The sequence below is a fragment of the Haliotis cracherodii genome, unplaced genomic scaffold (genome assembly GCF_022045235.1).
Source record: "Haliotis cracherodii isolate W230 unplaced genomic scaffold, xgHalCrac1.p SCAF_16, whole genome shotgun sequence".
NCBI lineage: Eukaryota > Metazoa > Mollusca > Gastropoda > Lepetellida > Haliotidae > Haliotis > Haliotis cracherodii.
Window position 1 is genome coordinate 28,526,685 of NW_027266271.1, and position 144,179 is coordinate 28,670,863.

A 144,179-nucleotide genomic window follows, 5' to 3' on the forward strand; every position below is an offset into this window, starting at 1 on the left:
ATCAAAATAATGCCTCTCCACCCCGAACTTGGATGTGGCAGAACTTGACCAACATCACGGTTACTCACACCTTGCAGCTGTCAATGGCTGTGGCTGACAATCTTGTGTTTACATTCTCCTTTGCAAGTTAAACCAAGCAAGATGACAACCCCGAGCTATGATGTGGTTCAACATTAACCTGTAGATTTACTGGGAATGATCGAGCCTGCTGTTACAATATGATCACCAATGGAACTGAGTGTGACTGAACAGTCGCTTTTTAGCCGGTCTATGAGTCGGAAATTTTGTCACGAGGTAGGGCCTATCTCAGTATCTGCATGATGAGACCTGTCAGTTTCAAGATTTCATGGATTCCAAGCCAGATTGTGAATGGAATTAGACATTCATGGCCCAGAAATAGTGGGTCGTGTATGATTTTCTTAATTGTGCGGGTTCTGAAATACATTTCATCAATTTATGTCGGGACATTGTTTTCGTGGATTTTCAAATGGACAAGTGTTTTCTGAGTTATTGACTTTCAAATCCTTACGATGGTAGTTGACGGAGATGGCAACGAATATCGATCACAAAAAGGTTTTTAAACATGTTGTCATGAATAAAGATTTTCCAAACAATTTTTATACTGTTATATTTTGCTTTCATTGTCGGTTGCTTCAATGTGGAAGTGGCTTAAATTGTCCCGATTCCGGTCACCAGAGAACCTTTGCCTAACAGTTTCATAAACATTTCATCTGTATGCAAAAGATATCCCTTCGTTAAATCTTTTAATGTCATCATCGAAGAAGTCAGGGTTGCAGCCTAGCCACCGCCCAAAATATCCAATATCAATACCTTCTTTCCTCTATTTGACGCTATGCCGTCTTTTAATTTCGCGAGAGGCCTTGACTCAGCGTGTATTAGAGACCTGGCTGGTATTAGAGACCCAGCGTGTATTAGAGGAAATATAGATACGTTTTACAGCTCATATGGTGTGATCGATCAGGAGCCATTTTCTATGAATCAATATGTCGGCTGTCTATGTATTCATACGAACATTTATTTTGTGAAAAGGCTTAATATTTTTGAAAGGGTTTCCGTAGCAAAAAGGAAACCTCATTTTAACCAGTCAGAATCAAGCATTCATCAATGTCATCTTAGTAGAATCCCATATAATTATCATATCATGTCATATCATGAAATCATCTCTCTGCTTCAGTGTCATAATTGTTGATCAATGAACACTCATGCTAATATCACAGGTGGCAGAGTAACACGTTTATTCTTACAAAAGGTATGGCAGCCCTATCCATGTTCGCTGTGGTCACGTTGTTCCTTCATTACAAAGCTAGTGCTGAAGATCATACAGCATTATCTGCAAACCATATTCTGAGTGTACTCAGTTTACTCTTCCATGAAGGAGGCTGTAGTTGAAGGCATACAGAGCGTTGCCTCATGTGCTGTACAGTGTGCCACAGACACCAGATGTGTGGCTTTCAGTGTGTCTTCAACTGATGACATGTGTATGCTTCACCGTGATATGTTTCTGACAGGAATCTGCTACAGTGGGAAGTGGCGCCACTACAATGTAAGTCAAAACTATATTATGTTTTATTATACAAAAATATATTTGATGTTTAATTTACATGATATACGGATTTGTTGCTGATCATTTAGATATTTTATTCTTGAGGTTTTTTTTAGCAAACATTGGAAAAAGCAGAATGCTTGACAGCATCCCCGTGATCGAATATTCTCGTTACGACTAACCATAGTCAATAAAATAAAGAAACAATTTGAAACTCTGGACTAGATCCGTGCCAAGACTCACACTGTGACTAGAGATATTACATAGCAGACGTTTATCATATAAAGATGATATTCTTTAAGTTGATTTGTAACCTAACAACAAACGATGTGACTGTCGATCAATTTTGCATGCATACGCTCATGTCATGTCTTGTGTTGACAAACTATTCTTCGATACAATTGGATGTTGCATGTCTGTCAGTGTAAACAGGAATTTATTTGTGTATTTACTAAATTTACAAATTCCAAATATCATGAACTCAAAAATGCGTCAGTTATGGCCATAGTTTTCAAAATGGCTGCTGTGAAGTCGAAGCCATTGAATATTTTGTTAACAAGTATGTCAAGTTTCAGCTTCATTGGTCCAGGTGGCGACGGATGTCCAATATGCAGGAATGATGATTCGGGGGGAACCACGATTTGAACAATAATTATTCACACACGTACACATCACTCTTAACAACTTACAGGTACAGAACCGCTGCATGGATGGGGGCGAATATGACCAGGTCAACCTTACCTGTCAATGTTATGGTGGCTACATCGGTCGATTCTGTGAAAGGATCATGCAGGGTACGACGTTACATCACAATTGAACAGTCATTTCTCGTTTAGACAATTCTAGAATTCACACAAAAGTATTACATGTATAAACATGTAATCATAAATATATAGCTCTTATTTTGAATAATTCGTTTCTTGGAATGTGAAAAAGACATTATATCCAAGGGTCAGGAATATACCTTATTCATCCAAATATGGCCCCTGGCCCATTCAGGGTCAGGTGCCACATGATAATCGTTGGCTATACATTTATTCAAAAGAACGAAGATGGATCTACCGATTTCAATCTGTCATGGCAAGAGTACAAAGATGGCTTTGGACAGCTTTCCAAGGACAAAATTGCTTACATTAAAAATAGGTGCAGTCAAATGCTCATATTTTTAACCAAGGATATGAGTTCGAGTACGGGTATACAAATCGTTCTCCCTATCCCAAGACGGTCTGTACTCAATGACATATACAGACACATTGGGAAGCAAACACCAGGAAAGCATGGTTGTGATTGTTTAGGCGAATTGAAAGGACATCCCTCCTCTACCTTCGACCATGATAACGATGACAGCCCCCTGAACTGCGCTCAAATACACCAGTGCACATCGTGTAGCTTTTATATCATTATATCAAACTCACTATGTGTGTGTGACCTATACAAATTAACACATTTCATACCATTCATTTCATTCTTACGTAAAAATATCCAGCGGTTTCATTTTCGATTAAATATGTTTGAGATATGCTTTTCATACACAAATCTATTGATTGTTAAGACAAAATTCAGACTCTATGTTGTACGCAAACACTTCCAGAAGTGTTTGTGAATATTGAATGTAAATATATATCTTCAAGCAAAATCAGCTGTCGCAGATATCACAGAATGTGTCATCTATTTGCCTTGCACACAGTTCAGAACAGTTTATGTCGACCTGAGCACTGCAAAATAATTATTGACTTGTACTATTCACAATTATTCGCTACTTTGTCCGTGCTAGATTCATTTATGTGTTTTATGGTATCAAATAAAGATATAAAATGTCTTGTTCACCTGGATATGTCATTATAGGATTAAAATGTCAACACATACCACCACGTAACAAATGTTTCTGTTTCCTGCATAAATACTGAGGATTAAAAAGTAAAGGTAAATTCTAATGATTTGAAAAAAAATGGCGAAGTAAATGTGCCATGGCACTGAAGTTCACCTGGAAATTAGGTTAAAACGTCAACAATTACGACCATTCAACAAACGTTTGTGTCTTCGATCTTCAAATATTTTCTGCATAAATATAGTAAGTCTGGAAAGTTTTGAAAGCAGGAAAATACTACAAAAAATGTGAGTGATACACATTCGCAAAAGTTTCATGATGCAGGTACTCTTTTTGCAGACCAACAAGGAACTAAAAGCTCTCAAGAGGCATATTTGTGTTATACCCTTTCCACACATTGTCAAAGTAGCCAGTATATTATTGCAAATACTGTTTCCTTAAATAAATATTGTCATTCAGTGTCAATGGTGCAATGATTTATCTGCCACATCTTGTCAAGTTTCATAATCCTTCATACAATCAAGAAAGGACAAGGAAGTCACAAAAAGTATTTGAGACAAGTGGAATTAATATCATTGGGGTTCTCAAAATCTCAAAGAACTTTCTTGACTTTTTCAATCTCAGTAAAGAACCAAGTTTTTACACCACTATCCCACATGACATGCCTTAGGAAAAACTTAATTCCTTGATCCATGGGACTTTCATTGCAACACGTGATGACTATATCTAGTATTTATCTACAGTTTGAAAATTCTACACAGTGTAAAACCGGATGTTTAATGGTTATATTTTCAAAAGATTAGGGTTCAGAGAACACTTGATTTGTCACACTTGATTTATTTCGGTTGACTACATTTTGACGATGCATATTAGTGACTCAGATAATTTGTCAAATAAATATTAATAGAATTCAGGCATGTATGAAACTGCTTTGTAGACGTGGGGTGGCATATGATTCTGATAGCAGTGAGTTCTAGTACCCCAGTTTTGTAATCACATGTGGAAGGACCAAGAGGTTAACTTAGTGTCCAAGTACGTCCATACATTTCTGATGTTCCTCAAATGGATATCACAAGATCTTGTTGAACTCAGTGCCTCTTGGCGTCACATTGCCAGTAAAAATTACACCAAGATGTTTGAGCTGACCTGCCAGTTTCTTATTTGATCCCACAGTTAGCTGTGTGCTGTGAACAGATAAATCACTTTACCGTTGCTACTGAGTAATTTTGTATGTCACGGCGTGACATGGAGTTGAATCTTTGACAATTTCTGTTCAATATTCCAAATCATTGCAATGCATGCTATTAATTCCTCACTTCTTACAACAATTGTCTTCCCATGCATACTCTCAATAATCTTAGCCAATGTATGCAACATCATGAATGAATGGATCAAAAATGCTACAAAGTATCAAAAGGATGTGTGCCTTGGTTACATTTTCAAACGATTAGGGTACAGATTTGTTTCTGTTGACTACCATTTGGATAATGCATATTAGTGGCTTCGGCAATCTGTCAAATAAATATTAACGGAATTCGCGCATGTTTGAATCGTAACTGATTGTGCAATTTTTGTGATGTGATAGGTGTCTCCATACCGGCAGACATGAAAATGATCAAGTGTTTTTATGATGTTTCGAAAACGAATATAAGGTTATTAGAGACGCTTCGGAATGATTATTGGTGTTTTGACACCCATAGTTGTGCAACTGAAGTTTCCATGCAACCATTTTCATTTGGATAAATAACTACGTTGAGAATTTGTTAAATGTGACAATGGCGAAATTGTTGATGTACTATATTTTCAGAAGACGTCTATTGTAAATAAAAGCCAGAAAACCCTTTTCATAGTCAAAAGAAATCTCTGTGTCGAAATTCAGTGTCGATGTATGAGCTTGCTTGAGTGTACATGTACCTCAATAGTTGTGTAATGCAGACACCAAAGGTTGGAGCTTCTGGAATATTGCTCGACATAAAGGGAAGGTTGACTAATAATAATAAAGGGAAGTCATCCCTCGTTTGTCATATTGTCAGTATGAATTACACCAAGATGTTTGAGCTGACCTGCTGGTTTCTCATTCCATCCCCCTACAGTGAGGTGTGTGCTGTGAACAGATTTCAGCTTTTGTCATGTACAACTCATCGTGTTGTCTTGACAAGTTACTTGATATCCAACTACGAAAGAGTTTTCTAATTATAAGCATGTTAAGCTCATATGGTAGAATAGCATGAACAAGACTAAATATTAACATCTCCGTGTTGATTGTTTCTATCTGTGTCTCTTGAATATCATGTCTTATCAAAGAACATGGAATAAGTATGATAGGGAGGCAGAAGCTTTAGCTATTCTGTTTAGAAGTAATAATATGTCCCATTTCATCGAACTTGTGGAATCGGATAACTATGTCTATTTCAGCGTTGTCAGCAGTCGGAAAGCAGCATGTCAAATAGTGCTGATTCACATGATGGGTTGAGAGATTCTGGAGAAAGTGCACTTGTTGCTGATTCTGTTCTTAGTAAAGAACGTGATAAGGGACAGCTATTCATAAATGTACACAGTCCTGTGGGAATGATCGTCTTCCAAATGATTCACGAACACTCATTCAAACAGCCGATGTTAGGGGGCTACCATTTGACTTCAAGGGTGGAGGGATTTTGGTTTGAGATCAGCATTATTGTCTTTTTGTTCAGGAGCTTAATTATATTTTCAAACATAGAAACCTGCTCAACCATTTTTAAATGAATGAATGAAAGTCGGTGCTATTGGAGCAGGGAGAAGAAACTTCAAGAAAAGGATCGTGGCTCGGTTACTCCAGCTGATTACATGTATGCGCCTCTGGCAGCAAATTTGGAAGGTGTTGAGTCTCCTTTCTTATCTAGAGGAGGGGGTCCAAGATTCGCTGCCATGCAGCAATTTGCTTAAAACGCAGGCTCGGTAGACTTCAATCTTGCTGTGGGTTGCCAGCTTGCTGTTCCCGACACTCTCTTCGTCATCCTGGTGAGGCTGGTGGATGCTCTGCCAATGCGCCAGCATCCAAGGACAGATTGTCCGTGATGGATTGCCAGATTGAACAGATTGCTCGGATGTGCGACGTCAAAACGAGGCAATTTGGCCAAGGAGTTTAACTTAAGCTTCGGGTATACAAAGGATGTGATATCGTCCAATAACCATCAAAAAGCCAGGTATGCTGGACTATCAAATTGTGATGATGCCATGTGTTCGCGAAAAGGTGTGTCACAAACACATGCACGTTTTGGTGTAGGTTCTGAGACCGTTATCATGCACGTGCCATATAACATGTACTATAGACCTATGGCCTATCAGTATTATGAATAAACCAATACTGATTGGATTTTACGCCCAAATGGAATCAGTTTCAGTGGATAATTGAGACTGGTTATTCTCTGGCTTTGACGTTTCATATTTCATTTATGCTATAGACAATTGGTAATGGATGTAGAATGAAATAGAAATTTGAAAGTTGTCCCCACAGCACACTGCATAGAAGTTACACTGGTTCTAATCATCGTATCATGGTGTGAATTATCACTTGAGAATTAAAGATATAGGTCCTTTTGTAGATAACAAGCATTATTCGAAATACGGTTTTGGAGGTCTGCTATCACAGTACCAATTTGGAAGGGACCAATACAAGTAACGAATCGCGATAAAACGGACACCTTTTGTTCTATTTGTCACGCCCATCATTATTGAGGGACAATGTACATCGGTAATGAGGGACAATGTCACCGTCATCACATGTATATCAGTAATGAGGGACAATGTCACCGTCATCACATGTACATCAGTAATGAGGGACAATATCACAGTCATCACATGTATATCAGTAATGAGGGACAATGTCACCGTCGTCACATGTACATCGGTAATGAGGGACAATGTCTCCGTCGCCACATGTACATCGGTAATGAGGGACAATGTCACAGTCATCACATGTACATCAGTAATGAGGGACAATGTCACCGTCGTCACATGTACATCGGTAATGAGGGACAATGTCTCCGTCGTCACATGTACATCGGTAATGAGGGACAATGTCACAGTCATCACATGTACATCAGTAATGAGGGACAATGTCACCGTCGTCACATGTACATCGGTAATGAGGGACAATGTCACAGTTGTCACATGTACATCAGTAATGAGGGACAATGTCACAGTCGTCACATGTACATCGGTAATGAGGGACAATGTCACAGTCATCACATGTACATCAGTAATGAGGGACAATGTCACCGTCGTCACATTTACGTTGGTAATGAGGGACAATGTCACCGTCGTCATATGTACATCGTTAATGAGGGACAATGTCACCGTCGTCACATGTACATCAGTAATGAGGGACAATGTTACCGTCGTCACATGTACATCGGTAATGAGGGACAATGTCACAGTTGTCACATGCACATCACTAACTAATCGCGTTGAAAAACTGCCTCCCCCACCCTTTCCCTTTCCAGATATATTATCTACTGGTTGGGTCATTCGTGCACTTTCCAGTCGATGATGCTCTGGATGGCATTGGTGTTGAATGGAAAAGAAACCTTATTAGTCATACCATTAGGCAGACATCGACCGTTTGTCCAACATGATATATGTGTTCATTACCCAATAATCATCTTCAACTTTGTATCGAACAACATATATAGACATCAGAAATCGATTGATCCACAACGAAATGAAAACACTTAAAGACATATTCACATCCGATGAACATCATTATGAAAGCATGTTATGTTTGTGTCAATATAGAAATTAGTGTCCTTGTTTTCGTTTCCACAAGAATTCTGCTTTTAACAGATATATTGTAGGATTATGGAACGTTCTTTTTTAATTATTGTTTTGCTCCTTTTGCAGTGTTGCAATTTACAAGGTTTCAGCAAAATCAGTTACAGGTTGGTGGTACAGACGATATTATGGAATGGGAATAGATGTTACTTCAGACAACCGTCCATCAATTCACTGAGACAACTACCGACAGCGTTACGAAGTGCAGGGTCACTGTTGAAGTAACTCAGAAGGAACTGCCGCACGCTGAGTGGGCGAGCTTATATGAGTGATCTGACAAGTCAATATGACGTCATGATAACACACAAATTTCATTGTTTATGCATAAACGGGTGACGTCATGTAAAAACACACCCAAGTGGGCCATTTGACAAGGACGTAAGTTGGAATGGTAATAAATATCCATTAAACGATTTCAAGACCCAAATCGTCACGATATGGCTGAAATATTGCCGATGTGACGTTAAACTTTAACTCACTCAAGACCAAAAAACGCGTAGGTCTTTGGTTTCAAAACCTACCTGCCATGTCGTCTTTACATCTTCATGAAACGGTACTGTGGAATGTCCACGATTTATGTTTATATTCCAGTCCAACACACAAATTAGTTCTGCGCTATACTCTGGATGAGAACAACAAAACAAAACACCAATCATAATCCTGTGGAGTACGGTATATCTACAGTTTATGAATAGCAATGCTCATATTATACACAGCAATCGGTGATTCAACAGTGTTTTTTCCCGTTGTGTTCGTCTTGCCTTCTTCTGGAATCTGGCAGACAACGATCGGGAAAAAACCCCTCGTAATGGTCAAAAACATGTTAAAGTGAGTTTTTTTTGGTCATAACACATATTTGTCCGAAAACTCCTCATGCCGAGTCCACTTATCAGGTCCCAGTGACCCAGATTCCCTGTTGATTGGCATGCCAAGTGTCATTTGCATAAAGCCATCCATATTTTTTTGGTATGTGTTTCTTACCGCAAACATCAAGTAACTATGAGTGGGCGGACGAAATAAAATATATTATTCATTAAAAAATGTGTAAGTTATTTTATGACATTTAAAACAATTTTGAAACACTTGGTACTAATATATAGTCTATGAATTAATGTATGATGTAGATGGAGTCGCTTTGCCAGGGAAACTAATTTGTAATGAACAACTGAAGATAGATAAGGCTGACCTGGTTCTTATATGACAATATGACATGCAATGGTAGATCTAGTAGTATTTCATTTATTAGATCGGTGCACAATTTTCCACAGCGGCAGGAAAACTTGAGACACGAAAACGATATATAATTTAACGTCTGAATGGAGATAAAACATGGACAGTCTCACATCCTTCGATTCCATGTTCAGATAGATATTTGATTACATTAATTCTGTCATGGGCGAAAGCATGCATTTCAACATTATTTTCAAGATTATTCAGGTCGTGGGCTACACGGATCATCCACTCTTATAACTACTACTCATGCACACAAGCTTGATCTCGAAGCTCAAAACAACAATGTAGCTCTCAGATGCATTTTTCCCCATCCATGTCGAGCATCAGTCATAATGTCAACGACTCGACAACTTCCAGGTTAGTGGATTTCAACAATGTAATACACACAGCCTCATTCACGGCTTCATCACAAGATTCCTTCCAAATAGCTACCCACGTGATCAGGGTTATGACCTCGGGATGAATTAATTCTAATTTGCATTTTTAGGAAAGAAATGTTTTCGTGAATACTATTTTTAAAAAACTTGCTGTACATGGTAATTTTGAATTGCACTACGGATTTCTTCAATTTATTCTCTTTCTGACCACTCGATCTCCTCGCAACCACGACCCGTGAGTTGGACAACTTTCAACAACTTTGCAAGTTCGCTTGTCTTCAACATGAGCAACGCAACATTTTTGTGTGACGCTTAATTTGACGGAGACTTGTTAGAGATGATCAAGGGAGCCTTTGGTCGTTTCGATTAAGACACTGGTGAATTTACCGTGGAGAAAGTTCCACTTCAAGATTATATCATTCCGGCTGTCAACTCGAATCAATCGATTCTTGGGATTAGTGAATCAGTGTCATAGCCAGATTTCACTGTGGAACCAGATGAAGGCGAAAATGTCTTTCCACACTGTTTTTGTCAAGAATGCTGTACACGGCACAGACAATCGCGGTTAGAGAATGGTGCCGCCACCATCATCCAGAAATCCGACGATTCGAAAACAGCGCTACAAATACTTCTGGATTGCGCTAAATAGACGAAGTGTTTGGAGAGATCCTAGATACTCGGACTTGAAGGACCGAATATTAAACGTAGCAGCAGATGAAGGATTGGTGTGGACAAAACGGGAAGTGATGCCAGATTGTATTTTAGAACTTGTGCGCGAAGTGTATCCAAATCCACCAGACAGAAACTACACGGGACACATGTGGATCTAATGATCAAACTCAGTTGCGTCGCACTGTACTTTATCTATGTACCGTCAAATGTGGCTACCTATTTTAGAGGCTTTTTCGTTAGCAAAACAGAAACTTGGACGCCATTTAACACTTTTTGCTTTTCAAACCAGTGTTTAATTTAAAAATTCAATAATATACAAATCCGTTAAATTGCAAAGTGAGAGGTTGGTCCAGGACCGCGCGACCGCAATTCTCGCACTGCGTTGATTTTCCAGACCTATGCGTCTGAACATTAACTCGGCAACCAAGATTCCAGCGATAATGAAGTGAATCACAAGCTTTTTGTCAGAGATCTCGCGAGACCCGAGTTGTATGCAACTCTACGTCGTGTGAATGCCGAGTTGTATACAACTTCTGTTCGTGCAACTAATTGCATACAACTAGTTGTACCGTGCGAATGCTCCTTTGAATAGAGAAGACAGATGGCAGACCGAGAGAGACAACGTCGGGACAGACAGAGAGACCTTGGGTTGACGAACAGGCAATCATCACGAGCAGCACACAGTGAAATGGTCCCGAGTAAGAGCCAGAGCCAGTCATTTGTACTCCAGTTAATAAACCTTTTTATTCTTGAACAAAGAAACGTGTTGTGTAACACTTCGGATTTGATTAATGTTACACATTAATCTTAAAATAAAGTTCTTACAGTTTTGAAGCTTAGTGGGTTTTTTAAAAATATAAACTGGTTTGAACTGGGATATAACATAACTATCTTTCCATCAATTCAAGCGGGTGGCGTCCTTGTAATGCTGGAAGAGCATAGAAATTAGACACATTTGTTTCCGTTTGTCTAGTGTGCAGATTGTATTGAGGTTGTGTGAGTGGCGAGTGGTACCGGCATGGTTTTCCAACGCTTGATTTTTCCGATCCGATCTTTAGACATAAAGGGGGAACAAACACGACAATCATTTTAATACTATTTTGCCAACTGACAATGATACTGAATGGCAGAAACATCAAAACCAGTTGTAAAAACGCCTAGATGGTTGTATGTCAGACACTACTTCATTTAAACACCGAATATCATGATGGTGTATCTGTCAATGGTGAAATTGATAATTGATCATTCTAAAGGATAATGAACGAATCAGTTTTCCGAATGTAACAATATGAAAAACATTATTTTGTTTTGTCAAAATTAATATGCCTGTTTGAAGTAGCTTGTTTGTTTGTTATTTAACGCCGCACACAGCAATACTCCAGCCATACTACGGCGGTCTGTAAACAATCGAGTCTGGAGCAGGCGATGAGCATCAATCTACACAATTGGGATACGATGTCATGCGTTAACCTGACCGCCCGATCCCTTTAATCGCCTCTTACGACAAGATTAGTCGTCTTTTAGGGCAAGCATGGGTTGCTGAAGAGCTTTTTAATCCGGGCCTTCATGTGTATATTTAAAGTAGTACCTAGATCATATGTTATATAGTATTTATCATATATGGATAAGTTTCTCGGCAGGATAGGGCTAACGGATAAAAATGCTATCCGTTGGGGTCATAATTATATAGATAAAGATAAAATATGTGGGAGGTGCTACTTTCAGTGTTTCCAAACAAACAAGGCGTCGCCTTGTTGGAGAATCAAAACGATAGTACAATGTACTGAACAAGGTACTGAAAATCATTGTCTATTGTCCGTCAACCTTCATCCTGGATTCAAACACAATCAGAGTGATGCACCTAGTCTGCAGCACACCGACCAAATCCACTGTCACCGACCGAGGCTTCCACAAAACTGATAGACCAGATCATTTACTTTGTGTACCCCTCTGATAAGTGTAAATTTAACTGTTGGACGATCTGGAAAACGTGTTATAACTGTTGTACGATCTGAGGAACATGTTATAACTGCTGTACCATCTGGGGAACGTGTTATAACTGCTGTACCATCTGGGGAACGTGTTATAACTGTTGGACTATCTGGGGAACGTGTTATACCTGCTGTACGATTCGGGGAAAATGTTATAACTGTTGGACGATCTGGAGGACGTGTTACACCTGCTGTGCTATCTGGAGGACGTGTTATACCTGCTGCGCTATCTGGGGAACGTGTTATAACTGTTGTACGATATGGAGAACGTGTTATAACTGATTTACGATCTGGAGAACGTATTATACCTGCTGTGCGATCTGGGGAACATGTTATACCTGCTGTACGATATGGAGAACGTGTTATTACCGTTGTGCGATCTGGAGAACGTGTTATACCTGCTGCACGATATAGAGAACGTGTTATACCTGCTGTACGATATAGAAAACGTGTTATAACTGATGTACGAAATGGAGAACGTGTTACAACTGATGTACGATATGGAGAACGTGTTAAAACTGATGCACGATCTGGAGAACGTGAACGTGTTATACCTGCTGTGCGATCTGGGGAACATGTTATACCTATTGTACGATATGGAGAACTGATTTACGATATAGAGAACGTGTTATACCTGCTGTGTGATCTGGGGCACATGTTGTTGAGAACATGTTGTTACAACTGTTGGACGATCTGGGATCATATTATTATAAAAACGGAACGTGCAATATGACACACATTCAGCCAGTGACGTCAAGGTACAATATCACACAATCAGACAGTGACGTCAACGTGACACACAATCTGCCAGTGACGTCAAGGCACAACATGTCAGCAGAGACCATCGATTATATGGTCTCCGAAGTCAGACAATCAGCCATTGATACATTGTAATTAGCCGATTCCCAATTCAGACAGCTCTTACTTCAAGTCATGGGTCGGACCCGGAATCCCTGGAGTTACAGGAATTACTGAAACTGTCAAACTATTGACAAGATGAACATAGGCTGTATTTAAAAACAAACACATTCATAGAGCAGGGGCAACATTTGGAAGGTTCGTGGATCGAAAAGGCGAAAACATTATTGCTGTATCTGTAGACAGGTGAACGCCGGTATTGTTTGATGGCTGTGTCAGTAATGCTGGTCCCCGTCACTCCACGCCAGCTTACACTGAGCGGACACTGCATGGTGCAATGCCATCTCACCAAGAAAATTAAAACAAGCGTATTCGATGTTAGAGAGATTTGATAAACGGACAGCCTCACGAAGCGATAACCAGCATTAGAGACATTTGGTGCATGCTTATCTTAATCTTTTTGTTATTCGATTTTAACAAGCACAAATGTGTGAAATGACTTCAAACCATTTACGTCACCTTCACTTGACACATATCATTAAACGCAAATGTCCCTGTCTCTGATGTCTCCAGAACTCAGTTGCCTCCCCTGTTGGAATTTTGCTATCGACCACACACACATGTGTAAATAAGACAAGATGTCGATTTTCACGAATTGCGAATTGCGTATGAATGATACCGTATGTTATCAATCTCAAATCAAACGGTATTAGCACCACGCGAAGTGGCCCTACCTTTGCCCCCTCCCCCTTTTTAGCAGGGCCCCTCAAGGCCCAATGATGGCCCCGTCACGAGCGCCACTTCGCCTCTCATCCCACCTGCCTGCTGTGTAGGTCGTCTTGTCTAACCACTGTCTGTGTGTTTAAATATCACTGTTTACAATAGCAGTACCACGGTCATGCATCAGTCCGATCCCACCACGATAGATAATCGAGACTAGATTGTGTGAGATTAATTCAGACCGATTATTTTGATCTCAACACAACACATACAACCGCGCCCTGCTGAAGTGTTCAAATTACAAATTTGCCGTGTCAAGGTATTCTTGACATGTACTCCAAACTAGGTCATTTCTTATACGGGCAATGTGAGATGATAACACGACCCCTGTTTGTATTTTAACACACCATGGTGGATACATTTGCATCATACCTTGATTTGTTACTCTCCTATGTACCAATGGATGGATTACTGAGAGGCTTAAGTACTCCAACTTCTAAATGCCAATCAAAGAAGTTATCACATTTGTTCTTTATTCGTGCATATAAATGAAATATTAATGCCCCAACTGTGTTTATCGATGCGGAACAGCCCGCCAGTTAGCCCTATCCGAGGATATTTAATTTAAGGCCCACTTCCTGCAGAGCTGATCATAAACACATCTCCATTAAAACTCAAGGTTAGTCTTAAATTCGGCATCTTAGACAGCTACGAATGCTTGGTCCACCACCATGTGTAATGTAATCAAGTACAGTGTTGATCTGAACCATTTAAACGTTGAAACACAGACGCAAGCTTATTGTTTTGTGCTTAAGTATGAGTTCGGATTCCGGGAATTCCCAGGGCACCTGCTTCCTCACACCGCCCAGTTAAATATCCATATTAGGCATTGTCGATCACCGCTGTTTCTGAGAATCACGTCAGTGTACAGCATTATTTCGTCATATTGCCCAGAGAGCAGTGACGGGAGGTTGTGAAAAGCGCCCGTCTTTTGTGTGAGATCAAGATACGACCTGGTTACATCATGCAGCCGTGGAGTCTCATCGTCTTCGTTGCAGGTAACATTTTATATTTATATTTCAGTTTTCTGTAGCATAACGTCAACTGACGAACATACAGCAGAACCTTTCTCCCGAAGCGCGCATTTGGCATATTAATTATCGCTAACCAAAGCTTCATACATCTGACATATGAATGATTAGGTACAGCGTATCGGTAAGACTCGCTGATGCATTGTTTATTTCTAATACAGGGTATTTACACTTGCAAACGACCCGTGGAGATCCGGGTTAGAATTCAGCAGCCCATTCGTGCTTTGAACAACAAACAAACCATTGCAAACTCGCATGATAACCTCTTTTGACGGCCCCATAATCCTGCAAAATGAACAAGATATTTAGTTTTTGTTTTTATCCAACATCCACGTATCTGGTACACAGCAGTGTTTCCATATGAGATAATGTTGGTTAATAGCTGTTTCCAGGTGTAAGTCACGCGATATTTCGCACTGTGAACCGAGAGGTGGTTAGGCAGAAGAGGTCTGTCGTGCCCCAGGCAGACTTTTGTATACGCTAGAGAAAGGGGGCCATAGACTTCATACCCGACCCGGTACACAATCAAACGGGACACTTAAGGCAATCCCCCGTTGTCGTCATCGATCGATTCCGTAGTCGTATTTCGTAGAAAAGAAACACAGCATCGCAGCTGGCTGGAAGTCAGACGTCATTTTGGACTGCATTTCTACATCATAACACAATCGAAGATCAGCAAAATTATTTTCAGTAATCGTCAATAAGCAGTGTGAGTTTTGGTTCAGTCTGATTGGATAATTGACGGCAATTGTTCAGTTGGTTACATTCGCACATATATATACTCAACAACAAAAGTCCCTGTGACACCAATATTTTAGTGTATTTTTCAAACAAGTAAAGTTTGGTTTTCAATATTGTAGTACATGTGTGGAATCAAGTCACCAAAACGCAACTGCTACAGAAAAGCATGCATTCCATGAAAAAGTTGACTTTTATGCAAGCCCCTTGCATTTCATTACCCAAGAATGGGTATAAAAACGTGCGTTAACTGGATTCAATATGCATTGTTTAGCATCGTGTTACAACAACAATCGTGTAGTTATTGACAGAACCCTGGTATCCAGAAATGGGTCTGCGCATGCGCGAAGACGGCATTGTGGGTAATGCGTGCGCCTCCAAGGTGGCGGCACTTCCGGTTCCGGGAGGCGTGGGGGGCATCTCCCCATCAAAGATGGCGGCGGAGGAGGAGGGAGGGAGGAGGAGGAGGGTTCTTTGTTTTGGTGTGATGGATGTGGAGGGTAGTCAAAGCAAGGATGGAAGCGATCTTTCGGGAGAGATGGGTTGCCCTGAAAAGGGCCGTTTGGAGGAAGATGATGAAAAAACGGGAAACGGAATCAGGAACCGGAAGGGTCATCCTAGCTACTTTGGCTGTTGGACTCAGTGGTAGCTGCATGGTGGCCAACGACCAAAGTAGCTACAGTTGTAGCATGGCGTTTTGTGGTGTTCTGGCTTTGGCTTGAACTCGTCTGCACGAGTCAATTATTCTATTCACTCTGATGGTGCACAAGTCAACCATTTGACCCATTCCTCCAATGGTGACATCGTCCCTGATTACACTATGTGTATCGTAACACCTTAAGATGCATCGTCCCGAGGTATTGGATTCGCCACCCCATCGCATCGTGTGGGTGTACAGCGAATGGCAACCGCTCCATCATGAGTTGGAAGAGATGGCAGACCGCTTAGGGGTCACTCTTGAGTTTGTGCAATGCATGAATGAAGCGGATCGTGCCTTGCCTGAAAAAGGAGTGGCCCTGCATTGGCTTGTCATCCATAATTTGCTGGGCAACAAAGTGCTGCGATGGTTCACCAAGAAAAGTCATCACCGAAACACATCTGTGCTGTATCTCATGAGGCCTATGAAGACGCCACCCAAGAACCATGCGCTCAACTGTTCTTTGATACGTGGCCAATGCAGAAGGCCCAGACCGCTGAAGACATGGCCCATGCGGGATTTGTGTACACGGAAAGCACCGACAGCGTGTTCTGTCACGTATGTCTGTCGATCTATACCTCTATTAACGTCTGTTTGTAGTCACGTGTGGCACCACGTTTGCATCGAGACACGAGTAAACAAAAATGCCACACAGGCATACACGAGTGCCAACACATGCATGGAAACACAAACGTACACCACGTAGGCATTCCTACATCACGTCCATGTCTGTCCATGTTGGTCCACCTTTAGAATTCAGATCACCGTTCCACAACATGATTGTGGTGGCGGTGGACATGTGGAAGAAGAGGATCGAAATCTGGCCCATCAGACGCTTGGGTTGTCGACCAATCAGAGGGTGCGCTCGCCCTGTTTGGGTCTCTGATTGGTCGAACCGGGGGTTTTGCTTTCTCTCCCATGGTAAAATCCATTTCCTATGGAAAAGAAACACAAGTGTCGGGTCGATTTGGAAAACCGAGGCTCAGGCCGGGCGCCGGAACGGATCAATCAGCGCTTCGCGTTGTGGACCAATCAGCGCGCTGCGTGTCGCACCAATCAGCGTGCAGCGATGTTCGATCCGGTCCCTTTCCTTTAAAAAAGGATCCTTGTAATACCTTCTACGCTTGTTTTTTTAATACAATCAAATAAGTGCATAAATTAAATCAACATGCTTAATGGACAAGAAGTAGTCACCAAACGTCGTTACAGACAATGAAGATAGATGCCTCTCAAAGACTCAAATAACAGCTGAAATGATCGACAGCTGATTGTAACGTTTATTTGCAAGAGGGGGTGAAACAATTTCTAAATGACGTTATTTGTTATTTGATTACATGAAGTGCGAAATGGCCCCATCAACATTCCCCATATATACTCCATATCTTCTGGTTTAATATCAAAACAGAGGTTACAACTAGCTATAGGGTATATAGTGCGAGCACCCCACGGGCACGGTTACTGACAAACTAAGAATGATTATCAGGAAGTAGCTGCAGGTGCGTCATAACGATTCTCATTCTCATTCTCATCCTGCCGTTGTTTCAGTGTTAGCGCTACCCGCCATCAGAAGCCAGGGCGCCCTCTCAGAATGTCCCAACCTTACACAGGACATCATCGGGTGTTCAACGCAGTTCCTGAATGAAACATCCATCAAAGGATTCTTCACAGATTTCGCAAAAGTTTTTAATTTTACATCTCTCCTGTCAAGCTCGAACACGTTCTTGTGTCAGGCATCGTACGTGTGTTTTTTATTTATTTTTATTTATGTAACAGTAGCCGTTCTCAATGTGTAGGGAATCACTGTGTACAATAGCCGGTTTCACTGTGTATAGTACCCGGTCTCACTGTGTACAGTAGCCGGTCTCACTGTACAGAAGCCGGTCTTACTCTGTATAGTAGCCGGACTTTCTCTGTACAGTAGCCGGTCTCACTCTGTACAGAAGTCAGTCTCACTCTGTACAGAAGCTAGTCTTACTCTGTACAGAAGCCAGTCACACTCTGTACAATAGCCGGTCTTACTCTGTACAGAAGCCGGTCTCACTCTGTACAGTAGCCAGTCTCACTCTGTACAGAAGCCAGTCACACTCTGTACAATAGCCGGTCTTACTCTGTACAGAAGCCGGTCTAACTCTGTACAGAAGCCGGTCTCACTCTGTACAGTAGCCAGTCTCACTCTGTACAGAAGCCAGTCACACTCTCTACAATAGCCGGTCTTACTCTGTACAGAAGCCGGTCTCACTCTGTAGAGAATCTGGACTCGCTGTGCACAATAGCCGTTTTCACTGTGTCCAGTACCTGGTATCACTGTGTACAGTACCCGGTCTCACTGTGTACAATAGCCGGTCTCACTCTGTACAGAAGCCGGTCTCACTCTGTACAGTAGCCAGTCTCACTCCGTACAGTAGCCGGTCTCACTCTGTACAGAAGCCAGTCTCACTCTGTACCATAGCCGGTCTCACTCTGTACAGTAGCTGGTCTCACTCTGCATAGTTGTCTCACTCTGTAGAGAATCTGGACTCGCTGTGCACAATAGCCGTTTTCACTGTGTCCAGTACCTGGTATCACTGTGTACAGTACCTGGTATCACTATGTGCAGTACCTGGTATCACTGTGTACAGTACCCGGTCTCACTGTGTACAATAGCCGGTCTCACTCTGTACAGAAGCTGGTCTCACTCTGTATAGTTGTCAGTCTCACTCTGTACAGAAGCCAGTCACACTCTGTACAATAGCCGGTCTCACTCTGTACAGTAGCTGGTCTCACTCTGCATAGTTGTCAGTCTCACTCTGTACAGTAGCCGGTCTCACTCTGTACAGAAGCCAGTCTCACTCTGTACAATAGCCGGTCTTACTCTGTACAGTAGCTGGTCTCACTCTGTATAGTTGTCAGTCTCACTCTGTACAGAAGCCAGTCTCACTCTGTACAATAGCCGGTCTTACTCTGTACAGTAGCTGGTCTCACTCTGTATTGTTGTCAGTCTCACTGTTTACTGTAGCTGGTCTCACTGTACAGTAGCCAGCGACGGTCGTGTCCATGGTGATTAAGTGTGTTGTCAGGTGTTCAGTTGAATGGCAGTTGGATGTTGTGTTTTCATTTTCCATCCGCGGCATTGTTGAGTAATTCATGTGTACACTTTTCCAGAACCAAGACACTTGTTTTCGACTTCTATGGATGTTTATATGACAAGTTCTTCGCTTGCATTCCATCTGCCTGGCAAAGAGCATTCACATCCTTAGACCAGACAAAAAAGGCACTTGACTACATGTGTAACAACAAAAACGGTAACTATGCTTGAAAGACTGGCCTTTACGTTGCAGCATCATGTTAGTGGGTTAGGGTTAGGGTTTGGGTAAGTTAGAGTTAGGGTTAGGGTAAGTTAGGGTTAGGGTTAGGGTTGGGGTAAGTTAGGGTTAGGGTTAGGTTCTAATATTTATTGTTACGAAATAAGTATTTACAAAAAGTAAACAAGCACTTGTAAATATATCACAGTCTTCAAAATCACAGCTGTTGCTATTTACTTGTACATATAAAACTTGTGACATTGAAGTTACGTTGCGTTATGTCCCCTGTAAGACCTTTTATGTACGCTTCAGTCAGTCAGACAGTCAGTCTTGATCTGAACCTCTGAATGTGTATTTATTCAGATGTGGACTATGCATGCCTGGCAGAAACTGGTAGGTCAACCGCCCTGCTGAACTGTGTGCTGTCTGGCCACAAAGGAGGTTCTGACTCTTCCACGCCTGATGGATACCTCGCAACCATCTGCAGGTATACCCAAAACATATTTCAAAATGTTCAATAGAATATTGAAAGAATGTATAAAAGGGCACACGAATATCACTCTGTTCTGTGTATCAGTTGAATACACGTGTGACTGCATCACTGTTTATCTCTGGATTTAGTAGCCAAAGATTATAACACAAATTCATAAAGCACCGCTTGATAAATGTATGATAGTAATTTTGAAATGTAAGAAAAATGAGGACGTGAGAATTTGGCCATCCTGATCTTCAGATATTTCGAAAATGCATCCTCACTGAGCCTGTCCCATTTAATTTTGGCATTTTCAGTTTATCGCAAGTGTCTGTGAGCTGTATTAAGACAGCCTATGGTTCGTGTCCAAAGAGAACTGGAGATGTCCTGGCAGAAGTGGAGAAGCTCGGGAAACCTGCTGCCTGTGACGCCTGTACCTCCCGGCCTTCACTTCTCCTCGTGCTGTTCTCAGTGCTGGTCTTCATGCTGGCCTTGCTCAAGTAGATACCCTAATGGCACTGATATAAACAATTCATCAAGAATTTGAACTTGTGTTATTTTTGTTGTAGATATTTCGAAACAGGGAAACTGAAATAATTTAACGAAAAGAGTTGGCCCAACTTCGTTACTTATTCACAGATAGTTATCTGTTTTAAAAAAACACCGATAAGATTTATATATTATTATTTCCCGACTGCAATGCTACCGTCCATTTGTTTTTCGGGACAAAAATATATAAACCTTCACTGTTCCGTCATCTCTCTGTGCTAGAGCAGATACCTCTTCACTTGTGTTTAATGTAATTTTGATGGATGCAGTTGGGTCTGTCGTGTATCGTGTCGGAGCAAATCACAAAATACGTTCACAAATTCACGAACATCGCATACATATGATCCAGATTGTGTGTGGTACACCTTGCCGGGCAGTAGACGCTTTGACAGATATCAATAGATGACAATGACACATTCACAACAATCAACCAGGCGGTAATCTAAAGCATACACCATGTTCAGATGTAAAACATCAATATTCTTTCCGTTGCCATTGAAACGTGTAAGCAAGTTTGTATTTGGCAGATGGTGATTTGCCTGAGGACAGCCATATTGTTCCAGAAGTATTACGGCTGCTGGTTGTGGTGTTGCAGAATGTTTTCCTTATATACAATACAACAAAACAAAACGGAAACTAGGATCATGTACTGCACCTGTATTCACAGGATTACATGGGATTAGTCTGATTTATATGTACCCAAAAACAAAGTAATTGTGGTCACTTAATTAATTAATTCTTCTTGCTTAATGCATTGAAGACATTGAAGAGTACTGTTATTTAATTCCGATGAAACTGACTACATGCGCTTAAGGAAGTGGTTTTCTTTTCATTCTACCCAGCAATAACTACAGGAAATATACACAGATTATGTATAAATGTGAGGTTATTTTTATGTCACACCAGAAATAGACTGTTTGAAATGAATAAGAGAAAACATAGTTTTAGACACAGTACAATGATATGCTATCATGGGGTCCAGCCTTGTCTGCCAAATACACGTTGGAAACAATACACAAACACATCTCAACATTTGATTCTGACAGTTGTTGAACTTGTATGCGCCCTTATCGAAATCTACTAACAGTAAAGCTTATAATTATTGACCATTGTTCATTGTTACTTTATTCATTTCCATCAGTATATATATACTAGCATTTTGATTTTCTTGTCTCCCTAATACCCTAATGTTTCAAAGTGACCCTGGTGTGTGTTGATAGTTCCTTTGTTGTGTACACGCGTACACAGTGATCAACCACGAAAGTCATAAATATCATGTCACAATAGGTAATCATTTTAATTGATTAATACGAACTCAGTTACTTTTGTTTGTCAGTGTATACATGTTTAAATAACAACAAAGTTGGCGGGGGATATAGAAACGGGCTCCGTCCGTCCGTCCGTCCGTCCGTCCGTCCGTCCGTCCGTCACGTTTTGTTTCCGGAGCATAACTCATACACCGTTCAATATTTTTTCATGAGACTTTGCAGGTCTGTCAAGTACATGCTGAACTGGTGCCTTTTGCTATTAAGAAATTTTAGAAATTTTTATTTTTTACGTTTCCATGGCAACAAGATGGACTTAGGTTCTGTGAGGGTAGGGTTTGTTTCCGGAGCATAACTCATAAACCGTTCAATGTTTTTACATGAAACTTCTGCAACAGGGGCGGGGGATATAGCCACGTTAGTGGCAAACTCTTGTTTTGATTACATTCATCAAACAATCTGGGCTTGTACCATACACCGAAGCATCATGCAGGTCATGTATCGATTGACAACTATACATCGACACATAAGGGAGGACGGGCTGTATGGAAAGAAGTTTAATTGTAAGATACTATTTTGGGCCATTGGTTTGGCTTGATCCCGACTCGATTATGTACGGTTGTCGGTTGGGTTGTTGTTTAACGCCGCACTCAGCAATATTCCAGCTATATGACGGCGGTCTGTAAATAATCGAGTCTGGACCAGACAATCCAGTGATTAATATCATGAACATCGATCCACGGCCAGCGTGACATCGTCAGAACGCGGTAACTCCGACGTTCTGCAACTACTATTACTTGTATTAGTGCTACTCGTGTGTTCGTATTGGGGCGGATCAATATTATTTAGGGGAAAAAATATGTTTAGCACCGCTTATAATATATTTCCATATAAAAATGCGACGTTTCACACATGTATCATGGATGCTGAAAGGTACTGAACTAGATACCGACTGCTCACAAAGACCTCCCTTAAAAGAAATAGTTTCGAAATATTCCCCCCCACGCATCAAACCAGCTTTGCTAAAGAATTATTCTGACAACTAATATCCATTTTGAAGTGCAACCGCTAGTATTAAGTGCTTATATATATACTTCCGTTATTGTGAAGAATTTGCCATGTACAATATTATTTAGAAGATAATAAAACAAACTTCTGTCAACCATATGTAACGCTTTTATAAAATCAATAAATTTACCATAAAATCTTTATTCTCTTCTTCTTGTGTATGAGTTTTATAAAATACCCTTTATATTCCCAAATTATCTGTTACGTTTACACAAATGTATTTATTCAGGATGGATCAAAAGATGTTACTCATTGTATTCAACAGTGAGACACTTCTGTAATTATTGCGATGTTATGTATTATCGTTCGTTGATATAGGAACAATGATGGATTTTGGGTAGTAACCTTTATAGTAGATTTTAATTGAAAAATGTCATTCAATATTGTGTTATAACATTTATATTTTTTATATGTTCTGACGGTGATCCATCATTTACAGGATATTTGGAAGTCTTAACAATTTGGCCGAAGGGCTTGAACGCGAAATACATGAATCATGCAAAATCTCGTGAATATGCATTGGAAATTGACTGTCGTCTTTGTCATCTCTTGTAGGATTTGGAAATTGTTTCAAGCACTCTTGCCTCTTAGTAGAAGTAATATTATTTTAACTGTTTTTTTCACTTCATTTTCTTCAATTTAATTTCCAAAACTCTTTATAATCATTATTTCTGATGCCATATTTTGTAAAATATGTTCCAAATTTTTTAATGATAATTTTGAACACTTATTATTTAAACAAGGCAGATACAGCGCACATATAATCAAGGGTTGTAAAACCGTCTGATCCGAAAGAAATAAATTCACCCGAGTCATCTGACAATCTTCCATGAACAATATTGACCATGTTTTGTAAAATATGTTCCAATTTTTTTAATGATAATTTTGAACACTTATTATTTAAACAAGGCAGATACAGCACACATATAATCAAGGGTTGTAAAACCGTCTGATCCGAAAGGAGTAAATTCACCCGAGTCATCCGACAATTTCCATCAACAATATCGACATTAAAATATCTTTCCTTATTTAATCGACAGGGTAGATGACTGTCACGGATATCATATATAACTGCACTCACTGGAATATTTAGATATTTTATTTTACAAGTGAACAATTGACTTGCCTTTGTGTGTATTTATGAGGGGTACGACCAGTGAAGCATGATATTCACACCCTTACGGTAATAATAGTGAAACATTAAAGTCATGCTCATGATATATTCGGACTCATACAGTCGACTGTAGCAGAGGTTTCGTAAAAACATGGAAAGGGTTTGCCTCTTTTATTGGTCCACATATCTTTTTTATAAGATTAACTGAGGCCTTGAGTGTTGTAACCTTGGTCAAACAACTTTATATACTACTCAAAAGGAGTTAGGGAACACTGATGTGTTTGCACTTAAAATAAAAAAGGAACAGAAGGCCAAGACGTGCAGTAAATTCAATAATGGCCGAGTATACAGTAAGAAAGTATCATGAACAATCCACTAATTTCATAACGTGAACAAGTGTTGATGTCAATAATGTCACTGGGGTCAAAATTGGAAATCCAGGCCATGAGAGAAAAGTCAGTAACGAGTGTGTCCGCCCCTAGCAGCCACACATGCAACATAACGACGCCTCATGGATGTCACTAATGTCTGTAGTGTGTTCTGTGGGATAGCATGCCACTCCAAACTCAGCCATTTAGCAAGCTGGCGCAGATCTTGAGGTGGAGGGTGGTTCTCCCTAACACGTCTCAACAGATTCCATACGTGTTCAATGGGTACCATATCAGGAGAATATGCTAGCCAATCCATGCGAGTAACATTGTTCTGTCCAATCTCATACCTGTAGCGAACAGCATTCAAATTCCCGTTAATGACGTACAGATTGGTTCTGTGAAATGAGAAGGCTGCCCACACCATGACACTACCACCCCCAAAACGATTGTGCTCACGGACGTTGACGTCAGCAAAACGTTCCCCACGCCGTCTGTAGACAAGAACACGACCGTCATTATGCTGCAGTGAGAACCGAGATTCGTCAGGAAAAAGAACTGCTGACCACTGTTGTCTTGTCCACTGTCGGCGTTGCCGTGGTATAGTTTCTCATCGGCCTGTTTCTATTGGTAGGTGTGGCTACCAGTTCCAAAAACAGTAAAGGTTTAGAAATATCATCAGAGAGAAGTAACTATTAGTCAGGGATAAATATGACCAAGCTTGTTGCGTTTCAACGTAAATGATGTAATCTTATTCTTTGGATTAGGTAATACTTACTTACACCAGTATGGTATGGCTCGTTTAGCAATTTTAATGCTTAGTTGTACTCTACCCAATTCGCCAATTCTACATTGAGTTTTTTTTGTCTGAGTGTGTGTGTGTGTGTGTGTGTGTGTGTGTGTGTGTGTGTGTATTTGTATGTATGAATATATACACAAATAACTAGCAGGCATTCAAAAGCCACTACATTTCCACGTGTGCACAGTCTGGCCTTAAGGCTACAATAAAAACAATTTTTGACTAGCGTAGCAAGTTTCTGTTACGAGTACAGGAAGTTAAACACACCAACCCCAGTCCCGCGCCAAAAGTCACCTGCTCGAAAACATTGCCATGGTCACAATCAGGATTAGTTATCGGACAACACTAAATATTTGAAAAAAAACTTGATCTGTTTTAATTTACTCAATGTATGTTCATTTGAAAACATCAACAAATTTCACACAAGATCATCCAATCACAGCTACCAGATCTCTCAATCAACATTCAATATTTCTCAACGAAAGCTGCTGGCCGATCGACTGATTCAGATTTGGTGTGATTTTGATGGAGCTTTGGAATCCAGTACAAAAGAGGAATAGGAATGGACATGTCTTTAGGTACAGAATTATGTATGGTACAGTAGGTGTAGGATTAACAGTAACATGGTGTACTTACATGGGAGAGATTAACAAGCTTGGGTTAAGAATAACAGCAGAAGTATAGTATTGTACCTGCATGATGGGCAGAGAAGCCAACAAGAAGGCATTAAGTGTACGTAAGAGGGATAATAGGAGACGGAGCGTCTGCTTAATGGGCTCATAGAAGGCGCATGGAATGAAATAGTCTTAGTCAAGCCTTTCAACTTGACACAAATGCCTATCAAACAATTCATTTTCGTATCATCACTATTTGATAGTAATTCATTAAACACATGGTTGTGATGTAGTTGGAATCGTAACATGGGCTCAGTTTTGAACAGATATGTCTTATGATCATGGAAAGGGTTAATTGGCGTTGCTCTTGGTTTATGGTCTGGTATTGTATAGGGGTTTTGCCATGGTGTCGGTCTTAACTATATTGCTCTGTAAATCGTGCCACGTGAGGAGGGGCGGGGAAAGGAGGAACATGATTGAGTCTGGTCCATGGACTGTAATTGTCCCAATATTATCTAGTATCTAAACATATTGCTGCTTGTTTTTAGGGGGAAGGGTTGGTTTTGGTGCTTTTGGAGATGCACATTGTCCCAAAATATATAGAGATACTGTAAAGGGATTTTATGATTCCAATATGATATTTTACACATTACTCTAACTGGTAAATCATTATCTGAGGACTAGATATTCGTCACAGGAATGGCCTAAACAATGGTAGTTGTTTGCCTGGATTAATTTGTCATATTTCTTAGATAATTTGCTATTCAAATTGTATTTCCTCCTCTGCTAGCCATTGTTTTATATGCAGGGATTAATGTTAAGAGGATTTTCTCGTAAACTAAATCGGACATAGCAATCAGCTCACTTTCTTCATATTTCCCAATGTATACCAAATCACATTAGTGTTGGTGCTGTGATCGGTATGTAGAACAAACCCAAGATATCTCTTTATATTAGGTTCCAAATCATAAAAAGAGGTATCTACTCTACAGTGTGACTACATGAAATTTCAAATCACAGTAGGTTTATCTCCATTCTACCATGACAGCAATAACGCTCTGGAAACGGCGCTCTCTTGCAACGCGTAACAACACAGGCACACATTTCAGCAATCTTAGAACATTCCGAAAAGTGGTCACAGGTACAATAGTTATATATGTAACAATTATTACTTAACTTCAAGATTAAAAACACCATAGTCGTGAGTAGTTCAAAATAAGTGTTCAAAACACATAGTTTTTCAAAAGTTGACAAATAACACTACAAACTTAGTCCAAAGACAGATGTTTTAATTTCTACCAACTTCTTGTACACTGTTGCACACTGTGGATTGACTGTCAATCCTTTGAATATTGAGCGAGCGGTCATTTCTAGGAAATCGAACATGCCATCATTTCTATTGTGGGGGTGGCTGGTTGTAGAAAAGGTTTTAAAATGCTAAACGAATACATTTCTACAACAAACCTTTTGAATTACCATTCTACTATACATTTAACATGTGTAAGTGTTCTTAGGTACTTAGCAATCACCCCCAGTAAATAATGATAACATCAAAATAATGCCTCTCCACCCCGAACTTGGATGTGGCAGAACTTGACCTACATCACGGTTACTCACACCTTGCAGCTGTCAATGGCTGTGGCTGACAATCTTGTGTTTACATTCTCCTTTGCAAGTTAAACCAAGCAAGATGACAACCCCGAGCTATGATGTGGTTCAACATTAACCTGTAGATTTACTGGGAATGATCGAGCCTGCTGTTACAATATGATCACCAATGGAACTGAGTGTGACTGAACAGTCGCTTTTTAGCCGGTCTATGAGTCGGAAATTTTGTCACGAGGTAGGGCCTATCTCAGTATCTGCATGATGAGACCTGTCAGTTTCAAGATTTCATGGATTCCAAGCCAGATTGTGAATGGAATTAGACATTCATGGCCCAGAAATAGTGGGTCGTGTATGATTTTCTTAATTGTGCGGGTTCTGAAATACATTTCATCAATTTATGTCGGGACATTGTTTTCGTGGATTTTCAAATGGACAAGTGTTTTCTGAGTTATTGACTTTCAAATCCTTACGATGGTAGTTGACGGAGATGGCAACGAATATCGATCACAAAAAGGTTTTTAAACATGTTGTCATGAATAAAGATTTTCCAAACAATTTTTATACTGTTATATTTTGCTTTCATTGTCGGTTGCTTCAATGTGGAAGTGGCTTAAATTGTCCCGATTCTGGTCACCAGAGAACCTTTGCCTAACAGTTTCATAAACATTTCATCTGTATGCAAAAGATATCCCTTCGTTAAATCTTTTAATGTCATCATCGAAGAAGTCAGGGTTGCGGCCTAGCCACCGCCCAAAATATCCAATATCAATACCTTCTTTCCTCTATTTGACGCTATGCCGTCTTTTAATTTCGCGAGAGGCCTTGACTCAGCGTGTATTAGAGACCTGGCTGGTATTAGAGACCCAGCGTGTATTATAGATACGTTTTACAGCTGATATGGTGTGATCGATCAGGAGCCATTTTCTATGAATCGATATGTCGGCTGTCTATGTATTCATACGAACATTTATTTTGTGAAAAGGCTTAATATTTTTGAAAGGGTTTCCGTAGCAAAAAGGAAACCTCATTTTAACCAGTCAGAATCAAGCATTCATCAATGTGATCATAGTAGAATCCCATATAATTATCATATCATGTCATATCATGAAATCATCTCTCTGCTTCAGTGTCATAATTGTTGATCAATGAACACTCATGCTAATATCACAGGTGGCAGAGTAACACGTTTATTCTTACAAAAGGTATGGCAGCCCTATCCATGTTCGCTGTGGTCACGTTGTTCCTTCATTACAAAGCTAGTGCTGAAGATCATACAGCATTATCTGCAAACCATATTCTGAGTGTACTCAGTTTACTCTTCCATGAAGGAGGCTGTAGTTGAAGGCATACAGAGCGTTGCCTCATGTGCTGTACAGTGTGCCACAGACACCAGATGTGTGGCTTTCAGTGTGTCTTCAACTGATGACATGTGTATGCTTCACCGTGATATGTTTCTGACAGGAATCTGCTACAGTGGGAAGTGGCGCCACTACAATGTAAGTCAAAACTATATTATGTTTTATTATACAAAAATATATTTGATGTTTAATTTACATGATATACGGATTTGTTGCTGATCATTTAGATATTTTATTCTTGAGGTTTTTTTTAGCAAACATTGGAAAAAGTCAGAATGCTTGACAGCATCCCCGTGATCGAATGTTCTCGTTACGACTAACCATAGTCAATAAAATAAAGAAATAATTTGAAACTCTGGACTAGATCCGTGCCAAGACTCACACTGTGACTAGAGATATTACATAGCAGACGTTTATCATATAAAGATGATATTCTTTAAGTTGATTTGTAACCTAACAACAAACGATGTGACTGTCGATCAATTTTGCATGCATACGCTCATGTCATGTCTTGTGTTGACGAACTATTCTTCGATACAATTGGATGTTGCATGTCTGTCAGTGTAAACAGGAATTTATTTGTGTATTTACTAAATTTACAAATTCCAAATATCATGAACTCAAAAATGCGTCAGTTATGGCCATAGTTTTCAAAATGGCTGCTGTGAAGTCGAAGCCATTGAATATTTTGTTAACAAGTATGTCAAGTTTCAGCTTCATTGGTCCAGGTGGCGACGGATGTCCAATATGCAGGAATGATGATTCGGGGGGAACCACGATTTGAACAATAATTATTCACACACGTACACATCACTCTTAACAACTTACAGGTACAGAACCGCTGCATGGATGGGGGCGAATATGACCAGGTCAACCTAACCTGTCAATGTTATGGTGGCTACATCGGTCGATTCTGTGAAAGGATCATGCAGGGTACGACGTTACATCACAATTGAACAGTCATTTCTCGTTTAGACAATTCTAGAATTCACACAAAAGTATTACATGTATAAACATGTAATCATAAATATATAGCTCTTATTTTGAATAATTCGTTTCTTGGAATGTGAAAAAGACATTATATCCAAGGGTCAGGAATATACCTTATTCATCCAAATATGGCCCCTGGCCCATTCAAGGTCAGGTGCCACATGATAATCGTTGGCTATACATTTATTCAAAAGAACGAAGATGGATCTACCGATTTCAATCTGTCATGGCAAGAGTACAAAGATGGCTTTGGACAGCTTTCCAAGGACAAAATTGCTTACATTAAAAATAGGTGCAGTCAAATGCTCATATTTTTAACCAAGGATATGAGTTCGAGTACGGGTATACAAATCGTTCTCCCTATCCCAAGACGGTCTGTACTCAATGACATATACAGACACATTGGGAAGCAAACATCAGGAAAGCATGGTTGTGATTGTTTAGGCGAATTGAAAGGACATCCCTCCTCTACCTTCGACCATGATAACGATGACAGCCCCCTGAACTGCGCTCAAATACACCAGTGCATATCGTGTAGCTTTTATATCATTATATCAAACTCACTATGTGTGTGTGACCAATACAAATTAACACATTTCATACCATTCATTTCATTCTTACGTAAAAATATCCAGCGGTTTCATTTTCGATTAAATATGTTTGAGATATGCTTTTCATACACAAATCTATTGATTGTTAAGACAAAATTCAGACTCTATGTTGTACGCAAATATATATCTTCAAGCAAAATCAGCTGTCGCAGATATCACAGAATGTGTCATCTATTTGCCTTGCACGCTTGACAGTTCAGAACAGTTTATGTCGACCTGAGCACTGCAAAATAATTATTGACTTGTACTATTCACAATTATTCGCTACTTTGTCCGTGCTAGATTCATTTATGTGTTTTATGGTATCAAATAAAGATATAAAATGTCTTGTTCACCTGGATATGTCATTACAGGATTAAAATGTCAACACATACCACCACGTAACAAATGTTTCTGTTTCCTGCATAAATACTGAGGATTAAAAAGTAAAGGTAAATTCTAATTATTTGAAAAAAAATGGCGAAGTAAATGTGCCATGGCACTGAAGTTCACCTGGAAATTAGGTTAAAACGTCAACAATTACGACCATTCAACAAACGTTTGTGTCTTCGATCTTCAAATATTTTCTGCATAAATATAGTAAGTCTGGAAAGTTTTGAAAGCAGGAAAATACTACAAAAAATGTGAGTGATACACATTCGCAAAAGTTTCATGATGCAGGTACTCTTTTTGCAGACCAACAAGGAACTAAAAGCTCTCAAGAGGCATATTTGTGTTATACCCTTTCCACACATTGTCAAAGTAGCCAGTATATGATTGCAAATACTGTTTCCTTAAATAAATATTGTCATTCAGTGTCAATGGTGTAATGATTTATCTGCCACATCTTGTCAAGTTTCATAATCCTTCATACAATCAAGAAAGGACAAGGAAGTCACAAAAAGTATTTGAGACAAGTGGAATTAATATCATTGGGGTTCTCAAAATCTCAAAGAACTTTCTTGACTTTTTCAATCTCAGTAAAAAACCAAGTTTGTACACCACTATCCCACATGACATGCCTTAGGAAAAACTTAATTCCTTGATCCATGGGACTTTCATTGCAACACGTGATGACTATATCTAGTATTTATCTACAGTTTGAAAATTCTACACAGTGTAAAACCGGATGTTTAATGGTTATATTTTCAAAAGATTAGGGTTCAGAGTACTTGATTTGTCACACTTGATTTATTTCGGTTGACTACATTTTGACGATGCATATTAGTGACTCAGATAATTTGTCAAATAAATATTAATAGAATTCAGGCATGTATGAAACTGCTTTGTAGACGTGAGGTGGCATATGATTCTGATAGCAGTGAGTTCTAGTACCCCAGTTTTGTAATCACATGTGGAAGGACCAAGAGGTTAACTTAGTGTCCAAGTACGTCCATACATTTCTGATGTTCCTCAAATGGATATCACAAGATCTTGTTGAACTCAGTGCCTCTTGGCGTCACATTGCCAGTAAAAATTACACCAAGATGTTTGAGCTGACCTGCCAGTTTCTTATTTGATCCCACAGTTAGCTGTGTGCTGTGAACAGATAAATCACTTTACCGTTGCTACTGAGTAATTTTGTATGTCACGGCGTGACATGGAGTTGAATCTTTGACAATTTCTGTTCAATATTCCAAATCATTGCAATGCATGCTATTAATTCCTCACTTCTTACAACAATTGTCTTCCCATGCATACTCTCAATAATCTTAGCCAATGTATGCAACATCATGAATGAATGGATCAAAAATGCTACAAAGTATCAAAAGGATGTGTGCCTTGGTTACATTTTCAAACGATTAGGGTACAGATTTGTTTCTGTTGACTACCATTTGGATAATGCATATTAGTGGCTTCGGCAATCTGTCAAATAAATATTAACGGAATTCGCGCATGTTTGAATCGTAACTGATTGTGCAATTTTTGTGATGTGATAGGTGTCTCCATACCGGCAGACATGAAAATGATCAAGTGTTTTTATGATGTTTCGAAAACGAATATAAGGTTATTAGAGACGCTTCGGAATGATTATTGGTGTTTTGACACCCATAGTTGTGCAACTGAAGTTTCCATGCAACCATTTTCATTTGGATAAATAACTACGTTGAGAATTTGTAAAATGTGACAATGGCGAAATTGTTGATGTACTATATTTTCAGAAGACGTCTATTGTAAATAAAAGCCAGAAAACCCTTTTCATAGTCAAAAGAAATCTCTGTGTCGAAATTCAGTGTCGATGTATGAGCTTGCTTGAGTGTACATGTACCTCAATAGTTGTGTAATGCAGACACCAAAGGTTGGAGCTTCTGGAATATTGCTCGACATAAAGGGAAGGTTGACTAATAATAATAAAGGGAAGTCATCCCTCGTTTGTCATATTGTCAGTATGAATTACACCAAGATGTTTGAGCTGACCTGCTGGTTTCTCATTCCATCCCCCTACAGTGAGGTGTGTGCTGTGAACAGATTTCAGCTTTTGTCATGTACAACTCATCGTGTTGTCTTGACAAGTTACTTGATATCCAACTACGAAAGAGTTTTCTAATTATAAGCATGTTAAGCTCATATGGTAGAATAGCATGAACAAGACTAAATATTAACATCTCCGTGTTGATTTTTTCTATCTGTGTCTCTTGAATATCATGTCTTATGAAAGAACATGGAATAAGTATGATATGGAGGCAGAAGCTTTAGCTATTCTGGTTAGAAGTAATAATATGTCCCATTTCATCGAACTTGTGGAATCGGATAACTATGTCTATTTCAGCGTTGTCAGCAGTCGGAAAGCAGCATGTCAAATAGTGCTGATTCACATGATGGGTTGAGAGATTCTGGAGAAAGTGCACTTGTTGCTGATTCTGTTCTTAGTAAAGAACGTGATAAGGGACAGCTATTCATAAATGTACACAGTCCTGTGGGAATGATCGTCTTCCAAATGATTCACGAACACTCATTCAAACAGCCGATGTTAGGGGGCTACCATTTGACTTCAAGGGTGGAGGGATTTTGGTTTGAGATCAGCATTATTGTCTTTTTGTTCAGGAGCTTAATTATATTTTCAAACATAGAAACCTGCTCAACCATTTTTAAATGAATGAATGAAAGTCGGTGCTATTGGAGCAGGGAGAAGAAACTTCAAGAAAAGGATCGTGGCTCGGTTACTCCAGCTGATTACATGTATGCGCCTCTGGCAGCAAATTTGGAAGGTGTTGAGTCTCCTTTCTTATCTAGAGGAGGGGGTCCAAGATTCGCTGCCATGCAGCAATTTGCTTAAAACGCAGGCTCGGTAGACTTCAATCTTGCTGTGGGTTGCCAGCTTGCTGTTCCCGACACTCTCTTCGTCATCCTGGTGAGGCTGGTGGATGCTCTGCCAATGCGCCAGCATCCAAGGACAGATTGTCCGTGATGGATTGCCAGATTGAACAGATTGCTCGGATGTGCGACGTCAAAACGAGGCAATTTGGCCAAGGAGTTTAACTTAAGCTTCGGCTATACGAAGGATCTGATATCGTCCAATAACCATCAAAAAGCCAGGTATGCTGGACTATCAAATTGTGATGATGCCATGTGTTCGCGAAAAGGTGTGTCACAAACACATGCACGTTTTGGTGTAGGTTCTGAGACCGTTATCATGCACGTGCCATATAACATGTACTATAGACCTATGGCCTATCAGTATTATGAATAAACCAATACTGATTGGATTTTACGCCCAAATGGAATCAGTTTCGGTGGATAATTGAGACTGGTTATTCTCTGGCTTTGACGTTTCATATTTCATTTATGCTATAGACAATTGGTAATGGATGTAGAATGAAATAGAAATTTGAAAGTTGTCCCCACAGCACACTGCATAGAAGTTACACTGGCTCTAATCATCGTATCATGGTGTGAATTATCACTTGAGAATTCAAGATATACAGGTCCTTTTGTAGATAACAAGCATTATTCGAAATACGGTTTTGGAGGTCTGCTATCACAGTACCAATTTGGAAGGGACCAATACAAGTAACGAATCGCGATAAAACGGACACCTTTTGTTCTATTTGTCACGCCCATCATTATTGAGGGACAATGTACATCGGTAATGAGGGACAATGTCACCGTCATCACATGTATATCAGTAATGAGGGACAATGTCAAAGTCATCACATGTACATCAGTAATGAGGGACAATGTCACCGTCGTCACATGTACATCGGTAATGAGGGACAATGTCACAGTCATCACATGTACATCAGTAATGAGGGACAATGTCACCGTCGTCACATTTACATTGGTAATGAGGGACAATGTCACCGTCGTCATATGTACATCGTTAATGAGGGACAATGTCACCGTCGTCACATGTACATCAGTAATGAGGGACAATGTTACCGTCGTCACATGTACATCGGTAATGAGGGACAATGTCACAGTTGTCACATGCACATCACTAACTAATCGCGTTGAAAAACTGCCTCCCCCACCCTTTCCCTTTCCAGATATATTATCTACTGGTTGGGTCATTCGTGCACTTTCCAGTCGATGATGCTCTGGATGGCATTGGTGTTGAATGGAAAAGAAACCTTATTAGTCATACCATTAGGCAGACATCGACCGTTTGTCCAACATGATATATGTGTTCATTACCCAATAATCATCTTCAACTTTTTATCGAACAACATATATAGACATCAGAAATCGATTGATCCACAACGAAATGAAAACACTTAAAGACATATTCACATCCGATGAACATCATTATGAAAGCATGTTATGTTTGTGTCAATATAGAAATTAGTGTCCTTGTTTTCGTTTCCACAAGAATTCTGCTTTTAGCAGATATATTGTAGGATTATGGAACGTTCTTTTTTAATTATTGTTTTGCTCCTTTTGCAGTGTTGCAATTTACAAGGTTTCAGCAAAATCAGTTACAGGTTGGTGGTACAGACGATATTATGGAATGGGAATAGATGTTACTTCAGACAACCGTCCATCAATTCACTGAGACAACTACCGACAGCGTTACGAAGTGCAGGGTCACTGTTGAAGTAACTCAGAAGGAACTGCCGCACGCTGAGTGGGCGAGCTTATATGAGTGATCTGACAAGTCAATATGACGTCATGATAACACACAAATTTCATTGTTTATGCATAAACGGGTGACGTCATGTAAAAACACACCCAAGTGGGCCATTTGACAAGGACGTAAGTTGGAATGGTAATAAATATCCATTAAACGATTTCAAGACCAAAATCGTCACGATATGGCTGAAATATTGCCGATGTGACGTTAAACTTTAACTCACTCGAGACCAAAAAACGCGTAGGTCTTTGGTTTCAAAACCTACCTGCCATGTCGTCTTTACATCTTCATGAAACGGTACTGTGGAATGTCCACGATTTATGTTTATATTCCAGTCCAACACACAAATTAGTTCTGCGCTATACTCTGGATGAGAACAACAAAACAAAACACCAATCATAATCCTGTGGAGTACGGTATATCTACAGTTTATGAATAGCAATGCTCATATTATACACAGCAATCGGTGATTTCAACAGTGTTTTTTCCCGTTGTGTTCGTCTTGCCTTCTTCTGGAATCTGGCAGCCAACGATCGGGAAAAAAACCCTCGTAATGGTCAAAAACATGTTGAAGTGAGTTTTTTTTGGTCATAACACATATTTGTCTGAAAACTCCTCATGCCGAAGTCACTCGATCCGTGAAACTTATCGGGTCCCAGTGACCCAGATTCCCTGTTGATTGGCATGCCAAGTGTCATTTGCATAAAGCCATCGATATTTTTTGTATGTGTTTCTTACCGCAAACATCAACTAACTATCAGTGGGCGGACGAAATAAAATATATTATTCATTAAAAAATGTGTAAGTTATTTTATGACATTTAAAACAATTTTGAAACACTTGGTACTAGAATCTAGTCTATGAATTAATGTATGATGTAGATGGAGTCGCTTTGCCAGGGAAACTAATTTGTAATGAACAACTGAAGATAGATAAGGCTGACCTGGTTCTTATATGACAATATGACATGCAATGGTAGATCTAGTAGTATTTCATTTATTAGATCAGTGCACAATTTTCCCCAGCGGCAGGAAAACTTGAGACACGAAAACGATATATAATTTAACGTCTGAATGGAGATAAAACATGGACAGTCTCACATCCTTCGATTCCATGTTCAGATAGATATTTGATTACATTAATTCTGTCATGGGCGAAAGCATGCATTTCAACATTATTTTCAAGATTATTCAGGTCGTGGGCTACACGGATCATCCACTCTTATAACTACTACTCATGCACACATGCTTGATCTCGAAGCTCAAAACAACAATGTAGCTCTCAGATGCATTTTTCCCCATCCATGTCGAGCATCAGTCATAATGTCAACGACTCGACAACTTCCAGGTTAGTGGATTTCAACAATGTAATACACACAGCCTCATTCACGGCGTCATCACAAGATTCCTTCCAAATAGCTACCCACGTGATCAGGGTTATGACCTCGGGATGAATTAATTCTAATTTGCATTTTTAGGAAAGAAATGTTTTCGTGAATACTATTTTTAAAAAACTTGCTGTAAATGGTAATTTTGAATTGCACTACGGATTTCTTCAATTTATTCTCTTTCTGACCACTCGATCTCCTCGCAACCACGACCCGTGAGTTGGACAACTTTCAAGAACTTTGCAAGTTCGCTTGTCTTCAACATGAGCAACGCAACATTTTTGTGTGACGCTTAATTTGACGGAGACTTGTTAGAGATGATCAAGGGAGCCTTTGGTCGTTTCGATTAAGACACTGATGAATTTACCGTGGAGAAAGTTCCACTTCAAGATTATATCATTCCGGCTGTCAACTCGAATCAATCGATTCTTGTGATTAGTGAATCAGTGTCATAGCCAGATTTCACTGTGGAACCAGATGAAGGTGAAAATGTCTTTCCACACTGTTTTTGTCAAGAATGCTGTACACGGCACAGACAATCGCGGTTAGAGAATGGTGCCGCCACCATCATCCAGAAATCCGACGATTCGAAAACAGCGCTACAAATACTTCTGGATTGCGCTAAATAGACGAAGTGTTTGGAGAGATCCTAGATACTCGGACTTGAAGGACCGAATATTAAACGTAGCAGCAGATGAAGGATTGGTGTGGACAAAACGGGAAGTGATGCCAGATTGTATTTTAGAACTTGTGCGCGAAGTGTATCCAAATCCACCAGACAGAAACTACACGGGACACATGTGGATCTAATGATCAAACTCAGTTGCGTCGCACTGTACTTTATCTATGTACCGTCAAATGTGGCTACCTATTTTAGAGGCTTTTTCGTTAGCAAAACAGAAACTTGGACGCCATTTAACACTTTTTGCTTTTCAAACCAGTGTTTAATTTAAAAATTCAATAATATACAAATCCGTTAAATTGCAAAGTGAGAGGTTGGTCCAGGACCGCGCGACCGCAATTCTCGCACTGCGTTGATTTTCCAGACCTATGCGTCTGAACATTAACTCGGCAACCAAAATTCCAGCGATAATGTAGTGAATCACAAGCTTTTTGTCAGAGATCTCGCGAGACCCGAGTTGTATGCAACTCTACGTCGTGTGAATGCCGAGTTGTATACAACTTCTGTTCGTGCAACTAATTGCATACAACTAGTTGTACCGTGCGAATGCTCCTTTGAATAGAGAAGACAGATGGCAGACCGAGAGAGACAACGTGGGGACAGACAGAGAGACCTTGGGTTGACGAACAGGCAATCATCACGAGCAGCACACAGTGAAATGGTCCCGAGTAAGAGCCAGAGCCAGTCATTTGTACTCCAGTTAATAAACCTTTTTATTCTTGAACAAAGAAACGTGTTGTGTAACACTTCGGATTTGATTAATGTTACATATTAATCTTAAAATAAAGTTCTTACAGTTTTGAAGCTTAGTGGGGTTTTTTAAAATATAAACTGGTTTGAACTGGGATATAACATAACTATCTTTCCATCAATTCAAGCGGGTGGCGTCCTTGTAATGCTGGAAGAGCATAGAAATTAGACACATTTGTTTCCGTTTGTCTAGTGTGCAGATTGTATTGAGGTTGTGTGAGTGGCGAGTGGTACCGGCATGGTTTTCCAACGCTTGATTTTTCCGATCCGATCTTTAGACATAAAGGGGGAACAAACACGACAATCATTTTAATACTATTTTGCCAACTGACAATGATACTGAATGGCAGAAACATCAAAACCAGTTGTAAAAACGCCTAGATGGTTGTATGTCAGACACTACTTCATTTAAACACCGAATATCATGATGGTGTATCTGTCAATGGTGAAATTGATAATTGTTCATTCTAAAGGATAATGAACGAATCAGTTTTCCGAATGTAACAATATGAAAAAGATTATTTTGTTTTGTCAAAATTAATTTGCCTGTTTGAAGTAGCTTGTTTGTTTGTTGTTTAACGCCGCACACAGCAATACTCCAGCCATATTACGGCGGTCTGTAAACAATCGAGTCTGGAGCAGGCGATGAGCATCAATCTACACAATTGGGATACGATGTCATGCGTTAACCTGACCACCCGATCCCTTTAATCGCCTCTTACGACAAGATTAGTCGTCTTTTAGGGCAAGCATGGGTTTCTGAAGAACTTTCTAATCCGGGCCTTCATGTGTATATTTAAAGTAGTACCTAGATCATATGGTATATAGTATTTATCATATATGGATAAGTTTCTCGGCAGGATAGGGCTTACGGATAAAAACGCTATCCGTTGGGGTCATAATTATATAGATAGAGATGAAATATGTGGGAGGTGCTACTTTCAGTGTTTCCAAACAAACAAGGCGTCGCCTTGTTGGAGAATCAAAACGATAGTACAATGTACTGAACAAGGTACTGAAAATCATTGTCTATTGTCCGTCAACCTTCATCCTGGATTCAAACCAACACAATCAGAGTGATGCACCAAGTCTGCAGCACACTGACCAAATCCACTGTCACCGACCGAGGCTTCCACAAAACTGGTAGACCAGATCATTTACTTTGTGTACCCCTCTGATAAGTGTAAATTTAACTGTTGGACGATCTGGAAAACGTGTTATAACTGTTGTACGATCTGAGGAACGTGTTATAACTGCTGTACCATCTGGGGAACGTGTTATACCTGCTGTACGATCTGAGGAACGTGTTATAACTGTTGGACTATCTGGGGAACGTGTTATACCTGCTGTACGATTCGGGGAAAATGTTATAACTGTTGGACGATCTGGAGGACGTGTTACACCTGCTGTGCTATCTGGAGGACGTGTTATACCTGCTGCGCTATCTGGGGAACGTGTTATAACTGTTGTACGATATGGAGAACGTGTTATAACTGATTTACGATCTGGAGAACGTTTTATATCTGCTGTGCGATCTGGGGAACATGTTATACCTGCTGTACGATATGGAGAACGTGTTATTACCGTTGTGCGATCTGGAGAACGTGTTATACCTGCTGCACGATATAGAGAACGTGTTATACCTGCTGTACGATATGGAAAACGTGTTATAACTGATGTAAGAAATGGAGAACGTGTTATAACTGATGTACGATATGGAGAACGTGTTATAACTGATGCACGATCTGGAGAACGTGAACGTGTTATACCTGCTGTGCGATCTGGGGAACATGTTATACCTATTGTACGATATGGAGAACTGATTTACGATATAGAGAACGTGTTATACCTGCTGTGTAATCTGGGGCACATGTTGTTGAGAACATGTTGTTACAACTGTTGGACGATCTGGGAACATATTATTATAAAAGCAGAACGTGCAATGACACACATTCAGCCAGTGACGTCAAGGTACAATATCACACAATCAGACAGTGACGTCAACGTGACACACAATCTGCCAGTGACGTCAAGGCACAACATGTCAGCAGAGACCATCGATTATATGGTCTCCGAAGTCAGACAATCAGCCATTGATACATTGTAATTAGCCGATTCCCAATTCAGACAGCTCTTACTTCAAGTCATGGGTCGGACCCGGAATCCCTGGAGTTACAGGAATTACTGAAACTGTCAAACTATTGACAAGATGAACATAGGCTGTATTTAATAACAAACACCTTCATAGAGCAGGGGCAACATTTGGAAGGTTCGTGGATCGAAAAGGCGAAAACATTATTGCTGTATCTGTAGACAGGTGAACGCCGGTATTGTTTGATGGCTGTGTCAGTAATGCTGGTCCCCGTCACTCCACGCCAGCTTACACTAAGCGGACACTGCATGGTGCAATGCCATCTCACCAAGAAAATTAAAACAAGCGTATTCGATGTTAGAGAGATTTGATAAACGGACAGCCTCACGAAGCGATAACCAGCATTAGAGACATTTGGTGCATGTTTATCTTAATCTTTTTGTTATTCGATTTTAACAAGCACAAATGTGTGAAATGACTTCAAACCATTTACGTCACCTTCACTTGACACATATCATTAAACGCAAATGTCCCTGTCTCTGATGTCTCCAGAACTCAGTTGCCTCCCCTGTTGGAATTTTGCTATCGACCACACACACCTGTGTAAATAAGACAAGATGTCGATTTTCACGAATTGCGAATTGCGTATGAATGATACCGTATGTTATCAATCTCAAATCAAACGGTATTAGCACCACGCGAAGTGGCCCTACCTTTGCCCCCTCCCCCTTTTTAGCAGGGCCCCTCAAGGCCCAATGATGGCCCCGTCACGAGCGCCACTTCGCCTCTCATCCCACCTGCCTGCTGTGTAGGTCGTCTTGTCTAACCACTGTCTATGTGTTTAAATATCACTGTTTACAATAGCAGTACCACCGTCATGCATCAGTCCGATCCCACCACGATAGATAATCGAGACTAGATTGTGTGAGATTAATTCAGGCCGATTATTTTGATCTCAACACAACACATACAACCGCGCCCTGTTGAAGTGTTCAAATTACAAAATTGCCGTGTCAAGGTATTCTTGACATGTACTCCAAACTAGGTCATTTCTTATACGGGCAATGTGAGATGATAACACGACCCCTGTTTGTATTTTAACACACCATGGTGGATACATTTGCATCATACCTTGATTTGTTACTCTCCTATGTACCTATGGATGGACTACTGAGAGGCTTAACGTTCACATCAGGTTCCTGGGGAGGCAGTTTGACAGAGAAGGAAGGTTACTAGACAGTGAACATCAGAGTAAAGAGGTAAGTTATTCATAATTTCAAAATTTGTAAAGAGTTGCAAAAAACTGTGGTGATGTAATAATAAACTTCTTTTTCTATACAAGTTGCCTTGCCAATATTTCTGGCTTCGCCAAAACGGACATTGCAGATTCATAGGTATATTTCCTTGGCAAAGTTCAGTGGGTTTAACATCACAGTTCTTCGTCTATCCATGTCTTGTACGCTTCTGTCTTGTCGCAAGTATTGTTAATCTAATTCTAATTCAGGTTAAAATTCGGTACATAGTTAATTCAAATCCATATGTAATTCATCAATAATGTATGTTCACTAAATATACACAAATTACATATGTTAAGTAAGGATAAGAATTTATGGATGAACAACTTCTTGATTACAATTAAGAGCCACGTTTCGGTGTAGGCTCTAACAGCGTAATCAAGCAAGTGATCACTCATCCCTACTTAGTACTCCAACTTCTAAATGCCAATCAAAGAAGTTATCACATTTGTTCTTTATTCGTGCATATAAATGAAATATTAATGCCCCAACTGTGTTTATCGATGCGGAACAGCCCGCCAGTTAGCCCTATCCTAGGATATTTAATTTACGGCCCGCTTCCTGCAGAGTTGATCATAAACACATCTCCATTAAAACACAAGGTTAGTCTTATATTCGGCATCTTAGACAGCTACGAATGCTTGGTCCACCACCATGTGTAATGTAATCAAGTACAGTGTTGATCTGAACCATTTAAACGTTGAAACACAGACGCAAGCTTATCATTTTGTGCTTAAGTATGAGAGTTCAGGGCAAAGAGGGGTAGAAAAAGTTGTTATGTAACAATACATTTATTTGAGTTCGGATTCCGGGAATTCCCAGTGCACCTGCTTCCTCACACCACCTAGTTAAATATCCATATTAGGCATTGTCGATCACCGCTGTTTCTGAGAATCACGTCAGTGTACAGCATTATCTCGTCATATTGCCCAGAGAGCAGTGACGGGAGGTTGTGAAAAGCGCCCGTCTTTTGTGTGAGATCAAGATACGACCTGGTTACATCATGCAGCCGTGGAGTCTCATCGTCTTCGTTGCAGGTAACATTTTATATTTATATTTCAGTTTTCTGTAGCATAACGTCAACTGACGAACATACAGCAGAACCTTTCTTCCGAAGCGCGCATTTGGCATATTAATTATCGCTAACCAAAGCTTCACACATCTGACATATGAATAATTAGGTACAGCGTATCGGTAAGACTCGCTGATGCATTGTTTATATCTAATACAGGGTATTTACACTTGCAAACGACCCGTGAAAATCCGGGTTAAAATTCAGCAACCCATTCGTGCTTTGAACAACAAACAAACCATTGCAAACTCGCATGATAACCTCTTTTGACGGCCCCATAATCCTGCAAAATGAACAAGATATTTAGTTTTTGTTTTTATCTAACATCCACGTATCTGGTACACAGCAGTATTTCCATATGAGATAATGTTGGTTAATAGCAGTTTCCAGGTGTAATGTCACGCGATATATCGCACTGTGAACAGGCAGGGGGTTAGCCAGAAGAGGTCTGTCGTGCCCCAGGCAGACTTTTGTATACGCTAGAGAACGGGGGCCATAGACTACATACCCCGACCCGGTACACTATCAGACGGGACACTTAAGACAATCCCCCATTGTCGTCATCGATCGATTCTGTAGCCGTGTTTCGTAGAAAAGAAACACAGCATCGCAGCTAGCTGGAAGTCAGACGTCATTTTGGACTGCATTTCTACATCATAACACAATCGAAGATCAGTAAAATTATTTTCAGTAATCGTCAATAAGCAGCGTGATTTTTGGTTCAGTCTGATTGGAAAATTGACGGCAATTGTTCAGTTGGTTACATTCTCACATATATATATACTCAACAACAAACGTTCCTATGACACCAATATTTTAGTGTATTTTTCATGCAAGGAAAGTTTGGTTTTCAATATAGTAGTACATGTGTGGAATCAAGTCACCAAAACGCAATTGTTTGGTTTGGTGGTGGTGATGGAGGTGGAGGGTAGTCAAAGCAAAGATGGAAGCGATCTTTTGGGAGAGGTGGGTGACCCTGAAAAGGGCCGTTTGGAGGAAGATTATGAAAAAACGGGAAACGGAATCAGGAACCGGAAACGTCATCCTAGCTACTTTGCCTGTTGGACTCAGTGGTAGCTGCATGGTGGCCAACGACCAAAGTAGCTACAGTTGTAGCATGGCGGTTTGTGGTGTTCTGGCTTCTGCTTGAACTCGTCAGCATGAGTCAATTATTCTATCCACTGTGATGGTGCACAAGTCAACCATTTGACCCACTCCTCCAATGGTGACATCGTCCCTAATTCCACTATATGTATCTTAACACCTTAAGATGCATCGTCCCGAGGTATTGGATACGCCACCCCATCGCATCGTGTGGGTGTACAGCGAATGGCAACCGCTCAATCATGAGTTGGAAGAGATGGCAGACCGCTTAGGGGTCACTCTTGAGTTTGTGCAATGCATGAATGAAGCGGATCGTGCCTTGCCTGAAAAAGGAGTGGCCCTTCATTGGCTTGCCATCCATGATTTGCCGGGCAACAATACGAAAGAAGAAGAAACGGAAGTGCTGCGATGGTTCACCAAGAAAAGTCATCATCGAAACACATCCGTGCTGTATCTCATGAAGCCTATGAAGACGCCACCCAAGAACCATGCACTCACCTGTTCTTGGACTTGAGTCGTGGCCAATGCAGATGGCCTAGACCGCTGAAGACATGGCCCAAGCACCGACAGCGTGTTCTGCTTTCATTGCGGCGTGCCAGTGAGAAGATGGGAGAATCAGATCTACCAGGAGCCTGCCAATCAGAGCAACGCGAATGGTGTATCATGGCCGCCTTCCTAGGAGGACGTTTCCTTTTCCCGTTTTCCAGTTCCCGTTCCTGTTTTTTTTCATCCTTTCCAAACGGAGACGCCACCCAAGAACCTTACACTTACCTTTTCTTGGACTTGAAACCAACCACGTTGCAAGACCGCCTGTTTTCGAGATCCGACATGCCCATCGTTAATGTGCCGAACCTGTGAGATGAGGAGAGAAAATTTTCATAAAAGCAGGTGAACCCGCAGACCTTCCTTCCCGTCACAGCCATCATGGGGCAAAGACGGTCTGTGAATACCATGCCACCATCCCAAGATGTCCCCGATACTGAGTGGGTGTCTGAAAAGGTGGAAGAAAACACACTCTCTTCTGGAGGCACGACCTTCCCCTTCTTACACCTTGAGTCATCCTTCTCATCCTGGATTTGATTCATTTCAACAACGTCTGAGGTCTTTCCAAACGTGGCCTAAACAGATGGGGCAGACCCCTTATGACATGACCATGACTTGCTATTTCTATCAAGGACGAGGTGATCGTGTTATCTGTTATTGCTGCGGTGTGACACTCTGCCAATGGGAAGCCACAGACAAACCCTGGAGAGAACATCTGAAGCACGCCAAAGTCCCCTGCGAATACTTGTGTGTGTTTTGTCCTGATGAAGAAGTGAACGAAAAATACAGACGTCTGTTGTCCGAAGAAGCATGGAAGAGAAGAGCAGAGTGTCTTGTTGACTCCTAGTAACAAAGTTTTCTGTTCACAAAAATCACATGGACGCCCCCTCATCCTGTGTTTTTTGTTTAATTGGTTCATGTGAGTGGGGATTAAAAAAAAATTGAACAAAAAATAGGTGTTGTGTTGTTATTAGGATTGGGATCGGCAGGCACCCCCGAGTGAAAAAACAGGATCGACATGCACACCCTAGAAAAAACAGGATCAAAATCTGACCAATCAGAAGCTTGGGTTGTCGACCCATCAGAGGTCTCCCATGGTAAAATCCATTTCCTATGGAAAACAAACACAAGGGTCGGGCTGGTTTGGAAAACCAGGGCTCAGGCCGGGTGCCGGAATGGACCAATCAGCGCGCTGCATGTTTGACCAATCAACGTGCAGCGATGTTTGATCCGGTCCTTCTATAAAGAGTGAAGCCACTCGAGTGGAGTCAGTGTCACTTGTGAAATAAAAAAACGCATCGAGAATGGCAGAGAGGAAGAGCAGTACGAATATGAGTGAGGGACCCATGGTGACTGAGCTGACGGATGCTCATGGATCCAAGATTCATCTGTGGAGTACGAATGGCTGTGATGATAGGTCGCCACCGACACCACCGCCGTCGCCGTCCAGTAACCCGACGTCGCCATGTCATCAATCTTTTGAAAGCAGGGTCACTTCGTTTGAGTCGTGGCCAATGCAGATGGCCCAGACTGCTGAAGACATGGCCCATGCGGGCTTCATGTACACGCAAAGCACCGACAGCGTGTTCTGCTTTCATTGTGGCGTGCCAGTGAGAAGATGGGAGAATCAGATCTACCAGGAGCCTGCCAATCAGAGCAACGGGTATGGTGTATTATGGCCGCCTTCCTAGGAGGACGTTTCCGTTTCCCGTTCCTGTTCAAGTTCCTGTTTCCCGTTTTCCGATCCTGTTTTTTTCATCTTTTCAGGGCCACCCATCTCTCCCAAAACAAACGTTTTGATCATTGCTTTGCCAACACAAACAACAATCCAAAAGAACCCATTTCCTCCCTGGAGGTATATGCCTACGAGTAAAACACACGCCTACGAGTAAAACACCACGTATGTCTATCGATCTCTCTCTATCCATATAAATGTCTGTTTGAAGACATGCGTGACACCACGTTTGCATGGGGACACGAATGGCAGCACGCATGTAGGCATACACGAGTGCCAACACCTAGGCGTGGATGAGCGAGTGACAACGTCACGTATGTCTATCGATCTATACCTCTATAAACGTTTGTTTGTAGTCACGTGTGGCACCACGTTTGCATCAAAACACGATTAAAAAAAATGCCACGCAGGCATACACGAGAGCCAACACCTGCATGGAAACACAAAAGTACACCACGTAGGCATTCCTACATCACGTCCATGTCTGTCCATGTTGGTCCACCTTTAGAATTCAGATCACCGTTCCACAGCATGATCGTGGTGACGGTGGACATGTCTACCCAAAAGAACAGGATCGAAATCTGGCCCATCAGACGCTTGGGTTGTCGACCAATCAGAGGGCGCGCTCGCCTTTACAGGTCTCTGATTGGTCGAACCGGGGATTGTGCTTTCTCTCCCATGGTAAAATCCATTTCCTATGGAAAAGAAACACAAGGGTCGGGTCGATTTGGAAAACCGAGGCTCAGGCCGGGCGCCGGAACGGATCAATCAGCGCGTCGCGTTGTGGACCAATCAGCGCGTCGCGTTGTGGACCAATCAGCGTGCAGCGATGTTCGATCCGGTCCCTTCCCTTTAAAAAATGATCCTTGTAATACCCTCTACGCTTGTTTTTTTTAATACAATCAAATAAGTGCATAAATTAAATCAACATTCTTAATGGACAAGAAGTAGCCACCTAACGTCGTTACAGACAATGAAGATAGATGCCTCTCTAAGACTCAAATAACAGCTGAAATAATGGACAGCTGATTGTAACGTTTATTTGCAAGAGGGGGTGAAACAATTTCTAAATGACGTTATTTGTTATTTGATTACATGAAGTGCGAAATGGCCCCATCAACATTCCCCATATATACTCCATATCTTCTGGTTTAATATCAAAACAGAGGTTACAACTAGCTATAGGGTACATAGTGCAAGCACCCCACGGGCACGGTTACTGACAAACTAAGAATGATTATCAGGAAGTAGCTGCAGGTGCGTCATAACGATTCTCATTCTCATTCTCATCCTGCCGTTGTTTCAGTGTTAGCGCTACCCGCCATCAGAAACCAGGGCATCTCAGATTGTCAAAACCTTACACAGGACATCATCGGGTGTTCAACGCAGTTCCTGAGTGAAACATCCATCAAAGGATTCTTCACAGATTTCACAAAAGTTTTTGATTTTACACCTCTTCTGTCAAGTTCGAAAACGTGTCAGCCATCGTATGTGTGTTTTTCATTTTTTTCTATTTTTGTAACAGTAGCCGTTCTCAATGTGTAGAAAATCTGGACTCATTATGTACAATAGCCGGTCTCACTGTGTACAGTACCTGGTATAACTGTGTACAATAGTCGGTCTCACTGTGTACAGTAGCTGGTATCACTATGTACAGTATCTGGTATAACTGTTTACAGTAGCTGGTATCAATGTGTATAGTACAAGGAATCAATGTGTACAGTACCTGGTATCACTGTGTACAGTACCTGTATCACTGTGTACAGTACCTGGTATCACTATGTGCAGTACCTGGTATCACTGTGTACAGTACCCGGTCTCACTGTGTACAGTTCCTGGTATCACTGTGTACAGTAGCTGGTATCACTGTGTACAGTACCTGGGATCACTGTGTACAGTAGCTGGTATCACTGTGTACAGTACCTTGTATCACTGTGTACAGTACCTGGGATTACTAAGCGCAGTACCAGGTATCACTGTTTATTACCAACATGGTGAAGATACAGGTGGTAAGATGCTAAATCCGTACGTCACACGTGTGTCGTACAAGGTTGACCTTGTTTTATTCGTTTTGATGGGATAACTGTGACCTCTGTCACACCGGGACTACTTTTTTCATTCATAAAAAATAGCGAGACGTCATTCTTTTACGATTACAAGGCAGAACTGAAGAAATTCATGAGAACGAGAGATATTACCAAACACTTTATTAAACCAAACAAGTTAGTCACACGCATCAAATTCGGTTTGCATTCTATATAAGTTATGCATAGAGCTCCTACAGACATATAGTCGAGCTAGATCTATAAATCGATTTACAATGTACGACTGCCGATCGAGCGCGTCCCTTGAGCGTGACGCGCCCGACCATTTTCGCAACTTTCAATTTGATTTAACGTAGAAGGATAAGCGTGGTGAAATGAAGTCTGTTTAAACTATCTGGACAGATATCTAGACTTACTTGGGATGATCCGGTTGTGCCATCGGTGTCCCCTTTGAAGCGTATGTTATGGCGCTGTTTCGGGAGGTGTTGTTCATGAATGAACGAACACGACAGCACGACCAGATCACTTAAAGTTCACAGTTCCGATACAAATCATTCGATAACTCCGTGGAAGTGTGCTTGACTTCTGATTTTGTGGCCCCAAACATCCCAAATGTGAACAGTAACATTCCCTATCTCTAGCGTAAAACGCTGAGTGGATCGCGGTTGTCTTTTCTTATTCCGGTGGCGACCTTGCCCTTCGATCGTTCGAAGCTGTCACTGACATGCAAGCAGATTTGAGTTGATTTTCACGTCTTTGGTATATAGGGTGGTACAGTTAACATGAATGTCTTTGGCGAACAGTCTGATTTCCCTCTTCCAAAATGGTACGGACATCATATAAATTCAGCTGATAGATCAAGGAAACCGAACAATTTTGATTGCACGGACGGGACCCCGGCAGTGTAATGCGTGTGACTGTTGGTCCGATATTCAAAGCGCGGCGCTAATGTGACATTTCAAATTTTCTTATCGGTGTCCTGCGTACTAACAACATGGCGCTTGAATTACCATAAGTTGAAGACTTTCTTCCAAAAGGATCTTGAGCGTCGGTGCTGGTTTGTTTGCAAACAGAACAGCAGGCGCATGTTGTTAATGCGTATGCATAAACATGTCAACAATGCCCATATTTGGTCATATATCAATATTCATGCGCAACCAGATTTTGCAACCGGTTTCAGTTTGGTCTGTCAACGAACGAAAGTTGTTATGTATTTACACTTAAATATATATTTAACGTGGGTAATAAATAAAATGCCACACTCATTCTTGTTAGATACCATTTTTACGAAACTCGTGAACTTTCTATGGTATCTGACCGAGCTTTCGCTCGGTCAGATACCATAGAAAGTCCACGCGATTCGTAAAAATGGTATCGAAAGCTCGGTCAGATACCATAGAAAGTTCACGAGTTTCGTAAAAATGGTATCTGACGAGAATGAGTGTAGCATTCTCTCTGTACAATACCTGGTCTCACTGTGTACAGTTCCTGGTCTCACTGTGTACAGTTCCTGGTCTCACTGTGTACAATACCTGGTCTCACTGTGTACAGTACCTGGTCTCTCTGTGTACAGTTCCTGGTCTCACTGTGTACAATACCTGGTCTCACTGTGTACAGTACCTGGTCTCACTATGTACAGTTCCTGGTCTCACTGTGTACAGTTCCTGGTATCACTGTGTACAGTATAGCTGGTATCACTGTGTACAGTACCTGGTCCTACTGTGTACAGTACCAGGTATCAATGTGTACAGTACCTGGTATCACAGTGTACAGTAGCCGTTCTCACTCTGTACAGAAGCCAGTTTTACTCTGAAGAGTAGCTAGTCTCACTCTGTACAGTAGCCAGTCTCACTCTGTATAATTGTCAGTCTCACTGTGTACAGTACCTGGTCTCACTGTGTACAGTACCTGGTCTCTCTGTGTACAGTAGCTGGTATCACTGTGTAAAGTATCTGGAATAACTGTGTACAGTACCTTGTATCACTGGGTACAGTACCTGGTACCACTGCATACAGTAGCTGGTCTCACTGTGTACAGTAGCTGGTATCACTGTGTACAGTAGCTGGTCTCACTGTGTACAGTACCTGGTATCACTGTACAGTACCTGGTATCTATAGTTGGTCTCACTGTGTACAGTATCTGGCCTCACTGTGTATAGTACCTGGAAACACTGTGTACAGTACCTGGTATCACTGTGTACATTTCCTGGTATCACTGTGTATAGTACCTAGTATCACTGTGTACAGTACCAGGTATCACTGTGTACAGTTCCTGGTATCACCGTGTACAATACCTGGTATCACTGTGTACAGTACCTGGTCTCACTGTGTACAGTACCTGGTATCACCGTGTACAGTACCTGGTATCACTACGTACAGTACCTGGTATCACTGTATACAATACCTTGTATCACTGTACAGTAGCTGGTCTCACTGTGTACAGTACCTGGTCTCACTGTGTACAGTACCTGGTATCACTGTGTACAGTACCTGGTATCACCGTGTACAGTAGCTGGTCTCACTGTGTACAGTACCTGGTATCACTGTATACAATACCTTGTATCACTGTACAGTAGCTGGTCTCACTGTGTACAGTACCTGGTATCACTGTGTAAACACAAGACCAAATAGCGTCCATTCCAATTTGGAATGAACGTTGGAATGCTTTGGAAAGATCGCTCATTCCAAACTTTCCAAAGCTTGGAAAGATCGATCTTTCCAAAAAATCCAAAATTGGAATGGCAACATTTCCAAACATATTTCCAACACTGGAAATGTTTGGAATGACTTGGAATGGTTTGGAATGGTTTGGAATTGTTTGGAAATATGGTTAGAAGGAACAAGTTAAAATATGTTTTATCAGTAATTTGAACAATAAAAAGACTATGAATTAGGGGCTTTAGGGGTTGCTTATATAGTAATTTTGAAATTTTGAGATTTGGAAAGAATGCCAAGAGTGGGTGGGGGACGAACCAAGGGAGATGTGTGTGTTGGGTGGTTGTTAGATAAGGTAGTTTTGGTTTTATTATTTTATTTGGGGTTTAAATGCGACTAATTAGTCCTGTTTTAATTAGGTATAAACCTAAGGCTTTGAATTTTTCTAATTTATTTTATGGATTTAGGATTGATTCTAGTGTAAGTCCGGTTTTAAGATTTAGGGTGGTCTGTAGTGTTGTTTGGTGTGTTTGGTAGTGTGTGCAGTGAATGAGTACGTGTTCTGGTGTTTCTTGTTGTTTGCAAAGTGGGCAGTTTCCTGTTGTATGTAGATTAGCTATTTTACGGTGATTATTTAGTTTGGTGCGGCCTGTTTGTAGTTTAGTAATTATTCTGTCGATTATTTTGGATGGGTGTAGTATTTTTGGTTTATTTAGGTTTTTTTGAGTACTTTCCTGATTTGGCTATTTAAGTTTTGGTATATATTTTGCCATTTTTTTGTTGATTTTTTGTTTAGTGAGACTTTTGATTTCTGATTTTGAGCTGGGTAAGTTTAAGCTTATTTCTGGGAGTTAAAGGGATAATTTTGCTGCTTTATCTGTTGCCTGTGGTGTGTCTTTTAAGTTTTTTTAGGTGGTTATTTAGGTTCGTGTGTCCTGTTTGGAGTTTTGTAATTAATCTGTCAATTTTTTTAGAGGGGTGTAGGATTTTAGGTTTGGCTAGTGGTTTTCTGAGCACTTTTTTGATTTGGCTATTTGAGTTTTGATATTGATTATGCCATTTTTTGGTTATTTTTTGTTTGTTTACACTTTTAAATTCTGATTTTGAGATGGGTAGGTTTAGGCTTATTTCTGGTATTTTAAGAGATAATTTAGCTGCTTTATCGGCGCTTTCGTTGCCGTAAATTCCTACGTGGGCGGGAATCTACAAGAAGGTTATTTGTTTGCCTGCTTTTGTTAGGTCGTTGGAGCTTTTAAGTATTTGGTTTATTAATTTAGGTCGGTTTTTGGTATTTTTGTTTTGGCGGGCTTGTAGTCCACTAAGGGAGTCGGTGAGAATTAGGATTTTATTGTTGTTTTTAGATTGTTGGTTATGCAGGGCTGAGGCCATGCCAATAAGTTCGGCCGTGAATATAGATTGGTTGTTAGGGAGTCGGTAAGATTGTGTGGATATAACTGGTTGTGTGGTATGGACTCCGAAGCCTGTGTGGTTGGAGATCGGGTCTGAAGATCCGTCAGTGTATATGTGACACCCATTTGGCCAATTTTCATGTATGTATGCAATTGTGGTGGTTTTAGCTATGTTTGGGTCGGTTTGTTTATTTATTTGGTTAGCTAGCGTTGTGTCTATTTTGGGTATTTTGAGTTTAGGGGTGAAGATATTTGATTTTTTGCAGTTTTGTTTAAGATTTTGAGTTTGGTGTTCATTGAGGTAGTTAGTTATTCTTTGGGATATTGGGGTGAGTAAGGGGTGTTTGCGAGCTAGAGTTTGGTTTCTTGGGCTTATGTTTTGGTTAATTATGAGACAACTAACACTGCAAAAACGAAAACGTCGTTTTTTCCGTCATTGGACGGAAAAACGACGTTATTTGGACGCTTCAAACCATCGTTTTTCCGTCCAAATAACGTCGTTATTTGACATCGGAATTTACTGGGAGAGAAGGATATCATCAAGCTCCTCCCTTTCTTGATTGGCATTGTCAATCAAGCAACAGCGTCTTCCGGTATTCCTACTTCTCAGATTTCATTGGTATGTTCTCGCGTGTTAGATTACAGGCCCGAGTTTGACGCTGTACTCGAAGCGCTTAGCGGAAGTACTGAAATCAATCGTTCTGCGCATGCGGATTGCTTAATGCCTTGTCCAAATTTTCCGTTCTGTGCATGCGCGATTTCGCGTATTGTTTCCACTATATGTCACCACTATTTAACAGTGATTCATAAACACAGTCTCGTGATGAGTTCGGAATCGTACAATGTCGCTTTAATTTATGGCACGTACTTGATCGGCGCGTATTTCCCATTAACAAATACAATGATAACGGTAATAATTTTAGTCAAAATAATTAGGAAAGCGAGTATAGGAGTATAGGAAAAGGATTTATACTTTCGAAAGTTATATACTCGTCAAATACGCAAAAGAATATCAACCTGCTTTTAAAACTTATTTTTGTAGAAGGTGATCTTGGTGTTTATTGCCAGATAGTATATGCATATACATTTTCCAGATATTGCTTATTTTAATGTTTATTAATAGTTTTAAGGTTCGTCCGCCTAATTGACGGGATTCCACTTTCTCATTTGTACATGACACTTAAACAGTGTTCTGTTACTGTAAACAGATTAGTTTCAAATTCCAAACTGGTGATATCTATTCAGACTAATGCTTAGTCTCTAAAACTGTATAGTTTTTAAAGAAACAAGTAACTCCATTTAAATTGAAGAGTCACATGGAAGTGCACCAGAATTATACACTGTATTCCGGACGATTGTGTTCTTTTATCTACTTTTAAATGTTGCCTATACACTAATCTGGACGTACTAGTCATTGTTCTATTTATGTCATCCTATTATATATATATATATATATTTATATCAGATATACATTAACGCATGTTACCATTCTAAAGTCATACTCTCATATAACCTTATATTGTTCATAGTATCAAAGTTTATTCAACAACATCAAGAACAGCAATTTAAACTACTGAAACACCCAAACACAAGGTATCAAGCGCTGGTGCAGACGTGATGCATCGAAAAAAACTGTATCGTGATGTCTTCAGAAATACAATTTCTTGCAACATTTATACTACGAGATAGTAAGCCTAAAGCTTACTCACCGATGGAACGTAGACAATATCGCTAATACAGATATCACGTATTTGAATGTTAATACTAAAGACAACACTCATTATTTTTGCAGTGACGATATAACACTTATACACGTTTATTGGTGACTTTCATCAGTTTTGCTATTAATTTTAAAAACTTTGTTTTCACATATACAAGTAGCAATACCCGACTAGCCTGTCATAGATACTTTTGGGGCAGTTTTCAATCTTGTACTGACTTACTCTGGTGTTCCTGAGGGGAGGTTATTGGCTTGGGTGTTATACCCCGTTTTTCTGGTAATCCTATTATTACTTCATTTTTATCTAATGACACCCTGTTCTGTGGATCACGGCTCCGTGACTATCCATAACAATTAAGATGAACATTCAGATCAAGTACATGAATGAGTTTGTTTTGACGCCACAGTCAATCAAAGACCAATGCTGTGCGGTTTGATTACACACTTCTACCAGGTCGAACATCGTGGATCTTTTTCTACCTAAAGAGAATCATAGTTCATATGCTAATCCATCTATTGCCTACGAAAACCGTCCCGCTCAAGATGACCTTACTTGTTGTTAAATCCTGAGTGTTCCTGAGGGGAGGTTATTGGCTTGGGTGTTATACCCCGTTTTTCTGGTAATCCTATTATTACTTCATTTTTATCTAATGACACCCTGTTCTGTGGATCACGGCTCCGTGACTATCCATAACAATTAAGATGAACATTCAGATCAAGTACATGAATGAGTTTGTTTTGACGCCACAGTCAATCAAAGACCAATGCTGTGCGGTTTGATTACACACTTCTACCAGGTCGAACATCGTGGATCTTTTTCTACCTAAAGAGAATCATAGTTCATATGCTAATCCATCTATTGCCTACGAAAACCGTCCCGCTCAAGATGACCTTACTTGTTGTTAAATCCATTCAAATACGCTGAAATGTGCGTGTCAAGGACAGCTGATGTCCGATGCTGAAGAACCGTGTTCACAGCTGCCCGACTTGGTATTTTTCTGCACTGACAGAAACTGGATGTACTGACACACAGCTGTTATAGATATTTAACTAACCCCTGATCAAATAGATGCCCTTTGTTAATCTCTGTGTGGAGTACCGTATATACCTGTGATAACGATACCGGTGGCGATGCTGATGGTGGTGGTGATGATAATGATGGTGACGGCGATGCGGGAACACCGCATGGATGACCTATTCCTGCATAGATATATCTAGATCGGTGACGCTAAGCCGGTGACCCGTACCCAGATCCGGACATACCAGTGAAACAGGCACTCACTCACTCACTCACTCACTCACTCTGTATCAATCTATCAATCTATCAATCAAACAATCAATCAAAATGGAAATCGAGTGACGGATGCTTGACTCATTGTAAGTCTTTGTACGCCATTGTATCGTTGCTAGTGGTACCAGTTACCGGTTTGGGCTAGACGAAGCATTGACGAAGCAAAGAGTTTAATCAGACGTCTCCTTGGGGGAGACAGGTATCACACCTGTGATCCCTGGCGATAAGAAATATGACATTGCGTACCAGGCCAGCAGTTAGACATATCAACGTATAATTGTAAATTCTCCTCGGCGTAATATATATCTTGCAGGTGTACGTAAACAGGATGTGTTTGGTAACTTGAGCAGGAAGCACAAGTACACGAAGGGATGTTATTTCAGATGACAAATGAAAGAAGACAGAAAGATTGTGACCCAAATTTAGTGACTGGTGGCCGTGTCGCACACACGACTTTTTATTAAGTGTATCCTCGAGAGTCAGTAAGGAACTAGAAATAACTGCCTTTGTTCTGTAAATCTCACCAAGTTTCAGCTTTCGCCTCTTCTTTTGTGAATGAGGTTTCACATTTGTAAAATGATCTCTGTTATCTGTCTGTACCATCAACTTAAAGGGGCACTGATCTAACGCAATTCCCCGGGACTGGTTGTTGCCTTTGTTATTGTTTTTTCCCAGTGAGTACCCGGATGTAGAGCAGAAATCTAGACTAGCTCGCGACCTCTGTTGCGCCATTCGTAAGCGCATTAGTCACTTTTATGGATACCGGTAGTAATAAGAGCGTATGGTTACATTGATCAACAAAATGAAATACAGTTTTCGAGATAATAAGGAAATGTAGGTATCTTTGTGGGTAGCATCGGTAATGGTGACGAAGTTTTGATAAGTCACTTGCTTGGTAATTTTGCGATTTTCGTTTACACTATTTTGACTTGCAACACAAAGTAAATATTTCATCTGAGCATTGCTTTTTTTATAGTGTGTATATTTTTTTACTGTCAAAATGTGTAACATATTTATTAAACGTCTAAATATTCAGTTATTTTACAATGTGACTGAAAAACATTCCATCTGTATTATTATGATAACGAATTCCAAACCTTTTGATGTTCAATGTTATCACCAAGAGACTGAAAATGTTACGTTGTAAAGTACATTTCTATGTTGTTTGGCTTCTAATCCTACATAATAATCTGTTGTGATGTTTTTAGGCCCTTTTGATCGTCTTAAAGGGGCACTGATCTAACGCAATTCCCCGGGACTGGTTGTTGCCTTTGTTATTGTTTTTTCCCAGTGAGTACCCGGATGTAGAGCAGAAATCTAGACTAGCTCGCGACCTCTGTTGCGCCATTCGTAAGCGCATTAGTCACTTTTATGGATACCGGTAGTAATAAGAGCGTATGGTTACATTGATCAACAAAATGAAATACAGTTTTCGAGATAATAAGGAAATGTAAGTATCTTTGTGGGTAGCATCGGTAATGGTGACGAAGTTTTGATAAGTCACTTGCTTGGTAATTTTGCGATTTTCGTTTACACTATTTTGACTTGCAACACAAAGTAAATATTTCATCTGAGCATTGCTTTTTTTATAGTGTGTATATTTTTTTACTGTCAAAATGTGTAACATATTTATTAAACGTCTAAATATTCAGTTATTTTACAAAGTGACTGAAAAACATTTCCATCTGTATTATTATGATAACGAATTCCAAACATTTTGATGTTTAATGTCATCACCGAGAGACTGAAAATGTAACGTTGAAAAGTACATTTCTATGTTGTTTGGCTTCTAATCCTACAGAATAATCTGTTGTGATGTTTTTAGGCCCTTTTGATCGTCTTAATCAATCTGGACAGATTTTTTAGTCAAAATGACATTTTACATTTTACACATTTTATAAATTGCCTGAGAGAATCACATTTTACAAATTGACGGTAATCTATACACGCTTACAAAGGAAATGACCTGTGAAAACAACGTCTATCGCGCATTGAAGAATTTCCCAACCAAGACGTAGAGAACCAAGAACGAATCGGTTCAAATGAAGGAAAACAAAATGCAAATACCATAATTACAACTTACCAAATTTATGTGTATAAATAGGCAGCTTCCTTGTTCGAGGAATGTATCCGTGAATATCCACACAAAGGAATAATATCCCACTCATCTGCAGCTATACAAAATAACTTATTCGATGTCACGTGTTTCTGTAACTATCAAATATTCTAAAAGATATATATCGTTTTGGGATATTATAACCAGTGTTCGTTTCTCAACTGATCACTTGGATTGTTTCAGGTGTTTCACATAGGTGTCAAGTCTCAAGGGTTGGCTGAGAAAGGCCACGTGACAACTATTTTCATTACGTCCACGGTTCCTAAAAAATCCACTGAGTTTGATAACAATGAGCAACCAATCAACGTATTATCAGTTAACAAAGTATGTTGTTTTTACATCGGCACTTCACGCCATCATATGAGTGTATTCCCTTTGTTTTAGTAAACCTAGACATGTAAACACTCACTTTTGACATATCCACTGTGCAAGATAACAGTGATTAATCAATCAACGTATTTTCTGTTAATCCTTTGATGACTAGGAACGATCCGTTGATTTACCAAAGTAAATCAACTGATCATTCATCTCTTGCTGCGCTGCCACGTGCATATTACATAACGCACATTTCACCTCACTTCAAACCTGGATTTAGATTGAATAATTACCCCAGACACAATAAATGCCAAATGAGAACCTTTGTCAGGTAATCTAAGTGGTGCTACCACTAATTGTACCTGTAATAAATTCATTAACTGAGCATCAAGTGAATGACGACAAATACACAAGTGTAGGGTTATACGAGAAAACGTGGATGACAACAAGGGAGTAGTAGTCGTATTATCGACGCAATCCGAAAACCGAAAATGCTTTCACTGCATGGTTACTTTTTTTTAGTATTAAACTATAACCATCTGGGGTATTTCCAAATGACGACTTCCGATGAGCTCCGCCGTTCTTTTTGTCTGTTTGTTTAGGCTGTAGAAATTAACTAACATGCGCCCTTTGTCGAATCTTTATAGATCACATTTAACCAATCAGTGTTTATTCAAAAATGCGTAAAAGAAAATATTGCCTCCAGCCTCCAAGTGTATTTAGCTGTCCTTGCAGACGGTAGCCCAGTCTCTGGTCACGCTCAGTTGCGTTGCGTATCATCCGGGTACTCACGGGGGAAAAAACAATAACAAAGGCAACAACCAGTCCGAAGAATGGCGTTAGATCAGTACCCCTTTAACTGCCCTCACACCCTGCAGTTTTCCCGTCCCATATTGCCAAGCAGGTGACCCACAAGGAGGACTCATGAGTTATACTGTGCCTACCACAATAAGTTGTGAATACGTAGCCTTGCTGTGGCCAAACATTTTGTAACAATTTGGCAAACTTTGATATGTAAACAGCACATATAATTCAGTTTTATTTCATCTTAACATATCAGTTGAATCCCACTTGATCTTTGAAGATCCGGTTAAGAATAGATTTACAGCAACCCATGCTTGCCGTTATAGGCGACTATGCTTGTCGTAAGAGGCGACTAAAGGGATCGGGTGGTCAGGCTCGCTGACTTGGTTGATGCATGTCATCGTATCTCAATTGCGTGGATCGGTGGTCGTGATATCAATCACTGGATTGTCTGGTCCAGACTCGATTATTTACAGACAACCGTCATATAACTGGAATATTGCTACGTGCGGCGTTACACAATGAACAACAAAAACGGAAAAAACGGATCCTACTTATTTTGTGGATACCATAACAATAAATCAAACCAATAGATCGTTTGAGCTAGCTAAATATAAAAACATAGTCGCACGGTCTCACGTGAAATGTTCTTCATGAATACTGTAAATCATGAAATTAACGCAATAATAAGTCAGCACACTAATGCGAGTATAGAAGAACCCTGGCCCCAAATGCGTCATGACATTTATGAGAGTAGCCTTGCAAAAATCACTGTAGTCATAAAAACGATTTTTACATATATAAATACATACAGAGGAAATGCTTAGCATTTATCTTTTAAGGAAGAATGTGGGACTTGCTTAATACATATGTATGTAGACATATATGTATGTACATTTGGATGAATATAGATATACCTCCTTATAGATAGTGATCGTAGATGATTGTAGAACGTGCACGAAGAAAATGGAATAATTATGTGAGTAATCGGGTAAATACCACGTTTAGCAATATTCAGCCATGTTGCGATATTGGTTTCCAACATACAAGACGGACCATGAAATTATGACTAGAATTTGGACCTGGCTTTCTGGTGTGATGTAACACCTCATAATCTAATGTAGAAAAAGAGCTAAAAGCACGAATAAAGATCACGAGATGAAACTTATGTATACATCTGGGCATATATTTGCTTAGTATTACTACGTTAATTCATCAGTATATATGTATTTTGCACAAAGGATATTGTAGATCGACGCTTACACGCGCCTATTCACCAGTGCTGTAATATTTAATTCATTTGTCTTTTGATACATATAGATAGGAACATGGAGAGGCTGTCTAAAGAAATATAGACACGCATGGGATCTTTTGGATAGTTGTACTTCACGGTTAGACAAACGCTTAGTCTCTGAAAATACATTATTTTGCTTAAAACGAGAAACTATATTTAAATTTAAAAGGAGCCCAAGTGATATGGAAATTTTAGCCTAAACCCGTTGAACATCTAGGCTTGTTTCATTTTGGGCTATAGCATTGCAGTAAGGCCTGGGCGGAAGGGAACATAATTTGGTTCAGGGACTGTGAGACAAACTGCATCACTGTCTGCATCGCCGTCATGATCTTTAGAGCTACGAAATTAGAGCCATCTGAGACAGTCACTCGACACCTGCTTGCACCCATCAGATACCAGTCACTACTGTCACTACTCCTCTCTCCAAACGAAAAAAAACCCGAAAAATGTCGGAAGTGGTTATTTTTAATCCTTCTAATTTACTATTTAGATACATGATTTAACTTAAGAGTAATTATATAGATATCTGTGATGCTGGTACCGTTTTGTCGCCATTGTGTAGCTATTGTGGAGTTATTATGAATATCAAATACATGTCTTGAAATATTGACTTGTAAAAGAGTTAATCAAAGAACCATATGTAGCCATTTAATTGGCGTGTATGGATATATTATCCATTTACTTATACACACTTATTATGGACATATACAGAATTTTATTGTACCTTATTATTAAAAACATGAAGATCCGGGTTAGAATAGACCTTCAACAACCCATGCCTGTTCGAAGGCGACTAACACGATCGGGTGGTCAGGCTCGCTGACTTGGTTGATGCATGTCATCGTATCCCAACTGCGTTGATCGGGGCTCTTGGTGATGATAACAGGATTGTCTGGTCCAGACTGGATTATTTACGAACCACTGTCATATAGCTGGTATATTGCTGAGTGCGGCGTTAAACAACAAACAAACAAAATCTATTATTAAACACCTTCCAACAATGAGAAATTAAACTTATATTTCTATATATTCTGTTATATTTATAACATAATTTGATTCATAATTTAATTATTGCGTTGCTTTCTTCCCTGTCATTCAATGTACATATTCAACCCCCTAAACTTTTAATATAATTTCATTTTTCACAAATGGATACGTTAATGAGTTGCCTAGATCTCTCGTTACCTACTCACGCGAACAGATTAAAATATTTTGTTTTACTATCATATTTCTGTTTATCTAATTCATAATACGAAATTGATAATTCATTTATCACAGTATAGATCATATTCGTTTATATCACTATCTGATGCTAAGGTTTTATTGCAGAAATTATAATTAATTCAAAATGTAGAAAGATACACAATTTGCCATTATTTATTAAACTGTACAAAGTATAATATAAAGATCAGAATGCCTGTAACGGGTAGTATTTAAGAAAGAAATATTTGTCGATAAGTCCCATTTTTCAGATATGCCCTTCAGTAGTATTATTGTATATCTCCAAAGAGAGGTTTACATTGTAGTTATCATTATTTGTGGATAATTCAAAAAGCCACAAAGAAAATATATATGCTACCATGACGAAAGAATACAGAGTATACATAACTCGCAATTATCCAAAAGAGATTTCAAATCACAATAACATATCTGATATAAAGAGGGGTGGTAATGATTTAATCTCTACATTGTGCCCTTGTTCGTGAGCCCTTGTTCTATTCAGCAAACAGCCCCAAACCGAAACTCCACAACATATCCGATTACACTGATTCAGGCTGTCCCAGTTCTCCATGCGATACTGACGCCCGTTCGTCTCCCAGACCATAGAGAATAAATTTAAAAGGAATCCAGCTCAAGTCTAGAACGATTTGGCAAGCCTAGATTGCCTCAATTCTATCCATGAAAGTAAGCATTAATAAAAAAAATATTGTTCTTGTCTGCTTCAGATTATATTTTGTAGAGACATATGTTTAACTAGGAAAATTGTACTGACACCGGCGCTGTCCCTATTGAAGCTATTTATAAGAATTTCGAATTGTCGTCCATTGTTCGATGTCAATACATCGATGACAAGTGAGGATATCATAAAGTAATCGTTGATGCCGCGCTACACTATAATAAAAATTATAATAAAGTTGACTGGTGTGTACATTACTACAGTGAACATTTACATGATCATGCCCTTATAATCAAATGCCGTAATGTCAAATACTAATATATTATTGTGTGATGAATTTAACTGGATCAGTGGTAACATGTGATATTAATATTCCATCAATTTCTCCCCTGGTTGGTCCATCCATGTCTACAAAATGAACATAATACAATTAAAATGGAGCCTAGACCAATTCTTAATTTCAGGCTAGGGCTGTGGAAATCTAGACTTTCCCAATCGTTATAGATTTGAGTTGGTCTCGAGCTCATTTTTTACATTATTCTCTTGGGTCAACGCCACAGCTCATACCATACACTAACAAGACCAGATTGCCCCCCCGCCGGAGCTCCTGGATTTTGGTTATATCAACTAACATGGCCAACTCTGCTCTTAAGTAAACAAGAACCTAATCAGCGAGGGGTCCTTTATCATCCCTATGTGACTGCTTATAAAAATCTGATATCTCTTCCCAAAGACCTGGTTAATAATATATTTTCTGCTGCATATTCGAAACAGAGTGAGTGAGTTGGTACTACATATGTTTACGGTTCTATTTTAAATGACTGCAGCGCCCCATTATGAAAACAAATTGTTTTAACGCCGCTCTCAGCAGTATTCCAGTGATATATTACGGCGGTCTGTTGTATATGAAATAAATGCAAATTGAATCTTGAATCTTGAAAGTTGTAACATTTCCGCTAATAAGTATCACATGCAGTATACAGTATATCAACTGCAATATACTGTATACAACATTCAGTATACAGTGTGTCGGGAGCTCCGCGTTGGGCTGGAGCACACATTTCCTACCCCTCTCCCTTCGGCAAACACCTCATGAGGGTTGCAACGAGGTCACAGGTCAGGCGTGCACTCGTCAGTTGTCTAATGCGGTCAAGAGTAAGATCTTCTGGAAGACCACTGCACTAGAGGTATGTGGATTGTTGATGAGGTACTACGTGTTTGGAACTGGGAGTCGAACACTAAGCACTTTTAGAGAAGATCTCACAATAAAACGTTATGGACTCGCGGACGGACTTGTGTTTTCATTTCAAGACTTACATGTATCAGGTTGAACTTCTACGACAGATGTAACTTGGTTACCGCTTCCTAACTGTAGCATTAACTAAACTTTACGCCTTTTATACACATTTGTGATGGGGCGACAATGCGACAACGAGACATATTTTGACCTTGAAAATGTCGCGTTACGGCATCGTCGCCCTTTTGTAAAATAAAGAAAAGGATTATTCAAAGAGCGACAATGCAAACACGCGACAATGCGACAAATGGCCAACTGTCGCGCTTTTGTTAATTTTGACACGTTTTGCTTGTTTTTGTAAGGGCGTCAATGCGACAATGCGACAACGCGACAATGTCCCTTCCGTGATCCGTGCAAATAAAACTGAGTTATGAAATAGAAGTCTGACATGCCAATAAAAAGATAAAGTGTTGCAGCTTCTGATTTCATAGATCTTCAAGAAGGATTATCAATGATAGGATGGGTGATGAGTTCAACTGCATGCCGATTCTATACGCTGTGATTAACAATAATGCTCCGAGTCAATACATTTTGTCAAAATGTATGACATGTATTACGTGAATGAACATATTTTTTATACTCGTCCATGTTTTTGACGGACAATATAATTTATATGCTCGGTAAAAGTGAGGACGGGCATCACTGTGTGTTTCCGTGCTTTGATCAGGTGAACAATTGACTTGTCCTTGCATGTGTTTGTGACGGGTGCCACTTGTGTGGCAGGATACGCTCACCTTTTCCCGAACACCCGTTGGATGGCCTGAACCAATTCGGATTTTAATCCCACCCACATCAGTCTGTACACCGTGATATAACTGAAATACTGAATTACTGTACAGTTGAAAATGGTGTTTAATGCGATTACCGTACTGTGTTACTGCAACTGTTCAAATGTTGTGCAGTGCTGTTATGTAATATGTAAAAGAAAGCATATTCAATTATCCAATTGATTTGAATAGTGCGTCAGTGTATTTTATTAACGCCCCAAACCGTAATTTAAACACATATAATAACAGATCATATACACGCATGGTGCCTTGACTTACTGCTAACTTTAATAGGCCATCCCGGAATAAAATAGTCCCCCCCCCCGTTTTAGTATGTTTATAAGAAATATATTCCAAACAATATCCTCATTAGATGAGGATTACCTCAGTAAGTCAATTACAATGACAGAGCGTCGTAATACATTTACATCAAGTACAATACGTCAAAATGGCCGACACGATAAACGTGACGGGAGATATTTCCGAAGTTGTTAATTAACCTGTGGCTATTTCAGGCCTTTGTCATCACTGATCTATTAGCCGATCGTTGAAAGGTGATTGTAAAGATGTGTCAAATAGATACTAAGGTAAATTCATAGATTGCTGTTGATTGTCACTGCGATAGTTTGGATGTTTTTTTCGTTTGTTTTTTTCTCTGGGATGGGTTGTAGCGAGGCATGCAACCACGCTTCTGTATGAATTCGTACCAGTGAATTCCAAGGGTTTTCCCCAGGAATGTGGAAGTAGTCAGTGTTTACGCCATTTCAAGAATACAGTCACGTGAAAAACGTCATGTGACCGACCTCTCGTCCTAGCCGTATATCTTGTAAACTTCACATTAAATTTTTTTTTATTATTCAGGGATGTGAGCAGGTTTTCCCGAAAAAAGAGGAAAAGTCTAGGGGGGTCTGGGGGCATGCCCCCCCCCCCCCCCCCCCCCCCCAGAAATTTTTAAAACATTTGATTGCATTTTAAGCAATTTCGTGCAGTTTGGACAACATTCACACCAAGAAATGTAATAAGTCAATGGCAAAAGTCAATAAGTCAAATAAGCAAGATGGCAGATGCAGTAAAATTTCGAAGTTAAATCAGTACTTTTAAAAAATCGGGCATAGCTTTCGCGCACCTGGCTACCCGCCAGGTCTGGGAGCAATACTGCCATAAACTGAAACCCCCATCCCCCAGACACAAGGACAACTGTCACAAGCGTGCAATGTCTGACCCTTTCCCCATGTTGAAGCATATTGAAAAAAAACTTACCTTGTACTTACCTTTTGATGGAAAAAACAAAACTCCATTGCAAACATAATACATTAATACAACATATATCCCCATGACGGGGTTTTGGACGCTGAAGAAACATTCATAGTTTTTTCGCTTATCACATGAACAACTGTAAAACATCTCATTCACTTACAGGCTAAAAGACAACTTTATCTTAAAAACAAGCCATCAGCTGACTCTGAGTATTTACAATTTCTGTGTGACGCCACACCCCACGTTATAGTGCAAGTATTCGTGACAGAAAACGTATTATGTCCGAAAACCTATGCTGGTGAAAGCCCTGATCGAAAACAGGACAATCCGCGCCAAATGTGCGGTTTTCGATGATATTTTTCGGAGTGTTTTTTTTAATTTTTTAATTAAATTTTTACGCGGAAGATGATTTTTTCCGAGGACTACAGTTTTAAAAAACGCGATTTTCCGCGTTTCCGCGGAGATTTCACATCCCTGATTATTATAACCAAATGAAACACAACCCATTATTCGATAGGGGTAACTGTTCATAGCCGAGGGATATGTTACCACAATAAACTTGGTAACATTGTTTGGTTTGACTTCTTGGCGCGTGCCTGAATTTCAGTAACATGTTGCATATCCTAAAACTGGCTTATCAGCAAATCTCGCTGCACTGCGCGCGACAGATACTAGAGCAAGGCATGCCAGAAATACGAAACTTAAAGCTTTCGAAAGGAAGCCTTGGGAATCACGTGCGTCGGGGGACCAGCGCCAGCTGATTGGCCATTAAAAGCTGTACAAGGCGGAGCAAAAAGCATCGTTTTCCGTCCATTTTACGCTTGAAAAACTCGACCCTTTTCTGCACACTTTCTAGACGCTCACCAATTAATCAATTTTAATGAATTTTTAGTCGTTTTTCCGTCCATTGACCATATACGGAAAAAAACGACGTTTTCGTGTTTGCAGTGTAATAGGTCTCAAGATTAAGTATTCGGCTGGATGGCAGCTGCCATTTAATTACAAAACAGACAGTCGTCTAGGCGGCTCACATGTAAGTGCGCCGACATGTGCCTAAGATCATAAAATGGACAATCTTTGGTAACATCTAATTTATTGTTGTCTCACGCCAGAGCTGTGAATAATTCTGTTCATTGAACAATTGGAATTCAGGAAGTTATCAATAATTATTTTACTTAACATAAGATAAGATAAGTTGTTTACAACATAATATTATGATGTCAGGACGTACTACTGTCAAAACCATATATTTTAAAATCAACTATGATTTCCAAGTCCCGATTAGCAAATCAATGAGGTATCAGATTCACCACATGTGCACAGACCGCCTATACTTATATATATATTTTTCATAACTATTCTCCAGTTAAAGTCCTATCCTCTTATCAAAAAGTCTGTGAGAGTGATCATCATTAACGAAACTCATTCACATCAAAGAATACAGAACAAATGAAGAATCAGATGCATACATTTATTGCCATGCTTCATTCATCACGAAGTAGATTAACATACATTTGTGAATAGCACTTAAACTGTGATAATGAATTTTACCATTGTCCATATTATATTATAAATATTAACCTTAATATGGATTTCCGAATATAAAAACGACTCCAAACGTTGATATTTCAGACAAAAACAAAGTCAGCTGTCTTTTAACGTTCAGGGGAAAAGGGTTTGCTTTCACAATTGAACATTTGTTTTCACCAAAGGACAATCAAATCAAGCCAAAAACAGTAAAACTACATATATATGGTTAGCGACCGCCTTTATACAGCGAGGGGGGAAATTCGTCTGCTCTAACTGCCTTCACAAAAACATTCCAGCCCTTAATTAACGAGGCAGCTGTGACGTAGTAGCATTACATTCGCTGCGTTTGCAGCATATAAGATGTGTAATCTGTGGAGTGACTAAAGTAATATTACGGCTGAAATCTTACTTGCATGGTTGTTTTAATAGAAAACTTACGGTTTAAAAACATAATTGTTGTTATATAATGCTATTAGGTTTGATTTATAAATACAAGAGAAGATTTTTTATATACATATAAAACTGGTCGAAAATACAGCTGAACAATAGAAAAAGAAAAATAGGAGTTGTGAATAGTGACAAATTTGAATTACATCACCGTGTCAATAATTATTGATTGATTCCGTCAAACAACTGTCAAACCATTTATTGCCATGTACGTACATGTACACAGGAAGTCGGCGCTGTCGGAGGCTCCAGGTAAATAAACATCGTGGTTTTATGACGGGAGATCAGACGAACCGTGAACCAGGGGCATGCGACGTAATTACACCTAAAGGTGGTAGAACCAGGGTATAGTCTCTTGGACTGGCTAATTGACCGTACGTATAATTGGTAAATATATTCGTTTTGACACCCGTGTTTCATGCGCATCCCGGCTCATAAGCAGAATACAGACAAATGAGGCCCCGTGATCAGCGGAGCGTGAACAACATGGATGCCGCCTTTCGGCCGTACCGAACAGTCAAGCTGCGATCTCGGAACTGAATCCAATTGCAAGCGGAGACAAGATTACTTCCCTTACCCAAACATGATCGTTGCTCAGAAATGTTCAAATCTATCTTCAGTAAATCATGAAATTAATGCGAGCATGACATTTATGCGAAAAATGCGACTGTCAGTCCCTCTGATTCTTTTAATATGTTTCATTTCATCATGATAAAAAAGTTAGTCACTTATAAGGTTACCACGTTGAAAATGGAAACGATCGTTAACAAAAACAACAAAATGTATTCTCTCATCACTCAGCCTAACAGTGATATAACTGCAAATTAAACAATCAAGTACGCTAAAGTATTACACATGGTGGGTGGAGGACCAGGGGCACTTTGAGTTTGACAGGTGTCATCAACTGGTCAAGTAACATCACGGTTTGTATATTCACGTTGATCGGACAGTCTAGACTGGCGCCAACTAATCATGACGGCGTCTTCAGATCAGAACTGAACTTTATTTCTCCCAGGTTTAGGCTTACGTGGATAACGGAAAATTTTGTTTAAGTGATAGCACATTTGTAATTCAATCTAATATACTTTCCTTGATTGATTATATGGCTGCGGTCGTAGATCCGGATGTATCTAAATATGCTCAGTATATACACAGGGGTTATTGTTATACTATTAGGACTAATAGCTACAATTGAGTATTTATACCCTTGATCATAAAGTTAGTCACTACTTTCACACTTTGATTTGTATGATTTTGGTTATGATTAAATTGACAAAATAAGAAATCATTCCGTGTATATGTGTATTATATATTGTACCCCAATACATAATTAAATTGTGTATAAATAAGGACACTACGTTAATTAATGTAATTGATTATTTGATAAACATATTCACATTTAGTTGTGTGATATGTCACAGAGGTAAAGCTAATTCATAACAACTAATTGTCCCATTTATTTGGTTTCTATCTTTTATATGAAGCAAATGCTATAACATGGGGTGATAAACTTCATTGGCAATAGACGTAGCATATAATTGTCCACATGAACAGTCTACTCTGTTCCAGATATGTTTATTCATCTTGTCAGCATTTAAATCGTTGCATTCCTGGCTAGATGATTCATTTGACGAAATCTTGTTCCCTGTTTTGAATTACCGTCAGATAGTTCCAGAACAATTATAAAATTTTCAGCCCTATGTGTTGCGCATACTTCCGAGATAATTCGAAGTTCATATTCTTGTACGAACACTTATCAAAATTCATTTATACCTAGTACTATTATGTACATATGTATATTAGTTCAAATTATAATAATGAGGCCCTCTATATTCTCGAAACGGTCTTTGTTCTACGACAACCGTAAGGCGGTATGGGAAAACAAAATATTTGTTTAATTGTTCAAAGTTCAAAGTCAATGTCATATAATTATAGACAAGGAAGATAAGAAATTAAATATAAAGAGTAGCCACTTTAAATGACAGAATTTCTTTTAGTTAAATATGCTCATGATTTGGTCTTTTCGTGGTACATAGTGCCAAAATACTCTTAATTATTTACTTTCATGTCATTACTAATCTCACATAAGGTCAAAAGTTATACAACTTTTAACAGATATGATTATGACATGTTGTATCCAAACATTTCCAAACAAATCCAAGCTTGGAAATATGACCTTTCCAAATATTGGAATGGTCATATTTCCAATTGGAATGGTGGTATTTCCAAGTTTTGGATTTTTTGGAATGGATGATATTTTGTCCAGTGAAAGTACCTGGTATCACTGTATACATTAGCTGGTAACACCCTGTACAGTAGCCGGTATTACTGTGTACATTAGCTGGTCTCACTGTGTACTGTACCTGGTATCACTGTGTACAGTAGCTGGTATCACTGTGTATAGTAGCTGGTATCACTGTGTACATTACCTGGTATCACTGTGTAGAGTAGCTGGTATCACTATGTACAGTAGCTGGTATCACTGTGTACAGTAGCTCCTATCTATAGTTGGTCTCTCTGTGTACAGTACCTCGTATCACTGTGTACAGTAGCTGGTATCACTGTGTACATTACATGGTATCACTGTGTACAGTACCTCGTATCACTGTGTACATTACCTGGTATCACTGTGTACAATACCTGGTATCGCTGTACAGTAGCTGGTCTCACTGTGTACAGTACCTGGTATCATTGTGTATAGTAGCTCCTATCTATAGTTGGTCTCTCTGTGTACAGTACCAGGTATCACTGTGTACAGTAGCTGGTCTCACTGTGTACAGTACCTGGTATCACTGTGTACAGTAACTGGTATCACTATGTACAGTACCTGGTATCACAGTGTACAGTTCCTCGTATCACTGTGTACAGTATAGCTGGTATCACTGTGTACAGTACCTGGTCCTACTGTGTACAGTACCAGGTATCAATGTGTACAGTACCTGGTATCACAGTGTACAGTAGCCGTTCTCACTCTGTACAGAAGCCAGTTTTACTCTGAAGAGTAGCTAGTCTCACTCTGTACAGTAGCCAGTCTCACTCTGTATAATTGTCAGTCTCACTGTGTACAGTACCTGGTCTCACTGTGTACAGTACCTGGTCTCTCTGTGTACAGTAGCTGGCATCACTATGTAAAGTATCTGGAATAACTGTGTACAGTACCTCGTATCACTGGGTACAGTACCTGGTACCACTGCATACAGTAGCTGGTCTCACTGTGTACAGTAGCTGGTATCACTGTGTACAGTAGCTGGTCTCACTGTGTACAGTACCTGGTATCACTGTACAGTACCTGGTATCTATAGTTGGTCTCACTGTGTACAGTATCTGGCCTCACTGTGTATAGTACCTGGAAACACTGTGTACAGTACCTGGTATCACTGTGTACAGTTCCTGGTATCACTGTGTATAGTACCTAGTATCACTGTGTACAGTACCAGGTATCACTGTGTACAGTTCCTGGTATCACCGTGTACAATACCTGGTATCACTGTGTACAGTACCTGGTCTCACTGTGTACAGTACCTGGTATCACCGTGTACAGTACCTGGTATCACTATGTACAGTACCTGGTATCACTGTATACAATACCTTGTATCATTGTACAGTAGCTGGTCTCACTGTGTACAGTACCTGGTATCACTGTGTACAGTTCCTGGTATCACCGTGTACAGTTCCTGGTATCACTGTGTATAGTACCTAGTATCACTGTGTACAGTACCAGGTATCAATGTGTACAGTTCCTGGTATCACCGTGTACAGTTCCTGGTATCACTGTGTATAGTACCTAGTATCACTGTGTACAGTACCTGGTATCACTGTGTACAGTTCCTGGTATCACTGTGTATAGTACCTAGTATCACTGTGTACAGTACCAGGTATCACTGTGTACAGTTCCTGGTATCACCGTGTACAATACCTGGTATCACTGTGTACAGTACCTGGTCTCACTGTGTACAGTACCTGGTATCACCGTGTACAGTACCTGGTATCACTATGTACAGTACCTGGTATCACTGTATACAATACCTTGTATCATTGTACAGTAGCTGGTCTCACTGTGTACAGTACCTAGTATCACTGTGTACAGTACCAGGTATCACTGTGTACAGTTCCTGGTATCACCGTGTACAATACCTGGTATCACTGTGTACAGTACCTGGTCTCACTGTGTACAGTACCTGGTATCACCGTGTACAGTACCTGGTATCACTATGTACAGTACCTGGTATCACTGTATACAATACCTTGTATCACTGTACAGTAGCTGGTCTCACTGTGTACAGTACCTGGTATCACTGTGTAAAGTACCTGGTATCACTGTATACAGTAGCTGGTAACACCCTGTACAGTAGCCGGTATTACTGTGTACATTAGCTGGTCTCACTGTGTACTGTACCTGGTATCACTGTGTACAGTAGCTGGTATCACTGTGTATAGTAGCTGGTATCACTGTGTACATTACCTGGTATCACTGTGTAGAGTAGCTGGTATCACTATGTACAGTAGCTGGTATCACTGTGTACAGTAGCTCCTATTTATAGTTGGTCTCTCTGTGTACAGTACCCCGTATCACTGTGTACAGTAGCTGGTATCACTGTGTACATTACATGGTATCACTGTGTACAGTACCTCGTATCACTGTGTACATTACCTGGTATCACTGTGTACAATACCTGGTATCGCTGTACAGTAGCTGGTCTCACTGTGTACAGTACCTGGTATCACTGTGTATAGTAGCTCCTATCTATAGTTGGTCTCTCTGTGTACAGTACCAGGTATCACTGTGTACAGTAGCTGGTCTCACTGTGTACAGTACCTGGTATCACTGTGTACAGTAACTGGTATCACTATGTACAGAACCTGGTATCACAGTGTACAGTTCCTCGTATCACTGGGTACAGTACTTGGTATCACTGTATACAGTACCTGGTATCACTGTGTACAGTACCTGGTATCGCTTTGTATAGAACCTGGTCTCACTGTGTACAGTAGCTGGTATCACTATGTACAGTACCTGGAATAACTGTGTACAGTACCTCGTATCACTGGGTACAGTACCTGGTATCACTGCATACAGTAGCTGGTCTCACTGTGTACAGTAGCTGGTATCACTGTGTACAGTAGCTGGTCTCACTGTGTACAGTACCTGGTATCACTGTACAGTACCTGGTATCTATAGTTGGTCTCACTGTGTACAGTATCTGGCCTCACTGTGTATAGTACCTGGTAACACTGTGTACAGTACCAGGTATCACTGTGTACAGTTCCTGGTATCACTGTGTATAGTACCTGGTATCACTGTGTACAGTACCAGGTATCACTGTGTACAGTTCCTGGTATCACCGTGTACAATACCTGGTATCACTGTGTACAGTACCTGGTCTCACTGTGTACAGTACCTGGTATCACCGTGTACAGTACCCGGTATCACTATGTACAGTACCTGGTATCACTGTGTACAATACCTTGTATCACTGTACAGTAGCTGGTCTCACTGTGTACAGTACCTGGTATCACTGTGTACAGTAACTGGTATCACTGTGTACAGTACCTGGTATCACTGAATACAGTAGCTAGTAACACCGTGTACAGTAGCCGGTATTACTGTGTACATTAGCTGGTCTCACTGTGTACTGTACCTGGTATCACTGTGTACAGTAGCTGGTATCACTGTGTACATTACCTGGTATCACTGTGTACAATACCTGGTATCGCTGTACAGTAGCTGGTCTCACTGTGTACAGTACCTGGTATCACTGTGTATAGTAGCTCCTATCTATAGTTGGTCTCTCTGTGTACAGTACCAGGTATCACTGTGTACAGTAGCTGGTCTCACTGTGTACAGTACCTGGTATCAATGTGTACAGTAACTGGAATCACTATGTACAGTACCTGGTATCACTGTGTACAGTTCCTCGTATCACTGGGTACAGTAGCTGGTATCACTGTATACAGTACCTGGAATCACTGTGTAGAGTACCTGGTATCGCTTTGTATAGCACCTGGTCTCACTGTGTACAGTAGCTGGTATCACTATGTACAATACCTGGTATCACTGTGTACAGTACCTGGTATCACTGTGTACAGCACCTGGTATAAATGTGTACAGTACCTCGTATCACTGTGTACAGTACCTCGTATCACTGTGTACAGTACCTGGTATAAATGTGTACAGTACCTGGTATCACTGTGTACAGTACCAGGTATCGTTGTGTACAGTACCTGGTCTCAGTGTGTACAGTACCTGGTATTGCGGTATACAGTACCTGGTATCACTGTGTACAGTACCTGGTATCACGATGTATTGTAGCTGGTATCTATAGTTGGTCTCACTATGTGCAGTACCTTGTATCACTGTGAACAGTAGCTGGTCTCACTGTGTACATTACCTGGTCTTACTGTGTACAGTACCTGCTATCACTGTGTATAGTAGCTGGTATCTCTAGTTGGTCTCACTGTGTACAGTACCTGTTATCGCTGTGTACAGTACCTGGTCTTACTGTGTACAATACCTGGTATCACTGTGTATAGTAGCTGGTATCTATAGTTGGTCTCACTGTGCACAGTACCTGGTATCGATGTGTACAGTACCTGGTATCACTGTGTACAGTACCTGGTATCACTGTGTACAGTACCTGGTTTCACCATGTGCAGAACCTGGTGTCACTGTGTATAATACCTGGTATCACTGTGTACAATACCTGGTATCACTATGTACAGTAGCTGGTCTCACTGTGTATAGTACCTGGTATCACTGTGTACAGTACCTGGTATCACTGTGTATAGTACCTGGTAACACTGTGTACAGTACCAGGTATCACTGTGTACAGTACCTGGTATCACAATGTACAGTAGCCGTTCTCACAGAAGCCAGTTTTACTCAGTTTTACTCTGCACGTAGCCGGTCTCAGTGTGTACAGTAGCCAGTATCACTGGTATAGTTGTCAGTCTCACTGTGTACAGTACCTGGTCACTATGTGTACAGTACCTGGCCTCACTGTGTACAGTAGCTGGTATCACTATGTACAGTACCTGGTATCACTGTATACAGTAGCTACTATGACCGTGTACAGTACCTGGTCTCACTGTGTATAGTACCTGGTCTCACTGTGTACAGTACCTGGTATCACTGTGTACAGTTCCTGATATCACCGTGTACAGTACCTTGTATCACTCTGTACACTACCTGGTCTCACTGTTTTCAGTATCTGGTATCACTGTGTACAGTAGCTGGTCTCACTGTGTACAGTACCAGGTATCATTGTGTACAGTACCTGGTATCACTGTTTACAGTACCTGGTATCACTGTGTATAGTAGCTGGTATCTATAGTTGGTCTGACTGTGTACAGTACCTGGTATTGCTGTGTACAGTACCTGGTATCGCTGTGTACAGTAGCTGGTATCACTGTGTTTAGTAGCTGGTATCTATAGTTGGTCTCACTGTGTACCGTAGCTGGTCTAACTGTGTATAGTACCTGGTATCACTGTGTACAGTACCTGGTATCGCTGTGTACAGTAGCTGGTCGCACTGTGTACAGTACCTGGTCTCACTGTTTACAGTAGCTGGTATCACTGTGTGTAGTAGCTGGTATCTATAGTTGGTCTCACTATGTTCAGTACCTGGTATCGCTGTGTACAGTAGCTGGTCTCACTGTGTACAGTACCTGGTCTCACTGTTTACAGTAGCTGGTATCACTGTGTGTAGTAGCTGGTATCTATAGTTGGTCTCACTATGTTCAGTACCTGGTATCGCTGTGTACAGTAGCTGGTCTCACTGTGTACAGTACCTGGTCTCACTGTTTACAGTAGTTGGTCTCACTGTGTGTAGTAGCTGGTATCTATAGTTGGTCTCACTGTGTACAGTACCTGGTATTGCTGTGTACAGTACATGGTATTGCTGTGTACAGTACCTGGTATCACTGTGTATAGTAGATGGTATCACTGTGTATAGTAGCTGGTATCTATAGTTGGTCTCACTGTGTACAGTACCTGGTCTCGCTGTGTACAGCACCTGGTATCGCTGTGTACAGTAGCTGGTCTCACTGTGTACAGTACCTGGTCTCACTGTGTACAGTACCTGGTATCACTGTGTACAGTACCTGGTATCACTGTGTACAGAACCTGGTATCACTGTGTACAGTACCTGGTTTTGCTGTGTACAGTACCTGGTATTACTGTGTACAGTACCTGGTATCACTGTGTCCAGTACCTGGTATCACTGTGTACAGTACCTGGTATCACTGTGTACAGTAGCTGGTATCAAGGTGTATAGTACAAGGAATCAATGTGTACAGTACCTGGTATCACTGTGTACAGTACCTGTATCACTGTGTACAGTACCTGGTATCACTATGTGCAGTACCTGGTATCACTGTGTACAGTACCTGGTATCACTGTGTACAGTTCCTGCTATCACTGTGTACAGTAGCTGGTATCACTGTGTACAGTACCTTGTATCACTGTGTACAGTACCTGGGATCATTAAGTGCAGTACCAGGTATCACTGTTTATTACCAACATGGTGAAGATACAGGTGGTAAGATGCTAAATCCGTACGTCACACGTGTGTCGTACAAGGTTGACCTTGTTTTATTCGTTTTGATTGGATAACTGTGACCTCTGTCACACCGGGACTACTTTTTTCATTCATAAAAAATAGCGAGACGTCATTCTTTTACGATTACAAGGCAGAACTGAAGAAATTCATGAGAACGAGAGATATTACCAAACACTTTATTAAACCAAACAAGTTAGTCACACGCATCAAATTCGGTTTGCATTCTATATAAGTTATGCATAGAGCTCCTACAGACATATAGTCGAGCTAGATCTATAAATCGATTTACAATGTACGACTGCCGATCGAGCGCGTCCCTTGAGCGTGACGCGCCCGACCATTTTCGCAACTTTCAATTTGATTTAACGTAGAAGGATAAGCGTGGTGAAATGAAGTCTGTTTAAACTATCTGGACAGATATCTAGACTTACTTGGGATGATCCGGTTGTGCCATCGGTGTCCCCTTTGAAGCGTATGTTATGGCGCTGTTTCGGGAGGTGTTGTTCATGAATGAACGAACACGACAGCACGACCAGATCACTTAAAGTTCACAGTTCCGATACAAATCATTCGATAACTCCGTGGAAGTGTGCTTGACTTCTGATTTTGTGGCCCCAAACATCCCAAATGTGAACAGTAACATTCCCTATCTCTAGCGTAAAACGCTGAGTGGATCGCGGTTGTCTTTTCTTATTCCGGTGGCGACCTTGCCCTTCGATCGTTCGAAGCTGTCACTGACATGCAAGCAGATTTGAGTTGATTTTCACGTCTTTGGTATATAGGGTGGTACAGTTAACATGAATGTCTTTGGCGAACAGTCTGATTTCCCTCTTCCAAAATGGTACGGACATCATATAAATTCAGCTGATAGATCAAGGAAACCGAACAATGTTGATTGCACGGACGGGACCCCGGCAGTGTAATGCGTGTGACTGTTGGTCCGATATTCAAAGCGCGGCGCTAATGTGACATTTCAAATTTTCTTATCGGTGTCCTGCGTACTAACAACATGGCGCTTGAATTACCATAAGTTGAAGACTTTCTTCCAAAAGGATCTTGAGCGTCGGTGCTGGTTTATTTGCAAACAGAACAGCAGGCGCATGTTGTTAATGCGTATGCATAAACATGTCAACAATGCCCATATTTGGTCATATATCAATATTCATGCGCAACCAGATTTTGCAACCGGTTTCAGTTTGGTCTGTCAACGAACGAAAGTTGTTATGTATTTACACTTAAATATATATTTAACGTGGGTAATAAATAAAATGCCACACTCATTCTTGTTAGATACCATTTTTACGAAACTCGTGAACTTTCTATGGTATCTGACCGAGCTTTCGCTCGGTCAGATACCATAGAAAGTCCACGCGTTTCGTAAAAATGGTATCGAAAGCTCGGTCAGATACCATAGAAAGTTCACGAGTTTCGTAAAAATGGTATCTGACGAGAATGAGTGTAGCATTCTCTCTGTACAGTACCTGGTCTCACTTTGTATAGTACCTGGTCTCACTGTGTACAGTTCCTTGTCTCACTGTGTACAATACCTGGTCTCACTGTGTACAGTACCTGGTCTCTCTGTGTACAGTACCTGGTCTCACTGTGTACAGTATAGCTGGTATCACTGTGTACAGTATAGCTGGTATCACTGTGTACAGTACCTGGTCTCACTGTGTACAATACCTGGTCTCACTGTTTACAGTACCTGGTCTCACTGTGTACAGTTCCTGGTCTCACTGTGTACAGTTCCTGGTATCACTGTGTACAGTACCTGGTCTCACTGTGTACAGTTCCTGGTATCACTGTGTACAGTTCCTGGTCTCACTGTGTACAGTTCCTGGTATCACTGTGTACAGTACCTGGTCCTACTGTGTACAGTACCTGGTCTCACTGTGTACAGTATAGCTGGTATCACTGTGTACAGTATAGCTGGTATCACTGTGTACAGTACCTGGTCTCACTGTGTACAATACCTGGTCTCACTGTTTACAGTTCCTGGTCTCACTGTGTACAGTTCCTGGTATCACTGTGTACAGTATAGCTGGTATCACTGTGTACAGTACCTGGTCTCACTGTGTACAGTATAGCTGGTATCACTGTGTACAGTTCCTGGTCTCACTGTGTACAGTTCCTGGTATCACTGTGTACAGTATAGCTGGTATCACTGTGTACAGTATAGCTGGTATCACTGTGTACAGTACCTGGTCTCACTGTGTACAGTATAGCTGGTATCACTGTGTACAGTTCCTGGTATCACTGTGTACAGTATAGCTGGTATCACTGTGTACAGTACCTGGTCTCACTGTGTACAGTACCAGGTATCAATATGTACAGTACCTGGTATCACAGTGTACAGTAGCCGTTCTCACTCTGTACAGAAGCCAGTTTTACTCTGCAGAGTAGCTAGTCTCACTCTGTACAGTAGCCAGTCTCACTCTGTATAATTGTCAGTCTCACTGTGTACAGTACCTGGTCTCACTGTGTACAGTACCTGGTCTCTCTGTGTACAGTAGCTGGTATCACTATGTAAAGTATCTGGAATAACTGTGTACAGTACCTCGTATCACTGGGTACAGTACCTGGTACCACTGTATACAGTAGCTGGTCTCACTGTGTACAGTAGCTGGTATCACTGTGTACAGTACCTGGTATCACTGTGTACAGTAGCTGGTATCACTGGGTACAGTACCTGGTCTCACTGTGTACAGTAGCTGGTCTCACTGTGTACAGTAGCTGGTCTCACTGTGTAAAGTAGCTGGTATCACTGTGTACAGTAGCTGGTCTCACTGTGTACAGTAGCTGGTATCACTGTGTACAGTAGCTGGTATCACTGGGTACAGTAGCTGGTATCAATGTGTACAGTAGCTGGTCTAACTGTGTACAGTACCTGGTATCACTGTGTACAGTAGCTGGTATCACTGGGTACAGTAGCTGGTATCACTGTGTACAGTACCTGGTATTACTGTGTACAGTAGCTGGTATCAATATGTACAGTAGCTGGTATCACTGTGTACAGTACCTGGTATTACTGTGTACAGTAGCTGGTATCACTGTGTACAGTAGCTGGTATCACGGTGTACAGTAGCTGGTATCACTGGGTACAGTACCTGGTATTACTGTGTACAGTAGCCGGTCTCACTGTGTACTGTACCTGGTATCACTGTGTACAGTAGCTGGTAACACTGTGCATAGTACCTGGTATTACTGTGTACAGTAGCCGGTCTCACTGTGTACAGTAGCTGGTCTCACTGTGTACAGTACCTGGTCTCACTGTGTACAGTAGCTGGTATCACTGTGTACAGTAGCTGGTAACACTGTGCATAGTACCTGGTATTACTGTGTACAGTAGCCGGTCTCACTGTGTACAGTAGCTGGTCTCACTGTGTACAGCACCTGGTCTCACTGTGTACAGTACCTTGTATCACTGTGTACAGTACCAGGTATCACTGTGTAAAGTACCTGGTAACACTGTGTACAGTACCAGGTATCACTGTGTACAGTACCAGGTATCACTGTGTACAGTAGCCGTTCTCACTCTGTACAGAAGCCAGTTTTACTCTGCACAGTATAGTTGTCAGTCTCATTGTGTACAGTACCTGGTCTCACTGTGTACAGTACCTGGTCTCACTGTGTACAGTACCTGGTCTCACTGTGTAGAGTAGCTACCATCACTATGTACAGTACCTGTTATCACTGGGTACAGTAGCTGATAACACCGTGTACAGTAGCTGGTAACACCGTGTACAGTACCTGGTACTACTGTGTACAGTACCTCGTCTCACTGTGTACAGCACCTGGTCTCACTGTGTACAGTAGCTGGTCTCACTGTGTACAGTACCAGGTATCACTGTGTACAGTAGCCGGTCTCACTGTATACAGTACCAGGTATCACTGTGTACAGTAGCTGGTCTCACTGTGTACAGTACCAGGTATCACTGTGTACAGTAGCTGGTCTCACTGTGTACAGTACCAGGTATCACTGTGTACAGTAGCTGGTCTCACTGTATACAGTAGCTGGTCTCACTGTGTACAGTACCAGGTATCACTGTGTACAGTAGCTGGTCTCACTGTATACAGTAGCTGGTCTCACTGTGTACAGTACCTCGTCTCACTGTGTACAGTACCTCGTATCACTGTGTAGAGTACCTGGTCTCACTGTGTAAAATACCTGGTATCACTGTGTATAGTAGCTGGTATCACTGTGTAGAGTACCTGGTCTCACTGTGTACAGTACCTGGTATCACTGTGTACAGTACCTGGTATCACTGTGTAGAGTACCTGGTCTCACTGTGTAAAATACCTGGTATCACTGTGTATAGTAGCTGGTATCACTGTGTAGAGTACCTGGTCTCACTGTGTACAGTACCTGGTATCATTGTGTACAGTAGCTGGTATCACTGTGTACAGTACCTGGTATCACTGTGTACAGTACCTGCTATCACTGTGTATAATACCTGGTATTACTGTGTACAATACCTGGTATCACTGTGTACAGTACCTGATATCACTATGTGCAGTACCTGGTATCACTGTGTACAGTAGCTACTATCGCTGTGTACAGTACCTGGTATCACTGTACAGTACATGGTATCACTGTGTACACTAGCTGGTATCACAGTGTACAGTACCTGGTAGCACTGTGTATAGTACATGGTATCACTGTGTACAGTACCTGGTACAGGAGTCGGTCTTACTCTGTACAGTTGCTGGTCTCACTCTGTATAGTTGTCAGTCTCACAGTTTACTGTAGCTGGTCTCACTGTTTACTGTAGCTGGTCTCACTCTGTATAGTTGTCAGCTGGTCTCACTGTGTACAGTAGCCAGTGACGGCCGTGTCCATGGTGATTAAGTGTGTTGTCAGGTGTTCAGTTGAATGGCAGATGGATGTTGTATTTTCATTTTCCGTCTGCGGCATTGTTGAGTAATACATGTGTACACTTTTCCAGAACCAAGACACTTGTTTTCGACTTCTATGGATGTTTATATGCCAAGTTATTCGCTTGCATTCCATCTGCCTGGCAAAGAGCATTCCCATCCCTTGACCAGATCAAAAAGGCACTCGACTACATGTGTAACAACATAAACGGTAACTGTGCTTAAAAACTGGCCTTTACGTTGCAGCATCATGTTAGTGGGTTAGGGTTTGGGTTAGGGTTTGGGTAAGTTAGAGTTAGGGTTAGGGTTAGCGTTTGGGTAAGTTAGGGTTAGGGTTGGGCTGGGGTAAGTTAGGGTTAGGGTTTGGTTAAGTTAGGGTTAGGGTAAGGATTGGGGTCAGTTAGTGTTAGGGTCAGGATTCGGGTCAGTTAGGGTTAGGGTTGGGGTAAGTTAGGGTTAGGATTTGGGTCAGTTAGGGTTAGGCTTAGGGTTGGGGTAAGTTAGGGTTAGGGTTAGGGTTGGGGTAAGTTAGGGTTAGGATTGGGGTCAGTTATGGTTTAGGGTAAGGATTGGGGTCAGGGTTAGGGTAAGGTTAGGGTTATATAGGGTTAGGATTGGGGTCAGTTAGGGTTAGGGATAGGGTTGGGGTAAGTTAGGGTTAGGATAAGGATTGGGGTCAGTTAGGGTTAGGATTGGGGTAAGTTAGAGTTAGGGTTAGGGTTAGGGTTTGGGTAAGTTAGGGTTAGGGTTAGGGTTAGGTTCTAATATTTATTGTTACGAAATAAGTATTTACAAAATGTAAACAAGCACTTGTAAATATATCAGTCTTAGCAAAGTCACAGCTGTTGCTATTTACTTGTACATATAAAACTTGTGACATTGTAGTTACGTTGCGTTATGTCCCCTGTAAGACCTTTTATGTACGCTTCAGTCAGTCAGACAGTCAGTCTTGATCTGAACCTCTGAATGTGTATTTATTCAGATGTGGACTATACATGCCTGGCAGTTCCTGGTAGGTCAACCACCCTGCTGAACTGTGTGCTGTCTGGCCACAAAGGAGGTTCTGACTTCTCCACGCCTGATGGATACCTCGCAACCATGTGCAGGTATACCCAAAACTTATATCAGAATGTGCAATAGAATATTGAAAGAATGCATAAAAAAGCACATGAATATCACTCTGTTCTGTGTGTCAGTTGAATACACGTGTGACTGCATCACTGTTTATCTCTGGATTAAGTAGCCAAAATTGTTAACACAAATTCATAAATCACCGCTTGATAAATGTATGATAGTAATTTTGAAATGTAAGAAAAATGAGGACGTGAGAATTTGGCCATCCTGATCTTCAGATATTTCGAAAATGCATCCTCACTGAGCCTGTCCCATTTAATCTTGACATTTTCAGTTTATCGCAGCTGTCTGAGAGCTGTATTAAGACAGCCTATGGTTCGTGTCCGAAGAGAACTGAAGATGTCCTGGTCGAAGTGAATAAGCTCACGATACCTGCTGCCTGTGACGCCTGTACCTCCCGGCCTTCACTTCTCCTCGTGCTGTTCTCAGTGCTGGCCTTCATGCTGGCCTTGCTCAAGTAGATACCCTAATGGCACTGATAAACACAACTGATCAAGAATTTGAACTTGTGTTATTTTTGTTGTAGATATTTTAAAACACGGAAACTGAAATAATTTAACGAAAAGAGTTGGCGCATGGTTATGTTTTAAAAAAAACACCGATATGATTTATATCTTATTATCTCCCGACTGCCATGTTACCGTCCATTTGTTTTTCGGGACACAAATATATAAACCTTCACTGTTTTATCATCTCTCTGTGCTCAAACAGATACCTCTTCACTTGTGTTTAATGTAATTTTGATGGATGCAGTTGGGTCTATCGTGTATCGTGTCGGAGCAAATCACAAAATACGTTCACAAATTCACGAACATCGCATACATATGATCCAGATTGTGTGTGGTACAGCTTGCAGGGCAGTAGATGCTGAGACAGATATCAATAGATGACAATGACACATTCACAACAATCAACCCGGCGGTAATCTAAAGCCTTACACCATGTTCTGATGTAAAACATCAATATTCTTTCCGTTGCCATTGAAACGTGTAAGCAAGTTTGTACAAGGCAGATGGTGATTTGCCTGAGGACAGCCCCATTGTTCCAGAAGTATTACGGCTGCTGGTTGTGATGTTGCAAAATGTTTTCTTTATATACAGTACAACAAAACACAACGGAAACTAGGATCATGTACTGCACCTGTGTTCACGGGATTACATCTGAATTATATGTACTCAAAAACAAAGTAATTGTGGTCACTTAATTAATTAATTCTTCTTGCTTAATGCATTGAAGACATTGAAGAGTACTGTTATCTAATTCCGATGAAACTGACTACATGTGCTTAAGAAAGTGGTTTTCTTTTCATTCTACCCAGCAATAAGTACAGGAAATATACACAAATTATGTATAAATGTGTGGTTATTTTCATGTCACACCAGAAATATACTGTTGGAAATGAATAAGGGAACACTTAGTTTTAGACACAGTACAATGATATGCCATCATGGGTGCAAGCCTTGTCTGCCAAATACACGTTGGAAACATTGTACACAAACACATCTCAACGTTTGATTCTGACAGTTGTTGAACTTGCATGCGCCCTTATCGAAATCTACTAACAGTAAAGCTTATAATTATTGACCATTGTTCATTGTTACTTTATTCATTTCCATCAGTATATATATACACTAGCATTTTGATTTTCTTGTCTCCCTAATACCCTACTGTTTCAAAGTGACCCTGGTGTGCGTTGATAGTTCCTTTGTTGTGTACACGCGTACACAGTGATCAACCACGAAAGTCATAAATACCATGTCACAATAGGTTATCATTTGAATTAATTAATACGATGTCAGTTACTTTTGCTTGTCAGGGTATACATGTTTAAATATATATCACATCATTTTGGATTGTATCTTGTAACAGTATTTGCCTGTTTATAAATGTTTATCATCCCCCGCCCAACAAAGTTGGCGAGGGATATAGAAACGGGCTCTGTACGTCCGTCCGTCACGTTTTGTTTCCGGAGCATAACTCGGAAACCGTTCAATATTTTTTCATGAAACTTTGCAGGTCTGTCAAGTATATGCTGAACTGGTGCCTTTTGCTATTAAGAAATTTTAGAAATTGTTATTTTTTACGTTTCCATGGCAACAAGATGGACTTAGGTTCTGTGAGGGTAGGGTTCGTTTCCGGAGCATAACACATAAACCGTTCAATATTTTTTCATGAAACTTTGCAGGTCTGTCAAGTACATGCTGAACTGGTGCCTTTTGCTATTTAGAAATTTTAGAAATTTTTATTTTTTACGTTTCCATGGCAACAAGATGGACTTAGGTTCCAAACTCTTCTTTTTTTATACAATTTCCATGACAAGTTCCACCTCGGTTAAAAAAGGTTAGGGTTTGTTAAGGTTTATTTATGTCATAAATTCTGCAAAAGGGGCGGGGGATATAGCCACGTTAGTGGCAAACTCTGGTTTTGATTGCATTCATCAAACAATCTGGGCTTGTCATGTATCGATTGACAACTATACATCGACACATAAGGGAGGACGGGCTGTATGGAAAGAAGTTTAATTGTAAGATACTATTTTGGGCCATTGGTTTGGCTTGATCCCGACTCGATTATGTACGGTTGTTGGTTGGTTTGTTGTTTCCCCCCCACGCATAAAACCAGCTTTGCTAAAGAATTATTCTGACAACTAATATCCATTTTGAAGTGCCACCGCTAGTATAAAGTGCTTATATATATACTTCCGTTATTGTGAAGAATTTGCCATGTACATTATTATTTAGAAGATAATAAAACAATCTTCTGTCAACCATATAGAACGCTTTTATAAAATCAATAAAGTTACCATAAAATCTCTATTTACTTCTTCTTGTGTATGAGTTTTATAAAATACCCTTTATATTCGACAATAATCTGTTACGTTTACACAAATGTATTTATTCAGGATGGACCAAAAGATCTTACTCATTGTATTCAACAGTGAGACACTTCTGTAATTATTGCGATGTTAAGTATTATCATTCGTTGATATAGGAACGATAATGGATTTTGGGTAGTAACCTTTATAGTAGATTTTCTTTGAAAAATGTCATTCAATATTCTGTTGTAACATTTATATTTTGTATATGTTCTGACGGTAATCCATCATTTACAGGATATTTGGAAGTCTTAACAATTTGGCAGTAGGGCTTGAACGCGAAATACATGAATCATGCAAAATCTCGTGAATATGGATTGGAAATTGACTGTCGTCTTCGTCATCTCTCGTAGGATTTGGAAATTGTTTCAAGCACTCTTGCCACTTAATAGTAGTAATATTACTTTAACTGTTTTTTTCACTTCATTTTCTTCAATTTAATTTCCAAAACTCTTTATAATCATTATTTATTGATGCCATGTTTTGTAAAATATGTTTCAAAATTTTTAATTATTTTTTTGAACACTTATTATTTAACAATGCAGATACAGCGCACATATAATCAAGTGTCGTAAAACCGTCTGATCCGGAAGAAGTAAATTCACCCGAGTCATCCGACAATCTTCCATCAACAATATTGACATTAAAATATCTTTCCTTATTCAATCGACAGGGTAGATGACTGTTACGGATTTCATATATAACTTCACTCACTGGAATATTTATCAACTGTGTCATCCATAGTGCAACCTTCTTCTGAACTAGCTCTCGTGAACTCTGATATAGCCTGGATCATCACTTATATTTCCTATGGCACTGACTCCAGATAATTTATTTTACAAGTGAACAATTGACTTGCCTTTGCGTGTATTTATGAAGGGTACCACCAGTGAAGCATGATATTCACACCCTTACGGTAATAACAGTGAAACATTAAAGTCATGCTCATGATAAATTCGTACTCGTACGGTCGTACAGTCGACTCTAGCAGAGATTTCGTAAAAACATGGAAAGGGTTTGCCTCTTTTATTGGTCCACACGTCTTTTTTATAAGATAAACTGAGGCCGTGAGTGTTGTAACCCTGGTCAAACAACTTTATATACTACTCAAAAGGAGTTAGGGAACACTGATGTGTTTGCACTTAAAATAAAAAAAAGGAACAGAAGACGAAGACATGTGAAGTAAATTCAATAATAACCGAGTATATTGTAAGAAAGTATCATGAACAATCCACTAATTTCATAACGTGAACAAGTGTTGATGCCAATAATGTCACTGGGGTCAAAATTGGAAATCCAGGCCATGAGAGAAAAGTCAGTAACGAGTGTGTCCGCCCCTAGCAGCCACACATGCAACATAACGTGCCTCATGGATGTCACTAATGTCTGTAGTGTGTTCTGTAGGATAGCATGCCACTCCAAACTCAGCCATTTAGCAAGCTGGCGCAGATCTTGAGGTGGAGGGTGGTTCTCCCTAACACGTCTCGTCAACAGATTCCATACGTGTTCAATGGGTACCATATCAGGAGAATATGCTGGCCAATCAATGCGAGTAACATTGTTTTGTCCCAGAAAGTCAGTGACTATGCGTGCACGATGAGGTCTAGCATTGTCATCCTGGAAAACCGCCTGTGGGCCTATTCGATGAAGACAGGGAATCACTATTGGTTTCAGAATCTCATCCCTGTAGCGAACAGCATTCAAATTCCCGTTAATGACGTACAGATTGGTTCTGTGATGAAATGAGAAGGCTGCCCGCACCATGACACTACCACCCCCAAAACGATTGTGCTCACGGACGTTGACGTCAGCAAAACGTTCCCCACGCCGTCTGTAGACAAGAACACGACCGTCATTATGCTGCAGTGAGAACCGAGATTCGTCAGGAAAAAGAACTGTTGCCCACTGTTGTCTTGTCCACTGTCGGTGTTGCCACGCCCATGCGTCTCTGGCTGCTCTGTGACGTAGAAGAAGAAGCGGGTCTAACGGCTTGACGTCGGGGCCTGATGTTTCTTTCCCTCATACGGTTTCTTATGGTTTGGTCACTGACATTTGTTCCTGTATCCTTGGTCTATCACGTACTGTCTGTTTTTGTTGGAATCGCTGACGTAATCTGCAAATGACGGATGGACTAACATTTAACCTTCGAGCAGCTTCCCGCTGTGAAACATTCTTATTTAGCCACACAATAGCTCTGTCTCGTTCTTCAATCGTGGGGTGTCGACGTTGTGGCATGTTGAGCACTGATGCAGTTTCATAGCGACCTGCCTTTATCAACCCAATTTCGCACAAAAATAAAAATTACTTGTGGCTCGTGCTTCATGAGAATAAGTGAACAAGCACGATCTCCATGTTTACGGCAGCTGTGAGGAGATTACAACAAAAATTTCCATGAAAATGAGTGCTGGTCAAAATGAACGTTGACGAGTCTAGTATGATTTTAAATTCTTTGTTCTGGTCATGAAGTCACTTGAGTAAGGGTAGTCTTTAATATCAGTACGTTAGCCGCCGATCAGGAGGCCAGTTACCAAATTTAAAAGGAATCGCATGAACAGTGCCACAAAATATCAGTGTTCCCTAAATTGTTTTGAGGAGCATATATATATTTATCATATAATGGGTAGGTTTCTCGGCAGGATAAAGCCAACGGATAAAAACGATATCCGTTGGGGTCATATGCGGATAGAGATGCAAATATCAAAGGTCAAGTTGGGACTACTTTCAGTGTTTATAAACAAACATAGAGTCGCACTTGTCATTCGGCGATCGAGTCAGAATTAACCATCGTGAATCTGGATAAACTACAGGGATAATTGATACAATTATTAAAAAAAACAGTCTTATATACTGAAAGTCAGTGTCGAACTGCGACGTAACTAAGGAATTTTATAAGTTTTGGCAACTTTGGAGATATAAATTTCGAAACAATTTTGCGAGGGCACTAGGCCTAGCCGAGCGGGATCAGAAGCCATATCTGTGCTTGTAGACCTCTGCGGCTTGAAACTTTTTCCACAAATAAAAATAGTTGGGTTTAGGCGAAATATGTATGAATTGTTACCTTGTTTCGTTTTGGCGCTGTGTATACATCTGACTATACTTCTTAACGTTAGGACAGAACAGGCCGACTGTGAACAATCACTGGCCGTGATGTCTCATAGACTAGGGTGAGAGTAGCTTCCCTTTGACAAAGGGCAGTTACTCTAGCGGACAGACCGATGGATTGTCGCGAAAGGCAAGTTAAAACAATTGTTGTTTTGCGTATATGTTGCTTCGCCACTGTATAAGAAACAGATTTCAGTTTGAGCTATATTGGCTACTGTCACTGTCCGACTGACTCATCACCTACCCTGTGACGTAATAAATATTAATGCGCACATTCCAGGAAAACTCGCAATGTTTAGGTAATGTTTGTGAGTGAGGGGGAAGCGATTTTCAAGCACAGAATTGAAGAATGACATTATATGATAAAGAGGTTATCACGCTTGTGTGTTTAGGGATGGTAAATATCCTGTATTAGGAATAAACACTATGTATTTAGCTCGCCAAGGCTCGCTAAATACAATGTTTGTTCCTAATGCAGGATATTTACCATCCCCAAACACACTCGCGTGATAACCTCTATTTATCTTGAGTGTTGTGCTGGCATTACCGTCGTCCTAAAGCCAGCAGATTTCTGTTTATCGTCAGATGAACAAAATGCCAGCAGACCACGTTGACTTTTCTCAAATATTGCCATGAGAAACGGCTAGATTTGGTGTGTTTTTTTCCATTTCTTCCTGTAGTGTTGTTGGCAATTGTTTTAGTTAATTTGTTCTCTACCATGTTGCTGTACCCCCAACTGTTGGATTCACCCGGAAGTAAAACAATCTAAATCTGAGCATGTGCAGAAGAAATATGTCTTTGAACAAAATGGCTGTGGTTTATGAATTCAGATCGCACTGCATGCAGATATCGTGGTCGTTGTTTATTGTAAAATATAACACTGCAAGGAGAATAAACCATGAGAGGCACAGTAATGTTATATTGTACGAAAAACAACGACCACAAGTCGTTTATTTCTTAAATGATATATTTTTTGTTATTTAACGCCGCACTCAGCAATTCATACTGTATTATATTTACTATGACGGTAAATGATATATCAACATTGTGTACAGTCTCCATGAACGACATTGTATAGCCTGTTTAATGATGTTTGTAAAGATTACACCCTTTAAACGTAATTGCCCGTATTGAAATAATGATGACTCCCTGAATACGATCCGTCTTCGTCAAAGGTAGGCTGAGTTAGGTATTTAACGGATATTCTTACAATTTTGACGGCGGTAAAAGAAACATTCACCCCTAATACAGAAAATCATATATTGCCCACTTTCGGATGCGATCGTTCGGCCATTGCGATTTTCTACGATGCCCAGCTACATCTATGGGGAAGAACCCACTAGGCACTCCCCTTTCAAAAATATCGTAGTCCGGTCTACGACGTCAAATTGCGAGCGCAAGTTCGAATCTCCAGAAATGATTTCCTGAAAAGAACAATGTTTTATCATGAATTATAAACCTCCAGTGACGTCATCCTATTGTTCTCCAGTCAGGTTTAATCTCATAAACAGGGATGTTGTAATATCCCCTGTTTTTTTTACAATATCCCAGTGAATTTATGAATACAACTTCCGTTTATATTGTAACATATAGATGTTTCTCGCTAGAAATCTAGTTTTTATTTGAACGCAATGTAATGGATTGTGAAATGAAATGACAAACCACTAGGCTACAGATGCTTTTAAGAATGTCTTTTTCAAGTAACCGTACGCCAGCAACAGATGTTTCAAAAATAAAAATGTTGATAAGTGTTGTTTTAAGTTTCATTTTTCGGGTTATGAGTTAGATAAAACACTTACCGTAGAATGTTTATGGGATTTAAAAGCCTCATCCTGGGGATATAACCTGACGCCGATGTCAGTCAACAGGTTACTGCCTACATACCCGCCAGTACACTCCGTTTGACTCCAAATGAGAACGATGAATTGCAAAATAACTCGAAATCCAGAAAAGGGTATGAAACATCAATACGGTACTTAACCATGAATACCCTGTATCCAACAAAATCTGAATTTTGTTTATTTTAAGACCCATGACGGATGAAGTTCTTTAAGGGGGGGGGGGGGGGGGGTACAGAAAACAATAAGCCTTACCACCCTATCTAATTTGTTGACTGTGTTTGATAAACATAGGTTCCACCCCTTCATATAGCATATCGTCCATCACCTGGAGCTGCACTCCTTCATAAAGCATGTCGCCTTCTGTTCCATCACCTGGACCTGCACTCCTTCATGTAGCATGTCGTCTTCTGTTCCATCACCTGGACCTGCACTCCTTCATGTAGTATGTAGTCTTCTGTTCCTTCACCTGGATCTGCACTGCTTCATGTAGTATGTAGTCTTCTGTTCCATCACCTGGACCTGCACTCCTTCATGTAGTATGTTTTCTTCTGTTCCTTCACCTGGACCTGCACTCCTTCATGTAGTATGTTTTCTTCTGTTTCATCACCTGGACCTGCACTCCTTCATGTAGTATGTTTTCTTCTGTTCCGCCACCTGGATCTGCACTCCTTCATGTAGTATGTAGTCTTCTGTTCCTCCACCTGGATCTGCACTCCTTCATGTAGTATGTTTTCTTCTGTTCCTTCACCTGGACCTGCACTCCTTCATGTAGTATGTTTTCTTCTGTTCCTTCACCTGGATCTGCACTCCTTCATGTAGTATGTAGTCTTCTGTTCCATCACCTGGACCTGCACTCCTTCATGTAGTATGTTTTCTTCTGTTCCATCACCTGGATCTGCACTCCTTCATGTAGTATGTTTTCTTCTGTTCCATCACCTGGACCTGCACTCCTTCATGTAGTATGTAGTCTTCTGTTCCTCCACCTGGATCTGCACTCCTTCATGTAGTATGTTTTCTTCTGTTCCTTCACCTGGACCAGCACTCCTTCATGTAGTATGTTTTCTTCTGTTCCATCACCTGGACCTGCACTCCTTCATGTAGTATGTTTTCTTCTGTTCCTTCACCTGGATCTGCACTCCTTCATGTAGTATGTTTTCTTCTGTTCCATCACCTGGACCTGCACTCCTTCATGTAGTATGTAGTCTTCTGTTCCATCACCTGGACCTGCACTCCTTCATGTAGTATGTAGTCTTCTGTTCCATCACCTGGACCTGCACTCCTTCATGTAGTATGTTTTCTTCTGTTCCTCCACCTGGATCTGCACTCCTTCATGTAGTATGTTTTCTTCTGTTCCTTCACCTGGACCTGCACTCCTTCATGTAGTATGTTTTCTTCTGTTCCTTCACCTGGACCTGCACTCCTTCATGTAGTATGTTTTCTTCTGTTCCTTCACCTGGATCTGCACTCCTTCATGTAGTATGTAGTCTTCTGTTCCATCACCTGGACCTGCACTCCTTCATGTAGTATGTTTTCTTCTGTTCCTTCACCTGGATCTGCACTCCTTCATGTAGTATGTAGTCTTCTGTTCCTTCACCTGGATCTGCACTCCTTCATGTAGTATGTTTTCTTCTGTTCCTTCACCTGGATCTGCACTCCTTCATGTAGTATGTAGTCTTCTGTTCCTTCACCTGGACCTGCACTCCTTCATATAGTATGTCGCATTCTGTTCCATCACCTGGACCTGCACTCCTTCATGTAGTATGTAGTCTTCTGTTCCTCCACCTGGATCTGTACTCCTTCATGTAGCATGTAGTCTTCTGTTCCTTCACCTGGACCTGCACTCCTTCATATAGTATGTCGCATTCTGTTCCATCACCTGGACCTGCACTCCTTCATGTAGTATGTAGTCTTCTGTTCCTCCACCTGGATCTGTACTCCTTCATGTAGCATGTAGTCTTCTGTTCCTTCACCTGGACCTGCACTCCTTCATATAGCATGTCGCATTCTGTTCCATCACCTGGACCTGCACTCCTTCATGTAGTATGTTTTCTTCTGTTCCTCCACCTGGATCTGCACTCCTTCATGTAGTATGTAGTCTTCTGTTCCTCCACCTGGATCTACACTCCTTCATGTAGTATGTAGTCTTCTGTTCCTCCACCTGGATCTGCACTCCTTCATGTAGTATGTAGTCTTCTGTTCCTCCACCTGGATCTGCACTCCTTCATGTAGCATGTAGTCTTCTGTTCCATCACCTGGACCTGCACTCCTTCATGTAGTATGTTTTCTTCTGTTCCTTCACCTGGATCTGCACTCCTTCATGTAGTATGTAGTCTTCTGTTCCTCCACCTGGATCTGCACTCCTTCATGTAGTATGTAGTCTTCTGTTCCTCCATCTGGATCTGCACTCCTTCATGTAGTATGTAGTCTTCTGTTCCTCCACCTGGATCTGCACTCCTTCATGTAGTATGTAGTCTTCTGTTCCTCCACCTGGACCTGCACTCCTTCATGTAGTATGTAGTCTTCTGTTCCTCCACCTGGATCTGCACTCCTTCATGTAGTATGTAGTCTTCTGTTCCATCACCTGGACCTGCACTCCTTCATGTAGTATGTTTTCTTCTGTTCCTTCACCTGGATCTGCACTCCTTCATGTAGTATGTAGTCTTCTGTTCCTCCACCTGGATCTGCACTCCTTCATGTAGTATGTAGTCTTCTGTTCCTCCACCTGGACCTGCACTCCTTCATGTAGTATGTTTTCTTCTGTTCCTTCACCTGGATCTGCACTCCTTCATGTAGTATGTAGTCTTCTGTTCCATCACCTGGACCTGCACTCCTTCATGTAGTATGTTTTCTTCTGTTCCTTCACCTGGATCTGCACTCCTTCATGTAGTATGTAGTCTTCTGTTCCTTCACCTGGATCTGCACTCCTTCATGTAGTATGTTTTCTTCTGTTCCTTCACCTGGATCTGCACTCCTTCATGTAGTATGTAGTCTTCTGTTCCTTCACCTGGACCTGCACTCCTTCATATAGTATGTCGCATTCTGTTCCATCACCTGGACCTGCACTCCTTCATGTAGTATGTAGTCTTCTGTTCCTCCACCTGGATCTGTACTCCTTCATGTAGCATGTAGTCTTCTGTTCCTTCACCTGGACCTGCACTCCTTCATATAGTATGTCGCATTCTGTTCCATCACCTGGACCTGCACTCCTTCATGTAGTATGTAGTCTTCTGTTCCTCCACCTGGATCTGTACTCCTTCATGTAGCATGTAGTCTTCTGTTCCTTCACCTGGACCTGCACTCCTTCATATAGCATGTCGCATTCTGTTCCATCACCTGGACCTGCACTCCTTCATGTAGTATGTTTTCTTCTGTTCCTCCACCTGGATCTGCACTCCTTCATGTAGTATGTAGTCTTCTGTTCCTCCACCTGGATCTACACTCCTTCATGTAGTATGTAGTCTTCTGTTCCTCCACCTGGATCTGCACTCCTTCATGTAGTATGTAGTCTTCTGTTCCTCCACCTGGATCTGCACTCCTTCATGTAGCATGTAGTCTTCTGTTCCATCACCTGGACCTGCACTCCTTCATGTAGTATGTTTTCTTCTGTTCCTTCACCTGGATCTGCACTCCTTCATGTAGTATGTAGTCTTCTGTTCCTCCACCTGGATCTGCACTCCTTCATGTAGTATGTAGTCTTCTGTTCCTCCATCTGGATCTGCACTCCTTCATGTAGTATGTAGTCTTCTGTTCCTCCACGTGGATCTGCACTCCTTCATGTAGTATGTAGTCTTCTGTTCCTCCACCTGGACCTGCACTCCTTCATGTAGTATGTAGTCTTCTGTTCCTCCACCTGGATCTGCACTCCTTCATGTAGTATGTAGTCTTCTGTTCCATCACCTGGACCTGCACTCCTTCATGTAGTATGTTTTCTTCTGTTCCTTCACCTGGATCTGCACTCCTTCATGTAGTATGTAGTCTTCTGTTCCTCCACCTGGATCTGCACTCCTTCATGTAGTATGTAGTCTTCTGTTCCTCCACCTGGACCTGCACTCCTTCATGTAGTATGTAGTCTTCTGTTCCATCACCTGGACCTGCACTCCTTCATGTAGTATGTTTTCTTCTGTTCCTTCACCTGGATCTGCACTCCTTCATGTAGTATGTAGTCTTCTGTTCCTCCACCTGGATCTGCACTCCTTCATGTAGTATGTAGTCTTCTGTTCCTCCACCTGGACCTGCACTCCTTCATGTAGTATGTAGTCTTCTGTTCCTCCACCTGGATCTGCACTCCTTCATGTAGTATGTAGTCTTCTGTTCCTCCACCTGGACCTGCACTCCTTCATGTAGTATGTAGTCTTCTGTTCCTCCACCTGGATCTGCACTCCTTCATGTAGTATGTAGTCTTCTGTTCCTTCACCTGGATCTGCACTCCTTCATATAGTATGTAGTCTTCTGTTCCATCACCTGGACCTGCACTCCTTCATGTAGTATGTTTTCTTCTGTTCCATCACCTGGATCTGCACTCCTTCATATAGTATGTAGTCTTCTGTTCCTTCACCTGGATCTGCACTCCTTCATATAGTATGTAGTCTTCTGTTCCTCCACCTGGATCTGCACTCCTTCATGTAGCATGTAGTCTTCTGTTCCATCACCTGGACCTGCACTCCTTCATGTAGTATGTTTTCTTCTGTTCCTTCACCTGGACCTGCACTCCTTCATGTAGTATGTTTTCTTCTGTTCCTTCACCTGGACCTGCACTCCTTCATGTAGTATGTTTTCTTCTGTTCCTTCACCTGGATCTGCACTCCTTCATGTAGTATGTAGTCTTCTGTTCCTCCACCTGGATCTGCACTCCTTCATGTAGTATGTAGTCTTCTGTTCCTCCACCTGGACCTGCACTCCTTCATGTAGTATGTAGTCTTCTGTTCCTCCACCTGGATCTGCACTCCTTCATGTAGTATGTAGTCTTCTGTTCCTCCACCTGGACCTGCACTCCTTCATGTAGTATGTAGTCTTCTTTTCCTCCACCTGGATCTGCACTCCTTCATGTAGTATGTAGTCTTCTGTTCCTTCACCTGGATCTGCACTCCTTCATATAGTATGTAGTCTTCTGTTCCATCACCTGGACCTGCACTCCTTCATGTAGTATGTTTTCTTCTGTTCCTTCACCTGGATCTGCACTCCTTCATGTAGTATGTTTTCTTCTGTTCCGTCACCTGGACCTGCACTCCTTCATGTAGTATGTAGTCTTCTGTTCCATCACCTGGACCTGCACTCCTTCATGTAGTATGTAGTCTTCTGTTCCATCACCTGGACCTGCACTCCTTCATGTAGTATGTTTTCTTCTGTTCCTTCACCTGGACCTGCACTCCTTCATGTAGTATGTAGTCTTCTGTTCCTTCACCTGGACCTGCACTCCTTCATATAGTATGTTTTCTTCTGTTCCTTCACCTGGACCTGCACTCCTTCATGTAGTATGTAGTCTTCTGTTCTATCACCTGGACCTGCACTCCTTCATGTAGTATGTTTTCTTCTGTTCCTTCACCTGGATCTGCACTCCTTCATGTAGTATGTAGTCTTCTGTTCCTTCACCTGGACCTGCACTCCTTCATATAGTTTGTCGCATTCTGTTCCATCACCTGTACCTGCACTCCTTCATGTAGTATGTAGTCTTCTGTTCCTCCACCTGGATCTGTACTCCTTCATGTAGTATGTAGTCTTCTGTTCCATCACCTGGACCTGCACTCCTTCATGTAGTATGTAGTCTTCTGTTCCTCCACCTGGATCTGCACTCCTTCATGTAGTATGTTTTCTTCTGTTCCTTCACCTGGACCTGCACTCCTTCATGTAGTATGTTTTCTTCTGTTCCATCACCTGGACCTGCACTCCTTCATGTAGTATGTAGTCTTCTGTTCCTTCACCTGGATCTGCACTCCTTCATGTAGTATGTTTTCTTCTGTTCCTTCACCTGGACCTGCACTCCTTCATGTAGTATGTTTTCTTCTGTTCCATCACCTGGACCTGCACTCCTTCATGTAGTATGTAGTCTTCTGTTCCATCACCTGGACCTGCACTCCTTCATGTGGTATGTTTTCTTCTGTTCCTTCACCTGGACCTGCACTCCTTCATGTAGTATGTAGTCTTCTGTTCCTTCACCTGGACCTGCACTCCTTCATATAGTATGTTTTCTTCTGTTCCTTCACCTGGACCTGCACTCCTTCATGTAGTATGTAGTCTTCTGTTCCATCACCTGGACCTGCACTCCTTCATGTAGTATGTTTTCTTCTGTTCCTTCACCTGGACCTGCACTCCTTCATGTAGTATGTTTTCTTCTGTTCCTTCACCTGGATCTGCACTCCTTCATGTAGTATGTAGTCTTCTGTTCCATCACCTGGACCTGCACTCCTTCATGTAGTATGTTTTCTTCTGTTCCTTCACCTGGATCTGCACTCCTTCATGTAGTATGTAGTCTTCTGTTCCTTCACCTGGATCTGCACTCCTTCATGTAGTATGTTTTCTTCTGTTCCTTCACCTGGATCTGCACTCCTTCATGTAGTATGTAGTCTTCTGTTCCTTCACCTGGACCTGCACTCCTTCATATAGTATGTCGCATTCTGTTCCATCACCTGGACCTGCACTCCTTCATGTAGTATGTAGTCTTCTGTTCCTCCACCTGGATCTGTACTCCTTCATGTAGCATGTAGTCTTCTGTTCCTTCACCTGGACCTGCACTCCTTCATATAGTATGTCGCATTCTGTTCCATCACCTGGACCTGCACTCCTTCATGTAGTATGTAGTCTTCTGTTCCTCCACCTGGATCTGTACTCCTTCATGTAGCATGTAGTCTTCTGTTCCTTCAACTGGACCTGCACTCCTTCATATAGCATGTCGCATTCTGTTCCATCACCTGGACCTGCACTCCTTCATGTAGTATGTTTTCTTCTGTTCCTCCACCTGGATCTGCACTCCTTCATGTAGTATGTAGTCTTCTGTTCCTCCACCTGGATCTGCACTCCTTCATGTAGTATGTAGTCTTCTGTTCCTCCACCTGGATCTGCACTCCTTCATGTAGTATGTAGTCTTCTGTTCCTCCACCTGGATCTGCACTCCTTCATGTAGCATGTAGTCTTCTGTTCCATCACCTGGACCTGCACTCCTTCATGTAGTATGTTTTCTTCTGTTCCTTCACCTGGATCTGCACTCCTTCATGTAGTATGTAGTCTTCTGTTCCTCCACCTGGATCTGCACTCCTTCATGTAGTATGTAGTCTTCTGTTCCTCCACCTGGATCTGCACTCCTTAATGTAGTATGTAGTCTTCTGTTCCTCCACCTGGATCTGCACTCCTTCATGTAGTATGTAGTCTTCTGTTCCTCCACCTGGACCTGCACTCCTTCATGTAGTATGTAGTCTTCTGTTCCTCCACCTGGATCTGCACTCCTTCATGTAGTATGTAGTCTTCTGTTCCATCACCTGGACCTGCACTCCTTCATGTAGTATGTTTTCTTCTGTTCCTTCACCTGGATCTGCACTCCTTCATGTAGTATGTAGTCTTCTGTTCCTCCACCTGGATCTGCACTCCTTCATGTAGTATGTAGTCTTCTGTTCCTCCACCTGGACCTGCACTCCTTCATGTAGTATGTAGTCTTCTGTTCCTCCACCTGGATCTGCACTCCTTCATGTAGTATGTAGTCTTCTGTTCCTCCACCTGGACCTGCACTCCTTCATGTAGTATGTAGTCTTCTGTTCCTCCACCTGGATCTGCACTCCTTCATGTAGTATGTAGTCTTCTGTTCCATCACCTGGACCTGCACTCCTTCATGTAGTATGTTTTCTTCTGTTCCATCACCTGGATCTGCACTCCTTCATATAGTATGTAGTCTTCTGTTCCTTCACCTGGATCTGCACTCCTTCATATAGTATGTAGTCTTCTGTTCCTCCACCTGGATCTGCACTCCTTCATGTAGCATGTAGTCTTCTGTTCCATCACCTGGACCTGCACTCCTTAATGTAGTATGTTTTCTTCTGTTCCTTCACCTGGATCTGCACTCCTTCATGTAGTATGTTTTCTTCTGTTCCGTCACCTGGACCTGCACTCCTTCATGTAGTATGTAGTCTTCTATTCCATCACCTGGACCTGCACTCCTTCATGTAGTATGTAGTCTTCTGTTCCATCACCTGGACCTGCACTCCTTCATGTAGTATGTTTTCTTCTGTTCCTTCACCTGGACCTGCACTCCTTCATGTAGTATGTAGTCTTCTGTTCCTTCACCTGGATCTGCACTCCTTCATGTAGTATGTAGTCTTCTGTTCCTCCACCTGGATCTGCACTCCTTCATGTAGTATGTAGTCTTCTGTTCCTCCACCTGGACCTGCACTCCTTCATGTAGTATGTAGTCTTCTGTTCCTCCACCTGGATCTGCACTCCTTCATGTAGTATGTAGTCTTCTGTTCCTCCACCTGGATCTGCACTCCTTCATGTAGTATGTAGTCTTCTGTTCCTTCACCTGGATCTGCACTCCTTCATATAGTATGTAGTCTTCTGTTCCATCACCTGGACCTGCACTCCTTCATGTAGTATGTTTTCTTCTGTTCCATCACCTGGATCTGCACTCCTTCATATAGTATGTAGTCTTCTGTTCCTTCACCTGGATCTGCACTCCTTCATGTAGTATGTAGTCTTCTGTTCCTTCACCTGGATCTGCACTCCTTCATGTAGTATGTAGTCTTCTGTTCCTTCACCTGGACCTGCACTCCTTCATGTAGTATGTAGTCTTCTGTTCCTTCACCTGGACCTGCACTCCTTCATATAGTATGTTTTCTTCTGTTCCTTCACCTGGACCTGCACTCCTTCATGTAGTATGTAGTCTTCTGTTCCATCACCTGGACCTGCACTCCTTCATGTAGTATGTTTTCTTCTGTTCCTTCACCTGGATCTGCACTCCTTCATGTAGTATGTAGTCTTCTGTTCCTTCACCTGGACCTGCACTCCTTCATATAGTATGTCGCATTCTGTTCCATCACCTGGACCTGCACTCCTTCATGTAGTATGTAGTCTTCTGTTCCTCCACCTGGATCTGTACTCCTTCATGTAGCATGTAGTCTTCTGTTCCATCACCTGGACCTTCACTCCTTCATGTAGCATGTAGTCTTCTGTTCCTTCACCTGGACCTGCATTCCTTCATGTAGTATGTCGCATTCTGTTCCTTCACCTGGATCTGTACTCCTTCATGTAGCACGTAGTCTCCTGTTCCTTCACCTGGACCTGCACTCCTTCATGTAGTATGTAGTCTTCTGTTCCTCCACCTGGATCTGCACTCCTTCATGTAGCATGTAGTCTTCTGTTCCATCACCTGGACCTGCACTCCTTCATGTAGTATGTTTTCTTCTGTTCCTTCACCTGGATCTGCACTCCTTCATGTAGTATGTAGTCTTCTGTTCCTCCACCTGGGTCTGCACTCCTTCATGTAGTATGTAGTCTTCTGTTCCTCCACCTGGATCTGCACTCCTTCATGTAGTATGTAGTCTTCTGTTCCTCCACCTGGACCTGCACTCCTTCATGTAGTATGTAGTCTTCTGTTCCTCCACCTGGACCTGCACTCCTTCATGTAGTATGTAGTCTTCTGTTCCTCCACCTGGATCTGCACTCCTTAATGTAGTATGTAGTCTTCTGTTCCATCACCTGGACCTGCACTCCTTCATGTAGTATGTTTTCTTCTGTTCCTTCACCTGGATCTGCACTCCTTCATGTAGTATGTAGTCTTCTGTTCCTCCACCTGGATCTGCACTCCTTCATGTAGTATGTAGTCTTCTGTTCCTCCACCTGGACCTGCACTCCTTCATGTAGTATGTAGTCTTCTGTTCCTCCACCTGGATCTGCACTCCTTCATGTAGTATGTAGTCTTCTGTTCCTCCACCTGGACCTGCACTCCTTCATGTAGTATGTAGTCTTCTGTTCCTCCACCTGGATCGGCACTCCTTCATGTAGTATGTAGTCTTCTGTTCCATCACCTGAACCTGCACTCCTTCATGTAGTATGTTTTCTTCTGTTCCATCACCTGGATCTGCACTCCTTCATATAGTATGTAGTCTTCTGTTCCTTCACCTGGATCTGCACTCCTTCATATAGTATGTAGTCTTCTGTTCCTTCACCTGGATCTGCACTCCTTCATGTAGTATGTAGTCTTCTGTTCCATCACCTGGACCTGCACTCCTTCATGTAGTATGTTTTCTTCTGTTCCTTCACCTGGACCTGCACTCCTTCATGTAGTATGTAGTCTTCTGTTCCTTCACCTGGATCTGCACTCCTTCATGTAGTATGTAGTCTTCTGTTCCTCCACCTGGATCTGCACTCCTTCATGTAGTATGTAGTCTTCTGTTCCTCCACCTGGACCTGCACTCCTTCATGTAGTATGTAGTCTTCTGTTCCTCCACCTGGATCTGCACTCCTTCATGTAGTATGTAGTCTTCTGTTCCTCCACCTGGATCTGCACTCCTTCATGTAGTATGTAGTCTTCTGTTCCTTCACCTGGATCTGCACTCCTTCATATAGTATGTAGTCTTCTGTTCCATCACCTGGACCTGCACTCCTTCATGTAGTATGTTTTCTTCTGTTCCATCACCTGGATCTGCACTCCTTCATATAGTATGTAGTCTTCTGTTCCTTCACCTGGATCTGCACTCCTTCATGTAGTATGTAGTCTTCTGTTCCTTCACCTGGATCTGCACTCCTTCATGTAGTATGTAGTCTTCTGTTCCTTCACCTGGACCTGCACTCCTTCATGTAGTATGTAGTCTTCTGTTCCTTCACCTGGACCTGCACTCCTTCATATAGTATGTTTTCTTCTGTTCCTTCACCTGGACCTGCACTCCTTCATGTAGTATGTAGTCTTCTGTTCCATCACCTGGACCTGCACTCCTTCATGTAGTATGTTTTCTTCTGTTCCTTCACCTGGATCTGCACTCCTTCATGTAGTATGTAGTCTTCTGTTCCTTCACCTGGACCTGCACTCCTTCATATAGTATGTCGCATTCTGTTCCATCACCTGGACCTGCACTCCTTCATGTAGTATGTAGTCTTCTGTTCCTCCACCTGGATCTGTACTCCTTCATGTAGCATGTAGTCTTCTGTTCCATCACCTGGACCTTCACTCCTTCATGTAGCATGTAGTCTTCTGTTCCTTCACCTGGACCTGCATTCCTTCATGTAGTATGTCGCATTCTGTTCCTTCACCTGGATCTGTACTCCTTCATGTAGCACGTAGTCTCCTGTTCCTTCACCTGGACCTGCACTCCTTCATGTAGTATGTAGTCTTCTGTTCCTCCACCTGGATCTGCACTCCTTCATGTAGCATGTAGTCTTCTGTTCCATCACCTGGACCTGCACTCCTTCATGTAGTATGTTTTCTTCTGTTCCTTCACCTGGATCTGCACTCCTTCATGTAGTATGTAGTCTTCTGTTCCTCCACCTGGGTCTGCACTCCTTCATGTAGTATGTAGTCTTCTGTTCCTCCACCTGGATCTGCACTCCTTCATGTAGTATGTAGTCTTCTGTTCCTCCACCTGGACCTGCACTCCTTCATGTAGTATGTAGTCTTCTGTTCCTCCACCTGGACCTGCACTCCTTCATGTAGTATGTAGTCTTCTGTTCCTCCACCTGGATCTGCACTCCTTAATGTAGTATGTAGTCTTCTGTTCCATCACCTGGACCTGCACTCCTTCATGTAGTATGTTTTCTTCTGTTCCTTCACCTGGATCTGCACTCCTTCATGTAGTATGTAGTCTTCTGTTCCTCCACCTGGATCTGCACTCCTTCATGTAGTATGTAGTCTTCTGTTCCTCCACCTGGACCTGCACTCCTTCATGTAGTATGTAGTCTTCTGTTCCTCCACCTGGATCTGCACTCCTTCATGTAGTATGTAGTCTTCTGTTCCTCCACCTGGACCTGCACTCCTTCATGTAGTATGTAGTCTTCTGTTCCTCCACCTGGATCTGCACTCCTTCATGTAGTATGTAGTCTTCTGTTCCATCACCTGAACCTGCACTCCTTCATGTAGTATGTTTTCTTCTGTTCCCTCACCTGGATCTGCACTCCTTCATATAGTATGTAGTCTTCTGTTCCTTCACCTGGATCTGCACTCCTTCATATAGTATGTAGTCTTCTGTTCCTCCACCTGGATCTGCACTCCTTCATGTAGTATGTAGTCTTCTGTTCCATCACCTGGACCTGCACTCCTTCATGTAGTATGTTTTCTTCTGTTCCTTCACCTGGACCTGCACTCCTTCATATAGTATGTTTTCTTCTGTTCTTTCACCTGGACCTGCACTCCTTCATGTAGTATGTTTTCTTCTGTTCCTTCACCTGGATCTGCACTCCTTCATGTAGTATGTAGTCTTCTGTTCCTTCACCTGGACCTGCACTCCTTCATATAGTATGTCGCATTCTGTTCCATCACCTGGACCTGCACTCCTTCATGTAGTATGTAGTCTTCTGTTCCTCCACCTGGATCTGTACTCCTTCATGTAGCATGTAGTCTTCTGTTCCATCACCTGGACCTTCACTCCTTCATGTAGCATGTAGTCTTCTGTTCCTTCACCTGGACCTGCATTCCTTCATGTAGTATGTCGCATTCTGTTCCTTCACCTGGATCTGTACTCCTTCATGTAGCACGTAGTCTTCTGTTCCTTCACCTGGACCTGCACTCCTTCATGTAGCATGTAGTCTTCTGTTCCATCACCTGGACCTGCACTCCTTCATGTAGCATGTAGTCTTCTGATCCATCACCTGAACCTGCACTCCTTAATGTGCCATGTCGTCTTCTGTACCATCATCTGGACCTTTACTCCTTCATGTACCATGTACCATCACCTGGACCTGCACTCCTTTATGTACCATCACCTGGACCTGCACTCCACCATATCCATGTAGTCTTCTGTACCATCACCTGGACCTGCACTCCTTTATGTACCATCACCTAGACCTGCACTCCACCATGTACCATGTCGTCTTCTGTACCATCACCTGGACCTTTACTCCTTCATGTACCATCACCTGGACCTGCACTCCATCATGTAACATGTGGTCTTCTGTACCATCACCTGGAATTTTACTCTTTCATGTACCATCACCGGGACGTGCACTCCATCATGTACCATGTCGTCTTCTGTTCCAACACCTGAACCTGCTCTCCTTCACGTAACATGTGCCATACCTGGACTTTTATTCCTTCTTGTACAATGTACCATCACCTTGACCTGCACTCCTTAATGTACCATGTAGTCTTCTGTTCCATCACCTGGACCTTTACTCCTTCATGTATCATGTACCATCACCTGGACCTGCACTCCATTATGTACCATGTTGTCTTCTGTTCGAACACCTGAACCTGCTCTCCTTCACGTAACATGTGCCATCACCTGGACATGCACTCCTTCATGTAGTATGTTGTCTTCGATTCCGTCACCTGGATCTGTACCATTTAGACACCATTTGTGTGAGTGGCCTGTGTTGTCAACAAATATTGCATGTTTGCTCTGTGACACTATGTAAATGCTCTGTGACGTCATCATACACTGTGAGTGATCTGTGATGTCATCAGACACTGTGTGAGTGCTCTGGGGTGTCATCAGACACTGTGTGAATGCTGTGTTCTGTCATCAAACATTGTGCGAGTGCTCTGTAATGTCCTCAGACACTGTGTGAGTGCTCTGTGATGTCATCAGACACTGAGTGCTGTGGGATGTCCTCAGACACTGTGCGAGTGCAGTGTGGTGTCATCAGACACTGTGCAAGTGCTCTGTGATGTCCTCAGACACTGTGAGTGCCCTGTGACGTCATCAGACACTGTGAGTGCCGTGTGATGTCATCAGACACTGTGTGAGTGCTCTGTGGTGTCAACAGACACTGTGTGAGTGATTTGTGCTGTCATCAGACACTGTGCTCTGTGATGTCATCAGTGACTTTGTGAGAGCTCTATGATGTCATCAGAAACTGCGTCAGTGCTCTGTGATGTCATCAGACACTGTGTGAGTGATTTGTGATGTCATTAAAAACTGTGTGAGTGCTCCGTGAAGTCATCAGACACTTAGCGAGTGCTCTGTGATGTCATCAGACACTGTGCGAGTGCTCTGTGATGTCAGACACTGTGAGTGCTGTTATGTCAGACACTGAGTGCTCTATGATGTCATTAGACACTCTAAGAGTGCTCTGTGCATTCATCAGACACTTTGCGAGTGCTTTGTGATGTCATCAGTGACTTTGTGAGTGCTCTGTGATGTCATTAGACACTTTGTGAGTGCTCTGTGATGTCTGTTTAACCATACATGAGGACTTCAGCAGATGATTCTTCTTCTCACATGTTGAAATATAATTTTGATGATCCGAGTGGAAATATTTTGTGTATATTCTCTGTAAATCAAGTCATATGAGGCGACGTAAATGGAAGATTGTACCAACTGATTTCTACGCTTCACAGAAAGTGAACCCATTTTATGAATGACTTACTTATCCAAAGCAGGTTGAAGCTATCATGTGGCGGTTGGGTAGCCTAGTGGGTAAAGTGTTTGCTTGTCACACCAGAGCCCCGGGTTTGATTCCTCACATGGGTTCAATAAGTGAAGCCCAATTCTGGTGTACCCACAGTTATATGCTGGGTTGTTGCTAAATGTGGCGTAAAACCATACTCACTCACCCATTCACTAACTGTTACTATGGTATAGTGTTGCAATAACAAACTGAAACATTTGCATTCAAATTACCACAAAATACCAGTAACAGACACATTTGGTTACATTACCATGTTTACCCCAAATCATGTGACTGACACTGACCTTGGATATTGAGTCGTCACATGATCAGTATTGAATATTGACTCGTCTGCTAGGAAACAAGATGGCGTCTGGTACTAACATTTCATAGTTCGCAGCTAAGTTACTGTAATCAAATCGGGTCATTGCTTTCGCATATTGAACTCGCCAGAATTAAATACTTGTATAATGCTTAGTATTATCATGAGTTCCACGGGTTTTGGCAAAGTTTATGGTGACAATCGTCATGGCTACTCCTCTCATTATAAGACCCCACCAGAGAACATGTGTACAAACGGAAAACAGTATGCTTCACATAAAGTGGTGACTATGTGATCACATGATTTGGCCATTTTTCATAATAATAAAAGCTACAAAACCCTAGCCATATTTATAAGAAGTCCGTGTTAAAAGTAGAGTCGATTGTACGATTCCCACTCATGAAAATGGGAATCTATCAACAAGTGATGACACGCGAAACGGTATGCGTATCCTACCCCACCGGTGGGTTTAACGCCGCTTTTAACAGAATTCCAGTTATATCGCGGCGTGTCAGCTTAATGTGAGAGGAAAGCCCGAAGTGATGCAGCTCTCAGACGTTTACCACTTCGGTGAAACCCACGAGCACGGGTATGTTGCTGACAAACCTAGAAACATAATCGGGGAGAACCGGGATTCGAACCCACATTCATAGGTTTCTGGCGTGCCCAAGGGACGCAACTCCACAGCGATTCTCGGCGCCTTAGACGACCGGGCCACCCGTGCCCCCACAAACACATGCAAAGGCAAGTCAGTTATTCACCTGAATAGAAACGCGGGAACAAATCAAAATATGTAATTGCATCGGACATTTTGTCACCAATGCGTTAAATTTGGAAATGTCCTCCACATGTCTACCATAAAACGTTTTGAAAGCTTTACTGGGGCCTTGAATGCTGTAACTTTAATCAAACTGCTTCTGAGCAAGAGTCGTATGAAGTCTTGGCAGGAAGAGCGTGCTCGATTGTACCTCAACAGTAGACACCAAACACCAAAAGCCAAACATGACGATTTAAAAGTCATCCCTCTTGTCATACAGTCCTGTGGAGAGTGTTTTGTCACTGAATTTTTATGCATAGATCTAAATATGAAACAAATGAGGCGGTCTCACTGGTCTCCATTATTTCTAGTTCTGGTGGGTAAATCAGTAGGTGGAAATCGGCTATCGGAATCAGCTGCTTAATTTACATTTCGTGGCCAAATAATTTTGTTTTGATCCGAGTAGAAATTCGTATTTATATGTATGAAAAATTAGATCAGCAAGAATCTAAGCACAATTGGTGCCCATAGGGGTGCCTACTTCTTGCCTAAATGTCTTAACCCCAAATGTTAGAGATGTTATTCAGTGATGAAGTCCAGTATTTAACATATTGTTTTCTCAGTAAACTTCACATGATTTCGTTTTCGACAAATTGACCTGGTATTCATTCCGCTTATCTCGAATACTTTCGGTGGATATTAATTAAGTTGGTTGGTTTGTTTCTTTATTTGTGGTTTAACGCCGCACAGCAATGTTCCAGCTATATGACGGCAGTAAATAATCGAGTCTGGACCAGACAATCCAGTGATTGACAACATGAACATCGATCCACGCATTTGGGATCGATGACATGCATCAAGCGAGCCTGACCACCCGATCCCGTTAGTCGCCTTTTGCGGCAAGCATGGGTTGCTGAAGACCTATTCTAGAATATTAATGAAGTCCTTCCTTGATTGTTCTAAGCTGAGCCCATGGCGTGACTAGTAATTGATAAAACCGTGATTGAGTATGGCTTTACGCCGATTTTGGGAATATTCCAGCAATATCACGGCGGGGGACACTAGAAATGGACTTTACACTTTGTACCCATGTCGGGAATCGAACCCGGGTCTTCGGCGTGACGAGCGAACACTTTAACCACCAGGCTACCCGACCGCCCACTGATCAAACCGTGGGAATTCTACTAATAGACTAGGTGAAGAAGGGTGTGCTGGGCAAAGAAAGACTTCCTGGCGCAATCAAAAGATTCCTTCCTCCCCCGCAAACACAGAGCCGCAAACAGCAGCAGACACGTGATTCTAGGACTGGTCAGCAAAGGATCACATCAGACGTTTTGCGTTTCATTCTATTTTATGTTTACATTATATGGCAAGGCCTGCGAGTTGGGTTATGAGTAATGCGACGGCTACAACCAACGCGACTTGAACTGTCGCCATGTCTGTGGAAGGTGTTGCTGACGAGTCAAAGTCTGCAACGTGAGGGTTGTCTTGCCACGCCATCGACCTTCTTTTACGACGCTGGGTTGAACAGGAGCTGCCATCACATGAGTTGGTACAGAGCGTGAAATTACACATGAACGTCAAATGCAGATTTCCGTGTAGCCTGCAACATAATTGTTATCGAGTGAGAAAACATTCGTATGGTTTGTTTGGGTGGCGTTTTACGAGCCATTTTGTAGATATGCTCCCGCTATAAGCCTGTTAATTATCGAATGACGAAGGTGAGTGAGTTGGGTTTAACACCTCTTAACAGTATTCCAGTTATATCACGGCGTGTCAGCTTAATGTGGGAGGAAAGCCCGAAGTGATGCAGCTCTCAGACGTTTACCACTTCGGTGAAACCCACGAGCACGGGTATAGTGCTGACAAACCTAGTAACATAATTTGGGAGAACCGGGATTCGAACCCACAATCATAGGTTTCTGGCGTGCCCAAGGGACGCAACTCTGCATAGCGATTCTCGGCGCCTTAGACGACCGGGCCACCCGTGCCCCCGATGACTGAAAGGAAGCGTAACGCCAAATGGCGTTGGGGTACGAAGACATGCAGACCTCCAAGTCATGCAGTCTGACCACCAGATATAATTTCGTCGCTCCTTCCAAAAGGGGCAGTTACAGTGAGACATGGAGGAAAGTATACAGGGGGATTTTTGAAAGTAACTGAAAATTGAAAGAAATGTGTTTGATTAGGTCTATTTAACCATCACTCATTCCTCCAACAGTTTGCAAGAACCGAGTTTGCAAGCATATGCACTTGTCTGGCAATGCCGATTTGATAGTGCTAGCTCACCGAGATACCATGCCGCAGATTACCATTAATACCATACTGGGTATACTGACTCCGAGCCGTCCAGTCCTCGTTTCAGTCCCTTTATGCTGATCCCCAGGTAACAACAAGTATCATCTCTTAACGTATTTAGGCATGACGCGGCTGGGGATCGAACCCCCGACCTTACACTCTCCGTGTGGACGCACTACCACCAGACTACGGAGGCGGTCAGATACTAGTATGTGTGAAATCAACGATGTACCCAAAGTTGTCCGTCTCCTCCTGTTCTTCTTCTCCACACCACCACCACCACCCCGGTGCTACATGTGTGATCCCAATAGTCCCCACTTATGGCCAGAACCGAACAAGCTATGTGAGCAAGTCGGGTTTATCATCACAACTAGTCCCTTAAGATATACTTACTTGAACACCTCGAAAACTGGACTGTAAGTTTTATTTCCTTCGGTAATGAAACCGATGTCCTTGGCGAACACAATGCCGTCTCCACATCCAGCCCGTAATATTGCATATCTCTGCCCCTGTTGGACTCCTACAGCATCGCACGCAACTGGCTTTAAACCACTTCCCAAGCTGGAACCACGGACCTCCCCTACCAACCGGACCTTCTTGGACAAGGGGACAGCGGCAGCGAGGGTTTCATTCCTGGTATCCACCAGCTTCAGAAACACTTCTTCAGCGTCACTTTGCGGGCCTTGATGTGACTGGATCTCCTTGGCAGCAATGAGCTGCTCGGAAGAGGCCGACGTAGGACCCATGTGGCTTTTATGTGGATCAAATGTACATGTTATCAGAAAGTCTTTTTTTTGTGTAGTCACATCGTAGAATCGATCTTTCCATGATACTCCTATGTGCAGCTTAAAGACATTGGCTTTACTGCGAGTGAACGCACATACACTGGGAGTGAAGTTGTAAGATACAGGCAGGTAGAAGTGGACAAAGTCTGTGGAGTTGAAATGGTGCCTGGAGCCGTTGGAGCAGACCGCCACAGCTGACAGGTCAACATCTGTTATTATCTCAATCAGTGCAACATCCCCTCTTGTTCTGCAGTGAGGAATCACTTTAATAATGTAGTTGGATTTACCGTCAAGCACGCCTTCTGTGGAACTGGTCTGGTTCGATTTTCTTGGATCGGCATTTCGAGCAGCAGTCGAATTTCCTTTAGGGCTAGTTCCAGGTGCAGCGGTTGTGCTTCCTTCAGGGCTAGTTCCAGGTGCACTTGATGTTGGATAAGTCTCTGGTTTAGGTGCAACGGGTGACTTGGGCATGTAACATTCAATCGACAAATTGGTTGGAGGTCCTTCACTCAACTTCAGCCTGGCAGTAAGGGTATACAGTACGACAGTGTCATTCTTTGGAACTGAATAGGGTCCCCAAAATACACACATTCCTGGACTGTCCAGGAGGTCATTGCGAGTGTACTGAATGAGCATCATATTAATGCCAGATTCTTGAGTTATTGGGACCAGTCCATTGCTGCAATTCATCTCCGTCTTTTCCACAGCTTGGTCCTTTGAAGAAGTTACAAGACGACTGATGAATTTGGCTGGAATGCTCTCATTCTGACTGCAGTATACGTGCCAGTCGATCAGTTTGCTCTGGTTGTGAGAAGGTGCAGGTTGATCTGAAGATACCTTTTCAGGTGCACTTGATGTTGGATAAGTCTCTGGCTCTGGTGCATTGGATGTAGGACTAGCCTCTGGTTCAGGTGTACTTGATGAAGGAGCAGTCTCTGGCTTAGGTGCAACGGGTGACTTGGGCATGTAACACTCAATCGACAAATTGGTTGGAGGTCCTTCACTCCACTTCAGCCTGGCAGTAACGGTATACAGTACGACAGTGTCATTCTTTGGAACTGAATAGGGTCCCCAAAATACACACATTCCTGGACTGTCCAGGAGGTCATTGCGAGTGTACTGAATGAGCATCATATTAATGCCAGATTCTTGAGTTATTGGGACCAGTCCATTGCTGCAATTTATCTCCGTCTTTTCCACAGCTTGGTCCTTTGAAGAAGTTACAAGACGACTGATGAATTTGGCTGGAATGCTCTCATTCTGACTGCAGTATACGTGCCAGTCGATCAGTTTGCTCTGGTTGTGAGAAGGTGCAGGTTGATCTGAAGATACCTTTTCAGGTGCACTTGATGTTGGATAAGTCTCTGGCTCTGGTGCATTGGATGTAGGACTAGCCTCTGGTTCAGGTGTACTTGATGAAGGAGCAGTCTCTGGCTTAGGTGCAACGGGTGACTTGGGCATGTAACATTCAATCGACAAATTGGTTGGAGGTCCTTCACTCCACTTCAGCCTGGCAGTAACGGTATACAGAACGACAGTGTCATTCTTTGGAACTGAATAGGGTCCCCAAAATACACACATTCCTGGACTGTCCAGGAGCTCATTGCGAGTGTACTGAATGAGCATCATATTAATGCTAGATTCTTGAGTTATTGGGACCAGTCCATTGCTGCAATTTATCTCCGTCTTTTCCACAGCTTGGTCCTTTGAGGTTACAAGACGACTGATGAATTTGGCTGGAATGCTCTCATTCTGACTGCAGTATACGTCCCAGTTGATCAGTTTGTTGTGGTTGTGAGAAGGTGCAGGTTGATCTGAATATACCTCTTCAGGTGCACTTGATGTTGGATAAGTCTCTGGTTCTGGTGCATTGGATGTAGGACTAGCCTCTGGTTCAGGTGTACTTGATGAAGGAGCAGTCTCTGGCTTAGGTGCAACGGGTGACTTGGGCATGTAACATTCAATCGACAAATTGGTTGGAGGTCCTTCACTCCACTTCAGCCTGGCAGTAACGGTATACAGTACGACAGTGTCATTCTTTGGAACTGAATAGGGTCCCCAAAATACACACATTCCTGGACTGTCCAGGAGGTCATTGCGAGTGTACTGAATGAGCATCATATTAATGCCAGATTCTTGAGTTATTGGGACCAGTCCATTGCTGCAATTTATCTCCGTCTTTTCCACAGCTTGGTCCTTTGAGGTTACAAGACGACTGATGAATTTGGCTGGAATGCTCTCATTCTGACTGCAGTATACGTCCCAGTTGATCAGTTTGTTGTGGTTGTGAGAAGGTGCAGGTTGATCTGAAGATACCTTTTCAGGTGCACTTGATGTTGGATAAGTCTCTGGTTCTGGTGCATTGGATGTAGGACTAGCCTCTGGTTCAGGTGTACTTGATGAAGGAGCAGTCTCTGGCTTAGGTGCAACGGGTGACTTGGGCATGTAACATTCAATCGACAAATTGGTTGGAGGTCCTTCACTCCACTTCAGCCTGGCAGTAACGGTATACAGTACGACAGTGTCATTCTTTGGAACTGAATAGGGTCCCCAAAATACACACATTCCTGGACTGTCCAGGAGGTCATTGCGAGTGTACTGAATGAGCATCATATTAATGCCAGATTCTTGAGTTATTGGGACCAGTCCATTGCTGCAATTCATCTCCGTCTTTTCCACAGCTTGGTCCTTTGAGGTTACAAGACGACTGATGAATTTGGCTGGAATGCTCTCATTCTGACTGCAGTATACATCCCAGTCGATCAGTTTGCTCTGGTTGTGAGAAAGTGCAGGTTGATCTGAAGATACCTTTTCAGGTGCACTTGATGTTGGATAAGTCTCTGGCTCTGGTGCATTGGATGTAGGACTAGCCTCTGGTTCAGGTGTACTTGATGAAAGAGCAGTCTCTGGCTTAGGTGCAACGGGTGACTTGGGCATGTAACATTCAATCGACAAATTGGTTGGAGGTCCTTCACTCCACTTCAGCCTGGCAGTAACGGTATACAGTACGACAGTGTCATTCTTTGGAACTGAATAGGGTCCCCAAAATACACACATTCCTGGACTGTCCAGGAGGTCATTGCGAGTGTACTGAATGAGCATCATATTAATGCCAGATTCTTGAGTTATTGGGACCAGTCCATTGCTGCAATTTATCTCCGTCTTTTCCACAGCTTGGTCCTTTGAGGTTAGAAGACTGATGAATTTGGCTGGAATGCTCTCATTCTGACTGCAGTATACATCCCAGTCGATCAGTTTGCTCTGGTTGTGAGAAAGTGCAGGTTGATCTGAAAATACCTTTTCAGGTGCACTTGATGATGGATAAGTCTCTGGCTCTGGTGCATTGGATGTAGGACTAGCCTTTGGTTCAGGTGTACTTGATGAAGGACCAGTCTCTGGCTTATTTGCAACGGGTGACTTGGGCATGTAACATTCAATCGACACATTGGTTGGAGGTCCTTCACTCCACTTCAGCCTGGCAGTAACTGTATACAGAACGACAGTGTCATTCTTTGGAACTGAATAGGGTCCCCAAAATACACACATTCCTGGACTGTCCAGGAGGTCATTGCGAGTGTACTGAATGAGCATCATATTAATGCCAGATTCTTGAGTTATTGGGACCAGTCCATTGCTGCAATTCATCTCCGTCTTTTCCACAGCTTGGTCCTTTGAGGTTACAAGACGACTGATGAATTTGGCTGGAATGCTCTCATTCTGACTGCAGTATACATCCCAGTCGATCAGTTTGCTCTGGTTGTGAGAAAGTGCAGGTTGATCTGAAAATACCTTTTCAGGTGCACTTGATGATGGATAAGTCTCTGGCTCTGGTGCATTGGATGTAGGACTAGCCTTTGGTTCAGGTGTACTTGATGAAGGACCAGTCTCTGGCTTATTTGCAACGGGTGACTTGGGCATGTAACATTCAATCGACACATTGGTTGGAGGTCCTTCACTCCACTTCAGCCTGGCAGTAACTGTATACAGAACGACAGTGTCATTCTTTGGAACTGAATGGGGTCCCCAAAATACACACATTCCTGGACTGTCCAGGAGGTCATTGCGAGTGTACTGAATGAGCATCATATTAATGCCAGATTCTTGAGTTATTGGGACCAGTCCATTGCTGCAATTCATCTCCGTCTTTTCCACAGCTTGGTCCTTTGAGGTTACAAGACGACTGATGAATTTGGCTGGAATGCTCTCATTCTGACTGCAGTATACGTCCCAGTAGATCAGTTTGCTCTGGTTGTGAGAAAGTGCAGGTTGATCTGAAAATACCTTTTCAGGTGCACTTGATGTTGGGTAACTCTCTGGTTCTGGTGGATTGGATGTAGGACTAGCCTCTGGTTCAGGTGTACTTGATGAAAGAGCAGTCTCTGGCTTAGGTGCAACGGGTGACTTGGGCATGTAACATTCAATCGACAAATTGGTTGGAGGTCCTTCACTCCACTTCAGCCTGGCAGTAACGGTATACAGTACGACAGTGTCATTCTTTGGAACTGAATAGGGTCCCCAAAATACACACATTCCTGGACTGTCCAGGAGGTCATTGCGAGTGTACTGAATGAGCATCATATTAATGCCAGATTCTTGAGTTATTGGGACCAGTCCATTGCTGCAATTCATCTCCGTCTTTTCCACAGCTTGGTCCTTTGAGGTTACAAGACGACTGATGAATTTGGCTGGAATGCTCTCATTCTGACTGCAGTATACGCCCCAGTTGATCAGTTTGTTGTGGTTGTGAGAAGGTGCAGGTTGATCTGAAGATACCTTTTCAGGTGCACTTGATGTTGGATAAGTCTCTGGTTCTGGTGCATTGGATGTAGGACTAGCCTCTGGTTCAGGTGTACTTGATGAAGGAGCAGTCTCTGGCTTAGGTGCAACGGGTGACTTGGGCATGTAACATTCAATCGACAAATTGGTTGGAGGTCCTTCACTCCACTTCAGCCTGGCAGTAACGGTATACAGTACGACAGTGTCATTCTTTGGAACTGAATAGGGTCCCCAAAATACACACATTCCTGGACTGTCCAGGAGGTCATTGCGAGTGTACTGAATGAGCATCATATTAATGCCAGATTCTTGAGTTATTGGGACCAGTCCATTGCTGCAATTCATCTCCGTCTTTTCCACAGCTTGGTCCTTTGAGGTTACAAGACGACTGATGAATTTGGCTGGAATGCTCTCATTCTGACTGCAGTATACATCCCAGTCGATCAGTTTGCTCTGGTTGTGAGAAAGTGCAGGTTGATCTGAAAATACCTTTTCAGGTGCACTTGATGTTGGGTAACTCTCTGGTTCTGGTGCATTGGATGTAGGACTAGCCTCTGGTTCAGGTGTACTTGATGAAGGACCAGTCTCTGGCTTAGGTGCAACGGGTGACTTGGGCATGTAACATTCAATCGACAAATTGGTTGGAGGTCCTTCACTCCACTTCAGCCTGGCAGTAACGGTATACAGTACGACAGTGTCATTCTTTGGAACTGAATAGGGTCCCCAAAATACACACATTCCTGGACTGTCCAGGAGGTCATTGCGAGTGTACTGAATGAGCATCATATTAATGCCAGATTCTTGAGTTATTGGGACCAGTCCATTGCTGCAATTCATCTCCGTCTTTTCCACAGCTTGGTCCTTTGAGGTTACAAGACGACTGATGAATTTGGCTGGAATGCTCTCATTCTGACTGCAGTATACGCCCCAGTTGATCAGTTTGTTGTGGTTGTGAGAAGGTGCAGGTTGATCTGAAGATACCTTTTCAGGTGCACTTGATGTTGGATAAGTCTCTGGTTCTGGTGCATTGGATGTAGGACTAGCCTCTGGTTCAGGTGTACTTGATGAAAGAGCAGTCTCTGGCTTAGGTGCAACGGGTGACTTGGGCATGTAACATTCAATCGACAAATTGGTTGGAGGTCCTTCACTCCACTTCAGCCTGGCAGTAACGGTATACAGTACGACAGTGTCATTCTTTGGAACTGAATAGGGTCCCCAAAATACACACATTCCTGGACTGTCCAGGAGGTCATTGCGAGTGTACTGAATGAGCATCATATTAATGCCAGATTCTTGAGTTATTGGGACCAGTCCATTGCTGCAATTCATCTCCGTCTTTTCCACAGCTTGGTCCTTTGAGGTTACAAGACGACTGATGAATTTGGCTGGAATGCTCTCATTCTGACTGCAGTATACATCCCAGTCGATCAGTTTGCTCTGGTTGTGAGAAAGTGCAGGTTGATCTGAAAATACCTTTTCAGGTGCACTTGATGTTGGGTAACTCTCTGGTTCTGGTGCATTGGATGTAGGACTAGCCTCTGGTTCAGGTGTACTTGATGAAGGACCAGTCTCTGGCTTAGGTGCAACGGGTGACTTGGGCATGTAACATTCAATCGACAAATTGGTTGGAGGTCCTTCACTCCACTTCAGCCTGGCAGTAACGGTATACAGTACGACAGTGTCATTCTTTGGAACTGAATAGGGTCCCCAAAATACACACATTCCTGGACTGTCCAGGAGGTCATTGCGAGTGTACTGAATGAGCATCATATTAATGCCAGATTCTTGAGTTATTGGGACCAGTCCATTGCTGCAATTTATCTCCGTCTTTTCCACAGCTTGGTCCTTTGAGGTTAGAAGACTGATGAATTTGGCTGGAATGCTCTCATTCTGACTGCAGTATACGTCCCAGTCGATCAGTTTGCTCTGGTTGTGAGAAGGTGCAGGTTGATCTGAAGATATCTTTTCAGGTGCACTTGATGATGGATAAGTCTCTGGTGCATTGGATGTAGGACTAGCCTTTGGTTCAGGTGTACTTGATGAAGGACAACTCTCTGGCTTATTTGCAACGGGTGACTTGGGCATGTAACATTCAATCGACAAAATGGTTGGAAGTCCTTCACTCCACTTCAGCCTGGCAGTAACGGTATACAGTACGACAGTGTCATTCTTTGGAACTGAATAGGGTCCCCAAAATACACACATTCCTGGACTGTCCAGGAGCTCATTGCGGGTGTACTGAATGAGCATCATATTAAAGCCACGTTCGTGGGTTATTGGGACCAGCCCATTGCTGCAATCTATTTCCATCTTTTCTACAGCTTGGCATTTGGGCGCAACAAGACGACTGATGAATTTGGCTGGAATGCTCTCATTCTGACTGCAGTATACGTCCCAGTCGATCAGTTTGCTCTGGTTGTGAGATGTTACTTCTGGTTCAGGTGTACTTGATGTAGGACTCGCCTCCGGTTCAGGTGCATAGGATGCCTGTGACTTAGTAACATTACATTCAAGAGACTTATAAGTTGGTGTCCCATCGCTCCATAGCATTGCAACACTTACGTTATACATCTCAACAGAGTCATTCGTCGGAACAGAGTATGGTCCGCGGAATACACATGCCCCTGGAACTACTGAAGTGTTAGGTTGTGGATAATGAATTCGAATCATGTTAATGCCACTTCCACGTGTCATTTGCATCAATCCATTCTTGCAGAGGATTTGCATGTCTTTGATAACATGGCCCTTGAATGTAACGGGGTAGCTGATGAGAGTGGCTTGTTTGCTCTTGTCGTCGCTGCAAACAAGGGTAAGGTCCAGGGACAGCACTCTGGGGTCTGGGGCATCGGCCTGTCACAACATAGATAGTCCAACTGATTGAAAGTCAAAAACGAAACTTCGTTTAATGGAAAAACTAGGCTCTCGTAGTCTCAAATAGAAAAGCATTATTAAACAAAGCACCGAAATCCGATCTCATATTCATAAGAAATCTCTGCCAAAACAGTTTCGATTGAACGATCCGAGTTTGTCATGAGCATGTGAGTCGCTATCACTGATGATACCAGGTGAAAAGGTGTCATTAGTGATAGTAAAAGCTGGAGACTATACTTGTCGTAAGAGGTAACTAACGGGATCGGGTGGTCAGGCTTGCTGTCTTGGTTGATGCATGTCATCGTATCCCAATTGCATGGATCCATGTTCATGATATCAATCACTGGATTGACCGGTCCAGATTGAATTATTTACAGACCGTCATATAGCTGGAATGAAGTTAAATAACCAACAAACAAAACGAAAAGGTGAGCGTATCCTGCCTCATCGGTGGCACTCGTCACAAACACATGCAAAGGCACGTCAGTTGTTCACCTGGAGAAACACGGGAACATATGGTACAAGTCGAAATCGGGTATTGCATCCAACATCACTGTTGTCACTGATGTGTCAAATATGAAAATGTCCAACTGGGCGGCAAAAGAAAAAAAAGGTCGAGTTCCAGGATTGTTAAAACAAATAACAAGAGGTTTTGTTGTGAATTGTAAACCTATAGAAAGTGTGTTCTGTGTTGTGATTGGCTAATTTGGGTCACATGACCAAATGTCAAAGGGTGAAAATATGATTTGCATTACCTGAAGCAAGCGACCGAATCACTGTGTAGGAATACATAATTACTCAGCATTTTTTGCATACTAATTAACAATGGACGCAAATCGAAATACAAAATTAACTTTCATAACAAATATTTTGATTTTCTCTATTTATGGGAATTATTGGGATTTTAAATTTTTGATTAAAAAAAATTATGAAATAATTACCAAAATCACAATCACCATAACGACTAACGCGCTCCTGGCGAATCCTCAGATATCACTGTTTTGTATATCAAACGGTATAAAAAAATTCCAAGACCACGCCAATTCTTCAAGAAATATGTGCATATAATTTAACGAAAAATAATATCGATTTTGGATAAGCTATATCGTCAGTTTTAGCTATAAAATAATATGAAACGGCTATTCGTGGACACTATTTATATGAACTTATAATATTGACTATCACACTCCGTAGAAATACATACAAGATGAAATGTAAATGTACCTGTCACATGTACACTAAGTCTTGTTCAAATTAAAGAAATATCGTATACGACACTATAAACTTATCAACCTCATATGTGAACATTTTTCAAAAAAACAGGAGAGAGTGAGTTGGGTTTAACGCCCCTTTTAACAGTATTCCAGTTATATCACGGCGTGTCAGCTTAATGTGGGAGGAAAGCCCGAAGTGATGCAGGTGTCAGACGTTTACCACTTCGGTGAAACCCACGAGCACGGATATAGTGCTGACAAACCTAGAAACATAATCAGGGCGAACCGGGATTCGAACCCACAATCATAGGTTTCTGGCGTGCCCAAGGGACGCAACTCTGCGCAGCGACAAACAAACAGGAGATTATCAAACGTTCATATATGGTGTGGCCTATATCTACGTATGATATCATATTGAACATTGATTAATATCCAAAGAGAAATTAATTGTGTGAAAAAAAGTACAAAAGATATGCAAGATCTACATCATGAAACAGTAACAAGCAGTTAACAATGATAGTGTGTACTTTCATTCAAGGACCTTCACCTCAGAGGAATTACTAAATATGTACAACAAATATGTTGAAGTTTGACATCACTACCGGTGACCAAATTTTACAAAATGGCGTGTTGACTGTCAACAGTGCGCGGGATTTTACGAGGGGACTTTCGTTGATTCAGGGTTCGTATATACATAAATGTGACATGTAAGTAATCAGAAACATTCTGACAATCTGTGTACTGTTTTTATTTTTTATTTTTCATTGAAACCAACGAAAATAGTCAGAAATTCTGATAAATACCGTTGTTGTTGTGCGTGATTTTGCGTCAGTCATGGCGTCACACAGGACGGGAACTTCGACAAGCTCTGTTGAAAATATCAAATTATTGCAATGTATATGTTTAATTCCCTAATTCTTCCTACGTTTCTCTTCCCGTGTATATTCTGAAAATGCAGATTTCGAGCCCATGTACTCAACGAATAGACGAATGGCTTTGTTTACATTTCCAACAAGTGCAGTTTTGTCAGCGTTCGTTTTCACACCTCATTTATTTTGCTTCATTTACATCTAGACAATTTGTATTGGTGACAAAGACCATTTGGCATTTGATTCTAAAATGTATGAGTGAGTGAATGAGTTTGGTTTTACGCCGCTTTTAGCAATATTCCAGCAATATCACGTTTGGGGACACCAGATGGGATTCACACATTGTACCCATGTCGGGAATCGAACCCGGGCCTTCAGCGTGACGAGCAAACACTTTAACCACTAGGCTACCCGACCGCCACTCAAATGTATGAGGAATTCAAGGATGTAGGTATCGCAGTTGAAATATAGGTGATGGTATTTGCGTCTCAATATCGGTGTACGTTAATTACCAAAATCACAATCACCATAGCAGTGACAGAACGTTCGATGTTGACGCCTCACAACCGAGTAAGTACGAGGTGTTAAAGAGTGCGCATGTTTTTTTTCTAAAAACACAATAGGTTTACAATATCGATAAATACTATGTGCGTGTCTATTTCCGGGATTTTATCGAGTATTTGCATCTTGGAAATTCATCTCGAGACCCGAAAGCGTTAGCACATATTTTTTATCTTCTAATTATAATATAATCTAGGGAGGGGTAACAAATAATTGATCAACCACAGTTTGAATGAAATTGTGCAATCACAGGTAATGTAAGCTCAAGGTAAACAATGGTGGGGTAAGAAGTTTCATTTTCAAAAGTTGTCTGAAATGTCACCAAAAATTGTCAGACACACTACAAGTTCATTGTTGACACGGTTGCCTTCAATGGCGTGTATGACCTCCACCTGCCTCAATGCATGCTGTGATACGCCGCCTCATCGATGACGTCAGTCTTCTGATGACGTGGACTGGAATCCGTTGCCACTCGTCTCTCAGGGCCTACTGCAATTCTTGTCTGTTGACCGGAAGCTGATGGCCTGCTCTAATCTGTCTGTCAAGATGGTCCCACAGATGTTCAATAGGATTCACATCGGGTGAGTGGGCAGGCCAGGGCAAAACGTCAACATTCTGCTGGTTTAGAAAGTTCCGAGTCAGTCTTGCAGTATGGGGCCTGGCATTGTGTTGAAACAATGTCCCCTGCTGTTGGTTTTGTAAGAACGGAAGCACAACTGGCTGCAACACTTGGTCTCTGTACTGCACAGCGTTCAGGTTTCCCTTTATAATCACCAAATCAGTCTTCTGATCTCCACAAATACCGCCCCACACCATGACACATCCCCCGCCGAATGGGTGGACCTCTCGAATACCCGCCGGAGCCAAACGTTCCCCTCTGCGTCGATAAACTCGTTCTCTGCCATCATTTCGAAACAAGCTAAGCCGACTTTCATCTGTAAACAGCACTCGACGACAATTTCTCACTTACCAGCGTCGAACCTGCCTCGCCCATCGCAGTCTCAGGCGTGGATGATGAGCAGTCAGTACCATTCCTCGGAAAGGACGATACGCTCGGATTCCAGCAGCACGAAGTCGTCGTCGTCGTCGTAGTACTGTACGTTGGCTAATAGGATGTCTCAACGTTGTTGCTGCCGTCGCCGTCGCCGTCACGAATCTGTTTGCAGGTGAATGAGCCGTACCTGACCGTCTTTCAGTGGTGTTGTCACTCGGGGTCGTCTGGTTCTAGGCCTGTCATGTGCCCTCCCTGTCCGCCTGTACCGTTGAATCAATCAGCCTGGCTACTGTCAATGGTGTACAACCAAACCTTCTGGCAATTTGGACCTGTGTTGCCCCCATTTCGGCCATACCGATGGCTCTCTTTCTCTGCTCCTGTGACAGTAATGGCATTTCTTTTGTGTGCCATCATCACGTGTGGTTTAACCTGCAGACGAACGCATTTATACAGCTAACATGCACGTGCAGTTTATGCCATAGGCGGGAAACCTGTTTCTCCATTTTTGTGTCATCGCACGAGCGCCGTCAAAGGTGGTGCGTTCGGGTGAGGTTTTGGGGTACCTGTTCCTGGGCAGTCAAATTCCCAATACCCACTTTCCACTAGTTATCTGTTTAGGAAAATTACAAATTGCCAACCTATACTTTCTTTTTGCTGCTTAGTTTATACATTTCCTAGGTTCAGAAGTTCACCTTTATCTCTCGTAAAGAAGGATCTCATTCGCTGAAAATGTCATATAACATGTTAATGATTACTTACTAGGGAGAAGAGGACGGCGCAAAGGCTGTGCTCTTAATGATACACCTAATGCAACAAGTGACCTGTATTAATGGTGTAACAGTGGAACTGCCCTACCCAGCTGCACGTGTCAGTATTATAACACCTTGATAAAGTGTTTGTCACAGTGTGCCCTGTGTTTTGTTGCAGAAAGCCAACACTCAAACAGGCTTCTGGGTGGTTTCTTCTCAGTTTCCTGGACATGTTTTTTTAAGAAAGGTAAACGTTTTGATAAAAGTTGAAATATTTGTTAACAAGAAACATAGTAATTCAACTTCCAAAGATTCAAAGAGGCTACAGCTAGGTACCACCTTTATCAGTACAGCAGTCTGAAGGAGATGTTTACAGAACTGACAAGGGGAGTGAGTGAGATGGGTTTAACGCCGCTTTTAACAGTATTCCAGTTATATCACTGCATGTCAGCTTAATGAGGGGGGAAAAGCCCAAAGAGATGAAACCCACGAGCACGGGTATGGTGCTAACAAACCTAATCGGGGCCAACCAGGACTCGAACCCACAGTCATAGGTTTCTGGCGTGCCCAAGGAACGCAACTCTTCACAGCGAATCGCGGCGCCTTTACGACTGGGCTACCCGTGCCCCCAGAGCTGACAAAGTATTTTAAAAACTTCAAAGTGTGAAAAACACAATCAAAATGCATAACATATACGTTGAATCGCACGACAAATAATACATATGCCAGTTTTATTAAAAAGAAAGCCGAGCAAGGAACAAAATGAATGCAATCTTTGTTGGAGTAGTATAAGTAATGACAGTTCTGGCTCACTTCCACTGGAGCCAGATTTATACCCAGTACTGCTACTACAGAGGGAATTTTTTATGAAAAAAAAGATGATGCAATTCAACGATCGTCATGATTCGTATTAAAAGAATCATCACTATTTATTAACAATGGATAAAATTTACTATAGCCAATGAGGATATTGGAAAACTATAGGAGCAATACAAAAATTAGCCACTGTGGCTAAGGTATCTAAAGATGTGGCCAAGGATTGGCTAAAGAAACAAGTGATGTGGCAAATATTCTTATCGGCACGGTGCAAAACATATAAATACACTTTAACTGTAGTGGATGTGGTTAGTTGCTACAAGTAGGCTGAACCATTAACCTCAAAAGATTCAACAGTAGTAGCAAATGCACTGAGACGCATATATAAACACAGACCACTAAAATGGCCAAGTTATTTCAAGTAGATCCTGGTCGCGAGGTTATGGGATCACTAAACTAAACTGTTAACAAATCCCGATGTTGAAATCAGGCTTGGGGAAAAAGAGGCACACCGTAGTCAAGCTATCATTGAAAGATTTAACCGGACATTAGCGGAAAGTTTGTTTGGATATAAGTATGGGATTGAAATGAAATCAGAACGATTAAGATTATCAGCTGTTTTATCAGTGCTGAATAATGAAGTAACGAGATTATTCGGGAAGAAACCATCCGATGCGAATAAAATGGAATCTGACTTCGGAATCTTCAGCACCGAGGAGAGGCAAAGAACAAAACTTCTGGATAGAGTAAGCTTAAGATATTTATACCAGCCCTGTGAACTGAGGACTACATCACGCAACCGATCCGATTTGGTCCCTTAAGATATATACCATTAGTCGGTTGGCTATGAAAGAAGGAGAGCCTATTTGTTATCTTAAAGATGGACCGGGCAGGGGATTTGTACATGAAGAGTTCCTCATAGTTCCCAACGATAGAGTATTACCACATAACCATAGGTAGTTACACCATCCTTATCAATCCATCTCTTTGTATCTAAGGGGGATAATTATGTCTTGTTCATTCTTAATCCAAAGGCACGTGATTGACACTTCTTAAAGTGTTCATCTCTTGTTTGAATGTTCTACCATTGAATAATGCTTCTTTATACTGTTCGTGTTTGATATACTTTTTTACAACATACTGCTTAACGCCTTTAGCTTTTCTTATCTCTCCATTATAGGACATCTTTATGGAATACATCTAAGGTCTTAATCCAACATACTCAGCAATAGGGGTCCCAGCACATTCATACTTCATCTTACCTAACACCTTTTTATTTACTACGCTGTGTAGTGGATTATCTTTAGGGTAATCGCTCGTGTTGTACATATCAATTTTTTCTGCCATATCTTTATGTACATCCTCGGTTTGTATTTCCATCAACAAAGAATCTGTATCAGTATATAACACCTCGCATCTATCACCGTATTGCTTCTTAAGTTTGTTGTAATAAAGTAGTCATACATTAAGCATTTTGACAAGTCAAGAATACTCATACCAACGTACACCGGTCTGTTGAATTTTATATTACTCTTCTGCATATGTGGTGCAGCTAAGTCCTTATCAAATATCTTGCTTCCGTTAAAAGCCGGACTAGCTATAAGTTTCCTGAGTCTTTCTTCCTCATTAGATCTGACTAATTTAACATCAACACGCTTCCTTAGATTCTCCATAGTTTTACCAAATACTGAGTTATTCATGAGTTTACATAGGTTCTTTTCGAAATCGCTGGTGGCCATCTTTCTTAAATCTGTGTTCAGCCTTATCTAGGGCTTCCTCCAAGGGCTTTGATCGAATGTAACTGCTTTTTCTTTATTTCATGCCTAACGATAGATATAACTGGAGATTTCTGTAGTGAACTATATATTTTGTCTTATCCAAATTTGGTACGAGTTTTTCTACGTTAGCTAACCTAGTATTACCCATCAAGGAGTGTTGATATTCCGACATCCAATCTGTATCAACTATTAATCTTTCGGGAGCTAGCGGATAACTGTTATGGTCTTTGTTCAACTCTTTTGGATATTCCAAGTCAACTTCTAGTATGTACCCTTTATTTGGATCGGAATCTGTGGGGATCGATATTACATCGATATCATTCACATCAACCCAATCAAAACCACTGTCAAGATCACAGATAATCTTGTATATTTTAATTATATGTTAGTACTTCAGATAGATGTATTACGGTATGGTTACATTAGTATATTAAGCTTAGCGAGTTGTTTTTAGATATTGTCAGGTAATACTATGGGAACAGGTTAGGGTCAGGGAAGCGTGACTGGGTACGGCTGATAGCTGGGGAGTTAATTGGTGTAACAATAGGGAGGTCAGGGGTAGCTTGGGCTTTGGGGTCAGTTTAAATAGCGGGGCAGGGTAATAATTTGTACAGTCAGCCAGAATCAGCATGGTCATGTAAGGCATGGACTAATATTGTGGGAGACTTCTACTCTGGTTGGCTGTCCCGGAACTGGCCGGTTAACCTTAGAGTGCGTAGGAGGGAAGAACCTCCGATATTACGTAGGAGGAAGTAACAACCTCCAACATCACGTAAGGAGAGAAGTTCTCCGACCCAACGTAAGGAGAGAAGTATCTTCGTCTCCGTGGCACATCGTAGGATGAACACAGCCGTGGCATCCATGTAAACAGGCACCCCTAACTCCGTGGGGACAACATCGCCTGGGTGGAAAGATCACCATTCGTTATTACGAGGAAGAATTCTCGTATGAACTGCTCAATAACATCAGAGATTCTAAAGTTCTGTATAGAACTGTTGTGACAGTGACAGTGGAGTGGCTTTGTATCTTTTGGTTGTTGTTTTTTGTGGTTGTGTGTTGTTGTTGTATATATATACACACACAAAGTTTTACTGTGTATTAGTTGTGTTATTCTTAGAACATCTGTATTAGTGTTAGTATTTTTAGAAGTAGACTATTAGTATTAGGATAGTGTATCGTGATAGTTGTATTGTTAGTAGGAGATAGTTGTATTATTAGTAGTAGACATTTGTACTGTTAGTATTAAGATATTAGTATTAGTAGTAGGTGGTAGTATTGTTATTGGTAGGAGAAGCTAGTTTAGTTAGTTGTGTTAGTTAATTTGGTATTAGTTTGAATTTAGATATTGTTATTGGGATTTAAAATTACTTTAAGGGAGGGAATAAATCTGTATTACAACTTCATTTGTGTTTGTGGTTGATTCAATACGTGACATTTTGGTGGCAGCGGTGGGATATTTAATTATTGTCACTATTGAATTAACTCAGACCATCATTCTATGAGAGATTAGGAGTTACTTCCTTGATGGTTTATCCTTGTAGTATTTGTTTGGCCAGAGGTGTGATAGGACCTCCGGCACCACTTCTACATCCTTGAGTGTTCGAGTTAGAATCAAGGTTGGTAGGGTGTATTTCATTTATTGGTCAGATTAGGCTATTGGTTGGAATTTTATATTTTTGGGTTCCATTCTATGCATGAATGTACTTTTGTATAGTCTAAGTTCCTATTGGTAGCATTCATTATTCACAGTTGTCCAAGACTAAGCCTGCTGGGTTTAACTGTACTTGTACTTAATACTATCACCATACAGCTAGATATGGATCTTGAAAAGATTATCAAATTGGGTCAGAGTTTAGGGTATGAGCAAAATGATTTGAGGACGTTTGTAAAAGAACAAACTGAGTTAGAGAGAGAGAAAGAGAAGGAAAAGTTAGAAAGAGAGGAAAGAGCAAGGGAGCGGGAAATCAAGAAATTAGAATTGGAGGAGAGAAAGGAGAGAGAAAAGTTAGAATGGGAGAAAGAAAAATTAAGAGTGCAATCAGAGGAGAGAATAGAATTAGCCAAGTTAGAAAAGAGTTATGCTGGAAATTATGAAGGACAGGTAGGAGAGAAACAATCAGGTGCTGCACCTAAGATGCCTAAGATGCCTCCGTTTGAAGACCGCAATGACAACATTGATGCATATCTTCAACGGTTTGAACGGGTAGCTGTAGCACAAGGTTGGAAGCCTTGTCATTGGGCAGCATATCTTTGTACGCTACTAAAAGGTAAGGCTTTGGAAGTATACTCCAGATTAAGTGTAGATGACGCAGAAGATTATACTGCTGTTAAGACTGCATTGCTAAAACGCTATGAAATGACAGAGGATGGATTTCATCAGAAATTTAGAACTGCTAAAACTGATACAGGTGAGATATTCACACAGTTTGTAGTTAGAATTGAGAACTATTTCAACAGATGGATTGAGCTTAGTGGTACTCAAAAGACTTTTGAAGGTGTGAAAGATTTATTGTTGCGTGAGCAGATTTTAAATGTAACTGGAAGGGATCTTAGTATATTCTTGAAAGAGAGAAAACCAAAAGATGCTATGGAAATGGCCAGACTAGCAGAACAATTTATAGAAGCCAGAGGTACAGGTCCTGTTAGATATGGTAAGCAAGGTAGTTTTGGTCAACATGACAAAACAGAGGTCCGAGGTAAACCAGGAGAGAACAAGGCGCCAGGTGGTACAAAACCCAAACCATTTATTCCTATTAAAGAAAGGACATGTTACAACTGTAGTCAAATTGGACATTTGGCAGCACAGTGTAAGAAACCCAAATATAACGTGGCAAGTATCCAAGTAAGTGAATACACCAGTAACGTGTCTGCAGTCCTTCCAGATTGTATAGATGTTGAGGCAAGAATACCTGAAGTTGTAGATGGTGATGCCACAACTTCAGAGAGGGTGAGTGAACCAGATGTAGCCTCAGGAAGCATGTTTACTACAGACCACAACATGCCTATTCACAAGGGAAAGGTAAATGGCAAGCCAGTGGATGTCCTGAGAGACAGTGGCTGTACTGGCATAATAGTGAGGAGGTCAAAGGTAGAGGATGAATGTTTGTCCTCAGAAACACAATCTTGTAAGTTGGCTGATAGTAGGGTGCTAATACTTCCCGTAGCATGGATTACCGTGGACACACCCTTTTATACAGGAAAGGTAAGAGTTGTATGTATGGACACACCACTCTGTGACCTGATATTAGGCAATATTCCAGGAGTGAGAGAACCAAGCGATCCAGATCAGACGTGGGATAAGGATGATATCCAGATGGTAAGTGCTGTGGAAACAAGAGGCCAAAGAAGAGTAAGACAAGAAGGCATGAAACCACTGAAGGCACTGAAACCTGTGGGGCTGACATTGAGTCGAGGTGAGTTCATTACCCAGCAACAACAGGATTCCAGTTTGGACAAAGTCAGGAAATTAGTGGAGGAAGGGAAAATTAGGGAGACCAGGCATAGTACTTCCTCTTACTATATTGAGAATGATATGCTCTATAGGAAGCATACCTTCACCAAGTTTGACAAGGGTAAGCAAGTTGTACAGGCAGTTGTACCAGTCGGGCTGCGTACCCAAGTGATGAAAGTAAGCCATGAAGCATTGATGGGAGGGCACCTTGGAATCAAAAAGACTTTAGATCGGGTTATGTCTCAGTTTTATTGGCCAGGAATAATGGGTGATGTTAGAAGACATGTGCTGTCCTGTGATATTTGTCAACGCACAACCCCCAAGGGCAAGGTAAGAAGAATACCACTAGGACAAATGCCATTAATCGAAGTACCATTTGAGAGAATAGCCGTTGACCTGATAGGCCCGTTGTATCCTGTCACTGACAAAGGTAATAGGTATCTTTTGACGGTAGTTGACTATGCAACCAGATACCCAGAGGCAGTACCTTTGCCAAGGATTGAAACTGAGTATGTTGCTGAAGCTCTTTTCGAAATATTCAGTAGAGTAGGTATCCCCAAGGAGATCTTGACGGACATGGGAGCCCAGTTCACTTCAGGTGTAATGAAGGAGGTAAGTAGATTATTATCTTTGCATCAGCTAACTACTACCCCATATCATCCAATGTGTAATGGCCTTGTGGAAAAATTCAACGGTACTCTGAAGACAATGTTGAAACGAATGTGTGCAGAACGGCCATATGACTGGGACAGGTATGTAGCTGCTTTGTTATTTGCATACCGAGAAGTACCTCAAGAGAGTTTGGGATTTGCTCCCTTTGAACTACTGTACGGGCGTACAGTTAGAGGGCCAGTGCAGATTCTCAGAGAAATCTGGACTAAAGACATACAAAATCCTGAGGTAAGAACTACTTATGAGTATGTGTTAGATTTGCAAAACCGACTGGAAGATACTATTCATATAGCACAACAAGAACTAAAAAAAAAAATCAGGTAAGTACAAAAAGTTCTTTGATGCAAAATCACAAGCACGGAAAATGAAAGTAGGTGACAAAGTGTTACTTCTGTTACCTACCGATTCCAACAAACTCCTACTCCAGTGGAAAGGACCATATGAAATCTTGGAGGCCTTTGGTATTGGCAATTACAGGATACAGGTAGGTAATAAGACTAAAACCTATCATGCAAACCTACTGAAAAAGTACATTGACCGAGAGGAGATCAAGGACACAACTGTATGTGACGTCAGCATAGCTCACCTGATGTATGCTAGTGCCGGGCTGGTAGATGTCAAAGCGGAAGAGGTAAGTATGCTAGACATAGTTTCACCTGCGCTAGTTTCAAAAGAAACATATCAGGATGTAGACATTTCCAAGGACCTGACAGAAGAACAACAAATTGAGGTGAGAGAGCTCGTAAGTGAATTCAGGGATGTGCTGAGTGATTTACCAGGGAAGGTAGACTGTATGCAGTATAAGATCAAGTTGACATGCAATGAGCCTATAAGATCCAAACCATATCCGCTTCCACATCACATGAGGGACGTTGTCGCCAAAGAGATACAATCAATGTTAGATATGGGGGTGATAGAACCCTCTCACTCACCATATGCTTCCCCCATTGTACTTGTGAAGAAGGCTGATGAGACTTACAGATTTTGTACCGATTTTCGCAAGTTGAATCAAGTAACGGTCTTTGATGCAGAACCAATTCCATTAGCCGATTCCGTATTTGCAAGGCTTCGACACTGTAAGTACCTAACCAAAATTGATGTGAGCAAGGCATATTGGCAGATCCCAATGGAAGAGAGTAGCAAAGAACTGACGGCCTTTATAACCCCTGATGGGTTATACCAATGGAAGGTGATGCCATTTGGAGTAGTCAACGCACCAGCAGTATTTTCCCGACTCATGAGGCAAGTATTACATAGCATACCTAACACTGACAACTACATAGACGACATCATAGAAGGAACAGAGGAATGGTCACCTCATGTGGTAAGTCTGAGAGACATATTTACAAGGTTAAGGCAATTTCATCTTACAGCTCGACCATCAAAGGTAAAAATAGGATACAAACAGTTGGAGTTTTTGGGACACAGGGTTGGGAGTGGCCTAATTCAGCCGGAGGGTAAGAATGTGGAGAAAATCCTAAATGTTGAACGACCACAAACTAAGAAACAGGTCAGAGCTTTGCTAGGATTAACTGGGTACTACCGGAAATTCATCCCAAATTATGCAGCCATAGCAGTGCCTCTGACTGATCTTACCAAGAAGGGCAAATCAAACAAGGTAGTATGGACAGAGAGTCAAGAGTTATCTTTCAAGACGTTGAAAACACACATGTCAAGTTTTCCAATCTTGAAACTGCCAGACTTGGAGAAAACATTCCTAGTAAGAAGTGATGCTTCTGACGTCGGAATCGGAGCTGTTCTTTTACAAGAACAGGAAGGTGAGCGGTTTCCAATAATGTACGTGAGTCGAAAGTTGGCAGAACGTGAGAGGGCGTACTCTACCATAGAAAAGGAGTGTTTGGCAATAGTATGGGCAATACAGAAGTTAGAAAGATATCTGTATGGGCGGGAGTTCATTCTTGAAACGGACCATCAGCCCTTAGTATGGATGACCAAAGCCAAGTTGACCAATGGACGAGTGATGAGGTGGGCTCTAACTTTACAACCTTACAGGTTTCTGATCCGTGCAATCAAGGGGATTGAGAATGTGGGAGCTGACCTCTTGAGCCGGTGTTCGCCCTAGTCACACTGTGTGCATAGCAGTATGTAAATAATGCATTTTTCAGCATCATAGTGAAGATATGACAGTCATTACTTTTTGTGTATTATTGTTGTCATTGTGTATATATATGGTTTTGTATTAGATAATGTCTTTAAAAGACGTTAGGACAAAGTTATATGTGATCTTGTTTGTTATATAATTGTGCTCAGGTACAATTAACTTAAGTGGGGAGGTGATGTCAAGATCACAGATAATCTTGTATATTTTAATTATATGTTAGTACTTCAGATAGATGTATTACGGTATGGTTACATTAGTATATTAAGCTTAGCGAGTTGTTTTTAGATATTGTCAGGTAATACTATGGGAACAGGTTAGGGTCAGGGAAGCGTGACTGGGTACGGCTGATAGCTGGGGAGTTAATTGGTGTAACAATAGGGAGGTCAGGGGTAGCTTGGGCTTTGGGGTCAGTTTAAATAGCGGGGCAGGGTAATAATTTGTACAGTCAGCCAGAATCAGCATGGTCATGTAAGGCATGGACTAATATTGTGGGAGACTTCTACTCTGGTTGGCTGTCCCGGAACTGGCCGGTTAACCTTAGAGTGCGTAGGAGGGAAGAACCTCCGATATTACGTAGGAGGAAGTAACAACCTCCAACATCACGTAAGGAGAGAAGTTCTCCGACCCAACGTAAGGAGAGAAGTATCTTCGTCTCCGTGGCACATCGTAGGATGAACACAGCCGTGGCATCCATGTAAACAGGCACCCCTAACTCCGTGGGGACAACATCGCCTGGGTGGAAAGATCACCATTCGTTATTACGAGGAAGAATTCTCGTATGAACTGCTCAATAACATCAGAGATTCTAAAGTTCTGTATAGAACTGTTGTGACAGTGACAGTGGAGTGGCTTTGTATCTTTTGGTTGTTGTTTTTTGTGGTTGTGTGTTGTTGTTGTATATATATACACACACAAAGTTTTACTGTATATTAGTTGTGTTATTCTTAGAACATCTGTATTAGTGTTAGTATTTTTAGAAGTAGGCTATTAGTATTAGGATAGTGTATCGTGATAGTTGTATTGTTAGTAGGAGATAGTTGTATTATTAGTAGTAGACATTTGTACTGTTAGTATTAAGATATTAGTATTAGTAGTAGGTGGTAGTATTGTTATTGGTAGGAGAAGCTAGTTTAGTTAGTTGTGTTAGTTAATTTGGTATTAGTTTGAATTTAGATATTGTTATTGGGATTTAAAATTACTTTAAGGGAGGGAATAAATCTGTATTACAACTTCATTTGTGTTTGTGGTTGATTCAATACGTGACAACCACCCGTGGGTAAAGGTTGACTCATAGCCCATCCATACAAATTGTTGGCGTTGGGATATAATATGTGTGTATGTGTGTACTCAGATCATATCCTTACACTAATTTATTATTAGCCTTAGAATACCTTTTCGCTGTCAGCGATATACAACCTCTTAATCCTTTCTCAACAAACAAGTGCATATCGTAATCGGTGAGTAATTATATTTCTACACCAGTCTTCTTCAACAATGCATTCCATGATAGTCTGGGACTGGAATAGTACAATGCCGGATCCAAGCAATATTGTTTTAAACATGTCTTTCTAAATATCTTGAATATATCGGTGAGTAACAGTACATTGGTTTTTTAAGTACAGATTGTGATAATCACCTAAATTCTTACATCCCAATTTATCCCAAACCGTCAGAGCGTGTTCATAATCAGCATCGGTTATTTTAGATTCTGTTAAGTTACCATAGAATGATTCAAGGGGTGGTAATTTAGTTTCGTCAAATCTAGACCAATAATCAATATATTCGCAAGGATATATACCTTCTCTCAACAACAAATGAGTTATCTGATCAGTATATTGATTTGTCATTGCAAAGTCATCGGGATTGTTCGCATTAGCTAAATTGTCCAGGGAAGATAACAAACTGTAGGGAGTCTATGAATCTAAGCCCATTACTTTGCTTTGCTCCGTATAATGTATAGTTTTAGTCAACGAGAATGAGATACATTTTTCCATATTATTAGGATTGCACGTTAAGCCGCCATCGGTCTTTGAAATAGCTTGCATAATGAGATGACAATCATATCCTCTAAGGTTATGAAACAACAGGGATGGGTATTGTTTGAGAATTCATTTTAAGTTTCAAGTTACTCGTTATGAGCCTCTCCCCGATAATTACCCATGACGTGACAATGATCTCTTACGGAATCCCCATTCAGGTGTTTATTACAAACATGACAAATCTTTGACTTCTTATAGGCCCTCCAATCATCCGTCGTCATACACATGGGTTTCTTACGCAATAAATTTTCCCTAATTATTCTCTCTTTCCCGCTGCATCAGGACCTCTGTAAATCACGGGTGTGTTTGTTTTCCCATCATACCTTACAACTATATATCCAAGCCCGCAAGGAATATGTTCTTGAGTTTAGTATGTAAAACTATATTCAGAATTGTGTTCGGTACTTTCTATAGGTTTGATAAGTGTTTCAAAGTCAGCGTAAATTATGTACGGTACTGGCATTTGATTACAATAATGTTCAAATTTTCTGCAGTCTTCTTCATGCGCTTCTAATAGATCTTGTCTGCTGTACCCATGCAGGCATCTTTCACAGAAATATTTCTTTCTCTCATGTTTTGTTTGATAATATGATAGTCTGCTTAAACTCTTTAAATCATCAAACTCCTCAACAATTTTGCATGATACGATGGGCTTATCATTAACATCCATGTTGGAATTAATATCCATCTTCCAACCCCTTCGATAGTTACCAGCGCCCGCTGTGGGTACAAATCTTAACTCAACCGGTGTATTATTATCAACAACACCCGGTTTATTATTATCAAGTAAATCAATCAATTAAGCTTTTCTCATTCGAGAATAACCATGTAGACCATGTTTTGCCAATGCCTTCAGCTCTGACATAAGTCATTGTGATATAACTACATGTGAACTAATATCTAATCGGTTTGAATTCTACCCAATCTATCTCATTGAAGTAATCCATTTTTTTGTCAGCACCGTGACTCTTACATAAACAGTAACTACCTTTGACCACAATCCCACATACAGAACACGCATAATTACCATCCCTTTTCTAATTGCAATGGCATGTATACCACAATATATACCAACGCAACGTCTGTTGCATTGAATTGGTTTTCCCATGAGTGTAAATTTACATATGGATGTGCCCTTCGCCATTGTGATAAATATTACACTTCTAGTATCAGTTTGTCTAAATGCATGTCAGCCAGTCAGCATGACACAGCTGAGCAGTCAGGGTTAATAGCTGATATGACTCAGCCTGACAGTGTGTTGTCAGGTCATACGTAATAGATCATAGCTTATGCGTAATTGTATAGCTGAAAATCGCAACTATCGACAACCAAAACTATAAACACTATCTCGCGGTCTTTCTGAGCCTCTGACGGTGTATAAAACTGAGAGAGTGTTGGCCTTGGTATTGGGTCAAGTGTCTTCACAAGGGAAAATTCCAATATATATACAAAATATACAATTTTGTATAGTTGGTATATCCAAAAATATACAATTTTGTATATATGGATAGATTTTACCACTGCTTCATTGCTTTTCTTCAAGCCGTAAATAGGTATTTTGAGGGGGTTGAAAATATTAGTAATGTTGCCGAACAGTATTATTGCATGTGACAATAATAGGTTAATACTTTTTTCATTATGTCAACTATATTTGGAGTGTTATGAAATAATTTGTATTTCTTTATATTGACAGCATTTTACATAAGAAATAGAACATTTGTGCAGATTTTAGTAACAGATCAATAATACAAATAATACCGCCGTCTTATCTAGCTCGCGGTTAGAAAAAGCACTGTTAGCATAACGAAAGGTTGCCGCTGTCTTAACTTAATTGGGGTTAGAAAAGCACTGTTTGTATAACGAGAGGCTGTCGCTGCCTAAACTAGAATAGCCAACAAACAGAATAGCAAGAGAGTAGCCTTTTTGTGATTGTCACGATCATTGCAAAATAATAGATAAAAAGTCCAATAATTTAAAATTGTACAAGGAAACATATATGGGAAACACTGTTGGAATAAATTCCTATTATATTACGTTCACGACATTAGTTCTTGAGTTTTCAAAGTAAAATTTAATATCATTGTTTGTGATTTCATGTAATGGTGATTCTAAATATAAGATATTGGTTGATATTGTTTGACATACAGTTGTATACGTCGTGCATTGTGATACTTCTACTTAAGGATGTTTGTTTAGTCAATAGACATGTGTTCATTGTAAGCAAGGATCATTAGTGTGGAAGGATTACTATGTTTGTCATGCAATATAATGCACTTCCTCAATTAGCATAATTAGAACAGAGTTTGTAATTAGTTACATCCGGACTCCAGTTAATCAAGGCAGCTACATCAGTTGAGAGTGTGAGCAACTGGAGAAGAGGCGAGCAACTCAATGTGATTTATGAAGTAGTAAAATTTTAATAAATAAACGGACGCCTGTCGCAAAATTGCATTCGAACATTGAACTGGCACAATCGCAGTTATTTCTATCGTACATTTGAGGGTGAACGTGAACGAAGCCGTGCAGGATGCCTTACAGCGATTTGTCTTCAGAACCCACAGTAAGCTCAGGTGAGTTATTAATGATGATATTTTCATTCATTCATAGATATGGCAATCATGAGCGTTGACACTATGTGTTCGCAATAGAACATTTGGAATACTAGACACATATTGATTTATTGTATGACAACATCAAATCCAATATTTATTTAATGCAGGTTTAAAGCATTCAAAATTGTGCATTATAAAATAAAACGCGTGTCGCTTCGTCTTCCATGTCAAATACATTAATGATTTAAAAAAAATATAATTTAATATTACCGACTTTTAAATTATAAGTTAAATTATAAGTAAAATTATGGAGTCTTGCATGTCGAGCCAACAAACTATTGAACATATTATTCAAATTGGAATTTTTGTTTACAGTGTTTGTGGTGGGGTCCAGACATTTCCCCAAATGGACAATTCCAAATACTACTGCGAAAAATATTAATGCCGATTTGGAGAAAATTACCAAATGGATGAAAGCAAGAAAATAGAATCCAGAGAAAACAAACTTTTCCATTTCACGTTAAAGTCTTCCCAAGTGCAAAACCTAATCTCAAAATGAAAGGAATTAATATTTATGACTTTGGGAATAATACTTCAGTCAGATTCTGATATTGACCATAGAGTTAAAAAGGAAAGCCCTATGATTAATTGCCTTAGAAGTCTTAGATACCTTTCTGGTGTCCACCGCCGTGAACCATACTCACTCACTCAGTTAAATAACTCCTTTCACATAAATCGTTATAAGTTATGTTCAAGCATATAATGCCCATACTTCAGATAATTGTACCAAGAACAAGAATTAATCCTAGAATGTTTACACTAAGATTAACTCGGACGCTGAAATAATGCTGATGAGACGTTAAATTTTAACTCACTCACTCAATAAGGACAAAACGGACTATTTGTGGGGCGATAAGGGGTACAGGCCACAAGAAACTTAATAGAGAGCCATTACACCTTTTTACAAGATGGAAAACATCTTTGCCGTTAGTGATTACATTTATAGAAATTGAACCAATATACAGGCTATATGTTGTAGAACAGAATGCTATGCCAAGTCATTTCTTCCTGATACCATTAATAATTGGAATAGTCATCTGATATTATAAAACTATGACAGAGTTACTTATATACAGTTAAGCCATGATACCAGATTTTGTCACATAATCCTTTATCGCCTCGGAGTCGTTTGTAGTGATTTAAACTTCCATCGGCTTAAAAGACAATATATTAAGAAACGATTCGCCTTTCTATTCTAAAGGTTCAGTGAGTTTATATTCAGTGGTTTATGGGAAACAATTTGTCAATTGCTATTTTGAAATCAGTGTACATCCTACGTTCAAGAAATTAATTCATATTTTAAGACACGTATTAAGTATTAAACAGTCAAACAGCTTTTCTTAGTAATTGAACACCTTTCCATCGACCGCACCAAACTGTTGACCAATCGTTTTTGTTCTGTTTTAATGTATATATGTATTTTGTATATAGGAAGCTTGGTGGGGACTTTTGGGATAGAAGAAATGAATACAGACTGCCATATTGTCTGAATGTCTTAACAATCACCGGGAGTGACCATGTAGACAGGATATTATTCGGGTTTCTGATAATTACTCCATGAGCATACTGGGTATTGGTGCTTGGGGGTATTAAATGTAACAGTTTGTTATCAGAGGTGATTCATAGTGAATATTTTAGTACCAGTTAGATATGATATCTATATGACTTCTTTCTGTTTGACAAAGGATTTAGGGTTTATGTGTGGGCAATCCTTTCATACTAATAGAAGAAAGTCACTCAACCAGTTGATGTATTCTACGTCAAATAGGATCAGAACACGTGTATGATTACAACATCCTCAGGATACCAATAACAACTAATGTACAAATTAACAAACATGATCAACATTATTAGTTCATGTTAATTTAGGTGTCATACATGTAATTATAGCTATATAAACATGTTTAATTTTTCAGTTTGTGTGAAGTCGGCCATAAATACAAGAAACAGTTGATTCTGAAATTCTTTAATCATGTTCTTTTAAGTATATTGTCCCAATATTATATTATCCCATAAAGGGCAATTATATTCATGTTATATTTTTTCAGTCAATTTTTGAATACAAATCACGAAACATTTATGTTACTTTGATTGTATAAGACCAATGTTGTTGTTACAGACCCAGGGACTGACTAGGTTCATTACATGTCATAAAAGTGCCGGGACATAATGTGGTGGCAATACATTCTCTAATTAACATGTCTCAAAGGGACAGGCCATTTGGGTTTGTCCTCAGGGAATGTGTTATGCAATTTGTTTATTTACGAAATAACATTCAACAAACTATGGACTTAGTCCGGTGATGTAGGATTGATGCATTCATACTTTGTATAAATAAATGAATTTTTTTCTTAATCGTCTGCGAAATATGCATAATGTCGGAAAGCGCAAGTTAAATCCCTAAATACTGACTTCGTTCCTAAATAAATCACAACCCTCACTTATAATTGTATTGTTTTATTCTGTATTGAATGACATTAGATATATGCTCCTATACTGCCGCTGGTGTCTTATTTTGCGAGAATTAAACGTTTGGTTTGCATGCAACCATGCGCGTGTCAAATAATACAGCGTCAATCTTTCAGAGCACCAACTAAGTTTTCCAAAGTAGAAATTAAGCAAAATGAATATTTATCAAGTTTCCTTTTGCTAGAACATATGCATGCGGTTGTGGTTTTTCAAAAGAATCTTTGTTCTCTCTGTTGTTAACAATATTAAAACAACAAGTACTATAAAATATAATACGGAAATATATTAAATATTATTTACGCATCCGGCTGCTCACAATACAATGCTAGTAACCAATATTTGTGTCCCAAGGAGTGAATACCAATTAGACCAAGCCAGCTTTACAGACACTGACTCTCTCAAAGACAGCAAGGTACATTATACAGTTAATTGAAAACTAATTTCAAACATATCTAATGCTACTTCAACACTTTATCATATACTTAGCAGTTGAATATTCTGTGTAATTGAAATTAATCCTCTATTAGTTTACAGTGACGATTCTTGCAGGCTATATAATGCAGGCACATCTGTTATTTGTCATTCAATCTTTAACTTTCTCACTTTCTTATAAAGGCATAATGATTGATAATCTCTTGTGTTGCAGTGTGGAATGTTAATTTATTGTGACTACAGCTAATCCCTTTCTCAAGACATTATTTGATCACTCTCCAACAACTGACAAGGGATTACTCCTCGTTAGCAGTACTAAGTGATACAGTATACTGCAGGTTAACTAGATTAATTAACTAATTGAGGTTAAATGAGATTGTTTACTTAGGGTGTGATGTAATCCGTTCGATGTCGAATTACAAAGAGTGAATCTTCAAAAAGGGTAAGCATAGCCAACACTACAGGTAGCACTTGCCATTCACATAGTGTTGTTCTAATACATCAAGCTATAATACTGACACGTTGCTTAAGGGTTATCGGAATAAATTTGAATTTGATGTTCACATATTATCCTCCTTTGCTCATGAGCATATACATGGATATACATGCATATGCATTATAAATTTGAAATGCAGTTGTAAATAAAGTTGTTTTTCTTCGGAAGAGTCATAACCGAGTCCTTGGGATACGCCATTGCGACCTTCCCGTCAAGAGGAAACAGAGGTACGAGGACGCATTAAAGATAGCTTAGTTGATGTCCTCCGAGGAAAGTAACTATGACCAAGACGGCATAAATATTTTTTACAGTACGACCAAAGTACTGTGAGTCAACGGAACTGCAGATGGTGAAGAGGCTCGCAGATGAGACATACATGAAGAACCTGGACAGTACAGCAGCTTTCCCTAAGGCAAGACGTGTCCGTTGACCACCATCCAAAAACCCATGGGTGGGGTGGGGTGGGGTGGGGTGGGGTGAGGTGAGGTGAGGTGAGGTGAGGTGAGGTGAGGTGAGGTGAGGTGAGGTGAGGTGAGGTGAGGTGAGGTGAGGTGAGGTGAGGTGAGGTGAGGTGAGGTGAGGTGAGGTGAGGTGAGGTGAGGTGAGGTATATATGTGGGTGGGTTAGTAACTGAATTTGGGGATGTGTGTGTTCGTGGTACTTCTACTTCTCGTAGGCCAAAATGGTTGATTGTTTGAATAGTGACACTTTGATAAACTATTCTTATTCTTCTTTTTGTTCATTGTCAAGATGCCGTGTATAACTTCCTAGACTGCTGACATGTGTTATCATTTTTTATCTTCAAATACCACGATGTGCCCACTGATACCATCATTATGTTGATGGCCTGATTGTTAGTGAGTGAGTGAGTAAGGTTTAACGCCGCTTTTAACATTATTCCAGTTATATCACGGCGTGCCAGCTTAATGTGGGAGGAAAGCCCGAAGTGAAACCCACGAGCACAGGTATGGTGCTGACAAACCTAGAAACATAATCGAGGCGAACCGGGATTCGAACCCACAATCTGGCGTACCCAAGGGACGCAACTCTGCACAGCGAATCGCGGCGCCTTAGACGACTGGGCCACCCGTGCCCCCCCTGATTGTTAAGAACTATCAGTTGGGATATATTATATGATTGCTTTGTATAACATCGGCATGTTGTTCACTTTCATTGGGACTGGAGTCTTTGTGGAATAGCCAGAGTATCTCACTGTTGAATATTTTTTTATCATTTGCATTTACATAAGTAAAGAAAATATCAATTTAATCTGAATACGTCAATGTGTCAATTTCTTGTTCTAAAAAGTATTCATATTCGACTTCTTATCATTTGTATTTGTAAGAATTTTTTTAATTTTCTTGCGCCTATTGTACATTACATTTACAGTCGTAGTTTGTTGACTTTGCTAACGATATTAGGCTGAGCCCCAGAAATGTTTTAAACATTTGATTGCATTTTAAGCAATTTCGTACCGTTTGGACAATATTCATACCAACAAATGTAACAGTGGCAAAAGTCAAATAAACAAAGATGGCGGATGCATTAAAATTTCGGAGTTAAATCAGTACTTTACCAAAATCGTGAATAGCTTCCGCGCACATGGCCACCTGGGTTCCAGCCACTACTGCCTACGTCCACTTTTGCCTAGTTACTATTGCCTACCAAAACAAAGCAGTGTGGAATAATGCCTACACAATGAAAACAACATAACCATGCTAGGAATGAACTCTTCCAGTGATAGATTTCTTTGAAATCAGCAAATATCTGCTGGTGTATACTATAAGAACTAATGCAATGATGCAGAAATCATAAATTACTGATAGTGTTATGGCAATGTGAAATAAAAAGTGACTTCATACAATTTTCTGTCTTTTGTCGCCTATAGGCATTATTCCACTAAAGTGGACTTGTCCAGTTAGAGGTTGGGTAGCACTGATAGCAAATGTGTCGCTGAAAATCACTGGTGCATGACTTTGTTTATAGTAGACTGTAGGCATTAGAGGACGTAGGCATTAGAGGACGTAGGCATTATTGGACGTAGGCATTAGTGGACGTAGGCATTAGTGGACGTAGGCATTAGTGGACGCCGCCGCCGCCGCCACCTGGGAGCAATACTGCCACTAACGTGCAATGTCCCTTTTCCCATGTTGAAGCATATTGAGAAAAGCTTACCTTTGTACTTACTAACCTTTTGTAAAACATAAGACATTAATACAACATATATCCCCATTTTATGAGTTTTCTGACGCTGAATAAACATTCATAGTTTCTTCACATGAACAACTGTAAAACATCTCACTTATAAAAGACAACTTTATCATAAAAAACAGTCATTGGAGTATTAACAACGCCACAACATTCCAGTAATGTTACACGCCACTATATTACTTTTTTTGGAACTTGCTAATACTATTTTGCACATACAAAACAATTATAGAATACATAGCAATTATTCCCCCTTTGCCAACATACACAAAAAAACACAGTGCTCAACTTTAAACACTTCATTTTGCACATATATAATAATTAAACATGAATACATAACAATTATCTCCCTTTACCAATATATACAAAGAAAACAAATTTGGATACATTATATATACACAATTGTATATTTTTGTATATGTCATATATACAAACTTGTATACTTTTGTATATATCATCATTCCAATCTTGTATATGCTTCGGAAATATCATTTAGAGCATTAACAATAGCTCCACCAACCATCATAGCAATTGATGCCATACTATGTTTATGAAATATTTAAATGTTTAATTACTTCATTAAGTCTGCTGGGATAAGTCCTTGTTTGATTAGCATATCTTTTGTGGCCATTGCTAGGCCACATCTAGGACCATCATACCAATATCATAACTATTAATATCTAGCTTGGGTGGTGTGGCTTTAGTAATCATTTTAGCTGTATAGGCATAGCCAATGACAAAACCGCTGACCACCGCTGAATGATATGTTGCGTTTACCAACATTTTACCATCTGTAACTGGAGTAGTCATTGCTTTATAGCATTACATGAGAGCTTAACTCTAATTGAACCTCATCTATTTTTTCAACTTGTGGTGTTTTCTCTTCTCCGGTCTTATAAAACCATACTGCTGCTATAGCAACAACCCCTAGTACATAGGGAGCCCAAGTTTTAATCGTGGTTTGTTCAGTATTGTGTATTAGTTTTTCCTTCCTTGCTAGTGCACCCTTCCTACCGGCTGCAACTTTTCGAGCATTCTTAGTCACTCAGACTTGTGGTGCAATCGCTTGTGGTGATTGTGCAAACGCTTGTGTTTGTGGTGCAATTGGGGATTGTGTTCCGTCCTTCACTTGTGGTGTCACTTCGGTATTTCCGTCTCCATTAATTGTAAGTGGGCATGTATGTTTAAATTGACAATACCTAGCCATTATTAAAGCAGTGGTAAGTGGCGCTAAAAACATTCCATATCTATGATAAAACCCACAGCTTACTACGCTTACAGCATGTTCAATGAATGGTTCTTTCTCTAGAGATTCAACAAAAATACATGCGATTTTCTGCCGGGATAGGAAGAAACGTACTAGTTACAACTGTGTATAGTTGTAACAGACGAACTTATTGTTTTAGTCATGGTAGCTCCCAATCTAGACTCATAACACACGTATAGATTTTTAGTTTCCTCGGTCATGTTATCAAGTTTTTCAGTGGTATAATTTTCCCCCATTTCAACCAGCTACAAAAGCCGTGAGTCTTTCTCTATGTTTATCTAAAGATTTATTTACCATAGGTTCTGGCTCATCTTGGAGCAGTTGTTCGATAAGTTCATCGCATTCCATAATGTTGTCATAGCAACTGATTTACGACACCCATTGTCTGAAGAACATTTAATTGCAAAGGCTCATTACCCTGGAGCCATGTCATCTATATGCCTTGAAACACTTAATTGCTGTTATTTATAAGATGCTTATCCTAATTGTTTATCCCCATTTTTGTGTACATCGACCATCTGCCATCCTGCGGATGAATTACTGTTTACATTTATATTTATTACTTACTAAATGTCAGGTGACCTTGGCTATATAAGCCTTTGTCCAGAGAGATTGAAAAAGAGAAAAAAAGAAAGGTCTTACCCTTAGCCTAGCTAGGGTTAGGCTGGGTGCTCTGGGGCACCAAGACAACAACCACAACCACAACGGCACATAGTGTCTTTTGTGTGTATATATCTACAATGTATAAAGTAAAACTGTATATACCACAAGCCATCGTCTCCATGTTGTCACTTCCTACTGTCACTTCCTACTGAGAACCATACGTCGGCCCCTTGCATATATGAGTATGCAAATTATTCATTAATCAATGTCAGACCACACACGTTGTTAATTTGGTGGAGCTATTGGGTATGACAGACTTCTTAGTCTGTCCTTTCCTGGACCTCTTTGCAGAATGGCATATGGTTCACAAAACTTTAGGAAGTGACAGTCTCATTAAAAGGATATACTATCTTCCTAGAGGCCAATCACCAAGAACGAAGAAATGGCCTTTAACAAGATTGAAGAAAGACCAACAACCTCTCTGATCAAGAACAAGTTCTGTCACAAACTTTCCCTGCTCGAATATCTTAGCAACACTGCTAAGACTTCCCCTTCAAGATGTCGTTCCTGCACATGACCTAAGAAAAGAAGTATACACGCCTATCCCACAGAGACCCGACCACAGCCATCTTCATGCAGACCCTGCACAATACAGAAACCGCCTCACGGGCACCTACAAGATGGACACTGTACAAGATATTTCATGGTGACTTACTAATTTGTGTTTACTTACATGGACTCACTCAAGGATATATATTGTGTGACTGTTGAATAGTGCAACCAGGTATGTTTAATCAAAGCCAGTATATTAATGCCAAAATGTGTCTTTCCAAAATTCAGTTTTGTATATGTGCAATATACTCCAAATTACATCTTTAGTCAAGCTAGATCTTTGAAGTTGTGTAGGGAATCTTTGAAATGTCTCCAGGCCACGCCAGACATATAGTTGCAGCTCGTGCCCAGACAAACCTAAGCTGTAGGGTTATCGAGTCACAAAAATCTAAACGACAAAATTTGTCATTTGTTACACCAGAATGTGGAACTATCTCAAGGCCTCCTACATCACCCAAAAACAACCAGTACAGAGTGGTCTCCAGTGCCAAGACAAGCCAGCTCCACATCCAGATTCCCTGATGACAGCAGAAAAGAACATTTACATTAAGTTTCCCTATACCAAAGAAACTCTATAATATTTGTTATTTACTATACTACAAGTTTAACTTAATACATTGTCCATCTAAGCCATAATTATTTTGTTTTTACACGTTTGGGGTCAAAACTTTTTCAGACGGAGGGAAAGTTATCATGATATAACATTTATACTAAGTTTTCCTATAATAATTAGATCCACATCAAGTGCTTTTATGAGTTATCGTGGTGTAATATTTATACATCATTCTATATAATTATAGTTTAGCAAGTAATATTTATCAGGTAAAATGCATATATAAAATATCAGTAGTTTCAGTTATAGCTTTTTAGATAGATGCTAGCCTAAGGTAATGGGAGCACATCTCCTAGACATACTATTCAATAAGACAAAAGTTATGTCTACATAGTTTAATAGATTTGAAGCTTTTAGATAAATGTTAGCCTAAGGTATCAAGATCCCATCTCCCAGACAAAAGATACGTCTAAATAGTCTTATAGATTGCCTTGAACTATTTTATTTAAGTAAATCTGTCATCACCTATATTAGAATAACTTTCAATTACTTCAATTTAGACTCATTAAGGATTAGCCCCCATACAAGCTCGTCTATAGTGATACCATAATCTCTTTCCAAGCACCCAGTAAACATGTCAACAAGATTAGTGCCAACAGGATTAACAGGATTAAGTGTTCACCTCTGTCTAGCCATTCATTTAGCATAGGGCACAACCCATCGTGTATCAACCAGTCATATTCCTTTTTATTGTTCTAATTTTTGTTAAATACAAACTGAAGCAAAATGTTGGGCAGAAGGGGTTTGACACTCAAACCAAGCAGATCTCTCTCCCACAGCCCAGATGGTTGTATCGACTCTGTGGCACCCCTCAGCTATATTCTAAGATATTGTAAATTGTTCATTGTTAATTGTTCTTGTAAATAAAATTGTGATTAGTCTCCGGCTCTTTGCTGACTAATTCACGCCAGCACGCCATTTGGAAGGTTTTGTTCATCCGAACAGAACCATAATAATGTAATACCCAAGGAGATATTTAAGTCTACCATAATAAAATATTGCATATCCAATACCGCCTGAAATAATAAACTATTATACATCATTACTGCTAATGTTCAATTTATCACATTTTTGCTATATTTTTGCCATTTTTGCTATATTTTTGCCATTTTTGCTAAATTTTGCTTTATTTTGATCAGCAGTTGCTATATTTTTGCCATATTTTGTTATAATTTTGGTAAGCAATTGCATAAGCAGCTGGTTGATCGGTTTTTAATACGAGTTTACAGTGGTTCGTTTCCGCTAACAGTTTTCTGACTTTATCTTGCTCGAGGTTGGTAGAAACATTTTCGCCTAGACATTCCTCAAATGAATCTCGGTCTTTGCAATGAAACAGGGCTGCTCAATTGGTCTGCTCTGAGATCTTTCAGAACAGTTGTATTTTTGAGCAAGTACCCAAACGCTATGCTGCATATGCCGTCCAGAGAATGCTAACTATGAAAGCATATCTTTCTTTTTGGTAAGTTCTTTACTCGCACTGCAGTCATCTATTATGAAAAGGGTTGATTCCCATTTGCATTTTTCGTGAAATGCTCGTAAACAGTCTTGTAAACAATCGCCCGGATCAACTTTGTACACCCCGGGATCATTAATTACCCAAGCTATCGATAGGTATGTTTTATTAATGTTAAGTCAGGCACAGAATGATAATATGGTCGAA

At 40.9% G+C, this 144,179-nt stretch overlaps 4 protein-coding genes and 2 pseudogenes across 5 annotated transcripts; 5 read left to right on the plus strand and 1 right to left on the minus strand.

The window, feature by feature from the left end:
- Positions 1–1,272: 1,272 nt before the first annotated feature.
- Positions 1,273–6,446, plus strand: LOC139463660 (uncharacterized; annotated as a pseudogene).
- Positions 6,447–14,681: 8,235 nt separating this feature from the next.
- On the plus strand, positions 14,682–20,873 carry LOC139464051 (uncharacterized). The gene is made up of 6 exons (XM_071245577.1): positions 14,682–14,731; positions 15,007–15,110; positions 18,124–18,313; positions 19,720–19,859; positions 20,223–20,346; positions 20,649–20,873. The coding sequence occupies exons 2-6, from the start codon at positions 15,077–15,079 to the stop codon at positions 20,833–20,835; spliced, it is 675 nt and encodes a 224-aa protein (XP_071101678.1). The 5' UTR covers positions 14,682–14,731; positions 15,007–15,076; the 3' UTR covers positions 20,836–20,873.
- An 8,047-nt stretch (positions 20,874–28,920) lies between these two features.
- Positions 28,921–31,366, plus strand: LOC139463662 (angiopoietin-related protein 4-like; annotated as a pseudogene).
- A 10,328-nt stretch (positions 31,367–41,694) lies between these two features.
- LOC139463540 (uncharacterized) lies at positions 41,695–84,592 on the plus strand. Of its 2 annotated transcripts, none has more exons than XM_071244810.1 (6): positions 41,695–41,895; positions 42,865–42,968; positions 47,692–47,872; positions 80,733–80,872; positions 81,644–81,767; positions 82,070–84,592. In XM_071244810.1, exons 2-6 carry the CDS (start codon positions 42,935–42,937, stop codon positions 82,254–82,256), a joined length of 666 nt encoding a protein of 221 aa, XP_071100911.1. In that variant the 5' UTR covers positions 41,695–41,895; positions 42,865–42,934; the 3' UTR covers positions 82,257–84,592. The 2 variants fall into 2 exon arrangements, with proteins under 2 accessions (XP_071100911.1, XP_071100912.1); XM_071244811.1 differs by lacking the exon at positions 41,695–41,895 and adding an exon at positions 42,502–42,533.
- A 23,307-nt stretch (positions 84,593–107,899) lies between these two features.
- Positions 107,900–115,621, minus strand: LOC139463663 (vitelline envelope sperm lysin receptor-like). The gene has a single exon (XM_071244919.1). It carries the CDS (start codon positions 115,619–115,621, stop codon positions 107,900–107,902), a length of 7,722 nt encoding a protein of 2,573 aa, XP_071101020.1.
- A 9,117-nt stretch (positions 115,622–124,738) lies between these two features.
- Positions 124,739–129,129, plus strand: LOC139463664 (uncharacterized). Its single transcript, XM_071244920.1, has 2 exons — positions 124,739–126,986; positions 127,474–129,129. Exons 1-2 carry the CDS (start codon positions 124,740–124,742, stop codon positions 129,127–129,129), a joined length of 3,903 nt encoding a protein of 1,300 aa, XP_071101021.1. The 5' UTR covers position 124,739.
- The last annotated feature ends 15,050 nt before the right edge of the window (positions 129,130–144,179 follow it).

Coding starts and splice junctions, on each gene's coding strand:
- LOC139464051 (XM_071245577.1), top strand. CDS start 15,077: ATGCAGCCGTGGAGTCTCATCGTCTTCGTTGCAG. Junction 18,314..19,719: donor ACGTTCTTGTGTCAGGCATC/GTACGTGTGTTT, acceptor ACACTTTTCCAG/AACCAAGACACTTGTTTTCG. Junction 20,347..20,648: donor TACCTCGCAACCATCTGCAG/GTATACCCAAAA, acceptor TGGCATTTTCAG/TTTATCGCAAGTGTCTGTGA.
- LOC139463540 (XM_071244810.1), top strand. CDS start 42,935: ATGCAGCCGTGGAGTCTCATCGTCTTCGTTGCAG. Junction 47,873..80,732: donor TCGAAAACGTGTCAGCCATC/GTATGTGTGTTT, acceptor ACACTTTTCCAG/AACCAAGACACTTGTTTTCG. Junction 81,768..82,069: donor TACCTCGCAACCATGTGCAG/GTATACCCAAAA, acceptor TGACATTTTCAG/TTTATCGCAGCTGTCTGAGA.
- LOC139463663 (XM_071244919.1), bottom strand. CDS start 115,621: ATGCTATGGAGCGATGGGACACCAACTTATAAGTCTCTTGAATGTAAT.
- LOC139463664 (XM_071244920.1), top strand. CDS start 124,740: ATGGATCTTGAAAAGATTATCAAATTGGGTCAGAGTTTAGGGTATGAG. Junction 126,987..127,473: donor CTTCAGGTGTAATGAAGGAG/GTAAGTAGATTA, acceptor CTCCTACTCCAG/TGGAAAGGACCATATGAAAT.